At 34.4% G+C, this 110,263-nt stretch overlaps 5 protein-coding genes, 1 long non-coding RNA gene and 1 pseudogene across 9 annotated transcripts; 3 read left to right on the forward strand and 4 right to left on the reverse strand.

The window, feature by feature from the left end:
* Positions 1 to 1,505: 1,505 nt before the first annotated feature.
* Positions 1,506 to 4,986, forward strand: LOC121244052 (amino acid permease 3-like). The gene is made up of 6 exons (XM_041142095.1): positions 1,506 to 1,870; positions 1,960 to 2,187; positions 2,466 to 2,562; positions 2,678 to 2,892; positions 3,010 to 3,152; positions 4,110 to 4,986. The coding sequence occupies exons 1-6, from the start codon at positions 1,762 to 1,764 to the stop codon at positions 4,752 to 4,754; spliced, it is 1,437 nt and encodes a 478-aa protein (XP_040998029.1). The 5' UTR covers positions 1,506 to 1,761; the 3' UTR covers positions 4,755 to 4,986.
* A 14,721-nt stretch (positions 4,987 to 19,707) lies between these two features.
* Positions 19,708 to 23,455, reverse strand: LOC121244814 (amino acid permease 3-like). Its single transcript, XM_041143024.1, has 6 exons — positions 23,267 to 23,455; positions 21,786 to 22,022; positions 21,285 to 21,387; positions 20,897 to 21,132; positions 20,432 to 20,574; positions 19,708 to 20,361 (listed from the first exon to the last, which is right to left on the reverse strand). Exons 1-6 carry the CDS (start codon positions 23,382 to 23,384, stop codon positions 19,708 to 19,710), a joined length of 1,491 nt encoding a protein of 496 aa, XP_040998958.1. The 5' UTR covers positions 23,385 to 23,455.
* A 13,969-nt stretch (positions 23,456 to 37,424) lies between these two features.
* LOC121244815 lies at positions 37,425 to 59,994 on the reverse strand (annotated as a pseudogene).
* On the forward strand, positions 44,156 to 48,930 carry LOC121245009 (cyclin-A1-3-like). Its single transcript, XM_041143278.1, is given in 12 exon segments — positions 44,156 to 44,445; positions 45,331 to 45,762; positions 45,981 to 46,117; positions 46,264 to 46,356; positions 46,594 to 46,640; positions 46,642 to 46,725; positions 46,852 to 46,927; positions 47,032 to 47,108; positions 47,194 to 47,227; positions 47,557 to 47,706; positions 47,821 to 47,955; positions 48,646 to 48,930. Coding segments are annotated over 11 exon segments (921 nt in total). The 5' UTR covers positions 44,156 to 44,445; positions 45,331 to 45,746; the 3' UTR covers positions 48,718 to 48,930.
* A 7,347-nt stretch (positions 59,995 to 67,341) lies between the features above and the next one.
* On the reverse strand, positions 67,342 to 69,779 carry LOC121244816 (amino acid permease 3-like). Its single transcript, XM_041143029.1, has 6 exons — positions 69,743 to 69,779; positions 69,426 to 69,650; positions 69,237 to 69,330; positions 68,833 to 69,047; positions 68,140 to 68,294; positions 67,342 to 68,023 (listed from the first exon to the last, which is right to left on the reverse strand). The coding sequence occupies exons 1-6, from the start codon at positions 69,777 to 69,779 to the stop codon at positions 67,370 to 67,372; spliced, it is 1,380 nt and encodes a 459-aa protein (XP_040998963.1). The 3' UTR covers positions 67,342 to 67,369.
* A 3,956-nt stretch (positions 69,780 to 73,735) lies between these two features.
* LOC121244926 (replication factor C subunit 2) lies at positions 73,736 to 83,920 on the forward strand. Of its 4 annotated transcripts, none has more exons than XM_041143172.1 (12): positions 78,293 to 78,515; positions 78,628 to 78,706; positions 78,803 to 78,882; positions 79,516 to 79,638; positions 79,740 to 79,809; positions 79,883 to 79,956; positions 80,693 to 80,813; positions 80,925 to 80,987; positions 82,164 to 82,223; positions 82,773 to 82,898; positions 82,985 to 83,068; positions 83,692 to 83,920. In XM_041143172.1, the coding sequence occupies exons 1-12, from the start codon at positions 78,472 to 78,474 to the stop codon at positions 83,794 to 83,796; spliced, it is 1,029 nt and encodes a 342-aa protein (XP_040999106.1). In that variant the 5' UTR covers positions 78,293 to 78,471; the 3' UTR covers positions 83,797 to 83,920. The 4 variants fall into 4 exon arrangements, with proteins under 4 accessions (XP_040999108.1, XP_040999106.1, XP_040999107.1 ...); XM_041143173.1 differs by having other exon boundaries at positions 78,302 to 78,515; positions 83,711 to 83,920; XM_041143174.1 differs by lacking the exons at positions 78,293 to 78,515; positions 78,628 to 78,706; positions 78,803 to 78,882 and adding an exon at positions 73,736 to 73,821.
* A 5,186-nt stretch (positions 83,921 to 89,106) lies between these two features.
* LOC121244040 lies at positions 89,107 to 90,616 on the reverse strand. The gene is made up of 2 exons (XR_005936368.1): positions 90,382 to 90,616; positions 89,107 to 89,507 (listed from the first exon to the last, which is right to left on the reverse strand). It is a non-coding gene; the product is annotated as an uncharacterized LOC121244040 (long non-coding RNA).
* Between the last annotated feature and the right edge of the window lie 19,647 nt (positions 90,617 to 110,263).

The raw sequence follows: 110,263 nt of genomic DNA on the forward strand, positions 1-110,263 counted from the left end.
GTCACAAAACAATGGTTACAAATACCTATTTTTCTTGTAATACAACAAACTAAGAGAAATAGGCCTTTTTGGCGGCTGGACAAGAATATTAAGCTCTCTCTGAAGAGCTTTATCATGTGGAGTAAAAAATTTTGTAACCTTTAATTTTTCCTCAATTCTCGCCATCCAAAACTTAATTTGCAGCCAAACCGACTCCGACAATTGAAGGATCCCTTCCATCTGAGCATGACAACGCCTAAGCCACAAATGCTAGGTAATAGGGCAATATGCCTAGAATATCCCCCATTTTAGAATTCCTTGACGCCCTAACCAACCAGACATCAACAATGTGTTTCCACGTAGAACCTGACACTCTTCCTAACCCAACCTGAACTGCTGCATATTGCCACACTTTATGTGCAATTTATCCAGTTGCAAGTACATGGTTTAAGTTCTTATACCCATCTTTCAAACCACAATTACATTTAGAAACGATTGGAATACCAACAAACTTCAATTTATCATCAACACTTAGAGAGTTGTTAAAAGCCTTCCACATGGTGACATAAATTTTTTTAGGAACACAAGGGTGCATTCCTTCACTAGTAAATTAGGATTTCCCACAACAGGAACAACATATCCTAGGGGACTATCATCCGCCCAATTATCCATCCAAAAAGCCACATTTCCCTTCTAACTATCCACTTTGAGAAATTCAGGACATCCGGGATACATGAGTGGACCATCCTCCAAAACCGAGAACCCTTCCCATGTTCCAAAAGCAAAATATGGTGATTTTGACATATTTAATTGGCACAGAAAAATGTAGCCCATAGAGAGTCTTCAGACATAATCTTCCAAACAAATTTCATAAATAAAGATTTTTTAATATCATCAAAGTTTCTTAAGCCCAAACCCCCTTCTACCGTCGGCAAACAAATTTTATCTCAAGACCTCTGATGTTTCTTTGGCTTCCCATCTTTCACACTCCAAAAGAAATTACTAAAATTACTCCTACTAATGCTCTTCATCACTAAAAGACGCACATGAACAATTGAAAGCAAATAAATGGAAAGACTCGTAAGAACATACTTCAGCAATAGAACCCGCGCACCATGCACCCTAGCTAGCAGCAGTCTTAGTTGAAAAGTCTAAAATCAGGATTGGTTATTAAAAAAAACGAAGCTGCATATTTTTCCTTAAGGACTAAAGGACAATACAAAATGCAAACAAGTTCCTAAAAAACAAAGGAAGCAAATATATATTAAGAAGTTGATAATCTATTTAAACAAGAAGTTGTCACGAAGAAGTCGTTCCTTGAAACAAGGACGTTGGTCATGACGTCCTCCGCTGTCCGAGGTTGCACGCGTTTTTTACGCGTGGTCCCGTTTGCGACGTGATCCTGAGGGATCCGAGAAATTCAGTATGAAGTTTGCTTTGGGACCGATATCTAGATCTATAAATCTCCAGACATGGCATTCTTTGAAGACGAGAAAGATAATCCAGCATTCTTTGAAGACGAGAAAGATAATCCCTTCTTTCTTATGTTTTGCACAGCCAAACACAAAAGAATAGAGCATTTATTTCTCCCCCTCACACTCGAGTCTTTTCGAATCACACCTTCGGCTTCCCGAAACTTCTGAATCTACTCAGTACGTTTCTGGGAAGAAACTTCTCTTTTTCCTGTAATTTCTTCAACTCTTCTTTTTAAGTTGCTAGGTTTTGCATGCTAGACAGCGCATAGATACTGGAAAAGACGTTGAGCTAGGTTTCATATCAAAGATGGTTGAGAACACTGCACAAATAACGACTAACCATCTTTCAGACCACGACTTGCTCCCCATAGGCAGCTCCAAGAGCTTCGACGCCGATGACAATCCCAAGCGAACCGGTAAAGTGCTTAACATGATCATCTTTTCTGATCTGTATTTTCTTTTCAAACTTACCAATGCTTAATTTGATGTTTTTCTTGTAAATCAGGGACGGTTTGGACAGCAAGTGCTTACATAGCTACAGCTGTGACGGGTCCTGTTGTCCTGAACTTCGCGTGGGACATGGCTCAGCTTGGATGGATTGCTGGTCCTTTCGTGGTAATCTTGTTCTCCTTGATTACTTACTTTGTCTCCACCATCCTCTGCGCCTCCTATCGTTCACCTGCCACTGGCAAGAGAAACCCGACTTACATGAATGCCATTCGATCCAACTTCGGTACGTATGTACTTAGATTTTGCTATATATATATATATACTTAAGCCACAAATCGATTACATATAAAAAATTAATCTCACAAACTAACGTGTTTTTATATAGTTTGTCAAATTGTAAAGTTACTTTTATTATAAAATAGATCTAACAGATCACATGAAATCACATCAATATATAGAATTACTTTTGTGTAATCTATTTGTGACTATAGCAGTTCTCATATATATATGCAGTTTGTATTCATGAATTTTGAGTACTTTTCTCTTTTGTGGTCTTTCTAGATGGTTCGATCGTGCTCAAAATATGTTGGGTAATTCAGTACCTGAGCCTTTGTATAGTTACTAGTGAGTTCACAGCATCAGTATCCAAAAGGATGGCGTACGTTTGAAACCATACATATATCTGATTTCAATTAATTTGCCGCTATAGAAGTTGGTGTTTGGGACAGCATGTACGATGCTGATGGGTCTTTTGGCCGGGTTGATTGAAACAGGGATATCAACTGGTTTGCTAAATGCCACAGCATTTATGACGAGGAGCCTTGCTATGTTTATCGAAAACCACATTACATCGCATTCGGCGTCTTTCAAATATTTCTCTCACAAATTCCCAATTTTCATCAGCTGCGGTGGCTCACGGTTCTCTGTCTTGTGATGTTCCTACTTTATTCACCAATTGGTCTTTTCCTTGCTATTGCTAAAGTAGCAGGTTTATATAACTACTATAATTATTATCATTCTTTTAAATTCTGACTTTTTTTTTTTTTGTGAAGTAGTACTTAATCTTGTGATGGTTTATGCTTTACCATGCATATATAATTACTAGAAAATGGAATGATCAAAGGAAGCCTGACTGGAATGAGCATTGGCCCTCAAGTGACTCGAGCTCAAAAGACATGGATGATCTTTACAGCGATAGGGGATATAGCTCAAGCATACGATTTCTCCAGTGTTCTTCTTGAAATTCAGGTATACATTTGTCCAAAATGTATGACTTCCAATATCGATCTTTTATTCTTTTTAGATGAGACATCCTTAAAGCATTCTCATTGGCTTGACCAAATTCATATTCAAAATTTAACCAATATCACTTTTTTTGCATTTGCCTATTCTATTAAATTCAATCTCCACATTGGATTAGCCATTTACTTTCTATATAATAGTAAAATATTATTAATTAATAATTTTTTATTCAATTTATTTGCATCACATTTTATAATTCTACCAATTTAATATTAATAATAATTATATTCTAATTAAATTAAATTAATATTTATTAAATTTATTAAATATTAAATTAACATTAAATATTAATATTAATAATAATTATATTATAATTAACTTATCATTATAATTAACTTAATAATTAATATTCTAATTAATATTAGCTAATTAACTTATTTTTATCACATTTTATATTTAATAATAATAAATCGAACCAAATTTCTTAATTACAAAAAATACCTACATATTTTGTAAGAGGAGGGATAATTGAATATTTTAATGTTTGGCTAACGTACCGTTCACCTACAAATTTGAAAAATCACTGTAGTGAAAGTTTAAAATTTTATAGAGATGTCTAATCCAATGTGGTGGCTTTTTGGGAAATATTGGCTAAAATTTAACTATCATTAGACTTTAGCCAAGCCAATGAAGATGATCTTATTTGTCTTGAAATATAAAAGTTTTTCTCCACTAAAGATGTCGTGATCAGAAAAAGTAGGTTTTTCCCATAACTTATGGATTTGGTGGATAAATGATCTTTCCTCACTAATTATATGTCACAAGTTCGCATGACACAAATTGGTCAGGAATTTTTTTTTTTTTTTCCCCACTAAGGATATTATACTTTTCCCCACAACAGTAAAAAAAACAGTATTTATTGTAATGTGATTTATGAGTAGAATATAACCAATTGTAAAATAGGACACTGTTGGATCCCCACCCTCAGAGGTCCAAACAATGAAGAAGGCCACTCGGCGAAGCGTTGCAGTCATAACCATTATTTCCATGGTTCATGCGTGCATGGGTTATGCTGCTTTCGGAGATGACTCCCCCGAATTCCTCCCTGACGGCTTCTATAAACCGTATTGGCTGATTAACATAGCAAGTGTTGCCATGGTAATCCAAGCTGCAGGCGGATATCAAATTTTTGTCCAACCCATTTTTGCCATGGTTGAAAATTCCATGTCAAGAAAATTCCCGAACAACGAATTCATCGAAGGAAAAGAAATCTGGATCCCGAGATTTGGCCCCTACAAACTCAAACTCTTCCGGTTGGTTTGGAGGACATTTTTCGTGACCACGATCACTTTGTTATCAATGTTTTTCGCCGTATTTTTGGACGTGCTTAAACTGGTCCGGATTATGGCGTTTTGGCCCATTGTAATTTACTTCCCAATAGAGATGTATATCGTGCAAAAGGGGACACCAAAGTGGAGCGCAAGATGGCTTGGTCTTCAAATCCTTAGTTTCGGGTGCCTCATCGTTACAATAGCTGCAGTTGCTGCCAATGTTGTTGAAGATTTTCTTGAAGGGTCTTATAAGCCCATAATGCCCAATCGCTATTAGATTGGACATTGATCTTAGCGATGAATTAAGATTGTGATCTACCATTTCTTGAAGAATATTGTATTTGCCGGTTGATCAGCAGTTCTCTTTTTTTATATTCCTTAATTATAAAAAGTCTCGAGAATGTTGATCTGCAACTCTACTCTTAATGATTGTTGTAGCCAACCTGCAGCTTGGTTTCTGTAGTTACTGATTCATGCATGGGTGAAATATATAGGCCTAGTTTGTTTTGTTTTGTAGCCGCCGCCTTTACTATCGATTGATATGTTGTTTAATTGGTGTATCCCCATTTTTAGTAACAAAGTAGAGGATGAAATATTTGCTAGCAAGTTTCCTGCTGGTACTGCACCAATTAATTGTCTTGGCCTTGCTTTTTCGATGATCTGTAGTATTCGGTGTACATGATTATTACTTCATGTATGGGTAACACCTATCTAATAGCTGAGAGAGAGAGAGTCGTGCAAACTGGTTAAAATAGTATGCCAATGATGACTTTTAATTAATCTAAGTACAGCAGCTTGTTTAATTAAATGAGTTAAACTTCCATCTTTAATCCAATAATCTCTCTATATATATAGTTGGTGTTAGGTTTTGACCAACGTATTGATTAACCATCCGGCCAGTTTGCACTATTTGAATTGATCTCTTAAATTTTTATAGATCAAGCTCAAGATCAGTACAAGACCTGATTTATAGGCAGAAAATATGCTTGTAACATCAAACAAATATTCTGTAATAGCTGGAACAATCACATGTAAATGTGCTGTAACTGTCACGCTTAATTTTAGTCTTCTTCCCTAGAATAGAGTATGTGTACAATCAATTGAAAATGTGTGTGAAAAATTTTCCCTTGACAGCAATAAGAATCGATCTCTGTGTCCGTATCTCTCGAAACTTCATCAGATACCACTGAACGTACTAAGATCATCACTTAAAAGTTTAAAAAGTTTACAAAGTCGGCGGTGAGGAGACAAGTAAATTTGATTATTTTTAGTTATGTTCAAACTCTACTTAACGTCATGTGGACTACCTCCTTAATAATTGGTCTTATGTAAAATATATAATTCCAATGCATTTTTCAAAGTGAACTGATGAGTAATCACGTCTGAATATGATGAAATGAAAGAGTACTCTTGCGCAAGAGTCATCAAGAAAATGAAGGAAACCTAAAAAATAAGATCTAATATGATCTACAAAATCAATGCACTCCAAACTTCATAATTTCTAAAAAATATTTCCAAACTTTGCAAACAAAAACAAACCCCTGAAAAACAAGCGATCGAGCCAAAATCGATTTTTATGTCGTCCCATTAAGCAGAAATTAGAAATGATTAGAGTACTGTTGAGAATGAGAAAAAAACATGAAAGTTGTCGGTGAGAGTGTAAGTTAATTAGGGCAACCCAAGCTTGAAGCGGTGTTTATGAGAGTTGCCAAGATGAAAAAGCTGCCGAATAACCGAAGTATAACTAGAGAGAGTACAAGTCGATAACCCAGTTGAAAAGGGTACAAGAGAAAAAGGTCTATCATTTTTATTTTGGGTCATTATAAAAGTTCAATTTTATTACCTATTTCATATTTCGTGTAGAGTACAACGTTTACATCGTAAGATTTGATTTGTAATATGTGTCAGCAGAGAGCAGGGTACTTGAGTAAACAACAATTTTTCACATCATCAAGGATAGGATAAACATGGATAGTGTGGAAACCTGGACCCATTTTTATGCCCGTTCACGACCATTAATGAAAGGAAAATTATGGGAAGAAAAACGAAAAACAAGCTGCATGCAAAAGTTTAACTCCAGGATAACATGAATATTATTGCATCTCATCCAATTTAGGAGTCTTAAGTGAAACTGTAGATTCAGTAGAAACCCCAATATTATGCACAAATTAGTCATGCATTGATGTACTGCATTAACTAAGAAATCAAGCTGGGAATGAAAGCATTATACAATATGGGGGTGAAAAAGAAAAGGAAAAAGAAAAAAATGGATCGAGAGAGAGAGAGAGAGAGAGAGAGAGAGATTTTGCTCGTCTTATGTTAACTCATGTATTTCTTCCAGACAGTAGGTAAACTAAAATTATGGCTGTCACAGCACATGAGGCGGTATTGGAGATCTATCACACTGTTTCTTGCATGTGTGAGAAGGGTGATAAAGTGGGTAATGCTGCAAGGTGGGATTCTGCAACAGATTGAAAACGAAACCATCTTAAGAAACAATAATAACCTTAAACAACAAGAAATAGACAACAAAATCTATCATCGCACACATACCCATGGTCTCTGAGAAGGGAAAAGTATGAATAACCAGGCTCGAATTTGTTAAAAACCACCCCTGTAAAGAAGGTAATTAAAATGATGAGAAAGATACCTCATTGAACCTTTGAGCTGAGCAAACAATTCGCCTAAAGAATGAATCACAATTAGTCACTACCTTGAACAACATCATGTGTCAAATAAATAGGCACTATCTTGAACAGCTCGAATTTGTTAAAAACCACCAAGAAACATTTGGTTGTTGGGGCTGCCGACATTTCAAACTTCAAGTAATTCAAAACAAAAGATTCCATTTGGAGAACCTGCAGTACTGTATGAAATGCTAATGTATTGCTTATGCTACCTAGCTAGGCAGACTGCTACAATGAGCAATCATCAAGAAAAGCTCGGTACTACAGCGCCCGGAGGACCATAGGACCCAAACCTCTTCCTTGAAATAGGTGTTAGCAGTTATGCAACATATATAACTCTTCCACTTGCTGGAAATACGACCACTTTTCTTGTTAATAGGTGTTAGCAGTTATGCACATATCTCCTCATATTTGCTGGAAATACGACCACTTTTCTTGTTAATATTATCTAACGGATCACAATTTCAAAGGGAATTAAATGCAATAGCATATGCAAAAAAAAAAAAAAAAAAAAAAAAAAAAAAAAAAAAAAAAAAAAACAAAGACGAAGAAGAAAAAAAGTAAATTTTGTCTTACAAGGCAATCATCATGGACAATTGCCTTCTTTAGATCAACTGAATGGCGTATGATCAGGAGCAGCCCTTCAAATGCAACGAGAGTTATTGTGGTTTCAAAATTGTAACTAAGGGTGTTAAATATCATATCAACTTCTTAATTTTCTTCTCGTCACACGCATAGATATAAATGCATGGTCTCCCTATTACAAATCTCGGTTGGAGCTCCTTCAGGCGGTGGAGATCAGAGCAGCGGCAACGAGGAAGGGTTAGGATTAGGGAACTATCGGGACACGAAGGAAGAACTGAACTGAAGTCTTCACTTCAGTTTGACTAAGAGGCTTCTGTGGTAAGAAGTACACGGCCTAGACTTCGAGCCAGGGCCATTCACATAGGGGCTATGAGTAAAGAACCAAAGTTATGGGATGCAGGGGAGCCGGGGTTGTTGGTGTTATTTTCTTTCTTTTAACTTCTTATTTGTGTTGCTTTCAGTTAGAGTCCAGTTTGTACAAGGTTGAGGCATTTTCTTTACTTTGCTATAGGAGTCGGTTATAAGGGTACTGTAGCTGCAGAAAGGTTTTATCGAAAATATACATGAAAACCTAACTTTGCTCTTCTATCTTCTCTTTCTCTACTCTCTCATCTCTTCCTGGAGGCGCCCCCTTCAAGGGAGTTTCTTTGTGTGCTTTCTATTATAAATCTGGGGTGTTACAAGTGGTATTGAGAGTCATCGATCACTATGCACTGCTATATATTAAGATGACTGAAGGGACAAGATTCACCCAACGACAAGATGGACTGACTGCCCTAAAAAAAGCTACAGAGTCCCAATACGATGAGATGAAAAAGACATCTGATGCTAAGTTCGCACACCTAGAAACATAAATGTCTAATCTCAAAAGACAAAATGAGGCAATATATAGTACAACAACTAGCGAACCTAACAAGGGAAATCAAGAAAAGAAATACAAATAGCATTTCTCGGGATTCTTCTTCAAGTGACCAGTTGAGGCAAGAAAATGAAAATCTGCAGGTGCAACATACTTTCCAACAGCAGCATTTTCAGCAACATAACCACCAACATCAAAAGCAGAAGGAACCACCGTCGCACCAAACTCACCCAGGCGACATGCAGACCAGAACAGTAAGGTTGGACTTCCCTGTCTTCAATGGTGAAGACCCTACAGGTTGGATTTACAAAGTTAATCATATTTTCATTTTCATAATACACTGCCACATCAACTATTGAGGCATGCCTCTTTTCACATCGAGGGAAAAGCCCTCATTTGGTTCCAAGAAATGGAAGCCACAACTCAAACCTGAGATGGGGACTCATTTACTACGGCAGTGTTAATAAGGTTTGGACCTAATGCATACGATGACCCTATGGAAGCCCTCACTAGGTTGAGGTAAACTGGGACAGTAGAGGACTACCAGGCAAGGTTTGAAACGTTATCTAATAGATTACAAGGTCTATCCGACACCTACAAATTAAGTTGCTTTTTAAGCGGCTTAAGGGATGAGATACGGTTATCAATACGACTGTTCAATCCCACCAACCTATCCATAGTCTATAGTCTAGCCAAAATACAAGAAGAAAAAGTTAACCTTTCCAAAAGAAACCCAAGATCCAGTAAACTATTCACCTGACCCGGGAATCTTAAAAACCCCAAATAGTTACCAAACCGAACCCAGCAAACGCCACCCAAACACACCAACCTTTCCCATCCATAAAATAAGCCAAACCCAGATGAAAGAAAGAAGAGAGAAAGGGTTTTGTTACCATTAGTGATGCAAAATGGATTACAGGGCATAGATGTCAAAATCTCAAACTGTATTTATTGGAAGAAGTGTTGTTGGATAGTGACATTAGTGGGAGTTTCGAGGAGGAAATGGGTGACGAAGAGGAAGAAAACCAAGTTGTTTTTGACATGTCAATGGCTAAAACTAATCCTAAAATTTCATTACATGCAATAAGTGGATCTCATAACCCACGTACCATGAAGGTGAAAGGAAGAGTTGGAAATCAATGGGTCACTATATTAATAGACACAGGGTCTACACATAATTTTTTGGACCCGGCAATCCTAAAAAAATCCAACTTGCTTGTGGATAACTTGGAAAAAGTCAAGGTGAGGGTGGCCAATGGAGACCTTATTTCCGAGTGAAGGGAGGTGCAATGACTTAAGGATCATAATTCAGGGGACTGCATTCCGTTTGGAAGTGCATATTCTGGTCTTAGCTGGATGTGATATGGTGTTAGGAATGAAATGACTAAGGGAGTTGGGTACTGTTTTGTGGGATTTTGAGAAGCTAACCATGAAGTTTTGTTATGGAAATAAAAAGTTTTGTTGCAAGGACTTACAACAGTGCAGTTGATTGAGGAGGGGTCCTTACATACCCTCCAAAAGCTGGAAAACAAGGGAGTGATTCTGCAACTCTTAGAAGTAGAAAATGGCAGTACACAACAACCTGCCTCACAAACTCCAGTAGCTATTCAAGTCTTATTAAATCAGTTTGGCGATGTGTTTTCCGAGCCAAAAGGTCTACCACACCCACGAACCCATGACCACTCTATAAACCTCATACCCAACACAAAATCCATCTCCATAAGGCCCTACCGTTATCCCTACTACCAGAAAGATGAAATTGAAAAGATAGTCCAGGAACTATTGAAAACAGGAGTTACACAGCCAAGCCAAAGTCCCTACTCCTCTCTCGTCTTGTTAGTAAGGAAGGCGGATGGAACCTGGCGATTGTGTGTGGATTACAAGGGGTTGAACAACATGACAATTAAATATAAGTTTCCTATACCAACGGTCGAAGAACTAATGGATGAACTCCAAGGTGTTGTTATCTTTTGAAAGCTAGATTTAAGATCCGGCTACCATCAAATCTGAGTTAAGCCCGAGGATGTAGCCAAAACTGCTTTTAGAACTCATGAGAGCCACTATGAGTTTCTAGTTATGCCTTTTGGGCTCACTAACGCCCCCTCCATTTTCCAAAGTCTTATGAACGAGGTATTCCACCCCTTTCTAAGAAAATTTATTCTTGTACTTTTTGACGATATTCTTATGTATAGCACATTATAAAAGAGCATGTAACTCACCTACAACTCACTCTAGAGATGCTGGCCCAGCACAAGCTCTTTGCAAAACATTCTAAGTGCCACTTTGGGTGCAAGGAAGTAGCCTATCTTGGCCATCTAATCTCAGATGATGGTGTGAAGGCGGACCTTGAGAAACTCAAGGGCATGGTTCAATGACCCTTACCTAAATCACTAAAGGAATGGTCCCTGTGGATTTCCCTTGCCGAGTGGTGGTATAACTCCACTCAACACTTATCCACCAAGCTTACGCCATTTGAGGCACTTTATGGCTACCCTCCACCTCAGATTCTAGACTACATCCCTGACACAGCTCAGGTGGACTCAATAGACCAGACCCTACGCAACAAAGACCACATCACCAAGCTTCTTAAACACAACATACAACAAGCCCAAAATCGCATGAAGATGTATTCAGACTTAAAAAGAAAAGAAAGGGTGTTTCAAGTGGGTGAATGGGTCTACCTCAAGTTGCAGCATACCGTCAAACCAGCATAGCCCATCACTGTAGCCTCAAACTTGCACCTCGGTTCTTTGGACCATTTCAAATATTGCAAAAGATAGGCAGTGTTGCGTTGAAGCTTGCTCTCCCTCCATAATCTAGGATCCACCCAACATTTCAAGTGTCCCAACTCAAATTGAAAATCGGATCTAAGGTCACGGCACTTCCAACCCTACCACCAATTGACAGCAATGGAGTTATACACCCAGAGCCCACCGAGATCCTTAGGATGCACATGAAAAAAGTAGGGAATAATGCAAGAGTAGAGCTTCTTACCCATTGGCTTGGCCAAGACGCAGTAGATGCAACATGGGAGGTTTATTCAAAGCTAAAAGATGACTTCTCTCACCTTGCAGGCAAAGTGTTTTAAGGGGGATGGTATGTAATAAACCTCGGTCAGAGCTCCTTCAGGCAGTGGAGATCAGAGCAGCGGTAGCAAGGAAAGGTTACGGTTGCAACCCTAACCCACGTGCAGGGAACTATCGAGACACGAAGGAAGAACTGAACTGAAGTCTTCACTTCAATTTGACTAAGAGGCTTCTGTGGGAAGAAGCACATGGGCTGGACATCAGGCCAGGGCCATTCACGTAGGGGCTATGAGTAAAGAACCAAAGTTATGGGCCGCAGGGGAGCCCAAGGTTGTTGGGGTTTATTTCCTTTCTTTTAATTGATTATTTGTGTTGCTTTCAGTTAGAGTCCAGTTTGTACCAGGCTGAGGCATTTTCTTTACTTTGTTGTAAGAGTCTGTTATAAGGGTACTGTAGCTACAGAAAGGGTTTATCGAAAATATACATGACAACCTAACTTTTCCCTTCTATCTTCTCTTTCCCTACTCTCTCATCTCTTCCTGGAGGCGCCCCCTTCAAGGGAATTTCTATATGTGCTTTCTATTATAAATTTGGGGTGTTACACTCTCCTTCCAATATTTTCTTAACTTACAAATAATCCGTTATTGCAGGAGATAGAAAAGGTCATGCAGAAGGCATACGTGAACAAGAAACAATGAAAAAGGAAAAATACCTAGAAATATATTTGTGAAGACTCATGAAAAACTATAGAAGAACAATGAAAAGTGAATGAAAAATACAGCAAACTCTTGTATGCTTGTGGTAGCACTAATTGCCACTATGGTTTTTTTCATGTGCCTTCACCGAGTGGCAACAATCAACAATGTATGCTCAATATTCTGAATTTTCTACTTATAATGATGTAATGATTATAATCTTAATCGGTCACCAAAGAAGATTCCCTTCACCAATCCCCTGCCCACGAATTCCACGATTACTAGAAAGTTAGACATAATAATAACAAAAAAGAGTTAATTATCACCAATTAAAGTTTCTGACTTATAAATCACTCAGCTTTCGTGAAAATGATGCAAATGGAGACAGGATGCAGTGGAGAATTACCAAACCCATTAAATTTATATAAAACTAAGTACATCGGTGACTAATTCTTTATGATATTTTCGTATTGCGACTTGAGTTAGGATGACGGTCTTTATTGTGAAAATAGATGCACAACTAGGGGTGTAACCGATCCAGTTCGGTCCAGTTTTGGACAAAATCTAGAACCGAACTGGTATGTACCGGTTTTGCATTTTTCAAAACTGATTATGCACCAGTTACTCTCCTAAACCGGTACTTCCGGTTTTACCGGTTTCCGGTTCGGTCCGGTCCGGTTTTTTAGTTTTTTTAAAATGTAAGTTTCACAATTTGTCATTAAAAATTTGTTTAAAAAAAAACCGATTTAAAATAATCTATTTTATACTTTTATTAATATATTAGACTATATAATAGTTTTAATATTAGACTATTGGTATAGTTATAAGTTATATATTAATATTAGTTGTAAACTATATATTTAATATTAGTATTAGTTATAAACTTTTAGTAAAAACTTGTAGTATTAATTATAAGTATAACTATAGTCATTAGTCTATATTAGACTATTAGTATTAGTTATAAACTTTTAGTGATTTAGTATTAACATTTTATATAATAATTTATAAATTATAATAAGAAATTATTTCATATATGAATATATATAATTATATATATTATATATAAAAATTTCACATAAAAATTTATAATTATACATAATATATAAAACTTATATATATTAATATAGATATAATATTTTGTATAAAACTTATATATACAATAATACAAATATTATTTTTTATATATATTTTTTATCAACTGGTCCAGTCTGGTCCGAAAAATCCGAAAATCGGAACCGGACCGGAATCGGCCGGTTTTCACATTCTAAGAACTAGTCTTGGACCGGACCGGTTCAAAACCGGTAAAATCAGTCCGGTCCAGACCGGTTTTCCGGTTTGAATTTACACCCCTATGCACAACCAACGAACATGCATTGTAAGCCGAAGCATTTAAAAAAAATAGAGGATTAATATTCCTTCGACTTCAAGTCCAACACCACCTCCTTTCTTTCTTTCTTTCTTTATTATTATGAATTACGACATAGAGATCCTTTCCATTATAGTCAATCTAGGTCTTTTTTATAATGCGGGAGACTTCTAGACAGGGATGGAATTAGGATTTAATGTTTTGGGGGGAGGGGGGGGCAATTGACAAAGTGTGTGGTATGTGTGAGTATAAGTAATATGTGTTTTTTGCACGTGACTAAAAAAAACGATAATCATACGTCATAAAATTGTATACAAAAAATACATATCTCTATAAATCATCTTATAAGATAATTTTCCTTAAGATTTTCGTAATTTTCTAGGGACCATTACAAAAAGAAAATAAAATAAAATATCAACTTAGGATTCTCCCTTCAAATTAAGCTCGACAACGATCTTTCATGAAATAAAATTCATCTATTATCATCTCTGAAGTAAAATTCTTGACAATTTCTTTCTCAATATAAATTAGCAAATGATCTATAAGAAACTCATCTTCCATTCAAGTCATAATCTAGTTTTTATAAGTTTCATTACAGAAAATGTTCGCTCAGTAGTAGTAGTAGAAATAGGAAGAGTTAATAATAGATGAATTAACCTGTAAATCAAATAATAAATCTTTGACTTTTCTGAAATCGCTTGTCCTCTATATAGCTCAAATAATGTAAACATATCTTGAAAATCTAAATGTATCAGCACATTAAGCTCATAATGCTGCAATTGAATTCTCAAAAGGAATTTTTCTTGCTCAGTAAAATTCTGTGGATAAAACTTCTCAACTAATTTGCATATATCATCAATTTTAAATGATTTATATGCACCTTTAAGGTTTAAATCAGCACTAAGAAAGATAAGTTCTATTGTATGGTCGTTAAATCTATTTTTCAATTCTTACAACTAGAAGTCTATTGTAGCAGTAAATATATCAATCCTAAAATGATGCTCCATTGTTGTGAATAGTAGGATTTGGGAGAGACAATTTCAGTAAAATTTTTGGAAGCCTGAGTATTGGGGTAGGGGGGGGGGAGGCAATTTTAATTATATAAAGAAAAATTTTAATTATTTACAAACTATATTAATTTTTTTTAAAAATTTGGGGTCGACTTCTAAGGAAACAACTTCTCAAATGGGAAGTAAATAAAACAAGAAAGAAATTATTGCCTAACAAAGTAAGCATATAAATGAGATAATCTACAACCTTATTTATGGTTATTCTACTTCCTTATAATTAGCATTTATTGGAAAAGACAAATGTTACTATGCCGCTTCACTTTGTTTCTTCATTTTGACCACTTATATATTTAATTTTTTTAAAAATATTTTTTACTCAATGGTTAAGGAATTGACTATTAGTATATTGGTATTTTTTTATATTTTTTAAAAATGTTTAAACATGTTTAAAAAGTATTTGAAATAAAAAGTATAAAAAAAGAAAAGTGCAAATTGCACTAGGGACACACCAAGTGAGCAAATTAAGGAGGCATAGTAGCACTACTCATTCAAAAATCTACTTCCAGAGAAAAGGTTTCAATTGGTGGCCACGTTGGCTGGGGTTGTGTCTAGGATTTAGGCCCAATTTAGATTGTGAGATGAGATAAATTGATTTTAAATAAAAGTTAAAAGTTGAATAAAATATTATTATTGGTTTGAAATTTGAAAAAATTAAATTATTTATTATATTTTGCATAAAGATTTGAAAAAGTTATAATGATGAGACGAGATGAAATGAGATAAGATGAAATCGTTTTTATATCCAAATGGAGTCTAGTGATTGTTATTAATTTCCTAAATTTCACTTCTTGAGTACTTCTTTATATATTTTGGCTTTTAATATACTTGACTTCTTTTCTTAATTCTTTGTTGGTATTTGAGGACTTCTTCAGGTATTGGACTCCAAATATTGAAAGTTGTTTCTTTGTAAAATTGATGTTTTATATTGTAATATAAATAATGTAATATCTAACATGCTGTGTATTGTGTGTGTTAATGTATATTATTATTTATTTTATTTTATAAAAATTTGAATAGGCAATTAAAAAAAATTCTAAAATGCTTATAAAAATATCCATTATATAAAAGTCAATAAGTATAAAGGCCTATAAAATAAACCCTTTTAAAAAATGTTAAAAACAAATCAAAAATAAAAATTCATAAAATTGCCTAACATAAACCCTATATCCCTCCGAGTTTTTTGACCCTATTTTTGTAGGCTTTTTAAAACCTGAATATAGATCATTCAAATATTGTCGGGCACCCAGATTCGGAAATGTTCTAGAGCATAGTGCTAATTAACGGCTTTTTGTTTTTTTTTTTTTTTTTCGTTTTTTTTTAAAATCGACGCACTTAAAGATGGGGATCTCGAGATCCTAATAATTTTTTTATTTAATAATTAAAGAAGCATTTTTAAAAAATGTCATTGACTTTTTTTTAAAAAAAAATACTGTCAGAATTTCCATATATGACTGTCACTCATAGCATTTGATTGGTTGATCACCTACCTCATGCATCTGTATAACCCTGATCAGTCTAATATTCTTAATGGAAAAAGTTACGCTGCGTTGAATATTGAATTGAATTGAGTTGAATTAAGTTGAGATGATAAAATTTTATTAAAATATTATTTTTTAATATTAATATTATTTTAAAATTAAGAAAAATTAAATTATTTATTATATTTTATATTGAGATTAAAAAAAATTGTAATAATGAGTTGAGATAAGTTTATTTACCAAACGAGCGTCTCGCTCCCAATTCCCGTTGGGAGTTATCGCTTGCATTAGTGTGTTTTTTTATGTGTATTTTTTAGTTCTTTTTTTATATAGATTTTGTTAATAATTTTAAATATTTAAAAAAATAAAAAAATCATAATATTATTAAAAAATACTTTCTTAATTATGAATTAATTACTTCGTGATTAAAAAATTATTTTTTAATGACTTTTTTTTACTTTTTGATTAAAGAAATATTTTTTAATGATATTGTAAATTTAATTTTTTTAAAAAAATAAGTAAAAGTGTTAAAAAATCTATATAATAAATATATAACTTAGAAAAAAACACTTGAAAAAATAATACTAGACCCCAGCAGAAGGCCCCAGCGAGGCTGTCGCATTGTCCTATGCTTAATATCGTGTTTTAGAATTGAGAAAACCTTCCCGCAGGCTCAAGGGCGGACCTACGTTGGTAGTTGGGGGGGCGGTATTATTTGCCTCCCAAAATATTTTTAAAAATCTCATTTAGTGTTTAGTTGTCTAGGTTTCTTTTAGTTTTTTAATAATTTTTTCATAATTACACCTATTTTTTGTCATTAATAAAATCTCACATTCTCAATTTTTTTTTTTACATTTCATAAGAGGCAATAAAATATCTTGGTCTTTTTTTATAGGCTATTTGGTAAATTTACAACCTCATTTTTCCTATTTATTTACACTTTGCATTTTTAAGTCTTTCACTAACTAGCTTGTTTGGATTAATTTTATTAGTAAATACATATATACTACCATCAAGTTAACAATTAGGAGTGAATGCAACAAATCTTGCATAACTATTTCTATTTATATTATAGAGACTTTACAATATTTAATTTTAGATTTAACAAAAAAATTTATCTTTGTTTACTTAATTTTTATCATTTGTTTCAAAAAATCTTACATGACTATTTCTATATTAATTTTTTTATCTTTCACTTGAGTCCAATGAAGCTCAAGTGAGAGGTTTAGATGGGTGGCTTTAATAATTTAGTTTGTCCCTAAATAAAAATCTTATATGGTTAATGTTAAATGTTGGTGACACACTTTGCTATCTTGAATATCAGTTACTGTTCACCCCTACATACGACACATTTTGCTAATCGCCCCCCACACACCAAATCCTAATTCCGCCCCTGCACAGGTTCCAACCGATATTCTCCTATCAACAGCAGCTAATGGTAGGCTGCCACATAGACTTCACATGTACCCAATGGTAGCCTGCACTGTATAGGAAAGAAATATTTTTTTTCCAAATCTCACTCCGTCCTCCTCCCCCCCCCCCCCCCCCCCCCTTCTCTCTCTCTCTCTAAGCCAAGCTTTTAGATCTCCACTGTAAATGCAGACCCTCTGCTCATAGGTACATCTAAATCGTCATTTTTGTGTGCTTCCAAAAATATAATTACGAATTATTCACAAACATTATGAGTTTGGTCAAGAGAGCAATCTCGCGCACACAAACAAGAGCAAAATTATACTAATAGGTACATCTAATAGCATCTCAAAGAGATGAAGTCAAAGTGCTTCAAGGAGTTCAAAAAATCCAAAGACAGGAAAAAAAAAAAAAAAACAAAATTATAATCACTGGGCTAGTGTTGAATTTTCTTCTTCATTTTTGGCTAAGAGACAATTTATTTCAACGAAATCAACTTCATGATTTTAAGTTTCATCCACCAACTAGGTCTATTTTTCTTACATATACTTGGGCTATGCCTATCGGTTTGATCTGGAGCTCCTCCACCGGGACCGAAGGTTGTACGGCGTGCGGCAGCGTGCATTTGAATGTGGACGATCTGGGTTGATGGTTCTGAGGAGAAAATAATATACGGGTGAGTGTAAAGATCCTTGCTTTTTTATTTGCTATGGTGCAATGCAGTCCAAAACGAGAATGTTTGCTTAGGTGATGTGTCAGCTCCCTATTGGCTTCCAGTAAACTTATATTATTTTAATGTACCAATGTTTATATTCATAAGAAGATAAAATATACTATTGATCATTTATCTTAACCATGATACTTACAATTGCCATCAAGCGATTGAAAAATTATTTTCTGTATTCCACTTAATATCAATAATTTGATACGACATCATGATAGATAAAAGAATTACAGTGAACATGATAACGCGCAGCATTTTTCTTTATAAGAATTTAAACATGTATCATGTCAGGCAAATTTATAATTCTAGCATTTTACATTAATTCTCAATCGGTAAAGTGTGTCAATTCATGTACAAACCGACTACACTTCATTGGCAAGACCTTCAACCATGGTTTATGCTTGCGCAAGTCTTTCTCTACACAGCTCATCATGGCTTACTTTGACACTAAATGGGCTGGTTGCCGGATGATGGCCGTTCCACTACTGGTGGTCATTGTATTTTTCTTGGTCCAAACCTCATTTCTTGGTGAGCCCAGCCGTAAGCAACATATTGTGGCAAGAAGCAGCACAGAATCGAAGTACCGATCCCTTGCTAACACCACGACTGAAGTTCAATGGCTACAACACCTTCTTCATGAAATTGGCCTTTTCCTTCCCTCTCCACCCATCCTTGATCGGGTGTAATAACATTGGAGCTATTTATTTATCTTCCAATCTTGTTTTTCATGCTCGAACAAAGCATATCAAGCTGGATTTTCAAGTTGTAAGTGATAAAGTCTCCTCTAGAATGCTGGATGTTCAATTCATTTCAACCAAAGATCAACTAACAGACATATTTACAAACCTATTGTCACCGCAAGGGTCCAATTTCTCACTTACAAGCTCAACGTCCAAGACACGCCGTTTCACTTGATGGGGTGGGCAGAAGGAGATAACTCTCAACAAGAATTCAAATCTAATAAATGTGATTCAACCCAAGAAAATAGCAATTACTATGATAACAGATCAAAATGTTCACCTGTTATCAAACATCCAACAGATAACATGAGTTTCAAAATTTGTAAATACTTGGATAGATAGTCTTTTGAATTTCGAATTCTAATATATCCTCTGTAATCTTATCTCAAGTCTATACAATATAAATAAATTTAGCATGTCTTTCCTTCACATTGTATGAGAGGATTTTCCCATGATATTCAATTATCTTACGGTACGTACCTAGCTACATATATACTGACATTATATTATTCCAGGCCAGGTTGGCTGCAACACTCGATATGATCATTACAAAGTAAGTCAGCTAGCAGATCAACATTTTCTAGATTTCCCTAGCCGGGATAGCGATTCGGCATGATTGGATTATAAGAATCCTCGAGAAAAACCTCGACAATATTGGCAGCAGCTACAGCTATGGTAACGATGAGGATCCCGAAACTCATTATCTGAAGCCCCAGACCTTTTGCGCTCCACATTGGTATTTTCTTTTCCATTATATAAATCTTCACAGGGAAGTAAAATACGATGGGCCAAAATGCTAGAATCTTAATGAGTTCAAGAATGTCCAAGTAAATCGCTAGAAACATTGATAACAAAGTGGTCACGATCACGAAAAATGTCCTCAAAACCAACTGGAAGAGCTTGAATTCGGAGGTCCAGATTTTAATTTTCCTCTTGATGAATTCATTATCCGGGCTAAATCTTTTCACAACAGCTTTCTCAAACATTGCGAAAATGGGTTGGATGAAAAGTTGGTATGCACCTGCATAGTGGAGTACCATTGCCGCATTTGCTATGTTTAGAAGCCAATGAGGTTTATAGAAGCCATAAAGGAATATGTATTCAGGGGAATCCTCTCCCAAAGCAGCGTAACCGAGGCAGCCAAAAAACAGGTACACACAGGTTGTGGCTGGAAGGCCATAATGAATGGCCTTCCTCATGATTTTCTGGGCCTCTTGTGCTGGAAGTCCACGGCCAATTGTGTCCTGTTTTACAATTTGGTTATCTCATATTGTAAGTCGAATTAACATTTTAGATGAAATTAAATATATATACCTCAATTTCAAGAAGGACGCTAGAGAAATCGAATCCGTCAGATATATGCCCAAGCGCTTTAAAGATCAGCCACGTCTTTTTGGCTCGAGTCATATTAATATTACCTTGAGGCTCCAGACTTCCCTTGATGCTCCAATTATTACCTTGTAATATTTATGCAAGGTGAAATATATATAAAACCCGCATAAATCTCTAAAAATGATCAGAATATATCTAGAAAATGATTAAATATTAACATATATAGTTAATGAAATTTGTCATTTGAAAAAGATTAGTTCTTTTATTCTAATTTTAGACTTCCAACATATATTTTAATCCTTCTACGTACCAGCCTTCCATCACAGTTGATATATATATATATATATATATATATATATATTAAGAGTAATTGTTTGCTATATATATTTAACATGCAGTACTAATTAAGATAAATGAAATAAACAAAGAAAAGTTATATATACTGACTTGCTATTTTGGTGAAAGAAAGGCCAACACCAATTGATGAAAAAATTAGGAACGCCCCGAAACAGAGAAGGATGAGCCAACGTAAGCGACGAAAATCGGAAATTTGGGAGAGAAGTATTTGAGTGACACCAAATACAATGTAATACGGTTTCTGATAAACCCAACATGGTATCTTAATGCTGTCATCAACATTAACGTTGTTGCTGTTGGAGCATTTAGAGACCCATTCGATATCCCTGTACGTACGTAAGTCAAATCAAATCAAAATCCAGGTAGACGGCCCATGCATGCATGCTGCATTTATCAGCCCTATACTAATCGAGTTAAACTCCAAATGTAAGCGGGCAAATGTATATTAATCAAGATCAGATCTATCAAACAAACGTACGCCATCATTTGGGATGCTGAGTCTGTGTACAAACTGGCAATCACAAAAAGATTCAAGTACTGAATTACCCAGCATATCTTGACATTTGCAGTACGGCCGGCACCTTGAAAAACAGCCAAATAAATTTAGGGTTAAATCAAAGATTATTCTTTGCATGGGTTTCTCATTACTTGTTTGTTAAAAACTCTTTGGATTTTATTAAGTTTCATGTTTTGTATGAATAAATTTATAATTTGTATCTAGAAATTATATTTTTAATAGTACTTTTTGTATTATATAATATAATATATATATATATATATATTAATACGATATGCAAGGATTATGGAATATGTATAAAAAAAAAAAAATTAGTTACTTTTAGAATAATATAATATGTTCACCCCGAAAAAATAAATTAGTTAATTCCTTGATCATCTTCATCAACAACAGTACTCGATCACTTTGTGATCATCAATTTGATCACTGATTAAAGACAAAAATTTCGTAGGATTTACGTACCAAGATAGGATCGAATGACGTGCATGTAAGATGGGTTTCTCTTGTCAGGGTCATGAGGTGAAAAATAGAAGTCGCAGAGGATTATGGAGGCAATCCAAGTAAGGAAGGACAACAAAATTATCGCAGCAGGACCAGCAATCCATCCAAGCTGAGCCATGTTCCAAGCCAAGGACAAGACCCCAGGCCCTGCCACAGCTAGTAGTATGTAACCAGTTGCAGTCAAAACCGGCCACGCCTCTGGTTTAAATTAAATTTGAACACCAAACACCAAATCAGTTAAGCTTTTCATGTATATTTAGAAAAGAAAATACATCATTTTAATTATTAATTACGAACCAAATAAATCAACTAGCTATCAAGCCATGCATGACAGAAAACTTATACAGGACAAAATTAAAAGATAATCCCTTAAAAGCGTGCATGAGTATATAAGAAGTTTCAAGTTTGAATAAAAAATAAAAAATAAAAGCATCTAACATGTCAATTATGTTTTTTCAATAAATAAAGATTATTAATTATCACATAATTCATTCTCAATATAGACTAACAAATAATTTATAAGAAAAACGTCACTTATTTTATCACAAAACCTTATCTCAACAATATTAAAAGTCAAAAACATCCGTTAAATTTATTTTTATTTCAAAATCTAGTCTAAACAACGTTTATGGTTTAGTGTTTTTGGCTTGTCCCTATTGTTCAACTTAAGTTTTCAAAACAAAAGCTAAAAAAAATGACCCATGAAAAGTCATATTATGATCAATCGATGAGCATATATATGATTTATAGAGCATAAAAGATATTTGAGATTTAAAAAAATGGAAAATGATAGTATTTCCCCATGGTTTTGCCATCATTTTAACTGCTCATATATTTTTTAATTAATTTTTATTTAATAGTTAAAAAAGTGACTTTTAACATATTCTTTTAAAAAAAATAATAATACGAACGGTATCACGCGCTGGACAGCATAGCAGATCAAGCATCCTAGAAAAATTTACATATAATATTCTTTTATTTTTATATATAGGTTTTGTTACTTATCATCATCTTTATATCATACATTACACATATATATTTATATTTTTTTTTTATTCCTATTAAACTAATAAACTAATTGAGTTTTTCTGCTCATTATCTCTACACTGCATACTTATTAAGGAAAAAAATAAAAAAAATCATGTATAGGGTAGGTATGATAAAGTTTTCTATATAGGATAGTGATAAGGTTACTACCCAATTACTACCCATCTACTATCCAAGTGCATTTTGAGTTCTTTTTTTTTATCATTTTCTTTTAAGTATTTTTTTAACATCCTTAATCACTAAGAAAAAAATAAAATATATATACATATAACTTTACTAATACTCACTTCCTTAATTATTAAGTACAATAAAAAATTAAAAAAAATAAAATACAAAAAGAGTAGTAGATAGATAGTATTAAGATAGCAATCTTATCATTATTCTTATATATATACCAGGTTGCAGCATGGAGCCGTGGCCATCATGGTCGACCACCTGTGAGCCACCTCGCCGGTGCAAATCTTGGCCGGGTAGCTGCTGCCCGTTATTGTTGGTTGTACTGTTGTCGACCATGTTTGTTGATCTGAAATGTCAGAGTGCAAGAAGTGGTGGTTAGATCGATACTGCTTGTGTGGAATAGAAAATTAGGTATTTATAAGTAGCTAGGAATTAACTTATATATACATTGGATGTGCCCACTCAAGCCTTTAAGTTAATGTACGTACTGCCTACTCAAGACATCAGGTACTGGGATTACTTGAAAGATCAGACATTCCGATCCATCACAGAAAACGTGAAAACGAAGTACTGTAGAATCTGCACTTTATTTTCAACCTGATTTCTTCGTGATGGCGACATAAATCCCACAATATACAATAAGCGAATTAAGTAACGAAGGATCAACCGCACTTTAAAAGTCGCTGAATGAAAAAAGTGCTAAATGCATGCAAGATGGCGACATAAATCCGACAATATTGGTACTTTAATAATTCTTCATGTTCTGCATGCGCATGTGGTGCTTTGTGATCGATGTCCCTACCATTCCATGCTACTTTTATTGGTTTTCATGATTTGCTATTAATTTTTTTAGGCAACAACACGACCCCTTAAGGAAAAATTAGGGTGAAAAAAGTAAATATATTGGCTACATGCAAATGAGAAAGCATTTGAAACTCCAAAATTCACTACGAATCAAGGAAAATAGAGCATTAGGCAATGTGGGGTTTAAAAGAAGGAAAAAGCAAGAAAAGAATTCCATTGCTTGAAACCAATTACCAGCTACTAAAATCAATGACCTGAAGGCTGTGTTTGGTTGTTAGACCAAATTCAACTCATTTTAACTTATCTCAAATTAATCATTTATGAGACCTACTACTTTTTTAATTTCTTATAAAAAAAATTAAACTCATTTCAACTTCATACATTTTAACTTACAAATTTAAACTCATCTCAAGTTAAAGTCATCTCCATGCATAAGACCTATAAAATATTACTATTCATAATTTAACTTAACTCAATTCATTTAAACTCATGATCTCAATATCCAAACGCAGTTGAAGTCTTCATCCAACTGAGCATTAGTGGAGAGTATTTCAAATGTGTATAATGGAGAACTCCTAAATGTGGAAAAATTCTGTAGGTAAATAGGAGGGCAATACTTCTTGGCCACACAGCAAGAAAATACACCTCAGTTAAAAAGAAAACACATTTGCCGACCAATTAACCGACATATATACAAATTTCAGGAAAACATTAGCATCATTTTTTACACATCCATAGGTGAACAATAAAACAAGCTTGTGAAGGTTTGTCTGCAAGAGATGATCGAGAGAGAGAGAGAGAGAGAGAGAGAGAGAGAGATTTGCTTACCTTATCATGTTGACTCATGTATTTCTCCCTGACAGCAGGTAAACTAGAATTATGGCTATCACAGCACAGGCGGCGGAGATCTTTCACACGGTTTCGATCTCATATATATGAAAAAGGTGATAAAGTGTGCATGTAATGCTGCAAGGTGGGATTCAATTCTGCAACAAATTGAAAACGAAGCCATCTTAAGAAACAATAATAACCTTTTTTTTTTTTTTTTTTTTTGAATGGAAGAAACAATAATAACCTTAAACAACAAGAAATAGACCACATAATCTATCATCGCACACATACCCATGGTCTCTCATCAGAAGGGAAAAGTATATATTTGGCCAAGAAAGTCGCCGAAGCTGCTACAAGTGATGATGAAGCAAAACAAATTAAGCATATTATACTCAATGAGAGATAATTCTTTAATGTAATTGGTCACATGCATACCAATTCAGCCAATACTTAACTCTATTTTCAGGAAAAGAGAAATACTCTTCATTATCCTATATTTTGTTATCTCTAATCATACTTGTTGATTTAACGCATTTTAAATAATTATCCATTAAGTCATGATGACATATATTAAACATTGAGTAATGGCGTATATTTTATGTCACAGACGGCAAGTATAATTTGAGATGATAATAATATTATTAAGAATAAATAGATTAAAGACGACATTACTCCGAGAAAAGGAATTAGCTTCTCTTATTTAATTCTATTTCCATATCTCATTTCGAAAAATTGAAATAATTATTGAAGTTCAACTGAAACCAGAAGAGATATTTTTGTCTGAGTTTTAGGGTTGAAAAATGCTACTTACAGTCGCCTTACGTAAATGGCTCGCAAACGGCTGGTGACGTGGAAAATTGACGCCATTTTGATTTTATTAAGTTTGCCCCATTTCCCCCAGCCCTCCCTTCTTCTATCCAATCTTTTGTATTTCCCTATCCCTCCCTCCTTCAGTTTCGACCCCTCTTCTATGTTTCTCCTTCCCCGAGACCTCTTTGTGTTTCTCCGACCCCTCTCCCCCTTTCTCTTCCCAGCTGCCCCTTCTGTCCGTCCTCATGGCATCGAAAGACATCTTCATATATAGGTTAGCCACTTTCCTTTTGCACTCTACTCTGCTCTGTTGAGAATAACCAGAATCTCTCTTCTTCTATGAAGGCATTGAGGAAAAAGCAACAAAGAGAATCCACCTTCCCTAACAAAACCCAAAACTACCCTTTTTGAACAGGCGCTATAGCTGCCGCTTAAATATATATATATATATATATATATATATATATATATACATACACATAAAAGAAATGAATAGAAAAACTATGTCTAAATGCTTTACAGGGAGAAAAAAAGGGGTTTTTGAGAGACAGAAGCATTTGAGGAATTTTGTTTATGATACTCTGAATGTTAGTGAGATGTCTATTTGGGAGTTGCTATTTTTCTCTTTTTACGTGGTATGAATAATTGGGAATTGATTAATAAAATGTAGAAGATGATATTTCTTTTTTTATTACCTCAAAGATCAGTTCTTATGGTGAAAGAGTGAGAAGGGAGAGTTTCTTGGTAGGTCGGAAAAATAGGGCTTGGGGAATTTGGGGAAGGAGTTTAAGGAAACACCAGTGAAAAAGAAAAGATAAAGATAAAGGAAGCGTTCGAAAGAAGTAGAGGAAAGTAAGTTTGGTCAAATTCATCTCTGTTTTCATTTTTTTTTTAATATTAACTGGCGTGACATCATGCCACGTCAGCTGACTGCACAACGTCTACATGAGACGACTGTGTATAGAAGAACTGTTTAGGGTTTGCACAAGTTTGGAATGGAAAAGTGGAGGTCTGCAGTGCATAGGTGGCAGGTCAGGTGCGCATGTAACAGCTCGTATTTTAGTGTATTTTTATTGAATGATTATTTTTATTAATTCAAAAAAAAATATTCCTTGTTTTAAAATTGTCGGATTTTTAAATAGTTTATTTTTATGATCTTTAAATTGTGAAAATTAAATTTGATATGTTTCCTTAATATTAATTATTGTTATGCATTTAATTTTTTTTTAAATTAATTTATTATGGGATTTAAATATTTTATTTTCATTATACAATTATGTTTAAATTATTTTAATTGAGATGCTGTTTTGAAATCTTTTTCATTTGATCATTTTTGTGACCCAAGATATGAGAATTAGACCTCATTTCTTTCCCTCCATTTTTCCTTTTTTTTTTTCCTTCCCTTTTTCTTTCCTCTTCTTTTTCTTTTTTCTTTCCTCTCTCTCTCCTCTCCGCGCGCGAGCTACTCCCTATCTCCCCTATTCGTTTGTCTCCTTCTCCGGCAGCGCCGTCGTGCGCCTCCGTCCGGAGACACCGCCCAGCCCATTAGCTTCCCCTCCCTCCAGCGACCTCCCCCTCCAATTTTCAGCTCCTCCCTTGTCGCCTTGAGCCCCTACGCATGACACAAAGCCGCGGCATCCTTTGAGCTCGCGTGCCGCCGTCGCGCCACCTCCGGCCACCATTTCTTCACCACTTCATCATCGACCTCCTAACAACTCAATGCACCCATCCTTAGCCCCGATCTACCACCGGTGAAGCCCATCTATCTCCATCTCTGTTTTGGGCTTTGTGGTCTTCGACCGCCCTCTACGCCGCCACCCACGGCCAACCACCACCACCACTAGCTTTACCGACATCCCTAAGCCCTACCCTATCAATTTCGAGTCTTGATTTGTCCCCATTTAAAAATGGAATTTTGAGACCCACGGTCACAGTGCATTTTGCACTGTTCTGCAGCTGTGTTGCCACTTCTTGCAGCTCTGTGATCCTTCAAAAATTACTATATAGCGCTGTAAGTATTTTTCTCAAATAACTTTCGTGATTTAAATGTATTTTTGCACTAACTCATTTTACTGTGAACTGGTTGGTTATGCCGAACTGAGTCCGAGGAGTAAAGAGGTCGGATGGATTGGAGGATGGAGTTGTTTGTGTGATTGGACTGTGTTGTCATTAGTTGGTTATTGGATATTGATGTTGTTTCATGTACATGGCATATTTGCAAGCATTTTCATGTTTGTAAATGAAAACTGGATTTTCGTGTAATTGCATTCATGTTCATGTGTTTATTGAAAATTAGATTTTCATGTGATAGAAAGGAAAGAGACTGTAGGAATGGTGGTAGAGTTCCGCCTGTGATTCCCACCTACGGTGCACGCGGTACGGATGGCGGTGAGCAAGGATGGTGGTTGTGTCTCGCCTGTGATTCCCTCCTACGGTGTACGCGGTAGAGATGGTGGTAAACAAGGATGGTGGTATAGTCCCGCCTGTGAATCCCGCCTACAGTGCTCTGGTAAGTACTTATTGTGTGGAAAGGAACTGTAGGAATGGTGGTAGAGTTCGCAGTGATTCCTGCCTACGGTGCACGCGGTAGGGATGGTGGTTGTGTCCCGCCTTTGATCCCTGCCTACGGTGCACAGGGTAGGGATGGTGGTAAGTAGAGATGGTGGTATAGTCCTGCCTGCGATTCCCGCCTACAGTGTCCAATAAATGGTTGGTTTTTGTGTGAATCATTTTCTGGAAAAATGACGGATTATATTTTTGGGCCAAAATGGAATTTTGGCTTGTGTTGAAAAATATTCATTTTCTGGAAAAATGATGTTTTGAGGCTAAGGCGTATTTTATTATATGCATGCATATTGTTTGCATTAATATGTTTTTATCTCGTGAGTTGTTTGGGTTATTACTTACCGGTGGTACCGTTTTATGATACTGTAGATTTTGATACAGATGAGGACGAAGAGCCTAAGGAATCGGCTCTGTGAAGTGAATGGCATGTGGTTGCTTTTGGATTATGGAATTTGTTTCCCACTCTTGTATCTATATGAGTTGTATTATATTTTTAATGGATAACTGTATAACTTTTTAACGGCAATTTATTTTGGATTTTTGTATTAAAAATTCTGGTACTTAGTTAACTTATTTATATTATCCGTTGCGTTGTTTATTGTACACTGTTGCATGTACACACACTTGACACTATCGTTGGGATGCGTGACCATGTTGTCATTATCCCGACGTCTCGATTCCCGTATTTTCTTACATAGGGGTCGAGGGCGCCACAGCGCATATGCGCGCATGGTCGATTTTCCATGTTCTTAATTGGTAGGTTGAATCCGACCCAATTTACCTGCTCTCTAATAATATAATATAAATAATAAAAATAAAATGATAGTATAACTACTAAATATGTCTAGTAAATGTGCTCACTCATATATTTTTCTTCTTTCTTTTTATTTTTTCTTAATAGATAAGAAAGTGACTATTAGTGAATTTATTTATTTTATTTATTTTTCTTAACGGTTAAGGATGTTTAAAAAATGATTATAAATAAATAAATAAACTCATGTACTAGTGTGCACATTTGGTAGTCACCCTAGTATTGTCTATAATAAAATCTATATTTTCTCATCAGTTTAAAATTTTAAAATTAGAAAATATTTCACGTAGTATTAGAGCAGAGGTTCTGAATTCAAACTCTTTTTTTTTTAAGAAGAGCATGGTACCCTATTTTTATTGATAGCCCTCACTTATAGTAAAGAATACCGTGATTACAACTAGAATACCTAGGGGTTACATATAATCATAGAATCCAAACCCATGTATAGAAACAATATCATTATAAGTCTAAATGTTACACAAAGATTTGAGTTATCTATATTACCGAAAAAATAAGAAACATCGAAAAACATAACCGCATAAAAATCAAGCAATCTTGTTAAATTAAAGAAAAAACAAAATAAAAGAAAGCAAACATATACGAAGCTGTTATTTGAGTCAAATAATGTGTAATCCAGCTTGGTCCATCGAAGAGCGCCCAAAATGTCTATCGAGAAACCATGTTTATTAGCAAAGAAAATATCATTACCATTAGCTCCCAACTTGGCTAATATGTTAGCTACGTGGTTTGTTTCCTTGAAAGTATGGGAGATCCTCATCACTAGCGAACTAGCCTTCAACTTAGTCTCATGCCAATACATGTGACTACTCCTCCAAGGGACTTGGTCATTCTGGTCCCACCACTTGACCACCAATTTAGGATTTGTTTCAACTTTGATATGCGTAATATTCATTTGTACACAGAAATTAAGGCCATCCGAGAGAGCCCTGATGTGATGCTCCCAACCTTCGCTTGGGATAAAATGGAGACTCAGAGTGTCGAAACATGCAACACAAAAGTTACATACCCTCATACATGATAGGTAATATGCAATACATCCTAGTATGCAACTGACAGTATATAATAATCACAGCAGAAATAAAAGTGAAAGTATAACTTATGCCAGAATAACTAAAAAATCCAAATTTTATTAGTAAACATCAAGTTCAAAATACCAATGTATTATTGACTTAGTATAACTAAGAGTTAAAGTCAAACCATTCTCTTCATGCAGTCTAAAGCATGAAGGACTTAGGTTATAAACATCAGGATTAAATTCAATCTCCTCTCAAGGTCCGACTCTTCCTCAATTAGTCGGATCCAGCGCTCCATCTAGCTCAATCTCCTCAAGACTTAGCACAACTTCTATCATTCCCAAGTGGAATGATAGTGGTCCCACAATGGGTGAGATTTATTCAAAATCTCAGTAAGTTAAACAACCAACATGCAAAACGATAAATTAAAAATGAAGAATGATAAATATGCAATATATGAAATGAAGAAGAAAAATCAGTAAGAATGTCTTCCATCCAGATTCCTCAACATTTTAGAAAAATGGAGACACAGGTTTTCCTTTAATAAACATTTTTGCCATCATTTTTTAAAACATAACTTCATCATAAAATTTCATCATTTACTTTCATCATTATTAGCAATTCATAATTAACATTATAATGTGTGGTAACGTCACAGTTCCTCATATGTATTGTGAATACCTGACGGTGACCGTAGTACAACTCATGTCGAAACTACATTGTCTATAGACTCATAAAAATCATAACGTATACACCCATCAGTCTTAGGTGTCATAACATATTGATTTCGCTTCGGCGTTCTTTAAAAAAAACTCATTCGAAATTTGTTGACTGTTTTTCGTCATTCCAGGGGTCACTACTCCATTCTTAAATATTCCAGAGTCAACAGAGGAATTTTACTAGGATAATTCATCATCCTAGCCTCTTTGAGATCCTGAAAAATTTTATTTTCATGTTATGCTTGAAAAATGTTTTTCATAGCATGTGCATATGTGGCAAGTTTTCTTGTAAAATTGACATTTATAGATGCAATATACAAAAATGGTGAAAAATATCACATGTCATGTAAGTATGCACTTTAATGTATCATATAACATGATATTTATTCTCAAAATAATAATTGAAATATGAATGAAACATTTATTAATAATTCATAAATAATTTATAAAGGTGTAAGTTAGAGACCAACTTACAAACTTTCTGAGTAATTTGAAAAACGTTGTAGCAGCTGAAATCAAGTACGTACTAAGTTAGAATTAATACTTCTATGGTTGAGATTCAAAATCAAAGGTTTCAAAAATAGGTATTTACAAAAATACACCTAAACTTTCAAAAATTGTCGTTAAGGCCCTAAATTTTCACTAATTGTAATTGAACTCCAAATTTAACCAAAATTCATGGACTTCATATTTCTGACATTCTAAAATCATCTATATCTTTAGATTTTCAAAAATCAAAGTAGAACTTTCCCAAACAATCCCAACCCGTGGTATGCATTCTAGTTGATGCGTAAGTCTGTTTTCAATTATTGATCCCTATGAATGCATGCGTATGAGATTTTCTTTAATCACAAATGATCACTAACATCTTTAATGACATAATTAAGACTAATCATTTGGTAATCAAGTTCATCCCAATACTTAATCATGACTAAAATATCCTTAGTCTCCAATTTATTCAAAACCGATTCATACTTGATAATCAAAACAAGATAGATTTAAAACCTATTATGACATGCTTTTAATCACAATTCAAACCTTCCATAATCATTCTAATACATTAATAAATCATGCTTAAGATATTCCATAGCTAATTTTTCACTTAAAAACATTTAAACATTCAAACCACCCTTAAATGACCCAATTTTGAACTAAACATGATAACCTTCTCAAAACTCAACCAAATTTCATACCAATTAACTAATATCAAGAGAAAGAAAACTTACAAATTTCATGGCCTTCCAAGCACTCAAGACAGCCTTGCTTAAGAACACTCAAGAACTCACCAAAACTCACTTAGTTTCACTCTATTGCTCCCTAAGGGGGAGAAATGCTCTCAAAACTCAAGAGGAATCTTGGAGATGAGGTGTGGAGGAAATTAGAAAGTGAGGGAGGCATTTATAGGGTTCAAGAGGGGAGGAAAAGTTGGTTCAGATGACAAGAAGTCAATCAAACCACCCTTGCAAACGGGCTGGTTCAGGTGGTTTTGGTTAGCAGATTTTAGACTTTGGTTTTGGATGATTTTGGGTGGGAAAAACAGCGTCAAATTCTTCATGATGGTCATGAGACCTCTTGGGGATTGGGTGGTGAAGGAGGTGGCATGGGGTGGTGGCTCAACCATGGCATATGGTTGGTTAAATTACAACCCTACAGGTTCCCACTCAAACTAGACTAAGGTGCACTCAGTTTGGTCAATTGAATTGGTTTGTATAACCAATTTCGTCTAAGGCTCAAACTGGGTTTGAAGGGGTCTCATGAGGTATTTAAGGATCATATTACCCTTGAGGTCAAGATACAAAAATATTGGATCTAAGGGCAAAACAATCCAAGTATTCAAAGAACAATGCACATAGCCTATTGATGCAAAGTTTGGGGTTTAACATGTCATTTTCCTTAATAACATGTGGGGAGGTTTAGCTAAGGTATTAGTAATTTCTATATATGATTAAATGAAATAATTAACCAAGAAAATTTTGAATTAGAAGGTTAAGAAAAGATTAAACAAAATTAAGTTTCAAAACATGGCTTAAAGTTCACTAACCTCAAGCATGATGGTTAATGGTCTTAGCCAACTTTCAAAACTTAATTTGGGTACTAAGGGTAGGTTTTGGGCTTAAGGAAACTAATGGTATAGTGTACTGAACTTTTGGTCTTGAATGGTGAAATAAACTCAAATATGGCTTTGGGCCTTGAGGGCTTTAAAGAGCCAAGTGTGTGGGTTCATGGCTTATGAGCTCATGGGCTTGAATAAGAGGGCCTCATTTCTAGATTTTTAGAGTTGAAAAGAAACCTCAAGATCTACTAAGATGGGCTTGAAAATGTTTGACTTGGCCTAATTGGGCCATAGATCCATTCTAAACCAAGTTTGGCCCAAAGACCTTATGCCTTCCTTAAGCTTGGGCCAAGGCTAGCTACCAAGTCTTAAATTCCTTATGGGCTTGGTTCAAGACTTCTTGGGCTAGGCCCATGAATGCTTTAAGGTCCTAAAAGTCTCACCAAATTCACTAATGGGCTTGCTTCTCTAATCCTTAGCTTAATGGTACTATGTGCCAAGGTTAAGACTAACCTCACTATCAACCTTCATGTAAGCAATAAACAAAAATTAAAACCTAATCTAAAGCGTTTAAGGGTTAATCCTAAGGGTTAATTAGGCGGGCTGTTACACTTGATCTCAGCATTATTATTGGAACTGATGCCATAGAATCTGACAAAAGCAAAAATCATGTGCCCATCCGCATCTCTAAAGATACCTTTGCCTCCACTTCTTCCAAGATTTCCAAGACTACTTCCATCAACATTAAGTTTGGCATAACCCTGAGCTGGTCGCATCCATTTCAAAATTTGAATACTCTTATGCTTGACATGCATTTTCATTAAGCCAAGTTGTTTCAAAATTGCATCTTCTGTGCACTTGATAAAAGGTTTATTCGTTCTGTTTTGAAGGATTTGATATAAGAGATTCTTGATTTTAAAGCATACTTGCTCCCTGGTTTCAAAAACCCTCTCCATGCGAGCTTTACATCTGGCGAGCCACAGGAACCAGCTGATCAAAGAAGGTAGAGGACCAATCACCACATTGAGTTGAGATACTACCTGAATTTGAACACTGACTCTGTACTCTTTACCCATTTGATTAAATATTTCACATATTTGGTTCATTCATTGACAGAAAGAGTCTAAGTCCACACATAAGGAAGAGTGTTACAAAGAAGAAAATAAAAAAAAATTGTTGGGTGAGTCCCTTCATGTGAGGGAAATCCCTTTTAGCCACTTAAAAGAGGTTTGTTTAGAAATATATTTCATCCCAAAATTCTCATATCATCTCATCTCATCTCATCTCATCTCATACACTTCCCAAACATAATTCGAATACAAAATTTTCAAACTAATCATTACAAATTTTTTAAACTAATCATTAAAACTTTTCCAAACTTTCAAACAAAAAAAAAAAAAAACAATTCAACTTTTTTAAATCTCCAAATAAAAATAATATTATAAAACTATATTCTAACAATAGTTTTTATTCAATTTTTTCTCTTTCATTTTCCAAAATCTAAAAAATACTCAATTCAACTATCTCATTATTATTCATAAACTATCTTATTGCAATTCATAAAATTCTCATCTCATCTCACTCCCAAATTAACGAGCCCTAATGTACCATGTCATTTTGGTAATTAAAAGGTTGTACTAGTGTGTGGTGTGGGTGAAGAGAGAGAAAAGAAAAGGGAGTGTACGTCTTACCTACGGAAGAGTTAGTGCTCGTTTGAATTTAGAAATGAAATGAGATGGTTTCAGATGAAAATTAAAAGTTGAATAAAATATTAGTAGAATATTATTTTTTAATATTATTATTATTATTTTAAAATTTGGAAAAGTTAAATTGAGATTTGAAAAAATTGAACTGTTTATTATATTTTATATGAAAATTTAAGAAAATTGTAATGATGAAATACGATAAAATAATTTCTCAATCCAAACGGAACCTTAGGAATTTTTCTCACACTTCCGTCAAAGTTTTGAGAATTATTTGTGGTATAATTTTGACAAAATTTGATTACGTTGTTCCTAATTATGAGAGCTCTATTTTGACTAGCGTTAATGGTAAAGATTCCTCTCCGATTATTTATTGCATATACTCACACGGTGAGATCTTTATTGTCATCCTGTTTGCAGTTATCTATTTTTACGGCGATGATTATGTGTTAAACAAAAAATATATACATTCTTGATGTACTTGTGGTCCGTCTCGCCAATGACGACGTTGACGAAGAACTTTTGGGTCCACGTTTCGAATCAAACCCAATTCGCAGCTCGGGTTTAAGAAATCTCAAGAACAAGAAAAAATCAAAACGCTAAGCTAAACGCCCCAATTACAGCTTTACACATAGAGTTAGAAACACAGAGAGTTTGATTAATTGGATGAATTTGGATTTTCGGAGGATTCTTGGCCGTTTCATTAACTCATTAAATGTTTTGGATCGGAGCCCACGTATTACTGCATACAAGATTTCGGAGCCATCACAGACGAACGAAGTGACGGCACGTAAGATAAAGTAGTTACCACGTGTTGGACTTGGAGTTGTCAATTAAGAAGTTATTCCCCACAAAAAAAATAATTTAGTGACAAAAAAATTTCACAAATATATTTTCATAAGTTGATATAGTTTATTGTGATATATTAAATTGTAAAATTTATTATGAATGTATCACTTTTAACATTAATATTAGAAGAAATAAAATTGTATTTTAAATCTAGTCAATTTTTTAATTTAGTCAATATTGTCAATTGTAAGATATTCCTTACTTGAAATGGTGGATGTTAATTTATAGGGAAAAATTAGTTTGCGTCCCACACTTACAACTCCTTTTGATCGTTAGTCAAAATATATATATATATATTTTTTACTTCATGATTAAGAAAGTGATTTTAAATGTATATATATATTTTTTACTTCATGATTAAAGAAGTGATTTTAAATGTATTGATGTATTTTTTTATTTTTAAAAATATTTAAAAATATTAAAAAATGTGAAAAAAAAAAGAAAAAAAAACCACTAGGCAGTACCCCAGCGGTAAGAGTGGGGCGGCATAGTAGCCCCACTCTAACTTATAAATCTAATTCACTTCGTGGTAAAAACTTTGACCCTAAAATTGGAACAAACACTTCTAAGTTTTAAGGGATATGATGCGCGCACTTTATTACTTTTTTCCACTGATCACCTCATACATAAATGATATTCGTAGTTGTGAGTGTGCAAGTACAATCACTTTTTTAAAAAATGAATAAATACAAGACTTATATAAAAAAAAAATTAATTTTTTAATAATGGACCTCACTCATTTTCAAAACACCTGCATAATACCTACACACTTATGTAGCATTACTATTAATTAATTCAGTCACGCTAGCAGCTAGCTTCACTTGCAATTCTTATATATGCTATTTTAATGGTGGCATAAATTAGATTACAGAGTACAGAACTTTGTGTTTAAAGTAAGGTTCCTTAAGCATATAATATCTTTACTTTGGCATAGTAGCTTTATATCTTCTTTACATGATAACATGCTACCTTTTTATATGCTTCAAGCGAATCAACATATATATGATCACAAACTTTGGTTAGACGACCAACCTTAATTTATTTGCACTAATTAATTAATGGTGCATGACTTGATCATCTAATTAATTAGAAGCTTATGCATTTAAACCCACCAAAAGTTAGCTGAGGTGAAAGGTTGTTTTTTCGAGATTGCAGTAGCACGTACTATCACATTGATGGATCGTAAAATAATATAAAATAACTGTAATTATTGAGTTAAAATAATATAATAATGTACGCTATGAATTAAGTAACAAAGGATCAACCGTTTAAAAGTCGCTGAATAAAAAATGTGCAAAATGCATATACGCAAGATGGCGACATAAATCCGACAATATTGGTACTTTAATAATTCTTCATGTTCTGCATGCGCATGTGGTGCTTTGTGATCGATGTCCCTACTATTCCATGCTACTTTTATTAATTGGTTTTCATGATTTGCTATTAATTGTTTTAGGCAAAACAACACGACCCCTTAAAGAAAAGAGTAGTACTACACTTACCGAAAAAATATCCCGAATTTACTTCCCGAACAGCATATTTTCTCTTCTTTTTTTTTCATATATTTTTTTAATCATCATAAACATTTTTAAAAAAATAAAAAAATTCACAACATCATTAAAAAATACTTTCTTAATCACTAAGCAAAAAATGTCCCAAATTCGGGAGGTTTAGCATTTCTCTAAAGAAAATTAGGGTGAAAAGAGTAAACATATTGGCTACATGCAAATGAGAAATGATTTGAAACCCCAAAATTCAATACGAATCAAGGAAAATAAAGCATTAGGCAATGTGGGGTTAAAAAAAAGGAAAAAGCAAGAAAAGAATTCCATTGCTTGAAACCAATTACCAGCTGCTAAAATCATTAATGACCTTCGGTTGTATTTGGTTGCTAGACCAAATTTAACTCATCTCAACTTATTCCAAACCAATCATTCATCATAAGACTCGCTACATTTTTAATTTTTCATAAAAAAGTTAAATCCATTTCAACTTCATACATTTCAACCTACAAACTTAAACCCATCTCAAGTTAAAACTATTTCAATGAGACTCATAAAATATTACTATTCACAACTTAACTCAATTCATTTCAACCCATCTCAATATCTAAATGTAGCTGAAGTCTTCATCCAATGGAGCATTAATGGAGAGTATTTCAAATGTGTATAATCGAGAACTCCTAAATGTGGAAAAATTATGTAGGTAAAGTAGGAGGGCTGTACTTCTTGGCCACACATTTGTACTGAGCAAGAAAATACCTCAGTTAAAAGGTCAACACATTTGCCGACCAATTAACTGAAATATATACAAATTTCCGGAAAATGTACATTCGCATCATTTTTTACACATCCATAGGTGAATAATAAAACAAGCTTGTGAAGGTTTGTCTGCAAGAAATCTAGAGAGACAGAGAGAGAGAGAGAGATTTGCTTACCTTATCATGTTGACTCATGTATTTCTCCCTGGCAGCAGGTAATCTAGAATTATGGCTATCACAGCCCACTGGGCGGCGGAGATCTTTCACACAGTTTCTCATATGAGAAAGGTGATAACGTGTGTAATGCTGCAAGGTGGCCGCGGATTCTGCAACAAATTGAAAACAAGCGCCATCTTATGAAACAATAAGTAATATATACGTTCTTGATTAATTAATATTGTATAATGGTGGATATCGATGTTAATTTATAAATTTAATTCACTTTGTGGCAAAACTCTCGTGCAAGGTTGAGGCTCGAGAGCATAACCACATTCGAGATTTTATAATTAAGAAGCATATATATTGGAAAATAAATTGTATATGACGAGGTTGATGAAGCAATGGAATAATGATCCATTAATATAAGAACTAATTGTAATATATATCCTAAACGCAGGGCCGGCTCTTCCATTAGGCAACTTGGGCAATTGCCTAAGCCCCTAATGGAAGAAGGCCCCTAAAAATATATATATATAAAGAAAATCTTTTTAAAAAAATATATATCCAATAAAAATTTTTAATTAATTCAATGAGAATGAGAATATAAACAAAATCAAATAGATATTGTATCATTATTAATTTTTAAAAGTATCATATATAATAATTATTTTATCTATTCTCCTTCTAAGAATACACTTCTCTTTTTTTATTATTAGTTTAATATATTATTAATGTAAAAATCATAAATAGCAAATTTTAATTTTTCAGTATTTATAAAAAGATTTTGTATAATCCTTTGAAGAGGCAAGGGCCTACTTTTTTTAAAATGTGTAAGTTGTTTATAGAACTTTATTGACAATAAAGATTATAATTGTGTCTAAGAGTCTAAAGTACTTGTAAAACTAGATTTAATAAAATTCTCTCTAAATCAAAAATTTCTTAATAAAGATTAAGTCATTTACTAATTGAAAATGTAGTATAAAATCTTAATCAACAATTTTACTTTACAAAATGATGGGAATTATTTTTAAATAAAAATATAATATAAAAATAAAAATAAATTTATTTAATTTTACCTTAAAAAAAAACCTCACTCAAAATTTTAGCCTGGCCCTGCCTAAACGATATGATATTGATCTTTTGGCATATAGAATTAATATTTCTGTTTAACCAGGCGATCTTAATTCTGTTAATCCTAACTAGGCTTCAGAGGTCGGTTCTGCAACAAAGCTTTAATGCAAGCATCAGCCCATCAATTAGTTGACCGCCTTTTGGAAGAACTCAGAGACGACAAAAATTTCTCGTCAACTGCGGCTGCTGACAAGCATATGATGAAACTACTTGTTGAAGCTGCAAAAGTAGGGAACCTTGAATTTCTAATTATACTCATACGATCTTATCCCGATCTCATATGGGAAGTTGACGAAGAATATGGAAGTTTATTTCACGTTGCTATTAAACATCGACAAGAGCGTGTTTTTAATTTAATATATGAGATAGGTGTTTTGAAGGACAACCTTGCGAGCTTGTATGCCGAAGGGAATAAGTCCATGCTGCACTTGGCTGGAGAATTGCCCTCTACAGATCGACTGAATATCGTATCAGGAGCAGCTCTTCAAATGCAACGAGAGTTGTTGTGGTTTCAAGTACGTACAAACAAACGGGTGTTTATAAATATCATTTCAACATCTTTTATTCTCGTCGCATACGTATTGCATGGAATGGACTCCCCCTTTCAATAATATTTTATAATTTACAAGTAATTGGGCTATTGCAGGAGATTGAAAAGATCGTGCCGAAGTCATTATATCGTGTGAAGTACGAGAATATCAATAATGGACAAAAACAAAAAACACCTAGGGAGATATTTATGAAGAACCACGAAGACCTGCAGAAGAAAGGTGAAAAGTGGATGAAGAACACGGCAAACTCTAGCATGCTCGTGGCAGCACTGATTGCCACTGGTTTTTCCAGCGGCCTTCACAGTACCGGGTGGCAACAATGAAGACACAGGCATTCCTATATTTATGGAAAGCAACTGGTTTACGGTATTTTTCGTATCAGATGTATAGCAATGTTATTCTCTTCGTCTTCGATATTAATTTTCTTGACAATTCTCACGTCACGCTACACGGAAAAGGATTTCTCGTATCATTACCTCGTAGGTTGGCCTTGGGACTTGCTACACTTTTAATCTCAATAATAGGCATGATCGATGTTAGCCTTCACTGCAGCCTGTTTTGGGTACTTAAAAGCGACTCAAGTGCTTCGATCCGTATAATTCTTGCGGCGGCTACTGTCCCAATTTGTTTGTTTGTTATCCTAGATTATGGCCTCTGGTTGGATATATTCTACTCAGCATTCTGTTCAAATAGGTTCCTTTTTCGGTCACAGAATAGGCTTTTCAAGCTGCAAACATGCTAGCTTGGGAAAGAATGAGTACCACCAGTCATGCAATTTCTTAGAATGAAACTTAGACCAAATTATGATCAAGGCTTCAGTTTGATCTTCATTAATTAGCTAGGAAGGTTGGTTTTTAATTTACAGGTGTGCGCGCATATATAATGTGTTTGATCTCGTTGCGCTTTCCTTAATTTGTAAATTAATCCCATGGGTACTGGGCTGCTTCTAGTTACTTAATTAAGGACTCTCGAAACTGTCTTGTAAGATAAATGATGTTTGCCACTTTATATATAATTAATATGTTGTTGAATATTCTGAATTTTATATGATATTGTAACGATCATTATCTTATCGGTCACAATCATGGAAGAAACCCTTCTGCATTACCTGCTGACTATCAATTGACCCATTCACTTGACCGATCGATCCGGCCTGTCAAAGAAAATTCAACCACTGCTATATATGGAAAGTTCTTAGACATAATAATGACAAATAAATCAAATGATAATTAAGATGCAGTTTGGACAGTGAGTTAAGATAAAAATTAAAAATTAAAAAAAAATATTATTAGAATATTATTTTTTAGAGGGATGCTATTTATCATCCCATACTACACTTTAAATATTTTAATATTATTTTTTATTTTTTATTTTTTATTATTTTATTATATTTTATTCTTGTTAAACTAATTGATTTATTCTATTTATCATCAATATACCACATATTTGTTATAGAAAAAATGAAAAGAAAAAATAGATATAGTGTGTGGTGTGTGTGGATGATAAGTAGAATTATTCAAATAATTGATATGATGAGATGAGATGAGATAATATATTTTCACTATCCAAACGGACCTTAATCTTGTTGTGAAGTTCACATTGATGAAGCAATTGATATAGATAACCCTACCATTCCCCCAACTGCTTTCCATCGATCTATGCATGTCATTGATCTAGCTATAGCTACTCCTATACGTATAAATAAAAAAGGAGATTTATAGTACTTATCGGTACAATGCAAGGCACCATACGCATTCTCAGTCCCCTTAGCATTGTTCATACTTAAACGTGTGTTCATTATCCCACACGTACATCACATATTTTTTTATTTTTTTTAGTTTTATTATTGTTAAACTAATTAAATTCTTTTATTCATCATCTCTACACTACATTCTTGCTAAGGAAAAAACATAAAAAGACAAAAATTCATGTGTGGTGAATAATTTAAGGATAATAACTAGAATTTTTCTACCTAGGAAGTCGATATTTTATTTTTTATAAAATTCATATCCTAAAATATAATGAAAAATGCTAGGATCGACAAGGAGTCCAGACTCCATATACACAGAGCACTAACGTAAACAATATTTTCACCTGTCCCAACCGGTGCTCAAATACAATCCTCATAACTAATTTTGTTTTAATAGAAAATTGATACATATAATAGATTTGTTCAATTCTACTCATCATCTCAATTCTCATTATTTCATGATCATGTGATATTATAGATAATTAGAGATTATTTATTATATTTCACTTGTAAAATTATCATCTAAAGTGATCACTTCTTGAGATGATAAGAAAAGAGGTGATGAATAGATTTTTTTAATTTTTTTATTACAGCCAATTTTACTGTGAATTTAACCTAGAATCCCAATTCATTAAAAAAAATATTGAATTGTTTTTCATTTTAAATAGAATTGTAAAATAAATTATACTAGGCAATGTGATTATTATGAAGATTCTAATGATACTTGCGTGTGAGAAACCAAACATAGACAAATCTAATAGTGTACTAATAGCAGTATGTTGTCATTTGAAAAAATAGTGAAATCTACTATTAAAAAATTAGTTTATTTTTATATGGATCTCGTATTTACTTATTTTTTTAGAAAGATTGTATGGCGCTTAAACATTTCACGACTGCAAATATCATTTCTCTACTAAAAATCATAATTCATAAGGATTAAGGGTTCATATTGTAACACCCCGTTCTCGAATGGGGTTGGAGTGTTAACTAACACTTATATCTTTCTCTGATACCAGCTATGATGCCCCAATCTCGGAGGTATCAGAGTGTTATTTCCTTAAACTTAAACTTAAACTTAAACTCTGATACCAACAAAAATAATTACAGACTCCAAAATACAAAGTCTTCAGAACACATCACAATTTCTTAATAAAAGTCACTAATACTCGTAAAAACTTTCTTTGCTAAAATCCACTATACTTTAATAATCATCTCACCCATGCTCCATAATCATGATACTTAGCTAACATATTCAAACTCATCTGAAAAATGTTATGAAGATAAGAGGTGAGTTATCAACAATTCAGTAAACAAAGAACATATACTAATATGTAAATATGAGCATTAACAAACATCAGAATGTATAACAGAACATTTTTATTTTCAAAATGCGGAAAGCAGAATATGTTATCTAAATTTTAGAGTGAAGATTTAGAAATATTTTCATTCAAAAATCCCTTGGCATAGCATAACTGATTCATCATCATCATATTAGAGTATTATATCATAACAGAGGCCATGTATAACCCACGTAGTAGGGTTGTGCATCTGTGGATAACCGAGCAGTTGCATATCAGAACAAAATAGAATACCACTATTAGCACCCGTGGTTGGGTTAGAGCAGAACAAAAACAGAAGACCACTATTAGCACCTGTGGAAGGGCTGTAATTGAATAGAGTAGAAACAAAATCAGATACAAAATCAAAAAGTTATGCTAAAAGTTTTTTAAATGTCATATCTTATCAAAACTTGAGTAAATAGATACCTTGTATTTACACTTGAAATACTTAAATCGCTTATTTTAATTCTTCAAAAACTTAAAAATTCCCTTAACCCAAAAATATCATATTCCCAAATACTTTGATTTCCACGTAAATTCCTCTAAACAATTGTACGGTTAAATCATGTTGCTTCAAAAATTAGTCTTATAATATTATCCATGAAAACACGTGAACTTGACACCAAAAATTATTAAATCCAAATCACATAAATATTATAAAGGTATAACCAAAAAATTACCAGGCCCAAAATGATTTAGGGCCAATCTAAAACGCACCAGCTAAACTTAGAATATCCATCCTGTGTGATCAAGGACTAGAAGAAAAATAAGCTCAACTTAAGATTAAATCCACCATTAATAAAAGGCCCCAAACCGATAAAGTTATGTTTGGGAACCGAAGTTGAGATATTCTATTACTATTTATTATTATTTAATATTTATTATTTTTTATTACTACTTATATATTATTTAAGACCATTTCAATATCCAAACGTATTTTAAGACGGTATTTGGAGGATTCGGCCCCGATTAGATAGTAAAAGTGTTTTATTTTATTTCATCTCATTATTATAATTTTTTTAAATTCTCACATCAAATATAATAAATAATTTAACATTTTAAATTTCAAAACAATAATAATATTAAAAAATAATATTCTAACAATATTTTATTTAATTTTATATCAATTCATTATCAAAACTGTACCGAAATCACTTCAAACCAATTATTGATGAAATCTACTCATTATCAAACCAATTATTGATGGAATCTACTATTTTTTTAACTTTATAAAAAATTAAAATTCATCTCAACTTATTTCACAAATTCAAACACAAATATCAACCTACTTGCATTCAAATAGATCTTAATAAAATCTAAAAAAATATAATTATTTACATGTCAACGCCGATTATCTGATATCATTTCAACATCTAAAGTAGCCATAAAAAATATAAATGATATATTTATTATTATTAAATTATTATTTATTATTCAATAAATATGTCACGTCTTACGAGATGAAAATAAGATGAGAGTATATTCCATATCATTACTCTTAAGTCAAATCTGATTGGGTGGCACAAATTTGGGCCCACGGGACGTATCTTCATGAGGATTTGGAGCGGAGCGGAGTTTCCAACTCCGCTTCAGAAAACAAGACAGATACTTCCGCACCTAACACAGACGGTCCAGATCCATCCTACTCAAACAAAGACGGTCAGGATCTCTTATCTTTCAAACACACACACGTTTTCGCGCTCCATTGCTCTTCATCAAAAAAAAATACGAACCCAAAAAGAAAAAGGAAAACAAACAAACACACACAGTGACACACTCTGTAATCGCTGAAGCCTGAATTCGCACCGAAATCTCCACTACAGGGTACGGTTTCGACCCAAATGTCGACCCACAACCACGATCCCCCACCATCTTCGTCTTCGGCCAAGATGCCCTCGGTTTCCGACAATCCAACCGGGAAGTTAACCGCCGCGGCCAAGAAGCGACCCGCTCTCGCTGACGTCACCAACCAAAGAAATGGCTCTAAGAGTAATTCACGCACCTTGCTCCCTCAGTCCAGGCCTCTGGTGCGCTCAAACTTCTCTGAATTCGATTCTTTCTCTTTCCCTGTGACTCTTATTCTTGAAAGGGATAATTGGATGCTTAAGAGTATATAATATGTATCATCCCCATGGACTTTTATAATTTCTATTCTTTTTTTGGTAAATGTGCTACGCTGCTCCGTTGGGCTTCTTTGCTGCTGTGTAAGTTCATATTCTTGTTGATTTTTATTTTCCCTACCTCTAAAATAGTATGTGTTGCCTTGATCCAATTTCAGACCAAAGAGCTGTTCTTCAAACCCGCGTTGGTTTAATTCCTTTCATACACGACAACAAGGAATATGTTCGAAAAATAAATAAAGAGATTAAGAACATGCTTAATGTATTTTCATGAATAAGCTTTCAGTAAATTGAAAGAAGAATATAAATGGAGAGGGTAGCCAACAAAACACCCTGTTGTAACCATTTAAGCGCATATAATAAAAAATAAACAAGGGGCAATGGAGCCAAATAATTGATCTGAGCCCATATTTCCTCATGTAGATTGAGGAAATGACCGCCAAAGGCAGTTTATGAAACAGAACCGTGAAGGTTTTGTAGAACTGATCTAAAAGCCATAGTGGGTAATGGTGCACTGTAGTCGACTGCTTCAAGATATCAATTTTGGTGGTTATATTTTTCTGAAATTATGTTGTACAAGACGGATAGTCCTTCCAATTTTTTTTTTTTTTTTGTTTTGGAAAAATGTGTTTGTAGTTGAGAAATTCCGTTGCACCCATTGTTATCATAAGCATATGATCTTTCGTCTCACAATTACATGGGACAGAAGTTTTAGCTTTGAGCTTACTGCCACATCGTGGTTTACTTGTTTTAAAATTTCAGAGAAAGATTAACTGAGTTTAGTATTTAAAGGTGCCCTGTGTTGCCAAAATTGCCCAAGACCAAGAAGAAAGTTTCTGCTTGCTCAGACAATACAGGCTTCCTTGAGAAAACTTTGCCTTCATCCTTGGGCTTGAAATCAAGTGTCTTTGTTCTGTCAGAGGATAAATGTTTCCCCGGAAGTGATCAATCGGTGCCTCGTGTTGCTGCCGATTCTGCTCCACGCGGCGTGGAAGCCGGTCTTTGTGCTCTGAATAGCATAATTCGTGCTCCCAGAGGCATGGATATTTCTCCAAGTAGCTCAGCTAGTGGCTGCATTTCTTTGGACGAGAGCATGTCTATGTGTGAGTCTTTGAAGAGTCCAGAATTTGAATATATTGACAATGAGGATGCTTCAGCAGTTAGATTGATAGAGAGGAAGACAAGTAACAGTCTCTTCATTTCAGACAATGCAGAAAAAAACAGGTTTTTTATTCTAAGATTTTTTTTATTACTCTCAATTTAACTTCATATATGTTTAGGCTCTTACTCATTTAATTGTAAATAGGGATTGATATCTGTCCCAAGTATCATTCCCAATTTGGGCCGTAACATCTTGTTCTACTTTTATTAGCTGCAAAGTGTGTGCCTGGAATATTTACATCATGCCCTTTCTAATTTATTTTCTCTGATATTGATTCCAGGGAATGTCTGTGAGATAGGTATGCTTGTGGAGATGGAAACATTTGATCAAGTTGTAGATATTGATAACAATGTCATGGACCCTCAATGCTGTGCAACCATTGCTTGTGATATTTATAAGCACTTGCGTGTATCCGAGGTTTGCATACTTCTCCACAATATGTTGTATTTACTGTGTTTCTCTTTTTTTTTTTTTTTTCAAAATTTCTGATTATTATTTATTGAAGTTCACATTTCTTTCCTAACTTCTGCACATTGTAATTGATTCATTTCTTCTGTTTTTAGGCAAATAAAAGCCCATCCACGGACTTCATGGAAAGGATCCAGAAAGACATCAATGCCAGCATGCGTGCTGTACTGATTGACTGGCTTGTGGAGGTAATTTATGGTCGGTGATGATATTGCCAAGGTGATTAATATAATCCAAGAAGTTTCCCCCCTTTCCATCCCACTTTTCTGGATCACACTTTTTCATTAACAAGCACCAAATATCTTGATAAGTGGGATTGTACCTGGCATTATAAAGTTGCTCCTCGTCAATATCATCAAGCATTTCTTTTAGTGTGCAGTTATTTTGGCTTTTTTGTTATCTTTACCTTCTAGTGTTAACTGTAGGTTGCTGAAGAGTACAGGCTCCTACCTGATACACTATTTTGACTGTTACTATATTGATCGTTATCTTTCTGGCAATGTGGTGAATAGGCAACGGTTGCAATTGCTTGGTGTTGCATGCATGATGATTGCTGCGTAAGATTCTATAGTAGATTTGCTTACTAGTTTGACCCTGTGTTTGTATTTGTGCATGTGCATCTGCCTAACTTGTATCTATTAGAGAATAATGATTAATAACATGTGGTGCAATTGTCTTGCCAGCAAGTATGAGGAGATCTGTGCACCCAGTGTGGATGAGTTCTGTTATGTAACTGATAATACATACTTCAAGGAGGAGGTTTGGTTCCATTTTTTGTTGTCTGAAATTCTACTATTGTATGCTTCTTTGAATTGGCTTTTTATCACATTCCCCATAGACATTGACTGAAGGAATTTCTGCAGGTTTTGCAAATGGAATCTGCTGTGCTGAATTCATTGAAGTTTGAAATGACAGCCCCAACAGCTAAATGTTTTTTGAGGTGATAGCTACTTTTTTATTATTCAGTGGAATTTCATTCATGTTGCTTTGGGTTTTGACTTTTGTCATTCATGACAATTGTTCAGGCGATTTGTTTGTGTTGTTCAAGCCACCAGCAAGGTATCACCTTCTTGGACTTCCAAGTGTATTAATTTTATGTCATACCTTCAAGACTTATTGGGTCATATCAGTGGATTTTGGCTGTTAATTAATGTAACATATTAACAATCTGTCAATTAAAATTGTAGGTCGAAACTTAGCTGGTTTTTTTTTTAAGTATTGTGAGATAGATACTAATAGAAAAAAATGTGTAAATAATGGCTGCCATTGCTGTCAGTTTTTGTTATGAAGTCTTGTTAAAATCTGAGTGATAAAATTTGTTTTGTTTCATTGTGGTGTTGATCAAAATCTTGTTATGGTGTGGTGTTGGTGCCTGCTACTTTTCCTAGGTTCCATCAATGCAGCTGGAGTGCTTGGCCAACTACCTCATGGAGTTATCCCTTCTCGAATACAGCATGCTTCGTTATTCTCCATCGCTAGTAGCTGCTTCTGCTACTTTCTTGGCCAAATTTATACTTCTCCCGTTAAAGAAACCCTGGGTATGTGTGGAAAATTATTATACAGATCTTACTTGTGGCCAAGATGTTTATTATTCCATCTCTTCTGATAAAGGTATGTAACGTCGTTTAGTTTTGTATGTATCACATTTACAGAATTCTGTATTGAAGCATTACACGCTTTACCAAGCTTCTGATTTGAGTGACTGTGTCAAGGCGCTGCATAGCCTGTGCTGTAATTGCAGCAATCCTAATCTACCCGCAATCAGGGAGAAATACAGCCAACATAAGGTGTGTGAAACCTTTCTTCCTCTCTGGTGAAGAGTAAAATATGAGATACATCAGCAACACAGATTTTAAATCAGTTCAGCACAGCCCCTTTTAAGCACTTCTATACGTTCTATCTTCAGTTTAGATTTAATCTTTATATAGATTTCTGTGTTTCGTTAATTACTGAGTTTCTATAAGAGGATTAAAGATGGTTGCCACCAAACTCAAGATAGAAAATGTTGCGTTGAACAACAATGGCGCACAGTTTCAGTGAGCAAAATATTATAGAGAGGTTTGTTTCTGAATGTTAAAATTATGTGCTCAGATAATTTTAAACAAAACAATTACTTCCTGAAAAGCATAACAGGAGTTCTGCTGGACTCATCCAATCACCATGAAAATTTAAAGGTTCAGGTCATTAAATCTTGCAAGTTAGCATGTGGTGCAGGAGATACTGCAGTTGAATCTCAAATTCTTAGCATATTTTTGCCACAATGACAGAATCACATCAATTGTTTGTAGATATAGCTCACGTCCTGACAACTTGCTACTTGTAGTGATGACTCTAGATTACGCTGTATGGAGGTGTTGCGGCTTCCAAAACGAAAATATACTATGATTTTAGATAAAACTTTGTTTTTTTTTTGGTTTATTTTTTTAATTTATGTTCATATGAACTGATTTGAACTGACATGTTTCTTTCGGCATCAGTACAAGTTCGTGGCAAAGAAGTACTGTCCTCCTTCAATACCTCACGAGTATTTCCAAGAACTAAGCAACTAGACATGGACATCAGTGTTCCAAATTAATTCGACGAACGTCTTCTGTGAGTTGCTGTGTTTTGTTTTTTAACCTCAGATCCTATGTATAGAATTTTGTTTCCAGTAGTAGTGGTGTGTCTATGGTTAGATATTCAGGCGATGCTCTCATCGAACTGTTTTTCTAAACATAAAACTCGTATCTTGTATCGTGTTCTTGAATTGAGTTTTCAATGTATAGTAAGGCTCAAAGTGTATACATGACGTGGTTTCATAAGGACTTTTAATGATAAGTAATGGTTTTGTTAATGGGTACTGAAAGCTTTAATAAAGGATAAATGAATAATGTTGGGAGGGATGAATAAATAGTGGGTTGGGTTAGAAGAGTTGAGATGAAGTTGAAAATAAAATAAAATATTATTAAAATATTATTTTTTAATAATAATATTATTTTTAAAATTTAAAAAAGTTGAATTATTTATTGTATTTTATGGATAAATTTAATAAAATAGTAATAATTAAATAAGATAAATTAAAAAGTTTTTTATATCCAAAAATGAATCGGCTTTACTTATGTTTAATATTTGGGACCTTTCCACAGTAATAAAAGTTTGAATTGTTAGAATGCACAGCGGAAAAGTACCTCAAACTCAACTTAAAGAATTGCTCCACAAGTTTTTCCAGATTGATAAACTCCAAGCGTTTTCCTTTAGTGGCGAAAGTGTACTACGTAGTATGGAACTAGAGTAACACTTAATCAATCCACAGCCTAAGTAATTTTTTCAAGAGAGAACAAAAAGAGAGTATTTTTTTCTATTTTTCAGGTTATCAAAAACACAATTGGGAGGACTATATATAGTCCTCCTCTACGTGGCTGGCCTTAAAGGCCAGCCTTCAATTGTAATATATAACGGCAGTAACGCATGGCTTTAAGCCATGCGTTACAAGCAGGAGGGGGTCAGCCCCACGTGGGCGCCCCTCCATCTAATATCTCTCACTCGCACACAGTGGGCATGACCCCAGGTCAGCATCTCTCTAATGTTCTCAATCTTGTTCATACAAATAAATAGGGCGTGCGACCACCAAGCACATCTGTAGAAAGGAGGGAGTACATACACCAAATCTCTCCCAGAGAAGACCAGCATAGTAACATTCCTAACGTGTCTGGTCATGTCCTAGACTTATTTGATCGTATCAAGATCAAGCATTTTCGAACCCTCTTGAATTTAAAAAACTCAGAACAATGCTTGACTACCTCCAAATATTTCAATGTGTTCACAACCTTTAGCCGCTACCAAGATGTAGCGTCATTCGTATGACGTCAGCAAACACTATCGAAGATACGATATCGAATAGTCTTCCCTCTACACTCATATCACTCAATTTTGGTCGAACTGCTTTCCCAACAATGCCTCTTTAGACCGTATCTATCATGGCCATAAACAGCATGCCAAAGTAGCAAACATTACAACCTCCATCTCGTGACATAGTCAAAAGTAAATGACATTTTTTAAGGAATGAGACTCACACAGCGAGAAAGAGGGAAACATTTTACTCACTTACTCATATAGTCGTATAAGCACATATAGTATGAAACACATGCTATGGTGGATTTCTCTTTCTTAAAGAGCATATGTCTATATCAACACCGTACAGATCTTAGTCTAGCCGCTCCTTAAGCGTCCAACCCGAATTCCTCTATTTGCACGTCTCCAAGGCGTCAAAGAGGAACTCGCATCTGGCTTACTACAGGCTACATGGATGGTGGGGTAACCCATGCATAGTCCTATCAATGGACCTCATCTTAGCTCCCACTAAGGCGACATAATTTTGTGTCAACCTACTTATCCCTTTGGACAAGTACCTAGGGACACAATGTCTCATCTCTACTCGCTACTTAAGCGCTAGAGGCGATCGCTCGTGTGAGTGAGCCGATCCAAGCCTGTTGACATATTTTGTGTGTGTGTGTATTAAAAACAATACGATAAAGACAAAAACTGAATCATATTGTATTAATATCCCAAAGGAAATGTTACATCTTTATGTTATTTGAAACACAAATTACATTTATAGTCTACGCAGTCCTAGATTCCTAACATGAGCCTCAAAGACATCTCTTGCTATAGGCTTCGTTAAGGGATCAGCAACCATGCGACTCGTAGAAAGATGTTTCAGAACCACTTCCTTTTGCGCTATCATGTCTCTGATGTAGTGATATCTGATATCTATGTGTTTGGTTCTTCCATGATACTTTGAGTCCTTAGCATATGCGAGGGCTGCCATGCTATCGCAGAATATTGTCACCGGATCTGATGTATCCGTGCCAATGTCTAAATGCTTGAGGAACCTCCGTAACCAAACAGCTTCTTGAACTGCTGCAGAACATGCTATGTATTCTGCCTCCATGGTGGATAAAGCTATACAGGGTTGTTTTCTTGCTGTTCCATGTAATGGCGCCTTGGTTGAGCAGAAAGACATACCCAGTGGTTGATTTGCGCTCATCTAGGTCGCTGCCCCAATCGGCATCATTGTAACCTTTTAGCAGCAAATCTGAACCCTAATAGCACAGCACATAGTCCGCAGTTCCCTTGAGATATCGCATAATCCTTTTGACCGCTTTCAGTGAGCTAGTCCGGGGTTTGATTGGAATCTACTCACTAAGCCAACTGCATAGCATATGTCAGGCCGAGTACACATCATTGCGTACATCAGACTACCCACAGCATTAGCATAAGGGACACGAGCCATCTTTTCCTTTTCTTTTTGAGTCTTAGGACACATCACTTTAGACAAGTTCTCGCTCCTTGCAACAGGGGTGTCAATGGGTTTACATCCATTCATTAGGAAGCGCTCGAGGACTTTCTTTATGTAAGTCTGTTGAGACAAACACAAAAGTCTCTTTGAGCGATCTCTGTAGATCTTAACTCCCAAAATGTATTATGCCTCACCATATCCTTCATCTCAAAATTGAAGGATAACCACTCTTTGTGGCGACTATCAACCCTTTATTATTTCCAGCTAGTAGTATGTCGTCAACATATAATGACAACATAATGAAACTCTTCTTAGACCTTTTGACATAAACACAATGATCCTCTGTGATCATCGTAAACCCATTCGAGAGAATGGCTCGATGGAATCTGAGGTACCATTGTCTAGATGATTGCTTTAGGCCATATATAGATCGTTTGAGCTTGCACACTTTGCGCTCTTGACCTTTGACCACAAAACCAGTTGGTTGATCCATATAGATCTCCTCATCTAATTCTCCATTGAGAAATGCTGTCTTAACGTCCATCTGGTAGAGTTCCAAATCCATGTTTGCTACTATAGCTAGAATCAGGCGAATTAAGGCAAACCTCACCACTGGTGAAAAAGTCTCCTCATAGTCTATACCTTCCTGTTGGGTATATCCTTTTGCCACTAAGCGAGCTTTGTACTTATCTATTGATTCATCCGACTTGCGTTTGACCTTAAGAACCCATTTGTTCCCAATAGTCTTACGTCCTATTGGTAGATCAACCAGATCCCAGACCTGGTTTATCTTCATAGACTCAATCTCATCATTAAGAGCTTTCATCCACTCATCTTTTGTAGAAGATGAGAGAGCCTCATAAATTGTCCTAGGCTCGTCATCATCATGCGGAGCTACCATAAAAGCTTCCCCTTCAATCTCAAAATGACGACGGGGAATACTTTCGCGTGTGCTTCTACGCGGCTGAGGTTGTTGTGATTGATTGACAAGTGATGTGCTCCCACTCGGATTCAAATAATTTGTAGGAGTTTGAAGAATTTCTTCCTCATTCTCAACTAAATTCCTTGGAGCACTTTCCTCTTGTTCTACAATCTCATGAAGTTCTAAACTCCTATCAACCTCACCTCTACTTGGAAACTCATCTTTAATGAAATCCACATCTCGTGACTCAATCTCAGTCACACTTCCATCAGATTGTTCACCTATTAATACATACCATTTAGAGTGTTCTGAGTACCTTATAAAGATACACTTCTTCCCTCTAGGACCTAACTTCCCATACTTATGAGAAAGATTGTGAACAAAACCCGTTGAACCCCATGGCCGTAAGTTACTCAAATTGGGTTTCTCGTCGGTCCATAGTTCATATGGGGTGGAAGTTACTGATTTGGAGGGCACTCGGTTAAGAATGTAGGCAGCAGTCAAAAGTGCATCCCCCCAAAAAAAAATTGGTAGGTTTGCTTGCTCCATCATTGACCTAACCATCTCAAGCAGTGTTCGATTTCTCCTTTCCGCCACGCCATTTTGCTGGGGTGTATTTGGCATCGTCAACTGTCTTTTGATTTCTTTTTTGCATCACAAAGCCTTTTAAATTGCTCAGAGAGATATTCTCGTCCTCGGTCAGTTCTTAGAGCTTTTAAACTCTTGTCTAACTGATTCTCAACCATTCTTAGATATCGCCTAAAGCATTCCAATGCTTCAGACTTATGGGAGATTAAGTAGACATGACCGTAACGTGAAAAATCATCTATAAATGTGATGAAGTAGACACCTCCGTGTCTTGCCCTCACACTCATTGGACCACAGATGTCTGAGTGGACTAATTGCAGTGGAAAAGATGCCCTTGTGGCTTTTCCAAACGGTTTTCTCTTAGCTTTTCCCATTAGACAATGTTCACATGTGGGTAAGATGACCTTAGCGAGATTGCCTATAAGGCCTTCTCTAGCTAACCTAGTCATGCTATCTTGCCCTATATGGCCAAGCCTAGCATGCCATTTATATGAATCCAAATTATCAGATGTAGAAAGAAAAGCAATTGACTCATTTATATTTGAATAATCTAAATTCAATATCATAAAACCGTCTTGTAGAAAAGCATTGCCATAAAACACATGGCCCAAATAAAAGGAAACATAATTGTTTTTAAAAACAATACGAAAACCAAGTCTTAATAGAGTGACTACAGAAAGTAAGTTTCGTCGGATCTCGGAGCGTATAGCACATTGTGAAGGAAAAGAGTGCGGCCATCCCGCAAGTCCAGCTTGTAGGTACCAAGTCCCAGTACCTCAACGCTAGCTCCATTCCCCACCTTGATATTACGACTCCTAGCTGGAATCCGGCGATACTCAACAAATCCAACTCTATCTCGCGCTATGTGTTCGGTCGCTCCTGAATCAACAGTCCACACAGGATAGGAGTGAGCAACCATCACATGGCTAGTTACAAAAACAATGCGAGAAAAGTCAGAGTGTACCTTCTTCGGCTCAGTGCAGTCATGAGCGAAGTGGCCATTCTTTCCACAGTTGAAGCACTCTAATTTCGACTTGTTCTTCCCGCGCTTGCCCCTCTTGCTGCGCTGAGAAGTTCCTGACACATTCTTAATTTGTCCAGCAGCTACTCCATTCTTAGACTTCTTGCGCTTAGGCCTTGATGCCTTACGCGAACCAGAATCAGCCACATAGGCCGTGTGATTGGGCTTGGCAGCCTCTAGGCGCTCAGCCTCCAATTCCAAGTGACGCGAGACATCATCAAAGTCTTTGATATTCTCGTTATGCGTCAGGTTCTGGCTCATATTCTCCCAAGAATTCGGCAGTGATCTTATCACTGCCTGGACTTGCTGTTCATCAGTCAGGTTGTTTCCTGCCGACTTAAGTTCGCGGATCATGGTTGACATAGCCCTAAGATGCTGCTTCATCGTGTGGTCAGAGCGCATCTTATAGGAGTCAAACCTCATGGTTAACCCACGCAACCTAATGGCTGAAGTTCCACCAAACTTCAACTTCAAAGCCTCCCACATGCTTTGGGCAGTGTCATAGATCTCGAACTCACACATTAGATCATTGTGCATGCTGCTTAACATTATTATGCGCGCGCACCGACTTTTCTTAGCCCATTGAGTATAGGCTAGTTGATCTATTTTGTGTTGTTCCGAGGTCCCTTCCCCGGGCTTAGTAAGGGAGTGAGATAAGGCCTCCAAGACCTCTTGCTCATCTAAAACATATTGGATCTTGCGATGCCAAATGTCGTAGTTCTCCCCATCCAATTTCTCCCCTTTGTTTAAATCGGCAACTATACTCTTGGATGCTATTCACTACAATACGCAAAGAAGGGATATTACACACACACCTAAGAAATCTGCCGCGTCTATCCAAGTTAGAAAAAAAATAATTTAGACATGTCGCAAGATCGAAAAATCGCTAGGCTTCAGAATCATCTCTTGCGCCACAATATCCAATTATTAAATTTTTAACCTAATTCCAGCGCAAATTCAAAAAAAAATATGGGAGAATTAATCATAATTCTCAACCATACTCCCACTATCTTAAGTAGTCATAAAGTCCTAGTCACATGTAAAGACATAACCTACTAAAATTGTAGTAACCTTTTGGGCCAGTCTACAAGGACAGCTACTCCAACCACAGTAACCTGTTGGGCCAGTCTACAAAGATGGTTCATATAAGACCATTACAGTTCATTTTTCTTGTTCCATCAGTGCATTTACAGTTCTTACTGGGGTCACTGTGGTCTTTTGGCTATACAGTGCATTTACAGTTCTTACTGGGGTCACTGCAATTTTTTTTTCAGTCTATCATTTACACTGACAATTCTAACTAAGACTACTTAGTGGGAATTTTTTCTATTTTATCAATAAAGACTAATGTATAAACATTCAAGCCTAACATTCATAGATGATAAAAATAATCACATATCCACATGTTCAATTCACATATACATGTAATCACATTTAATATAACAAATTAAATAAAAGATCACATGTAATTTAAAATAATGGAAAAAAAATATAGCATGAATATAACTATATTCACATGTGATCAAATTTAATCTAAAACATAAAAAAAAACACATGTAATATAACAATATATCTTAGCATATATTAAGACATGCAAATTTCATCCCCTCTTTTTTTTTTTTTTTTATTATTAAACACTGAAGGGCCGAATGGCCCAAAATCAAATTGGGCCAAGCCCAGCCCGAGTCATCAAAGGAAAGAAAAAAAAAAAAAAAAACGTTTGAGCTGGGCCTCACGGCCCAAGCCCATGGAAGTCAAATGACCTAAGGGTCATCTTCTTCCTCCATCGGCTACTGTTCACGTGAACAGTAGCCGCTCCACAACAGCACGCCGCTGCACCTCCGTGGTGCGCGCAGCACCTCTCTGGTGCGCGCTGCACCTCGCTGGTGCTCGCTGCACCGCAATGGTGCGTGCTGCTTCACTGTGGTGCGAGCAGCGCCTTGCGGTGGTGCTCGCAGCACCACCTGGTGCGCAACATTTTTTTTTTTTTTAAACAGATTAAAAAGAGAGGATAAAAAAAACACAATACAAATCTCAAGCAGATGCGAGAAAATATTATAAACTGGAAGCAATTTAAAAAAAAAATAGCTCTGATACCAATGTTAGAATGCACAGCGGAAAAGTACCTCAAGCTCAACTTAAAGAATTGCTCCACAAGTTTTTCCAGATTGATAAACTCCAAGCGTTTTCCTTTAGTGGCGAAAGTGTACTACGTAGTATGAAACAAGAGTAACACTTAATCAATCCACAGCCTAAGTAATTTTTTCAAGAGAGAACAAAAAGAGAGATTATTTTTTTCTATTTTTCAGATCATCAAAAACACAATTGGAGAAGACTATATATAGTCATCATCTGCATGGCTGGCCTTAAAGGCCAGCCTTCAATTATATTATGTAACGACAGTAACCCATGGCTTTAAGCCATGCATTACATGCGTTACAAGCAGGAGGGGGTCAGCCCCACGTGGGTGCCCCTCCATCTAATATAAATAATGCTATTCATTATTTTAATTTTTATTATTTTTTTTATCATTATATAATGTGTCATTATATAAGTAGAGAGTGTTTATTATATTTTATTTATAAATTTATCATCTAATGCTATATCGATTATTAAAAAAAAAATGAAATATACATTTTTTCTAAAATTTTTGTCTTTTCTTTATTCCATCTGATCCTTTCTTTTAAGCCGTATTTCCGTGAATAATTTTCTTTTATTTTTTTGGTATCTTCTTACGCCGAACCCACGTGGTCTTTTTCTTTGGACCCTGACCGCTTACGAAATATTTGCGTTGTTTTGGTTTTTCCTACGGACAGCAATATATCCACCAAACCCACACTATCTCTCTCCGTAAATGCTAGTGGTTTTTCACTTTTTCTTTTTCTCCTTCACAGGTCAACAGTCGGCAGCTCTCTTTCCTTATCTCCCATCTGTTTTTCTCTAGCTGGTGCCAAGACCACGGTCCACGGTGCCTTTTTCACTCTCAGGACTTCACCCGCCCTTACACGCTCTCACCAACTCTGTCTCTCTCGCTCGTTATCCTTCGTTTATTTCTTTCACAAATCAGAACAAACAACACCATGAACAAACCAACCCCATCGTAGCTACATCAGCCACTGCACCTTAGATAAAAACCCACAGTACCGTAGTTGAAAGCCAACCACCGGATTGTGTCATTGTGGCAAAAATATGCTAAGAATTTGAGATTCAACTGCAGTATCTCCTGCACCACATGGAAACTTGCGAGATTTAATGTCCTGAACCTTTAAATTTTCATGGTGATTTGATGAGTCCAGCAGAACTCCTGTTATGCTTTTCAGGAAGTAATTATTTTGTTTAAAATTATCTGAGCACATTTTAACATTCAGAAACAAACCTCTCTATAATATTTTGCTCACTGAAACTGTGTGCCATTGTTGTTCAACGCAACATTTTCTATCTTCAGTTTGGTGGCAACCATCTCTATGCACTCATAGAAACTCAGTAATTAACGAAACCCAGAAAGCTATATAAAGATTAAATCTAAACTAAAGATAGACGTATAGAAGTGCTTAAAAGAGGCTGTGCTGAAATGATTTAAAATCGGTGGCGCTGATGCATCTCATATTTTACTCTTCATCCTGAGAGGAAGAAAGGTTTTACACACCTTATGTTGGCTGTATTTCTCCCTGATTGCGGGTAGATTAGGATTACTGCAATTGCAGCACAGGCTATGCAGCGCCTTGACACAGTCACTCAAATCAGAAGCTTGGTAAAGTGTTTAATGCTTCAATACAGAATTCTGTAAATGTGATACATACAAAACCAAACTACGTCACATACCTTTATAAGAAGAGATGGAATAATAAACATCTTGGCCACAAGTAAAATCTGTTTAACAATTTCCCACACAAACCCAGGGTTTCTTTAACGGGAGAAGTATAAATTTGGCCAAGAAAGTAGCAGAAGCAGCTACTAGCGATGGAGAATAACGAAGCATGTTGTATTCGAGAAGGGATAACTCCGTGAGGTAGTTGGCCAAGCACTCCAGCTGCATTGATGGAACCTAGGAAAAGTAGCAGGCACCAACACCACACCATAACAAGATTTTGATCAACACCACAATGAAACAAAACAATTTTATCACTCAGATTTTAACAACACTTGATAACAAAAACTGACGGCATTGGCAGGCATTATTTTACACATTTTTTTCTAGTAGTATCTATCTCACACATACTTAAAAAAACCAGTTAAGTTTTGACCTACAATTTTACTTGACAGATTGTTAATATGTTACATTAATTAACAGCCAAAATCCACTGATATGACCCAACAAGTCTTGAAGGTATGACATAAAACTGATACACTTGGAAGTCCAAGAAAGAGATACCTAGCTGGTGGCTTGAACAACACAAACAAATCGCCTGAACAATTGTCACGAATGACAAAAGTCAAAACCCAAAGCAACATGAATGAAATTCCACTCAATAATAAAAAAGTAGCTATCACCTCAAAAAACAGTTAGCTGTTGGGGCTGTCATTTCAAACTTCAACGAATTCAGTGCAGCAGATTCCATTTGAAAAACCTGCAGAAATTCCTTCAGTCAATGTCTATGGGGAATGTGATAAAAACCCAATTCAATGAAGCATACAACAGTAGAATTTTAGACAACAAAAAATGGAACCAAACCTCCTCCTTGAAGTATGTATAATCAGTTACATAACAGAACTCGTCCACACTGGGTGCACAGATCTCCTCATACTTGCTGGCAAGACAATTGCACCACTTGTTATTAATCATTATCCTCTATCACAGATACAACTTAGTCAGATGCACATGCACAAATACAAACACGGGGTCAAACTTGTAAGCAAATCTACTATAGAATCTTACGCAGCAATCATCATGCATGCAACACCAAGCAATTGCAACCGTTGCCTATTCACCACATTGCCAGAAAGAAAACGACCAATATAGTTAACAGTCAAAAATAGTGTATCAGGTAGGAGCCAGTACTCTTCAGCAACCTACAGTTAACACTAAAAGGTAAGACAACCAAAAGGCCAAAATAACTGCACACTAAAAGAAATGCTTGATGATATTGACAACAAGCAACATTATAATGCCAGGTACAACCCCACTTATCAAGATATTTGGTGCTTGTTAATGAATAAGCATGATCCAGAAAAGTGGGATGGAAAGGGGGAAACTTCTTGGATTATATAAATCACCTAGGCAATATCATCACCCACCATAAATTACCTCCACAAGCCAGTCAATCAGTACAGCACGCATGCTGGCATTGATGTCTTTCTGGATCCTTCCCATGAAGTCCGTGGAAGGGCTTTTATTTGCCTAAAAACAGAAGAAATGAATCAATTACAATTTGCAGAAGTTAGGAAAGAAATGTGAACTTCGTTAAATAATAATGAGAAATTTGAAAAAAATAAGAGAAACGCGGTGAATACAACATATTGTGGAGAAGTATGCAAACCTCAGATACACGCAAGTGCTTATAAATATCACAAGCAATGGTTGCACAGCATCGAGGGTTCATGACATTGTTATCAATAGCTACAACTTGATCAAATGTTTCCATCTCCACAAGCATACCTATCTCACAGACATTCCCTGGAATCAATATCAGAGAAAATAAATTAGAAAGGGCATGATGTAAATATTCCAGGCACACACTTTGCAGCTAATAAAAGTAGAACAAGATGTTACGGCCCAAATTGGGCATGATAATTGGGACAGATATCAAATCCCTATTTACAAATTAAATGAGGAAGAGCCTAAACATATATGAAGTTAAATTGACAGTGAATAAAAAAATCTTAGAATAAAAACCTGCTTTTTCTGCATTGTCTGACATGAAGAGACTGTTGCTTGTCTTCCTCTCGACCAATCTAACAGCTGAACCATCCTCATTGTCAATCAATTGAAATTCTGGACTCTTCAAAGACTCACACGTAGACATGCTCTCGTCCAAAGCAATGCTGCCACTAGCTGAGCTACTTGGAGAAATATCCATGCCTCTGGGAGCACGAATTATGCTACTCAGAGCACAAAGACCGGCTTCCACGCTGCGTGGAGCAGAATGGGTAGCAACACTAGCCACCAATTGATCACTTCCGGGAAACATTTATCCTCTGACCGAACAAAGATACTTGATTTGAAGCCCAAGGATGCAGGCAAAGTTTTCTCAAGGAAGCCTGTATTGTCTGAGCAAGCAGAAACTTTCTTCTTGGTCTTGGCAATTTTGGCAACACATGGCACCTTTAAATACTAAACTCAGTTAATCTTTCTCTGAAATTTTAAAACAATTACACCACAATGTGGCAGTAAGCTCAAAGCTAAAATTTCTGCCCCATGTAATTGTGAGACGAAAGATCATATGCTTATGATAACAATGGCGCAACAGAATTTCTCAACAACAAACACATTTTTCCAAAAAAAAATCGGAAGGACAATCCGTTTTGTACAACATAATTTCAGAAAAATATTGCCACCAAAATTGATATCTTGAAGCAGTCGACTACAGTGCACCATTACCCACTATGGCTTTTACAAAACCTTCATGGTTCGGTTTCATAAACCGCCTTTAGTGGTCATTTCCTCAATCTACTTGAGGAAATATGGGCTCAGATCAATTATTTGGCTCCATTGCCCCTTGTTTATTTTTTATTATATGCGCTAAATTGGTTACAACAATGTGTTTTGTTGGCTACCCTCTCCATTTATATTCTTCTTTTAATTTAATGAAAGCTTATTCATGAAAATACATTGAGCATGTTCTTAATCTCTTTATTTATTTTTCGAACATCTTCCTCGTTGTCGTGTATGAAATGAATTAAACCAACGCGGGTTTGAAGAACAGTTCTTTGGTCTGAAATTGGATCCAGGCAACACCATACTCTTTTAGAAGTAGGGAAAACAAAAATCAACGAGAATATTGAACTTACACAGCAGCAAAGAAGCCCAACGGAGCAGCGTAGCACATTTACCAAAAAAAGACTAGAAATTATAAAAGTCCATGGTATGATACATATTATAAACTCTTAATCAATCATCCAATTATCCCTTTCAAGAATAAGAGGCACAGGGAAAGAGAGAGAATCGAATTCAGAGAAGTTTGAGCGCACCAGAGGCCTGGACTGAGGGAGCAAGGTGCGTGAATTACTCTTAGAGCCATTTCTTTGGTTGGTGACGTCAGCGAGAGTGGGTCGCTTCTTGGCCGCCGCAGTTAACTTCCCGGATGGATTGTCGGAAACCGAGGGCATCTTGGCCGAAGACGAAGATGGTGAGGGATCGTGGTTGTGGGTCGACAATTGGGTCGAAACCCTACCCTGTAGTGGAGATTTCGGTGCGAATTCTGGCATCAGCGATTACAGAGTGTCACTATGACCCATTTGATCTGTGAACAGTAATTTTTTATTGAAGCATTTGAATGCATTTAAATTGATATATGTTTAAATGTATCAAGTATAACATGAGTTTAACTTTTTTATATAAAATTGAAAAAATAATAGATTATATTAATGATTAGTTTGAGATGAATTTAACTCACTTTAACAATTAAAGATAACCTTAGGAGGGATTTGGATAATGAGTTGAAATAAGAATTGATACGAAATAAATTAAAATAAAAGTTAAATAAAATATTATTAAAATATTATTTTTATTTTTTAATTTGAAAATGTTGAATTATTTATGAATAGTAGTGAGTTGAGTAGTGAAGGGAGTTATGTAGAATCTATCTAAACTAAGTTTAAAGTATGTTTAGATATTAAGATGAATTTAATACTTTTTATAAAAAATTGAAAAATGTTGTAGATCTTACGTATAAAGATATTTTAAGTTGAAAAAAGTTGTAGGTTCCACGTGTAAAAATGTTTTGAATTGAGATGAATTTAATAATTTGATAATTAAATATTTAAATATTAAACTCAGTTTAAAATTAGATTGAACTCAATTGAGTTTAACTAAGATCAATAACTAAAAACAGCCTAAATCCAAACCAAACCTGCGTAACTTTTAAGGGTGACGATAGTAATAGTTTTTTAGAAGTTTCTATTATACAAGATTTTACACGTATTTTCTAAAATAGTTAGCTCACCATAGAAAACAATATAAAAATATAACGTTTTTGTTATAGGAACTACTTTTTTTATAAAAGATTTGCACAAAATTTGGACACATGTAGGTAGTATTACTCGTAATGAAATACTTACGAAGTTACGATACTTTTATATCTCATTTCACTATCAACTATCAACCATTTCAAATATGACACTTCATTAAAAATGAACTTCGATTTTGTAAAATTATAAAAAAGGTTTTAAAAAAATTGTGATAGTTTTTATCTTGTTCAAGTCCTAAATTTCCTAAATCCAAAAATTCATGCAAGTCAAAAGGCTACAAAATAGAAACTATTTATGAAGCTATTTTCTTTTGAAACAACATATTCTCATTTTCATCCTTTTTTTTTTTTTTTTTTTTTGCTTTTGTTTTCCAGGTTTTATTGAACACTTGGAGACTTGGAGTTGAAGGGACTAAGTTGGAACTTGGGTTTGTTTCTTTTATTTCCTATTTCTTTTTTTTTTTTTGTAGATTTATTATTATTAAATTATTCAAACTATTTGTAATAGTTTTAAATTAATTTATAATAATTTTAGACTAATTTGTGATATTTTGGAATTATTAGTTAGTAACTTTGTTAAGTTCATTTAGGGTCGAAACTAGTTTTAGATTAATTTATATTTAGCGATAAACATTATTTTTATATATTTTAGATTTTCAAAATTTATATTTATTTTGCTTGATTTGGACTAAGAAAGAGGTATAGACTCAAAAACAGTAAAAAAGGCGGGTAAAGACATGTTATGGGCCCAAAAAAAATGCCGAAAGAGCCTCTAAAACAAGATATGGATTCAATCAGCCTATATTGAGGCCCAAGCGTGGTGTACGGCCCATAGACCGTACACCCTCTCGACAACCAAACGAGGTCACTACCCTTACGGGTACCATATATGACAATGAATACCGGGCTTAACTCTTGTAAAACATATCCATGTTGAATTATACAGGGGTAGGCAGCAGGGTGGGGGACGGGGAGGGGGTGGCCCTGTCCCGTAAGGGCCGGGTAGCATCCCTAGAATTATGAATTATATAATTGCTTACAATTTTCTAATTTGAACGATCTCGTCAATTTAAAAAAAGAAATACACAATGTGTGGGTTTCAGACATTGTGGGTTACACTACCTTTTGCATTTTGGGATCGACATTATGTCCTTCTATCTCCAAATTATAAAAAGACAAATTAAATGATGTTTTGCATACCATTTTACAACTTAACCTCGCTGAATTGTCTAAAAATTATATTTTATGATTTTTCTTTCATTTCTTACATTTTATTGACTCAAATTTAATTTTATTATAAAAAATTGAAATTTAAAAAAAAATAGAAAAAATAAGAAGTTTTATTAATTCGATCAAATCGAGTGGTCAAATGGTATACTCTTTAGAAGGGTCTTTCCACATTATAAATACTATTGGTGAATAATTTGTTTTGTTTTAATATTGAATACTAGGAGATTTACTTGATATAACTATTTCCTCATATTTTAAAAAACAAGTAATTATGTTAAAATGAAAATGAAACATTATTTTCATCATTAGTCAGGCAAAGGAGGGATACTTCCTAGGAAGCCCATCTCACCAATAGCCCACTAGTGATCTTGGGCATGGACCCATAACCCATTGGGATGCATAGGTTTTAAGGTTTTAAGAATAACCTTAAAACAACTTCACATCCAGTTTCCAAAAATGCTACTTATAGTAACTACATAACTATACATTTTGATGTGTTAGTTATTAAAAAAAAATTATATAATTTAAAATTTGAAATTTAAATTAAAAATAATACTGGTAATTCGTATAATATTGTACATAAAATTATACGTATGTGTAGGACTAATCGTCTTCTATTCTATGAAGTATTTTAGGATTGTCAGGGAGTCACAGTAACAACCCCAAATGTTCTTTAAGGTTGCGTTTGAAAGTTGAACTGAGTTGAGTTTATTTGAGTTTTTTATGAATAATAATGAGTTAAAATAGTTGAGTGAGTTTTGTTCATGTTTAAACTGCGTTCAGAAGAGATGAAACTTGTGTGTGGATGTTGAACTTGGTCTAAAAATGAAGTGAATTGAGATGAGTTGCGCATCTAAACGAAACCTAAATGTACTCATGTACTCAACACCTTGAATATTATATATATATATATATATATATTTTCAATGGGGTTTTTTAATTAACACATCTAACACGATTTTATAGATAAATCGTATAATATTGTACATAAAATTATACGTACGTATAGGACTATTCATCTTCTATTCTATGAAGTATTTTCGGATTGCTAGGGAGTCACAGTAAGAATCACTGTATAACCCCAAATGTTCTTTAAGTACTCATGTACTCAACACCTCGAATATATATATATATATATATATATATATATATTTTTCAGTGGTTTTATTTTAATTAGCACATCTAACCAAAGCAAGAGCCGTTGTAAGGCGTGAATGAGATAAGATGAAAGTTGAAAAAAATATTGTTAGAATTTAATTTTTAATATTATTTTTATTTTACGATTCGAAGAAATTGAATTATTTATTATATTTTATTTAGAAATTTGAGAAAGTTATAATGATATAATATATGTGTATATATATATATATATATATAGATATAGATATGAGATGAACAAACCTGCAGCTCTAAGAGCTAATTATGAAATCTATAGTTGCTTGGAAAAGAAAGTAATAATAATAAACTATTAGTTTAGCTGAGTAACAATGTATGAGATATTTGGATAAGAACTGTATATATAAGTTGTTAATTTCTTAAATTCATTACAGACTTCTTCAACTGATCCATACACAATTTTTATTGGACTAAAAATTCGTATAATTAGATTTATATTAACTTACTATATTGTTTTGTAATATGAGGTTATTATAAGTATTTATGTATGTATAAGTGTATTGATTCTTCCAAATTTGTACATATAGTCATTATATAAGATAAAAATCATTTATACATGATTTATTGCAAAAAGGAAAAAAAAAATTAATATTGAGTAATAATTTCTTTTTCAAAAAAATTGATATACTGATGATTTATATGACTTTATTATGAAAATGAATATGATCTCAAGTAATGTCGACTATATTAAGAACGTCAGAAGCTAGCGTTGATATGAAAGTGGTTGTGTACTGCAGTATATATATATGTATTTGTATGTGTGCGTTTTCTCTATATACAGCCATGTTATATATGGACGTAACAGCAGCATTAATTGAAGTTCTCAACACCAGTTTTGTTCTGGCTTTATTTTAGGTCATTTAACAGTATCAATATTGACCAAACCTAGCTGCTTTTTACTGAACTAATTAAACAAGGATTGAAGTCCTCAACACCTTCAATTCTATCTGTTATTAATGGCGATAGCTAGCATACATTGGTTTTCAGCTTGGCCTGGTCGTTTTTCATGAAAGGCTTGTAAGTCTCAAGATCAAGAACAAACCCAGCAATGTAGCCCACTGCTGCAGCTATGGTGATTATGAGGCACAAGACGCGCATGATTTGAAGGAGAATCCAATATTTAGTGCTCCACTTTAATTAGTATCTTCTTTTGCACTATATACTTCTGCACAGGAAAGTAATGTACGTACATTGAAATCAATAATTTAATTTGATATTAAGTTGATTTGATTTTTATAATTATCAAATTAATTACTTTGATCGATTTCATATTATCTTCAACAAGTAAACAGTGAGAGGCCAGAACACTAAAGCTCCAATAAGTCCAACCTGCACGTACGTCGTTGATCAAGAACGGCAGAAGCGTTGATATAAGAGTGGTTGGGACCGCAAAGATTGTTCTCCAAACGGCCAATCGGAAGAGGTTGAGTTTGCAGGGGTTATGATCGATCTCTCTGGTGAGGGTAGGAAATCTTTTTGTCACGGCATCCTCAATCACATCGCGGAGAGTGCTCGAGAATCAACTTGGTATATATGCACCAACACATGATCAGTGGATGACCAAGGCAACATTAATTTGCTGTGACAGGCAACCAATTATTTATATGGGTTATAGAAACCGAAATCAGCGAGGAGGTCTCTAGGGGTGCCAGCTTGATCTCCAAAAGCAGCATATAAACTCGTAAAGCTACAAAGCATGCACAAAAAGGTCATGAAGGCAGGGCTAATCATAATGGCCTTCTTCGTTTTCTTCAACCCCGATGGTGGAGATTCAACTTTGTCCTCTTTAATTTATATTATATCGTTAGTTCAACATGATAGCACTCACGCTCCAAACGTTGGCTGGATATCATGGATCTGTTTCTTTTAATGCTTTGACGCTAACACCTTTGTAGTATATAGTATCGTTTTTATCTATGCCAGCTAGTACTGCCTAAAGCTAAAGGAAAAGATACCGTAGGATTGTGGTTCGGAAAGAAATGGGGAACATATATAAGTACTCCAAGAATTCAATGAAAAGCACTTTGGACTACACATATATAGCAATTAGCATATGTAAAACCTGTCTTTCACCTGAACTTCGGATACTTTAGTTGGCATCATCCTCATGACAACAATAGACCATCATCCAGCTAGATGGTGGAGTTGATAGACTCAATTTCCCGGTCTAATTCCCTTTGTAATAGAACCATGCACGTTGTTTTTCAGGCCTGAGCTCTACAAATCTAAGGTTAGTGCTAGCTGGAGCTGAATGCAAGTGATGACCGTGCATGGCATCAACTTTGTTAGAACAAAGATCAAAGATTTTGCTGCCGTGGCTGGAGCTGAATGCAAGGTTGTGTAGTACTCATACCTTGCAACTATTAATGATCATATTCATATTTTGGTCTACACTTTCTTCAATGCATATAACTTGCAAAGAAATCATCATGATGAGCAGTCGAATATTGTATATTTGCAGAGAAGAACTTCTCAATGATCTGGATGCTGATCAGATATACTAATTAATAATTTATATATATGAATTTATGAAAATGAATATGATGATCTCAAGTAGTACTGACGTTTATTTTAGTAAATTTTTCGGTTTTTATATATATATATAAACCAACTTTTTTACACCTAGCTGGCCCATGATCTTTTTATAAAAATCTGTGAATTTGGAGCTTGAATCTCCCCTAGTCCTCCTCCAGAATATAAGAAGAGCCTGCGAATTCCTTCATTATCGTTCCACGTTGTGTTGGGAACTTAAGGGGTGGGTGCTCCTTTTAGGTCAATTTAACAGTACCAATATTGACCAAACCTGCTTTTTAAGGAGTCCTTAATGGCGATATCTAGCATTGGGTTTCTGCAGCTTGGCCTAGTCGTTTTTCTTGAAGGGCTTGTAAGTCTCCAGATCAAGAACAAACCCAGCAATGGAGCCCGCTGCTGCAGCTATGGAGACGATGAAGCACAAGACGCTCATGCTTTGAAGGAGAATCCATTTAGTGCTCCACTTTGGTATCTTGTTTTTCTCTATATACATCTGCACAGGGAAGTAAACTGTGAGAGGCCAAAACCCTAAAGCTCCAATAAGTCCAACCACGTCGTTGAAGAACGGCAGAAGCATTGATATGAGAGTGGTTGTGAGAGCAAAGATTGTTCTCCAAACCAATCGGAAGAGGTTGAGTTTGTAGGGGCGGAAACTCGGGATTATGATCTCTCTGGTGATCTGGGTAGGAAATCTTTTTGCCACGGCATCCTCAATCACATCGGAGAGTGCACGAGAATGAACTTGGTATGCACCAACACACTGGATGACCAAGGCAACATTTGCTGCGACAAGCAGCCAATTATATAGGTTACTGAAACCGAAACCCAAATCAGCGAGGAGGTCTCTAGGGGTGCTGTGATCTCCAAAAGCAGCATAACTCGCACAGCTACAAAGCATGTACAAAAAGGTCATGAAGGCAGAGCTAATCATAATGGCCTTCTTCATTTTCTTCAACTCCGATGGTGAAGATTCAACTTTTTCCTGTTTAATTTATATTATATCGTTAGTTCAACATAGATCTATAATATTAACTCATTTGCCAATTAGATACAAGAAAAAATGAAGGGTATAATTAATTCTGGATCGAAATAGAGTACCTGAAGTACTTCAAAAATGGTGTTGGCCGAGTAATCACGATATGCAAAGGCTATATCTCCAACTGCTAGGAAGATCCTAGATATCTTTCCCTTTCCAAATAGAGACAGTGTACCGATGCTTATTCCAGTCAAGCTTCCCCTAAGCTCCCCAGTTTCTATTAATTGAGACAGCAACAAGTCAGAAAGTTATGCTTAAAACATAATTGACGAGGTAACAAAATAAATATATATCAGCATATTCATCAACCTTATTAAGATGCGCACTTAACGAATATCATTTTAATGTATGTCGTAATAATTTGTAACAAATCATCATGTATTACAAGTCATGATTTTCTCACTTCAACCAAAAAAAAAACAGTGTTTGGATTTGGATTGGTAATTTAAGGAAAACATTTTTTTTTTTTTTTTACTTTACTTACTTCTTAGTTATGAAGGTCAAGATTTTATTCAAGATTCGGGCTAAATTAATTTCTTATTTTAACAAATTAATATCTCTACTTATTTTTTATTTAATCTTTTTTAATTAGGACTCGATCGAGAATTTGTTTCAAGCTTATATATATATATATATATATATATATATATATATATATAGGAAATGAATTTTATAAGCTTGTATTTATATCTTAAGATAAATGTTATTTATATTTTAGAAAGAAAAATGGTAAAGTGCAATATATATTAATGGACCTGAAATTTTGGCGATGCCAAGAGCAATAAGAAACGTTGAATATATGAAGGACAGGAAAGGTTCGACATAGAAGGGCTGCCACAGCTGATCAAAGGCAGGAATTTGAGAGAGAAATACTTGAAAGAAGCCAATAGCAATCATAAAGGAATTTATATTCATGTGGCATCCATCTTTGCCATGGTTGACATCGAAGCAATGAAATTTCATGAGTGCCCTGTAATAATTAGCATACAACATGAGTCATTAATTAATTAGTATATATATTTCATACAGATCTAACCCACCTTAACCATATTATATATAGTGTGTGTGTGTGTATATATATATATATATGTGTGTGTGTGTGTGTGTGTGTGTGTGTGTGTGTGGATAATCCAAAATCGAAATTCAAACATGAGCTTACATCATGCTTAAGGATGATGCTATTATGTCCCCTATTGTCAGTCCAAAAAGGTTCAGACCATGAACTATTCTGTACATCAGGACATGTATTTCACCTGCAGGCAGGAAAATAGAAATAAAAGATTTAAATCCAAGCCAATTAAGTAATACTTCTCAAACATGATCATGATCTTGTTCCACATGTATTCACCAAGATATGTTCTGACGGCACCCTGGAAACCCAAAGTCGGTTCCACATGAGATTGATGATAACATTCAGAAATAAAAAAAGAGGTGGAAACCGTCACAGCGAAGAAGAAGAGCATGACCAAAGGACCACTAATCCATCCCAGTTGAGCCATAGCCCATGCTAAAGGAAGAACCCCATTCCCAATCACAGCTGCCAAAATGATAGCGCTCACCATCCAAACATTGCCTGTATATTATATGATGCATGGTGGCAAAACATCAGGAAAAAAAAAAAAAAAAAGAGAGATCATATTATGCTATACATGATGAACTAATTACCCTCCGATCCTTTAGGTCGAGCCGACTCTACCTCCATGCGTCCGACACGTGGACTTCACGCGCTACTCCAGCTGCGTCGGTTTGCTTTCCCTCCGCAAATCTGTATTTCCAATACCGGTCTATCCGGTTATCGCTTTTCCTAATTGGTAATTTTGTAAAAGAAACTAAAGATTTCTATAAAAAATATTTCAAGATAAAGGACTACAGTGTATCCACTTACACTGCTTTTAACTATCCATTAACTTGTGAACGTTTTTAAGACGGTACCTCTTTATAGAATTTGGGTAGAGATTAAAAATTTAATTTCAAAATTTATTTTATTTTCTTTTTCATCACTATTTTTATATTGTGATTGTTGTATTAAAATATTTGTTGGAAATCTCACCCTTATAATAGTATTTGCTGGGAATCCCATGATTCCCACCCTTTTAACATATATTATTTTTTATTTTAATGAAGTTTACTAGCTTAGAAAAAAAAAAAAAAAACACATCTCGCTAATCTACATCTCTCTCTTCGACCTCTCTGTCCTCAAGCTCTCTCTCTCCTAACTAATCTACATCTCTCTACTCAATCTCTCTCTCTCTCCACTCAAACCTACATCTCTCTCCTCAAGCTCTCTCTAATTGTTCTCTCTTCTCAAGCTCTCTCTCGTCAAGATATCCCATTGATTCAATGAGTAGGAGAAACTCAAAATGCAAAACCGGTTGACACGTATGGTGTGGAGTGTGAAATTTAATACAATGACTAATGAGAAAAAATTTTCTATATAAATAAATTCTGTTTGAGTCCGTAACAAAAAAAAGAGGATATTTCCTATTAATCAAACCAATATAGTGTAATATTTTTACATTTTATTTTTACAGATAAGATAAAATAAATTAAGATAAAAGTTAAAAGTTAAGTAAAATATTATTAAAATATATTTTTTAAATATTATTTTTATTTTAAAATTTGAAAAAATTAAATTATTTATTTTATTTTATATAAAAATTTAAAAAAATTATAATAATAAAATAAAATGAGATTAAAATCCAAAACATTTTTAAACCAAAAGAAAAATAAACAGCTCCAAGAACAAAAATCACAATAATCTCTTTCATTTTCACAGCCCAAAAACTCCTATCTGTATACAAGAACCAGGTTTTATGATAAAAACTCCATTTCCGTTTCTGACTAAAGAAACACACAAATTAAAACCGAAAACGTTTTAAAAGCAAAAGAAAAGAAAAGAAAATTCAAGAAAAAGTCCCAAAAATGATCTCTTTCATTTTAATGGCCCGAAAACTCCTACCTGTATAGAAGTTTGAAGTGAAGTGACGAATATATAGGTCAGAAGCAAGAGTGTGGTGGAGAACGTAGAAAAAGGGTTACTTCGATAACGCATTCAGAAGTGGTGGTAGAGTTTGAAGTGAAGTGACGAATATATATACAGGTCTGAAGTAAGTGTGAGGTGGAGCCGGTAGAAAAAGGGTTCCTTCGATAACGCATTGATTGACGCCTGAAAATAATACTACACGACGTCGGTTTGGAGCCATACCCATATAAATATGGAACCTGCTACTGACACACAGGAGAATCCTCGCCGAAAGCTCAATTTTTTTTTTTTCAATTATTTTTTAAACACTTCAAGTATTTTTAAAAAATATTAAAAAATCATAAATTCATTTAAAAATAATTTATTAATCATTAAGTAAACAAAAAATAAAAAATAAAATACAATGCGGTAAAAATTTTCGATAAAAAGTTTATGTGGGAATAGTATTTTCCTATAAATATACCTTGGTTCAGAGAAAAGGTGGTGTGAAAGGCAATTTTTCAAAGCATCTACTTTCTCTTTATTTTTCTTTTTCTTTTTCTTTTTTGTAATTTAGTGATATCGTTTGGCTCAAGCGACAAATTAGAGGGTAACTAGGAGAATGAGTATGTAGTTGTGAATAGAAATACATACGATATTCCCCATCTTATCCTTAAAAAAAAGAATTAGTGATTAGGTAAAAATCTTATGATTACTAGAAAACTATTTATCATGACCATCCTTTAATTATCTTCTAATAATATGATAATACATGACGATATTATGAGAAAACAATGTTTAAGGAGACGACAAGTAACATTTTTCAATTTAATAATCATGTATGTGGCATTTCATGACATGATAAAATTACTCATGTACTCTCAAATTGGTGTAAAATGGAGAAACCAAATTAGGACCTGGAGAGACAAGGAAGATAACAGAGTCATGCTTGGCTCTCCATTTTTTGATTGGAAGAAATAATGAAATGCCACGGGATTATTATTTGAAATGACCATGACCAAAATGGGTTAATGGCTTTATTGGCGAAGTTTCTATGTCGGTTGAGATCACTCTGGATAGGACCCATTTTAAGAATCCAATGCATGCTTGCTATTCACGAGGAGTTTTTCAAATAAAAATGCTTAGGTGGTTCACGAATATATTGTTCGTCGTGCATGCTCACTTGCTCAGATCCCGACGGAGTGCATATAGAGTAAGAGACGCGAGATTTCTTCTCATTGATTCTGAAACTATAGAGAGTTGTAAAAATACATTAATTTCCATTGTGTAATGGGTAAATTCCAACAATATTATACGTGTATGAAAACATTCCTTTTGATCAGGAATCCAGGATTCCCGGCCAGTGTTTATAATTAGATTTCCATAGCGGGGGGAAAGGTGCCAATATTAATATATGAGAAAAAATATTTATAAATGTGAATTGTGCAAGTGTCATGTAATTATTTTATAAAAAGTAAATAAAATATGAGATCTATATGAAAAAAATTAATTTTTTAATAGTGAATCACACTATTTTTTAAAACGATTACGCGATGTTGACACACTTTTTAATTATATGTAGAATTACTCTTAATATATATCTACCTATATATTATGTTCATCATGGCCTTTTAAGTTTGTACCCTACAGTTCCCTTTCATCAATCAAGTCTATTAGCGAAGGAAAAAAAAAAAAAAAAAACACAGAGAAGTATGCAAATTACCTCGTATACACGACATTGTTATCAATATGATCTACATTAACCTGATCAAATGGTTCCATCTTCACATGAAGTATATATACATCTTTCGCAGACAATATTCCCTGGAATCAAATATTAGAGAAATTAAATAAATTAGAAAGGGCATGCTCATCATGTAAATATTCCAGGCACACATGCATGCACCTTGCAGCTATATAATGAAAGTAGATCAATAAGATGTTACGTACGGGCCAAATTGGGCATGATAGTTGAGACACAAATCAAACTTCACACCTTCATCGATTATTACGGTACTAGCTAGCTAGCTAATTGGTTTCTTCCTCCCTTTTCAATTTTCTATTTGATCTTCACACGATCAATGGTTTCAATCTCGATGCATCATGTGGTCCACAACAACACATGATGATTTTGCTTATTTTCTCAAAACTAGTCCAACCTCGAGATATTTCAAAGATGATCACTTTGATGACTTTTTAAACCATATGATCATGTTGGTCATGGAACCATTGAATTCGACCAAAATTTTGCTTTGATTTTCTGGTTTTTTTTTTTTTTTAATGTTTTTGTGCTTAGATTCGCAGTTTCCAACCTATATATATATATATGAGATGGTTGCTGAGCTCCTGATCTCTTTATTTTTATTAATATATACTCCCACTTGCCTTAAAAATATATATAAAAAAAGGAATCAAATTATTTTGATGGATTTTACTGTCTCCATCATTCAAAATTTGGAGTGTTTATTATGTGTGCATGCGTGTGAGAATTGTTCAGTCGGCCAAAACAAGTGAAAGATGTAGCACACCAGGATTAGGTGGTTCGGGTCACGACTCCTCACAATTAACACCCTCGAGACCAGCTAGCAATGTAGCAGCTGTTACACCCACTCGATCTGCAAAAGTTATTCAATTTCAGAAAAACCCTTTCACAATATTCTTTTTGCCTTTCGTTTTTTCTTGTTTTGTAGTGCCCGCACATGATGCTCTCCTACGACCCGCCCGGCAAAGGCAAGACCACTGACCACCACCGCGCTTGCCATCGCCCACCATGGCTCTTTGGGTTACCACTGCACCTATATATTGCTTATCAATCTTTAATTTATTTTAATTTTTAATTTATTTTAATTTAAGTATTTGTTTTGCTTTGAACATTATTACAATGTGCTTTGAGGGAGCTTAATTGCTTTGGGCGGACAAGTGAGTCTTTTTGGGGGCTTAAATATTGCTTCCAACTGCCTGTATAAGCACCAGCTTTGCTCAAAGTACATCATGGATGATCTGTTTCTTTAAATGCTTTGACGCAAACACCTGCCTAAAGCTAAATGAAAAGATACCCATGAAGCTTTGTGGTTGGGAAACAAATGGGGAACACAAGTCCAGGAATTCAATGACAGGAAAAAACTTGGAATGGGTTGCTTGTCATTTTGAAAAGGACATCATTCAAATATGGAACTTCTATTGTTTGGGCCTTTACACAATTAAGCAGTTAATTAACCTCTATTTCGTGTTATTTGTTTTTTCTTGATCTTTACCCTACCTCGATATGTCTATATATTCAGTTTATTGACCCCACGGTACTTTAGAAAATGCACTCTTGAAAAGGACAGAAAGTCCAGGCCAGAAACAACTTGGAATGGGTTGCATGTTATTTTGAAAAGGACATCATCAAATAAAGAACTTCTATTGTTTGGGGTTAGGCTCAATTAAGCAGTTAACCTCTATTGGCACTAATATTGCTTGTTATTTGTTTTATTTTCTGATCTTTACCCTATCTTGATATGCCTATTCAGATTATTGACCACACAGTGTAGAAAAAGCACTTTTGGACTACACATAGCATATATAAAACCTGGACTTTGGGTACTTTAGTTGGCATCATCCTCATGACAACAATAGACCATCATCCTAGATGGTGGAGTTGATAGACTCAATTTTCCGGTCTTCCCTTTGTAATAGAACCACGTTGTTTTGCAGGCCAGCAGGGCTCTACAAATGATCTAGGGTGCTGGAGCTGAATGCAAGTGATGAACGTGGTATTTTTCCCTTTTCTAACGATGTTTTTCCCTTTTCTGCATGGTGTTTCAGAGGTTATCCGTGTCCACCAATATTCAAGATCATCATTCTAGATGAGGCAGATTTAATGACTGAAGATGCTCAGGCATGTTAATTGTTAGCCGTTTTTACCTTAGTTTTGTATGATGAAATATACTCTCACTTATTTTCTACTTGACAGAATGCCCCGAGGCTGCGAATTAACCATGGAAACTTGCTCCAAAGTTAACGTTACGAGATTCTTTTTCATCTGTAATTACATCAGCAGGTAAGGCAAGTAAACATAATTGTTCTTAGATATTTTTAGACAATGTACTTCACTGCTATTCATAAATTTTGTATTAATACTATTTTATTACTATTCATAAATCATCTGAGATATTTTTAGTATTCAAATGGAGCCTGATAGACTGCTTTCTAATTTAGTATGAAAAATTCACTAATCAATTGCATGCAAAGTATACTTATATATGACGTAATCATCCAATAGGCTCTTGAAGATATCCAAGAGTAAACGAACGAGCCAGGCAAACTGATTTTTAGACTGTGATTATAACTACGTACTCTCCGTTCAATGTTCATTAGAATAACTTGCATGCATGTACAATCAAAGTTCTCTTATGTAACTGTATCATATATAGAATAATTTCCAAATCCGACTGTTAAGGAGTCCTTTTACCAAGTAACTCTATTCATGTCATATATAATTAGTCACGCATTTCATTGATTTCACTCATGCATGTAAGTTGCTTTCATTTCTTGTTAACAAGCATGAGGCAAGGATGATCAGGTTGGCTGTGGCGCCGGTACCGTCGTCTTCAGACTGTAGGAAGCGCGAGGGTATTCCCTCCCCCTCCACCCCATGCGGTGGTGGCGGCCATGTGCCTTAGAAAATGCTTTTTCTTTTAGTATATTTTTCGGTGTCTATATATATATATATATGTATATATAAAGCTGACTTTTTTACACATGGCCCATGATCTTTTTATAAAAATCTGTGAATTTGGAGCTTGAATCTCGACTAGTACTCCTCCTCCAGAATGTAAGAAGAACATGCGAATTCCTTAACGTTCCGTTCTATTATGAGTGGGTGCAGGATGCATGAACGGCACTTTTTTACTTTAGTGGTGGGGTTGGCTTAATTGCTTGGCTTCAGCAACAAATTAGAGGGTAAGGACCCCGGGAAGGAGTACTTAGTTCATGTGAATATAGATACATACAGTACGTATTCCCCATCTTATCCTTAGAAATTAGTCTTTATGAAAAAAACTTTAATTTAGCAAGCATATTACTAGAAGAAGAGTGTTATTGTCATAAATGAATTATACAAAAATAATTTCACAAATTAAAGTGACTTCATATGATTCGTCAGATCTATTACTTTACAATAAAAGTAACTTTACAGTATGACAAATTATATCAAGTCACATCAATTTATGAGATTACCTTTTGTGTAAATTCTTTATGATTGGAGTATTTATCTTAATGATCATGAAAACCTATTTATCATGACCATCCTTTAATTATCTTCTAATAATTTGATAATACATGAGGAGATTATGAGAAAAATGATGTTTAAGGAGAAGACAAATAACATTTTTCAATTTAATAATGTGGCATTTCATGATAAAATTGAAAAATGAGAATATATCTTATTCTACTATAAGCTAATAATTTTATCAATACCACATCCTCCGCACTCTCATTTTATTAGTATGATATTTCGTGATCATGATGATGAGTTATACCATTTACAATTTGAAATCACCCCACATGATACTGCATGCAGGACTTACTAATTCATAAAAAGAATAAAAATACAAATTATTTTTAATTATATACGCTAATGTAGTAAGCTTTGTGCAAATCTATTTATTCTTTAATTAGATAGACTGCTTTTTTGACATCCACAATTAGTCAGTACTAGCATTAATGATCACTTTTTGGATCCGATCCACAAAGTCCGTGCATGGTAGGGCTTTCATTTGCCTAAAAACCGAAGAAATGAATCAATTACATTAATATGAAATACCTTTTTGTTTTACGATGAATTAAGATTAAAATTAAAAATTAAATTAAATATTATTAAAATATATTTTTTTAATAATTATTTTTATTTAAAAATTTTAAAAAATTGAATTATTTATTTTATTTTATGTGAAAATTTAAAAAAATTATAATAATTAAATTAAATGAGATTGAATATGAAAACATACGAGTACTTAGTGTTTTTTGCTTACACTCTCGAGATTCGAAACTATATATATGAGATATTGTTGAGCCGATCTTTATTTTTATTAATATACACTCCCAAAAAAATAAAAAGGAATTAGATGATAAGAGATAGAAAAAAATGTGAAGCCGATGAGAAGCTCGGCCCAATAAGCGTCTCTTGTCCGTGAGCCAGCCCAATAAGTATAAACTGAAAAATGCTGAATGTAACCGGCTCATGCAACCGGTGTGTAACCGCCAACTCATCTTAATGAAACGGTGTGTTTCATTGAAGAGAAAATCGACGCCCGGTTTTTCAAATGAGGGGGGTGGGACTTAGTGAAACGGTGTGTTTTACTGAGTTTGTCAAAACACACCGTTTTGACTAAGATGAATTCGAGGGGTTGTAACTTCTCCCTTTTCCCTTCTCCGCGCGCCCACTTCTCCCCAACCCTAATACCATCGACCTCCCTCCCTTCCTGAAACCAGTAACGGAGACCATCACGAAACGGAAGGAAGCTCACACACACGAAGCTAGCAACACGGAAGGAAGCGATTTCACGGGTAATCATTTCGACTGGGGAATGAATCAAGGCCTTTAGGTAACATTATGCGATGGAGAAATTTTGGTCTGTGAGATTTGAGATGATATCTTGATGGATGTTTAAATAATTATATTTTTCTCTGATTATTTTGGTCTGTGAGATTTTGGTCTGTGACTGGGAAGTTACTTGCATAAATAACAGTCGCAAAGTGAATAAGCAAAAAAAAAAATTATTCAGAAAGTATTGAATACTAGCAAACCAGAATTTAATGCAGTTAAAACTCTGCTTGAAGTTAATTTTCATAACAAGCATTAGAGAGCTGAGAAGCACTGTAATCAGGGAGTGGAACAGGAGGCTCCCAACCACTTAAAAAGGAGAAAAAGCTGAACTTGTGGGTGTTGGCATCTAGATAAAAAAAATGATGGTAGAATGGCAGCAGGATGAACTTCACGCGTCCAGAACAATAAACAATGCGTAAAACTGGTCGAACTGGTCGAACAAAGACAGACACGGAGACGATGCAGTGAGGATACGGAGCTATGATTCATGAACGGGAGACCCAAAGACGACGACGACGCAGAGTGCAAACGAGATTGGTTTTCAGTTTTCTATTGCTGTGTTGAAATTCCGAATTCTTCCCTCCCGTTTCGTCTGCCTTTTTTTTTCTTTTCTTTTTTTAATATATATCTATATATATATATAATAAATATACGTCAGCTGGTTACCCAACGATTACGCCCGACGGATGCCTGTAGCATTGTTGCTGATTTTCTCTTCTGCATTGACGCCTCTTTTGCAGCTTTTGCTGAGAGCCTGCTTCTTCTCTCTCGGACCTCAACCAAAGCGGGGGAAGAGACAGCCTTGTATAGAAGGCAGGGAAAAGATTTACAGAAGAAAAGAAAATGGCGCCAGTATTGCAAAGCTCTCAGCAATGGGTCGAAAAATAGTACGAAACCTCTCTACTGCGTTTCATATTTTCTTTATTTTGATGGGTTTTATTGTCTCCATCATTCTATATTTGGAGTGTTTATGTGTGCGCGCGTGTTAAAATTGTTCAGTCGGCCAAAACAAGTGAAAGATGTAGCACACCAGGAGGAGGTGGTTCGGGTCCTCACAAACACCCTCGAAACCAGCAATGTACCAGCTCTTACACTCACTCTGCAAAAATGATTCAATTTCAGAAAACCCCCTTCTTAATATTCTTTTTGCCTTTTGTTTTTCCTTGTTTTGTAGTGCCCGCACATGCTCTTCTACGGCCCGCCGGGCACAGGAAAGACCACCACTGCGCTTGCCATTGCCCACCAGCTCTTTGGGTTACAACTGCACCTATTTCTTATAAATCTTTAATTTATTTTAATTGAAGTATTAGTTTTGCTTTGAGCATTATTACAATGTGCTCTGAGGGAGCTTAATTGCTTTGAGCGGACAAGTGAGTCTCGTTGGGAGCTTAATTGCTCCCAACTGCCTGTATAAGCACCAGTTTTGCTCGAAGTACATCATGGATCTGTTTCTTTTAATGCTTTGATGCAAACACATTTATATTATCATTTTTTTCTATGCCTGCCTATAGCTAAATGAAGACCCATGGAGCTTTGTGGGAGGGAAAAAAAATGGGGAACATAAGTCCAGGAACTCGATGGCAGAAAACAATTTGGAATGGGTTGCTTCTCATGTTGAAAAGGACATGACAAGCAGTTAACCTCTGTTGCGTGTTATTTTTTTCTCTCTTTACCCTACCTTGATATGCCTGTTCAGATTATTGACCCCGTGGTGTAGAGAAAGCACTTTTGGACTACACATAGCATATATAAAACCTGGCTTTCACCTGGACTTGGATATTTTAATTGGCATCATCCTGACAACTATAGACCATCATCCTAGTTGGTGGAGTTGATAGACTTAATTTTCCGGTCTTCCCTTCGTAATAAAACCGTGATGTTTTGCAGGCCTGAGCTCTACAAGTCTAGGGTGCTGGAGCTGAATGCGAGTGATGACCGTGGCATCAACGTTGTTAGAACAAAGATCAAAGATTTTGCTGCTGTGGCTGTTGGTTCTGGTCAGCGTCAAGGGTGTGTACTCATACCTTGTAACTATTGGTATTCCTATTTTAGTCTACACTTTCTTCTATGCACTTTTAACAATGTTTTCCCTTTTCTGCATGGTATTTCAGAGGTTATCCATGTCCACCATTCAAGATCATCATTCTAGATGAGGCAGATTCTATGACCGAAGATGCTCAGGCATGCTTGTTACCCGTTTTTTCCTTGGTTCTGTTAAATTAAATATACACTCCACTTATATTCTACTTGACAGAATGCCCTGAGGCGTACTATGGAAACTTACTCCAAAGTTACAAGATTTTTTTTCATCTGTAATTACATCAGCAGGTAAGCCTTAATGCTTCCTACTTTAGTATGAAAGTTGATAGGACTCTGACTCACTAATCAATTGCAAAGTATAAAAGAAATTGACATGAAGCTCTTGATGATATCCAAAGTAAACGATCCAGGCAAACTGATTTATAGACTGATTGTAATTACTCTCCGTTCATTAAAATAACAAGCATGTATAATCACAGTTCTCTTATGTAACTGCATCATAGAATTTCCTAATCCAACTGTTACTTGTGAACCAGTTCAGTTCATGTGTAAAGTACTTTATCAAGGCTTAAGGAGTCATTTTACAAACTCTATTGCCATTAGTCACGCATTTCATTGATTTCTTTAACTCGTGTATGTAAGTTGCTTTCATTTCTTATCAACAATGATTAAGTTAACTGGGAGCATGAGGCAAGGATCAGGTCGGTGGCTTGAATAAAGGAAAAAATATAGACCCAGACATTGTTTTTGATATAATCATCATTTGTGATTTCATCTTTGGCATTTTATGATCTTAATTGTTAATAGTTCTGCTCCTAGGAAAGACCCATAATTTTAGTGCTGAACTTAGCCAAACGGAGTGAAGCTGCAATAGGTCGTAAGACTTACAAAGTTTTCACGTTTTTCAAAGTTTCTTTTGTTCAATTTTCATGGTGAATCTTTACCTTTTTGTATCACTCTGATATGCAGATGATTGAATGGAGACCCTTATACTTTATGATGAAGATGATTGTATTTTCTGTAGGATCATAGAACCACTTGCTTCAAGGTGTGCAAAGTTCAGGTTCAAACCACTTTCAGAAGAAATCATGAGCAGTCGAATATTGCATATTTGCAAAGAAGAACGTCTCAATCTGGATGCTGAGGTGTAGCCATAATGTCTCAGTGTTTGTCTTGTAAAATAGTTTTCAGAGTAGATTTCTTCATTGTTTTGGTGTTAGGTTTTCTAACTTCATTAATATGATGCATAATTCTAGGCTCTTTCAACCTTGAGTTCTATTTCACAAGGTGATCTTCGTCGGGCTATTACGTACTTACAGGTGAGAACTGGTTTGTATTTTTCCTGTCGTGTGTTCAAGTATGTAAATATTATCACCTATAAAAAAAAAGTATGTGCATATTATGGTTTCATCTCTGCTCATGCAGAAGAGCATTCTTTTTTAAATCGGATGCCATCTCTGCGTCTTAAATAATCTATTCTTGCCAAACTGATTTCGTCCATACATTTTGTTGATGGTTGCTCCAATGAAGCACCCCCATCCCGTGAGTGGATAATCCTTCAGTGCATCTCTGAAACCTTCAGCTTAAAATATTGGTCTGCAAAAAACTTTTCTTGGCAGTGGCAGATACACAGGTGCCACAAATAACCATCGTGTTTTCAATTTAGTTAGTATTTTCTTCAATGCTCAACATACATTCATTTTGGCAAATCCGTGATAAAATTGGAAAAAAAATATTTGATTGATGATGATGGGTTGACTACTAGGAACTTTCAATATAGGTTTTCCATTTCATTGGTCTATGGTCATGGTTGAAATTGTACAGAGGATTAAATAGTAGGTCTTCCAGTCAAAATACTGTTATTAATCTGGAGTATCAAAATCTTAAATTCTCAAGTGGCTTTGTTTTCTGTGGATCTTGGGCCTTTAAATAGCAATTAATAAACAGAGTACTAGATATGCTTTTGTGAGAGATCATGGGCTCTTTTGAGTAGAATTTTCAATGAAAAAGGTCAAATAAAAATAGCTCTGACATTGGAGCTTGGAGACACAAATATTTTTCTTGTGATTAAGGGCTGTTGGATGTCTATACAGTATAATTGTACAATTTCTTGATGTTGAGCAATGTTACTTTCCATCTTAAATCTTGTCATTCACAACCACACATGTTGTGTGTCCCATTTCAAGTGGTTTGTTTGTTTGTTTGTTTGTTTTTTTTTTTTTTTTTTTTTTTTTTTTTTTTTTTTTTTTTTTTTTCTATTGATCACTTAAATGACACCCATTTGAATCGTGTCACGTCACCAAGTGTGATTGGGGATGACAGATTAGGATGAAGAAGAGCATTTGTCAATTGGTTATTCTGTAGTCTTGCTTTTAAATTTAGTCCCTCTTCATCCATTTATTTTTTCTTTTCTACTAACTATTCCATGGACACTGAGTTGGAGCTTAGTATGTAGATAGTGACTTAAGTTTCTAATCTGTCTTGGCATATTTCAGTCAGCTGCGCGATTATTTGGATCATCCATTTCTTCGAAGGATCTGATTAGTGTGTCTGGGGTAAGTTATGATAAGTTTCAAAAGGCTTTGTTTGTCTTAACATGCATTTTTTTTTTTTAATAAGTAAACAGATTTTATTGTTTGTCTTAACTTGCATCAAAACCCATACACAAACGTGCATACACATAGGTGCATGGATGCAATATGTGTATACATCTTTATGTTTATCGGATTTAATTGTGGCTTCTTCAGGTTTTTAATGAATAAAACCACCCTTTATATCCATGTGGTCAATTTTATAAGAAACTTTTCTCAACATCAAAGATTGTTGTGCTTGTGCACACAAGCTTGTTTGAGACTGGGTGCAAGATGTTGGAAGTTTCATCCATGAATTTCACACTTGGGTGTTTTCTCTGATTCCAACATTTTGCCGTCAGTTCCATGCTTTATTGATGTGATAGTGGAACTTCATATCATCATTCAAACATTTTCTTTATTCGTTTTTCAGCAACTGATGATAAATATAAGCACTCTCCATAAATACAAGGACTTTTTCCACCAGTTTTAGAAGCCCTGCCATGTGCTAACTCCTAAACGCTTTATTATTAGGTCATTCCACAAGAGATTGTCAAGGCATTCCTTGTAACTTGTAAAAGCGGTAACTTTGATGTGGCAAACAAGGAAGTCAATGATATAATTGCAGAGGGATATCCGGTCTCTCAGATGCTTTACCAGGTTTCCAAATTATACTTTTGTTAGTGGTTCTGTACCATTTGCAGTTGGTAGATAAAGATACAAATAATTGAATGTTTTTTTTCCAGTTACTTGAGCTGGTTGTTGAGGCAGATGACGTATCAGATGAACAGAAGGCCAGAATTTGCAAGAAATTGGCTGAAGCAGATAAGGTTAATTATCTAGTTTGAGCATTTTTTCAAGCATTTAAAATAATGGAATCTGGTATCATTCTGTTAAAAATGAAACGAATCTTACCATAACTTTGTTGTCTTCGTAGTCAAGATGTTGTACATATCATGTAGAATTCAGATGCTATCTTTTTGAATATTTGAGATTGCTTGAAGGTGAATCATACTTCCGCAACATAAGATGCTTTAAAGAAGCTTTAAATCATTGTAGAACTTATGCTTTCTCTCAGGAATGACCTAGGGTTTACCAATTGCCATTCTCAATTGATTGAACCCACCATTGCCATTTACCTAAAGAAAAATGACAGTAGCCTTAAAATTTTAAAATCTGCGCCTGAATACTACAACTGGAAGTTTCTGGTATTCTTACTTATCAAGTAGAATTTCTGGTATTCTTGTTTTGGTTTTTTGGAAATTCTAGGGTGCTATTTTCAATTGAATGTTATAAAAGGTTATTGTTTACTTTCCTTCATGAACTTAGGAATCATTCTTTATCCATGCAATAATGGTTATCTACATTGATGGCTAATTTTTAAAAGTAGCACTCTACAGTACAGAGACATTGTTTTGCATGGTTCTTACTTCTTTTAATTTTGAATCGACAGTGTCTCGTTGATGGTGCAGACGAGTACCTGCAGCTGCTGGATGTAGCTAGCAATACAATGCGAGCTCTTTGTAACATGCCGCAAGAATTTTCTTACGAGTGCTAGGTAGTTTGGAACCCTGATCTAGATACAGTTTGTTGTCATATATTGCAGAGATAAGCAAATTCAGCTTTGGATGGATGTTGAATTTATAAAGCAGACGAGTCTTTTTGCAGCCAGATGTTGCTGATATCATGTAGTATTAACACTGCAGATTTTGCTTCAAGAGTCTGTTTGGCAAGTGTCTTTTTAGGCTTCAAGGAGGTTCATTTCTGAGTTAACCCCACTAGCAAATTTTGCATTAGCAAAGCCTCAAAACTTAAAACTACCCAGTACTAAAGAAGCCACCCTCCCAAAAAGAACTATTTAACTGTTTTTTGTTAGGCATTAAAACAGCTTAAAATGTTTTTCTTTATTAAAAATAAAAACCTTCTTCATTTTTTCCAATCTCTCTCTCTCTCTCTCTCTCTCGTCAGGTTTGGATTAGGCCTGTGCAATTGCCTGCCCAAGACACTTTTCAGCCCGACCGGTCATAGCCCGCAATAATGGCAAGTATAATATGACCCGACCCGCACCATTTGGGTCGGGTCTATATTTTTTTTTTCATTTTTTAAAAATGCCTATTTTTTGTAAACGCCTAAATATAACAGATTTTTTTTTTTTTTTTCTTTACAGATTATAATATAATCGCTCAATCTATATTCTATATTGTTGTAAATCCCTAACGCATCATAACAGATTTTTTTTTTTTTTTTTTTTTTTTTGTGCTATATAAAGGAATACAATAAACATCATAATTTAAAGGAGTACAATAAACAAAAGTCCTCAAAACATAAATCTTTAACAACAAAGTGCGGACCTTAAGCCTTGAGTGACATAAATAAAGCTTGATTTGGGATCAAATTCTGAAAAAAAAAATTATTAAATGATATAAAAATAAATATTATGAAAAAGTATAATAAATATGTAAATAAGAAATATGTTTATTATCTAATTTTGTCTCAAAACTTTCAACATTGTCCAATGAGACATGAAGATCAATAGGTATTAGATCTTTTAACCAATTCTGAGTACAAACGAGTGCCTCAACTGTTCTTGGAGATAATGAACAACAAAATGGGTCAAGCACACGACCCTCTGCAGTAATATAATTGTTATAAATCAATTTTTTTACTTTTGCAATTATTTCTTCAACTAAATTATCACCATATATTTTTTGAACCAAAAATGTAAAAGGCTAAATTTACATCTTGGATCAAGAACAACAACAATGAATATCATCAAGTTAGTCTTTTCAATTGATCCCTAATATTTGTCATACTTACTCTTCATGCTCCTAGCCATACCTCTTAACACTGGATCATTACTTTGACTCATTTTTTTATAAATGCGATTGGATGCCACAAAGCTCTTGGAAATATGCATTAGATGTGACATACAAAAAGTCAGAAAGTCTCACAATAGTATCATAAAAAATCTTCAAAAATTTAACCATTATTTTAACTCTCACCTAATCACTAGAACTTGGAGGGCTCAAGCTCACACTACACAATAGCGAGAATAATCATCATCATTCTCTAATCGCAAAAATGGCTTTTGAAATATTTCTGCAACTTCGAGCATGAGATAAATGGAGTTCCATCTGGTGGGAACATCAAAGTATACCAATTTTGAACAGCTGATTTTCTCATTCTCTATACACTTTTTGAATTTTGCCATTTTTGCAGGAGATGATCTAACATACTTAACCGCATTGCGCACCCTTGTGATCGAATCATCACAATCTTTTAGCCCATCATTCACAATAAGGTTCATAATATAGGCGCAACACCTTATGTGAATATACTTCCCCTCCAACAAATGACCTCCCACAAACCTTTTTAAGTAATCGATGGCAACATCGTTTGAGGAAGCATTGTCAACTGTAACAATAAAATTCTTGTCAATTCCTCAATCCTATAGACATGAATCTACAAACTTTCCAATAGTGTCCCCTTTGTGATTAGGAATCAAACAAAAATTTATAATTTTTTTGTGTAATTTCCATTCACAGTTAATAAAGTGTGCAGTAAGACATATATAATTGAAGTTCTGATTGGACGTCCAAGTGTCAGTAGTTAAACTAACCCGCCCAACTACCTTAAATTCTTTCCTCAACTTCTCCTTCTCTTTTTTAAATAATTTAATACAATCTCTTGCTACAGTGGTTTGAGATGACACTTGGAATCTTGGTTCTAGTGATTTACATACCTTCTTAAATCCTTGTGCTTCCACCACCCTAAACAGAACCTCATCATAAACTATCATCTCTGCAATTGCCATTCGTACATCTTCTGGATCAAACTTATGTGTAGTTTGTTGATCCATGGGTCTAATTCTATTGAGTTTTGCTACACAACTACCCACTGTTCATGCAACCTTCGCATTCCAACCTACGTGGCTTTCTTTTTTTATTTAAAAAAAAAAAACCTACGGGGAAGTACGTTTTGGTCCAGAAAGTTCATTTCACCCCCCCTTCCCCCCCCCCCCCCCCCCCCCCCCCCCCCGCCCGCGTTCTTCTTCGCTTCTTCAAAAATCCTAGAGAGAAAATACTACCAACGAAAGCAAAACTTGAAAAACCCAAGATTTGGCAACTACCAACGAAAGCAAATCAATGGGAGAAAAATCAGCTAGCGAAGAGAGGTTTGCTATTCTTTTTTTTGTAAAGCAAAATAGTAAGAGACAGAGATGTCATTGTGTTTTGGCCTTTTGGATTTTTTTTTTTTTTTTTTTTTTTTGTAGAAGACAAATTTCGTTAGTAGAGAGTTTCGTGACGTCAGGGAACATTTGGTTATTTTCCGCTACGGGTTCACTATTTCTCTACGGCTTCTCCAACTTTACCATTTCCGCACGGCTTCAATCCTTTGATAGTATTGTAGCTGCCGAGACCCATCGTATGTCGTCTTACAAGGGTAAGAAATTAAAGAAAATGATTTTTATTATTCTCTTTTCGTTTCATCTCTCCATTTCTAGTATTACTCATATTGTGTGTTTATGCGTTTATGGATCTACGATTTGATGTTTGTTTGATTTATGTTTTGTGAGATTTGTGGGTTGTTGATGTTGTATGTATGCCACTGATTTTTTGGTTGTTGATAACATCTGAAATGAGCGAGATTTATTGGCTGGGACTAGTTGGAAGGGAAAAACACAGAGGCAATATACCAGAAAGAGTTTCATAGGCTTGATATACAACATGGTATAAGGTTCATAAGCATGGTCTCAAATTCTCAAAGAACTAAAATTTATACCTTTTACTAGATCCTTTAAACAGAACCATACATCGAAGATAGCAAAAAGATCTAGAAGTGGCTTGACCCTACTGTTTTCATAACTATTTAGAGGCATGGTGACATCACAGCTCTTTCCTATGTTCATAAATGAAAAACTAGTTTATAAATTAGAAAAACTATAGGGGGTAGGTAAGACAAGATGACTTAAAATCACATCATCAAAGAAATAATTCTTTAAGATTACACAAATCAAAGCGATAATAAATCAGGGTAGAAAAAATGGTATTATTCTCACCAATGATGACTTTTTTGTACCCATTTCTTTCTTTTCTTGGGTATACAATAATTTGTGATCATGACCATCACTATCAAACTTGAATCTAATGCATCATGGAGAGAAGAGAGAACTCCTTTATGTAAATCAAGAACATGTCCTTCCTATAATAGAGAGAATGCAACACCAAATAATCCGGCCGCCAGAAAAATCAAATCACAATACAAAAAGGGATCATCTCACATCAGATTTGTGCTTTGTTCCCTTAAGGGGGCCTACTATATCTCTTTATTGTAGTATTTGATTCTTTTTTTCATGCGAATCTTCACCACTCTTTTTTGTCTGTGTGGTTAGCAGGTTCTTTTTCTTACTGCTTTGACATCATATATAAGCTTTGTTTTTAATAAATAATCGCTATAGAACTTAAACTAAGTATTCAGACACCATCGTAATTAGCATTTTGTATCAGACCCCCAAGCCTTAAAGGCTCAAAGCAAACGCTTCTCATTTTTCTTTTATGTTTTGGTATTAATCCCCGTGAATTTGCATAGTTGTTAGTGTTATATATTAGTAAATGAGTTTTTTTTAGCGGATTGTAACTACAAGTATATACGTAGCTATTAATGTATGTATTATTGTCATGACTTTTTTCACTTTGTTGATACATGTACGATGAAGCTTCAACATGCAAAGATACTAGAAGTTCAAAGACCTGCTTTCCAACAAGAGGATTGATGCTCACTTGATAATACATATTTTATGGAACTCGATCATTGAAGCTGACAAATTGGAAGTTGAAGAATTTTGAGATGTTTGAATTTATAGTATAATCTGTTTGGCATTGGATTATATCCAAACTTGGTATTTTGCTGTTTGTAGTGGTTTGAGAATTATTGTATCCAAGCTTGGTGTAATTATTTTGATTTTAAGAATAGATGGATGTGAATGCATAGGCGAATTATGGGTTATAGATTAGTTGGAAAATTATTTGCGAGTTGATGAATGTCGTTTTGAATGTTAAGAGTTGATGGATGTAATTTTTCTTGTACACGTTTTAGATTACTTCTACAGATTTGATGAATGTAATTTTTCTTGTAATGTATTGTTTATGCTAGGTGCTGAAAGTGATTGAATATATTCTGTTTTACTTCTCCCACCATACCAAGATGATTCAGGTGCTAGAACTCCACGTTTGTTGTCGCTCGTTAATTTTCTTTTTATGAGCAATAATCGTAGGTGCTAGATTCCAATACTTGTAAGTTAAAACCAGCCGGCAAGTGCCTTGTGATTTTATTTGGTTCAGTGGAGTTGCTAATTCATCTCTCTATCTTGGCCAATTATTAAATAAAAGCATAGTTTAAAAAGAAAAAAAAAAACTATTTATATATATATATATATATATATATAGATTGAGAGTTGTACGACGAAAGTCTTCCACTGCAAAATTGTATTCTTGCAGTGGTGTTACTAACTGGTGGTAAGTTTGGCTTGCCGGTTTGCATTATCTTTCTGTATTGCCTCATTTCCTGAAATAAATGCAATTGAATCATTTGTTATTTATTTTTTTAGCTCAATTATCGAGAACAACTTTTGCCATCTTAGACCAGACAAATTGCCATTTGCAAGTATTTGGGATGGGAGAAATCTTTCCAAATGCAAACTCGAAGTCATAAGAAAATGATCTCAAACCGGATTAAATATAGGAATTTCTTTGTAAATCTTTCGCCATTTAAATAACCACCTATCATGTGTAAATAGGTGATGGTGTCTATGGATTTAGCATAATAAGTTGCCATAATTCTTCGCATACAACATATAGCATTTACGATTCGAACAATCTCTTTACATTTCAAACTAGCACGATAGGTAGGAAGAGGACTTGATAATAATTTGAGACCAAGAACTTCATCTACACGATCTACACAACAGGCATGCAGGAGAAGCCAACATTGGAATTTCAAACAATTTGACCTCACCTATTATTTTGATTCATTCCTACTTCATGTAGTTTTATCTATAATTTTAAACTAAAGTGCAGTAATTGGGCCTTGTAATTGTCTCCTTACTAATACAGTGTATATTCCATCCTGGCTGAGTAGCTCCTTGTAGGTACCGCTTTCAGCTATCTGACCATCTGATATAACAGCAACACAGTTTGCACTTTTGACTGTTGAAAGCATGTGTACTATGACAAGAATAGTCCTTCCCCTCATCAGAGAATCCATGGCATCCTCTATATAGTAACATGAGAAGAGGTAATTGAAGTAATTTCACTGTTTTGTTTCGCAATTTTTTTACATTGCCTCAATTAATTAAGCAGGTCGTGGATCATGCAGCAATATCCAACAATATAAAGAATGAAATAAGTATCAAACAAATGGAAAAGAACCACCTTTTGACGAGATGTTGCCAGAAGGTAAGAACATGGTAAATATAAAGGTTGAAAATTTATCCTTCTGCCTATAACTGGACACTGAAGCCAATAATATATCAGCACCAAAAAATTGGCATTTCCTGCATAAATCGATAAGAAACCTGAACGTCCACAACAAAGCACCTCCTCTCTTGTTCATAGACCAAACTTATTAATAGGAATACGATGAAAAGAATATAAATGAAAAAATGTATAGTTTTAAAGTCACAACTCAGAGTTTTAAAATCCATTTACAAGATACCAAAACACATGAACACTCTTGAAAAATGTAGAGATCTTATCATACCAAACTCTTTAAAGTAGGCATTAAATTTGATTTATAAAATTGATAAAAGATATCATCACTTCCAAAGCATCCAAATAAAACACCCAAAGATTAGTTTAACTCTTCAGACCTAACAATTACACCAAACAACCCACAAGGTGTGCTACAGACTATATATTGATAGACTTTACTAAAGGTAAACTTTTCCATTTTCCACATCTAAATAACCACGAATCCTAGCTCCAACAATACCCACCACCAAATTTTACCCATTTTCTCAACAACCATAAAAACCTGAAAAACAAAAGGGGAAAAGAAGCAATACTCAGCCTATATAGTCACATAAAAGTAAACCCTTTTCCAATTCGTGTAATTTATGTTGGGAAAAATGCCTAACATGTGTTACCGTGATGTGAGGAGGCAGATTTGTACGGATTGAGCGTTGGTGTTCGACGTATGGAGTTTGCAATAGAAGCTCAACACATCGTATGGAGTTTGAGAGCGAGATCGAGGGTTTCAAGGGTGAGAGAAGTGAAGAAGGGGTTGAGGTGAGAGGTGAGGAAGAAATCTTCTAGGGTTTCATGGGTGAGAGACATGAAGGGGCTGGGTTGAGGGGGAGTTATCTGTTGTTGGGGTGTTGGTTGGGGTGGGCGTTTACGTGCGAGAGATTTGGGAGAAAAGGCAGTTAGCTCATTATCTTGGTTATGAGAAAAGGGAGAAGTAGAGAGGCGAGTGAGAGAAGTCTGAGAGAAGTGGGCGACTGAACTGTGAAGTAGGTGAAGAACCGAGTTTGCCACATCAGGAGTATGGGTAGACTTTTTCAATTCTATTAGGGTTTTTTCTACAAACACCAACATGATGCAGCATACTTAATGTACCATATATTTTTGGGTGACAAGTGTAAGTCTAGTGGCAGTAATTATATCCCGCTTTTGGGTCACTTAATGAACATCCAACTATTTTTGTGAAGTGTTCTCACACCACTAAGGGGTCCTTACTTGCCTTCCTTTTGGGAGGGAGGATGGTGTTACTACTACTAGACAAGTTAATGTTTGAAGCTAAAGGAATAGTAATCTCATCGTCTCTTAAATTTGTAGAAGTGTCACTTCTAAAGTAATCTATGATATGAACTGACATATAATAAAAGCATGAGAAAGTAAGAATACAATACTGATTTGAACAATGGAAATTCAATTTTTTTTAAATGAGAAGAGAAATAGATGAAAACACATAAAACAAACAAGAATGCATAGGCAAAGCTGAAACTTTATTTTCATGCTACACAACTAATTTTGGGATTTGAAGGTCAATTCTATTCAAGATTTAGCAACAATATTAACTAATGATTGGACATATATGATTGGACATTTATTGTTTTAAAGTCCATTTCAAGTTTTGGAAGGTCATTTTATATAGGTTTTAAAGCTATTTTAAAACTAAATAGACTTTCAAACTAAACTACTACAAATTAATCATAGGAGATGATTATGAAAGAGGGAACACCTGCAAAATTTGTTTTTGACTTAACTAGAGGAGATGATTATGTTTTACCAAAACTTGAGATGAAAAACAGTAAACAGTTTTCATATTTTGCTTAGTTAGATAACTTAGATCTTTTTTATGCAAACGGTCTTGAGCAGAATTTTTATGCAAGCTGTCTCAAGCAGGCCTAACAACCATCTAGAACCTTTGTTTTGGAGAAGTAATTTTGCAGTTGTCCTATGAATGTCTACAAGAAATGGCACAGCATCCACACGATAAAACCCAAATGTATTTTTTAAGATCATTTTTAGCAAAAGTACAGATACTTTTACTCAAAAAGAAGTAAGGAAATGTCAAAATATTCAACTCAACGAAATGAAAACATAGAAATGTGGGAAACAATGTAAATAACAATTCAAAAATAAATCATAAGTTTATGCTGGGTACTCACCATTTTTAGTCACTACTGGAAAATATGAGTAGAATCAGCAAAAGAAAAAAAATTATCACTGAATAAATGAGAAAATGACAAAAGAGGAAAAGAAACAGAATAATCTTCATTCCCAAACATCAGAGTAACGTTCCTGTGGATAATTGAATGGACACAGAGTAATACAAACCAGAGATCAGTGGGGTTACATCCAAAAATAATTTTCTATTTGAGAAGACATCCAAAAATTAACAAGAATTGCATAAAACCCAACAACAATTTTCTATTTTTTGGTAAGTAAATCACATCATCCCAGGAAGTGAAAAGAAAATCTAAATATCAGATGGTGTTAAGGGACGACAGAAACAAGTGCAATGATTATCTCCACAACAATCCCTTCATCAATTATAAGAACCACCAAAGAAACGTCTCATCCAATTCATTTACATTTTTATAAACTCTCATTTTGTCTTCATCAATTATAAACTCTTCATCCCGCAACAGACCCAAACAGAAGCTTAAATCTTACCTCAAGATAAGAGGAGAGAGAGAGAGAGAGAGAGAACGCACCTCTGCAACCGGTGACAGCGAACGACGACAGTAACTAGGATTTTCACAGTGGAGAGAAGAGAGTATTTTCATATGTCTCAAAAAACACAATTTGGGAAACAAATTTGGTATGTCTCAAAAAACACAATTTGTGTTTTGTCTCAAAAAATACAATTTTTGTCCTAAATTATATTTTGAGGCGAATTTTTTTTTTTTATCAAATTTGTCTCGGAAAGATCGTCTCAAAAATTTTTTGGAGACGAAAATCAAATTTCTTCACAAAAAATCATTTTTAGAGACAAAATTGGGCGGATCCAGTCGAAACCGTTCGAACGGATACGTTTTTTTAGACGAACCAATTTCATCTCAATATATTGTTCGAATGAAATATTTCTCTGTCTGAATAGAGACGTCCATTCGAACAATATGAAATATTCGTTCGAACTAATGTTCATATTTGATCATGTTCGAACAAACGGAGTCTTCAAACAGATTTTACGCTTTCGAACTAATAAATTCTTCAAACGACTTGTATTCGAACAAAAATTATGTCTGTTCGAACAGAAATTTTATTTTCAAAAATTATATCCTTTCGAACGGGATTTTGTTCATAAATGTTGTTCAAACAAATAATTTATTGTTCAAACGTCCGTATTTCTCGTTTGTCGTTCGAATGGGTTAGTTTTTATTCGAATGGGTCTGTTTTGGTTCGAATGTAATTACAAATGGTAATACCTTTCGAACTGTGTTAATCATATAGATAAGAATTTAATTAAAAATACCATATTAATATTACACAAATTGTAATTCAAACATCAATTGTTCAAATGTTTTGGAATATCATAATATAAATACAATTAAATAAAAGATAAATTTGAAAACTATGGTGGTGGCATAGAGTTTTGGGACATCATTGACTGGAATTGTTCAAACATTTTTTGGAAATTCAACTGCATCCTCTCTTTTAATCCCACTTCCAAATCCGCGATCTAATCGAGTTAGCAACTCTTTTTCCTTGGATCTCAATCGTTCTATCTCAAGTGCTGCTTCCTCCAATTCCTTAGTCTTGTCGTCATTCAATCTGGCTTTAGAATAGGATGACGATGATGAGGATGGTTTTACGCAACGTCCTAAGCCCCTTAAATATCTAGAACGTGATCTAAGAACTTGAGAAAGGATCTGAGCATTGTTGACAGATGATGCATCAGATGGATCCGTAACAATTTCCTTAAGAGATATTATCTTGTCCTACAAAAATAAAAACATTAAAGTTAGTATAAGTAACAAAAATATTATGTGACAATGGAATTAAAAAAAAACTTAAACTTACATAATTTGCCTCTGCTTCAAGACTGGCCCAAACACCATCACGATTTTTATGTGTTTTAGCATACAATTGGGTCAAATCATAGTCAACGGGACTTTCTTCTTTCTGCAAAAGGAAAATCTATATTATAACTTAAATAAGAAAATGTGAATTATATGTTAATATTTAACGGGCACTAAAATAACTTACCATTTTGTTAGACAAACGATGAAAAGATCGAGAACCTGCATGATGGTTTCTTTAAATTTTGATCTATTTGCTTTGTTCACAGTACTCCGTTGCTAAAAAAAATATTAGTCTATATGTTTAATACATCTGTGATATACTATTAAAAAAATAGCAGCGATATTACCTGATAAGCAGGATCTTCAAACATATCACAAACTTTCTCCCATTCGTTTGGTGGAATTGCTTGGAATGGATTTTGGCGCGCCTCTATTGTAGTACTAAACTTCTTATAATGTGCATGACATTGACCTTTGTACCTCCGAAATACATTCGACATCAGTTCCTCAACCGTTAATCGATCCTCTCTTTGGATAAAAGTAAGCTCAAACTCATTCTTTCGAAAATTATAAACAATTAGTATAAATACAAAGTAACTTGAAAGTAACATGTTATATACTTAGTTGTTTGACATGTAGCTTATTACCAAACAACGGTTTTTTATGTAGTCTTTCACATCTTTTGAAACTTTAGGCCAAGAGGATGTAGCAATCGGTGCATACGTGTGAGTAAGTGTACCAACATAAGAAGCAAGCCACGCTGCCGAATCTCCGGAGCCACAGTGTGATAATCAGGAATATCAACCTTGATTTTACCAACTTTCTTTACTTTCTCTATGCAGACACCTTTTATAGTGCCTCTATCTCGGCGCTTACTTACAACAGCTATCTATATAGTAATTAAAGCATAACTTTTTAATTAAATTAATTTATTTTATAGATGTATTACTTAAATTGAGCATAAAATATAATATTTAATTTGATAAATACCTTGTTCTGGACCTGGTGATGTTGGCTCACTATTCATGACAGGTGAACCACACGGAGAGTCAGTAATAGGGATGGCACACATGTTGCTTTGCGTTTGGGATGCAAATCTATTTGAAATTGTAACAAATTATTATTCAAACAAACGTTACAGATATTTATATGTTAATATTACTTACAACTATTTATGTTTGAAATTCATTCACTATCCTTTTTGCTGGACCAATCGCCCTCATCCTCTAAACACTTCAGTTGATTCATCTTCTTCTGATATTTCACCCTCAATTATTTCGGGATGAACATCTTCTCTACGCAATGGGACCATATCATATTGGCTTAGATCAACAAATAGATTGATGCCTACTTCATTTTCTTGATATACTTCTTCATTTGCTGGACTATCAACTTCTTCAGGTGGTTCGTCTGCCTCTGGAATGTAATCATATACATTTCTTGGTGCAAACTTCTCCGCTACCCACCATGGGTTTCAGTACTCCAGATTATCTAAATAAAAAACTTGATTTGCTTGGCAAGCGAGAACGAAAGGATCGTTCTCATACCATGTGCGAGATGTATTGATACTCACAAAATAATCATCATTACGCACTCTCAACCTAGGATTTGAGACATCCCACCAATTACATTTAAACAACCAGACCGTATATCCCCTCATGTACTTTAACGCTATGATATCTTCCACAATTCCCTAGAAGTCAATGTTATTATCCCCATGGCTTCCTTCGACTATGACCCCACAATTTTGAGTTTCCCTATATCGTTCTCTATCAGTTGTATGGAATCTATATCCACGCACCAAACATCTTGAGTACTGGATGGCCTGCCTGGACAGACCACATGCTAGAGCATACAATTCAGTGAGATTTCTTCTAAATTTTCACTATATTTCAATGCAACCTATATCAATAAATATTATTAAATAGAAAAAAGTAGAGTTTAGTGGTATGAAATTCGTATTAAAAGAACTAAGATTTTTGTACTTCGTGTACGGGCATCTTATAAATCCTCGACTGTCAACACTTGTGCGAGCAAACTTTATAAAAAACTTCACCCGTTGTGCATACTTCTTATAGTCTCGCCCAAGTCTATCTCCCAGTAGCATCCAACTTTTATCCATTATATTTCTTTTACTTATCGGATGTCTATCAAAAAACACCTAATTTGAACAGAATAACCACTATAAAAAAAATCTAACTTTTATAAGGTAGTTGATTCTATCCCATTCAAGAGACTATCATCTATATCGCATATATACTCAGTCCTAAACTCTACTATTAGTACAAATTTCGGCAGCATTTTCCTATAAATCTCCAAGTATGCTAGTCATGATAAGTCGTCAACCCTATTATTGGGCTGAGTAACTTATAGATCACATACCTGAAGAATGTAAGGAATCGCTGAACCAAAATTTTAATTGACTAACACAAGAGTTTAAACTGAATATATATGCCGTATAGATAATAGAATCTCAAACTGTCCACTTTGGACAATTCAAGAGTTGTACCCAAACATTCTTTAAGAGAATATTTGGCCACAACTCTCGAACGGGTCTGAGGTTTAAGTACATATAAAAATAACCCTAAAATTCAAAACTATCCAATTCCTAATACAATTATACAATGAAATCACATTTCAAATCACAAATACATTGCAAAATTATACTATGTTATATTATATTTTAAGTTTCTAATTTAATTTTATTGCATAATATTTTGTAATTATACTATATTATTTTTTAATTAAATATTTTATAAGTATTAAACATTAATTTAATTATGAACAATTGTTATGTTATATCTATATTTTAAGTTTCTAATTTAACTTTAGTGCATAATATTTTGTACTTATACTATATTATTTTATAATTAAAATTTTTATAAGTATTAAACATTAATTTAACTATGAACAATTGCTATGTTATATCTATATTTTAAGTTTCTAATTTAATTTTAGTGCATAATATTTTGTAATTATACTATATTATTTTTTAATTAAATATTTTTAAGTATTATTCATTAATTAAGTATGAACAATTACTATGTTATATTATATTTTAAGCTTCTAGTTTAATTTTATTGCATAATATTTTGTAATTATGCTATATTATTTTGTAATTAAATATTTTAAAGTATTAAACATTAATTTAATTATGAACAATTGCTATGTTATATTTATATCTTAAGTTTCTAATTTAATTTTAGTGCATAATATTTTATAATTATACTATATTATTTTTTTTAATTGCATAATATTTTATAATTATACTATATTATTTTTTTTAATTAAATATTTTTTAAGTATTATACATAAATTTACGTATTAACAATTACTATGTTATATCTATATTTTAAGTTTCTATTTTAATTTTAGACATTAATATTTTATAATTATATTATATTATTTTATAATTAAATATTGTATAAGTATTATTGTGTTATGTTAGGATTCTGTTCGAACAAGATTCTTATCGTACAGGATCCCGTTCGAATTAACATTATAGTGTTTAAACGGGGCAAACCCAGATTCTAGACACGAAACAAAGACAAAACATTTGCCACAAAACATAATTTTCACAATCACAATCTCATAAGATGTATATGGGCAAAGTGCCAATTTTAAATGGGATGCACAAACACAAATATACCAAATATATTTTTTAATATTTTTTTTAATATTATTTTTGTTTTGGAATTTGAAAAAGTTAAATTGTTTATTTTATTTTGTATGGGGATTTGATAAAGTTGTAATGATGAGGTGAGATGAGATGAGATGTTTTCTGAAAACAAACAAGGCCTCTCTCTCTCTCTCTCTCCACAACACTCTCAGGTAGGTACACAAAATCGCCTACCATGCTCTGCCTCCAAATAAATTTTCATCAACTGTGAAAATGAATTGGAAGTTGAGGTATATGAATCTGTGAAATCCTGTTCGAACTGGATATTTACGCATTCAACACGAAAATTTCGTATAGGTGCCAAATCTGCCGCGATTTATTTCACGTTCGAACGTGTAATTTTATTGTTCAAACTGACAAATCAGAATATTTCTTGGCATATTCTTCAAATGTAGATAAGCTCAAAGGGTATTTTCGTAACACTTTTCGACCAGTGCATTCGAATGACACATTTTTACGTTCGAATAAACAAATATTCAGAGTATTTAGCGTGAAGTTTCCCTCCAAACACATTCCACAAGATAAAACCGTTCGAACGGAACGCTATTGGGTTCGAACCAATCACAAAATATTTTAATATTATATAGTATATAATAACTATATATTATAGCAACTATTTTATATTATAATTGATAATATATAATGTACTAAAAGTCTAATAGTTAATATAATACTTATACTATATACTAATTATTAATATATAGTACTTATTACTATATATATATACTTTTGGTCTTATAATTTTGCACTATATATTATATAACTTACTACCTTGTAATGTAAAATATAATAAGTATAGTTATAGTGACTTATAATAGTAACTAGTAACTATGGTAACTATAGTAACTATAGTAACTAGTTACTATAGTTATCATAACTTGTATAGTTATCATAACTTATAATACTTTTACTGTAGTAGCAATAGTAACTATAGTACTTATGATAACTTGTATAGTTATCATAACTTATAATACTTATATTGTAGTAGCTATATAACTAATAGCTACTATATCTATATTTATATTAATTATATTAACTTGTATAGTAAAGCATAACTTATAATACTTATACTGTAGTAGCTAAATAACTAATAGCTATTATTTATAATATATTAATTATATTAACTTGTATAGTTATCATAACTTATAATAACTATACCTATATAGCAACTATATATAATACTTATACTATAGTAGCTATATAACTAATAACTAATATATATATATATATATTAAATATTTTAATTTGTATAGTTATCATAACTTATAATACTTACACTGTAGTAGCTATATAACTAATAGCTACTATATATATATATATTAATTATATTAATTTGTATAGTTATCATAACTTATATATAATAGCTATATAATTAAGCCATTGTAATTATACTAAGTACTTAGTATGTACTTAGTATAATAGAATAAATATATTTACAAATAATATACTAAATATATTAATTAAAAGTATTATAATACTATTATTAGTTTTATTTTTATATTTTTATACTTTGTAATATTAGTAATATAATTATAAATATATTAATATAATAACCGTTCGAACAGATATTTATCCAGTTCGAACGAGACGCCACGGTCATTATAAACGTAGTTCGAATACAATGAAACAAAAATCTCTAATTTGAACTAGTAACCGCCGAGAGCCTTCGAGTCCGCCCCTTATCTCCGCCGTGAAAACCGCTACTCAACCGCCGTAGCAAATCCACATTTGAACTTCTAAGAGGTATGGGTCAACTCTCCACCTCTATTGTTTAGTTTATTGCACGAATGAGTTGTTTTTGGGGGTATGGATTTCGAATCCGAAATCCACCTATTTTGGTGTATTCCGTAGAAATAACATAAAAATAATTGGTAGAAATGATTGGCCTTCACTCTTAATCATTTCTACTGATTAAATAAAGGATAACATCTAGATAGGAAGTTTTTAGTTCGGGGCTGAGTCGACTCAGCCATGGCTGTTGTTTGGCTTCTTCCCGTTCGAACTAACTCTAGTCTGTTCGAACGCTTAGTTTCCAAACAACATCATTTCTGTTCGAACAAAATAAATTCGTTCGAATGAATAAAGATTCCCGGTTCGAATGAACAGAACAGTACATTTAAATAGATTTTACTAGTTTGAATAGAATATGTTCTGTTCGAACGAATTATTTCAATTCAGTTCAGTATACTATAATTCTTCAATAATATAATTTAAATATAATGGTTAAACAATATATCAATGGCATCCAGTGGAAGAAAACATGCGAGAGATCAGCCCAACCAAAGTAGTGGAGCAGCTCATGCTTAGGAGACGTGGCCTATACTTGTTGAGCGTCCAATCATTTTGTCTGACTTCTCCGATCTTTCATGGGAGGGACGGAGCATACAATCCATCTTCATCGAACAAAGATAGATACCGATATGTGAGTAGCGGGGAATTGCATATCCAGAGTTGGTCGGTAAGTTCTACCGTGCCATGGGAGAACTTAGCGCTAATGCTTTGTTCTACACCCTATCGATCTGGAGAGTGAGTATTAATTTCTCTCCCCGCATTATTGCTAAGTTCCTTGACATCCCGAGCATGACCGACGCATATCCTACAGTGGCTACACAAGGACCAGCAGCTGCACCATCTGATTCCGACACACTGGCCACATCCTCCACACTAGCCCCGAATGTAGATTCGGATACTAGTGAGGATGGTAGTGAGGATGAGGATCTACCTGATGATGGTCTCATAGAAGATTAGGTGCGTCAGCTAGTGCGAGACCCATTGGCTCCTCTATATGATGGGAGCAAGGTGATCCGACAGGCCGATTGTATAGAATTTTTCAGATTGCTTAATTTGATTGTTGGCTATAACATTGATCTGAAAAAATACAAGACTGATTTCGGGATCGAACGAGCCAGATTTTTGCTACGGATAGCACGGGGGGATCCCATTGATCTGGCATTGTATTTATTTCTCCGCATTCGATTGGAGTCACGCTTTTCCAGTGGAGGTAGTCTACCATTTGCATTTCTGATATCTAACCTCCTACTCCGATTAGGGGTTAAAGCGTCGGAGGTCGCCACATATGGGACCCCTTAACAAGATCACATTCAGCAAGAGCAAAGATCACTTGTGAAAAATTGCACCAGAACAGCCTAGTGATCCTCCCACAGATTCAGCTTCTAGTAGTGCTACCGTTGTTGAGAGACAACCTCCTAGGACTACTTTAGGTCAGGTACGAGCTTTGTTTGTAGAGTTCGTTGAGCCCATCATGGAGAAGCTTAGGGATCTGGAAGGATCTATTAAAATGTTGCAAGAGGATGTTGATCTACTAAGGATCTAATGATCGTTTTAGTTATTATTTTACTTTTTTATGTTGTATTGAACATTATATGATTGAGATGTAATTAATGTATGGTTTTTATTTTTTATGTTTACTACTTTATTTATTTTTTTCATTTTACTTGCCGTTTATGGTAATATAAAAAATGATACTATCTTTAAAGTTATATTTATATAAATTTAACATAAAAGAAATCACTATAAAGTTTTGAAGTTAATTACGTAAAATTAATTTATGACTTTATAAATATTTTAACTCACCGCAAATCATAATATATAATATATAAACATTTTTATATTTTGAAAATGATAACAAATTAATGGAAAAAATATTTGTTACTTTAATAGAAAAAATATATGCACAAATCCATACCAATTAAAAAATTAATTGAAAAAATGTCTGTTCGAACAAGAAAATTTAAGTTCGAACGGTTATTAACTTTCTTCGAGGGAAATAAATTAATTTCCTGCCAATATTATTATTTGAATAAATTATATATTGTTCGAACGGATATTAATTTCATCAACAGTAAGTACGTACGAGATGTCCTTTGACGTGGAGGGTTTTGAGGGTCAATGCAACTACTGCTGATCATTTATTCCACTTTAATTTTTTAGCTTATGAATGCTATATAATGCTAAAACAGTATTTTTCAAAACCAGCAATCTAGTATTAACTTCTTGTCATATCTGCTTATATAACATGTCTTTTATACATACATACATATTTTATACATGATATACATATTGTAATGTTTTAAATTTTTAAGGGAGGCAAAAGTCACATCTTGACGTCTACTTCAAAAGAATTAATTAATGATATAATCGAAATTAAATCTTATTAAAAATATTATAAAGTAAAAAAATTTCTCACTTTTAAAAAATATAAAATCTCATATATGATATATTCTTATCAGTCTGAGTATGAAATAATACAAGAGGCTCTAGTTTGATCGATCCTTTGATGGGTTTGTTGTCATATCATTTTATTTACTGTAAATTTGCAAGTGTATTAGGTCTGATTAGATGGGAAAAGACCGGAATCTTTAGCTGTCTCTATAAGTCCCTTTTTCTTCATATCGACAGGATTTGATATTATCCCATTTTGTTATAATATATATATTGACTTGCTTTTATAAACTAAACTTACTACTTCCATACTAATACGATCGGATTACACAAAGAACTATTTAATCTAGATTTAGAAAACAAAATTATCTTAATTAGTTATAGAGTAATGTTACCCACCATTTCTTTTATTATCATTCTTTTATATCTCATGGTGTAACATTTAATAATTGAATATTATTTGTTATGTTTCACTTGTAGGTAAAAAATTTGATACCACATCAAAAAATATTGAGAGAATGATAAAATGGACGATATATATAATTTTTCCTATACAGAGTATTGAAATCAACACACACACACGCACACATATATATTAAGATAAGAGATAATATTGTTTCCTAAATCAGGGTTGTAAGAGTTTTATTTAAACTTATTAAATCAAGTTCCAATGATCACGTAACAAATTAAACAGAATATTCTACAACAACTAAAAATCAGGCCAAGTCTCAAATAGTAGAGAAGACATAGCAAGAATCCTGGACCTTTATTTCCATTTCTGTTACACATCTTTATAGCGTCATTTTGAATTTTGAATGTAACTTCAAGTAGAGCCGTTACTCACAATTGTATTATATATTCCTACACTCTGTACACAGTTTTCATATATCAAAAACACAGAGTTTATTTCAGCCTATCTGTTTATATCTTTCAACATGGTATCAGTCAGAACGACTTGCGTCATTTCCTAAATTCCTCTTCTCTACTCACGCCCCTACCCATTCTTTCTAAACTCTTTTTCTCATCCAAATCCTTAGACACCTTGGCCGTCTCCACCAACTCTTCCTCTACTTCTGATAATACTCCCAACACTCTACTTGTTTTTAATCCTTCCAACAGTATCAATATCACTAAACTTACCCGCACCAATTTTCCAAATTGGAAAGCCAACATGCTTCCATTTCTTAAGGGTCAAAATGTCTTTGGGTACGTTGTGGTACCCTTAAAATGCCTGCAAAGGAAATCTGTAGTAGCGATGGAACCCTACAACCCAACCCAGCCTTTGATCTCTGGGAAACCCAAGATAATCTTATTCTCAGCTATCTTAATGCTTCTATCACTAATGAAATACTCATGCAACTAGCTCAGTGAAGTACTTCTTATGTAGTCTGGACCTCTCTCCACATGGCTTTTGCTACCCAGTCATAAGCCAAAGTTATCCAAGTCTGTTCGTAGCTTGCCACTGCTCGGATAACTACTCAGTCTGTAACAGACTATTTCATGTATGTCAAAAAACTTTCTGACGAGCTTGCTATGGCAGGTCAGGCCCTAAAATGTGATGAGATCATCACATATCTCCTTGTTGGTCTCAAACCTGAGTATGATTCTCTTATTACCACTATCTCTATTAAAGAAAATGTCACCTTAGAAGAGGTGTACTCTATGCTGCTCACTTGTGAGGCACGTGTGCAGCATCATCAACAAGCTCTCTTGACTTCTATCCCATCGGCTAATATTGCTACCAAACAACAACCTTTTGGATCCCGTGGCCTTGCCAACACTTCCAATTTTCAGAGCAGAGGACGAGGCCAATCATCCTTCCGTGGTAGAGGTAACTTCCAAACTACTGTTTGTCCAAATAATTACACTAATCTTTGGTGTCAGATATGTGACAAGCCTGGTCATACTGCGACTCGGTGCTTCAAAAGATTTGATAATCAGTTTCTTCCCCAACCTTCTCGGCCCAATCATCAAGCCAACATTGCCTCCAACCAACCCATCCAGCACTCAAGGGAGCAAGAATGGCATGCCAACCCTGGAGCTACACATCACTTGACTAACAACTTGAACAATCTTAATGTTCATAATGAAGCATTGAAGAGTATGCTGGTAATGATCAGATTCAAGTTGGAGATGGCACAGATTTGCACATAACTCACCTAGGAAAAGCCTCTTTATCCACATATTCTAAATCCTTTGTTCTTGATCAAATATTAGTTGTTCCTCAAATTATAAAAAATCTGATTTCTATCAAGAAATTCACTGAAGATAATCCTGTCTATTTTGAATTTCACGCCTTTTTTTCTTGATCAAGGATTACTTGGGGAACACCCTGCAAAAAGGTGTAGTCAAAGACGGCCTCTACTGTTTTTCGCAATCTCTTCAGCATTTATATCCAAAAGCTTTTGTTGGTGTACGTGTCTCAGTCTCTTATTGGCATTTTTGTCTTGGGCACGCCTCTTACAGCACTGTTAATCATGTTGTCCACACAAATAATCTTCCCTTCAATTCCAATAAAAGGCACCGAATTTGTCCTGAATATGAGATGGCAAAAAGTCATAAGAAGATACCTCATGTTACTAAGCCCTTGGAACTACTTTATTCAGATGTGTGGGGGCCTAGTTCCATGATTTTGAGCTATGGCTCTCGATATTATGTTTGTTTCTTGGATGCTTTTACAAAATTTATTTGGTTATTTCCTTTTTAGCAAAAATCTGATGTTAAACATATTTTTCTACAATTTTAAACATATGTTGAACGTCACTTTAACACCAAAATTAAAGCTATTTAAACTGATTGAGGAGGAGAATATCATAGACTAAATACATATTTTTCAAATTGTAGCATTCAACATCGCCTTGCTTGTCTATACACGCATGAGCAAATGGGCTCTGTAGAAAGACGACATAGACAAAATGGGTTTAGCTTTTCTGGCCTATGCTAATCTTCCAAAACTATATTGGGAGGATGCGTTTTTAACAGCTGTATATATAATTAATTGTCTTCCCAGTAAAATTTTGAATAATTGCTCTCCCTTTGAAAAAGCTTATAACCAAAAACCAAATTACAATTTTATGCGAGTTTTTGGCTGTGCTTGTTGGCCAAATTTATGTCCTTATAACAAACATAAATTTTATTATAGATAAAAAAAAATGTGTATTTTATTGGCTACAGTCTCTCACATCAGGGATATAAGTGTCTAGATTTGTCTACAGGCAAAAATTTTTTCTCTCGCCACGTCATTTTCGATGAATCATTTTTCCCTTATAAATCGCAATCCTCTGCGCCTTTAATCACCGAGTCCTCCACAAACACCTCACCATCCACTTTAACACCAAGTGTCCCGAATCATCTAACCTTCCGTGCAGGTGATGTTACTCGTGCCAATCCAGTCACTCCTCCTGCATCTGATCTTTTACCAGCTGCTGTTACTACAACTGTCGATCAAGATGAGATGCCAGCTCCAGCCATGCATGTTGTTCCTCCCGCTGTTGTTGATGCATCCACTTCCTCCATCATTCCACAGAAAATGACTACCAGATCTCAGACACACTCCTTCAAACTGAAGCACCCCTATGTTGGGTTTATCAAATACCCACTCCCTCAAGCGCTTTTTGCACAATCTAGTCGAGCTCTGGTTGAACCAACTTGTTTCAGTGAAGCTTCGAAGGACCAGAAGTGGAGGGAAGCACTGAAGAGTTCAACGCCCTCTTACGAAATAACACTTGGGATCTTGTACCAGCTCCATCCAATGTCAACCTCGTTGGAAATAAATGGGTTTACCGAATTAAGAAACATGCCGATGGCACTATTGAGAGGTACAAAGCGCGCTTGGTTGCTAAAGGTTATCATCAACAACATGGTGTTGATTTTCTGAAAACCTTTAGTCCAGTCATTAAACAGAGTACAATTCGGCTGGTATTGTCTATTGCTATCTCGAAGGGTTGGAGTATTAGGCAACTGGATATCCAGAATGCCTTTCTTCATGGGTTATTGAATGAAGAGGTATATATGTGTCAACCTCAAGTGTTCATTCATCCGGATTTTCCCACGCATATATGTCGTTTGAAGAAAAGCCTGTATGGTCTATGTCAGGCTCCCCGCTCTTGGTTCTCTCGACTTACAGAACAATTGAATCAATATGGCTTTGTTGGTTCCAAATCAGATACCTCTCTTTACATCATGCGAACTACAAATTTCCAGCTGCTCATACTTACTATGTTGACGATATCATCGTCAGGGGTTCTCACTTTGAAGAAGTCACAAAACTCATTGCTTATCTTGGTCGTGCCTTCCCTGTCAAAGATTTGGGACCATTATCATATTTTTCTAGGAGTTGAAACTCTGCATGATGGTGGCAGTCTAATTTTAACCCAACGGAAATATGTTATTGATTTGTTACGGAAAGTCAATTTAGATAAGGTGAAACCTTGCAGCACCCCAATGTCCACGAGTTGTAAACTCTCAAAATTTGAGGGTGTTGATTTTGATGATCCACATTTATATCGAAGTACGGTTGGTGCCTTACACTATCTCGGCTTTACACGACCTGATATTGCATTTGCAGTTCATAAGGTGAGCAAGTTCATGCATTAGCCCAAAGATGTTCATTGGCAAGCCGTAAAACGAATCTTTCGCTATCTCAAACACACAGTAAGCTACGGTTTACATATTACTAGTCGATCTCCTCATACTTTACAAGCTTTTAGTGATGCGGATTGGGCTGCTGACAATGATGATAGACGAAGTGTGGGGGCATATTGTATTTTTCATGGCGACAATTTAATTAGCTAGGGTTGCAAACAATAGCAAATCGTGGCACGCAGCAACACTGAATCAGAATATAAGTCCCTGGCCAATACCACGACAGAATTACAGTGGCTCCCATCACTATTGAAAGAACTCAAGATGCCACTCCAACGCTGTCCAACCCTCTGGTTTGATAACATTGGAGCCACTTATCTCTCCTCAAATATAGTGTTCCATGCTCGTACAAAATATATTGAAATTGACTTTCGTTTTATATGGGATCAAGTTCTACAGTAGAATCTTCAAGTTTATTTTTTGTCTACCCGTGATCAACTCGCAGACTTATTGACTAAACCTCTGGCTGCAGCACCGTTTTATCTTCTAAGAGCCAACTGCATGTGCATGAGTTGCCCATTCAATTGAGGGCGCATATTAAATTAAGTTCCGATGATCACGTAACAGATCAAACAAAATATTCTGCGGCAACTAAAATTAGGCCAAGTCTCAAATTACGGAGAAGACATAGTAAGCATTCTGGACCTTTATTTCCGTTTCTGTTACACGTTGTTATAGCATCATTTTGAATTTTGAATGTAACTTCAAGTAGAGCCCGTTACTCACAATTGTATTATAAATTCATACACTCTATATACAGTTTTCATATATAAAAAACACAGAGTTTATTTCAGCTTATCTGTTTATATCTTTCAACAAAACTCTATGTCTCACACACCCATATCCTGATGGGTTTAGAATAGCTCAATACTTATCACTTAATTAATAAGTCACAATGGGATAAGATTAACTCTAATGAGATAAGATTAACTCTATATCTAATCACAGTGGGACACAAATTAAGTCTCTAGATTTTTTTATGGTCAAAAGTCTATAAATAATACGAGGGGTTAAGGGTTTTCACCTACAATATCATTGTGCCTCTAGCTATTGGGAGACACTTGTGAGGCTAAGTTGCTAGGATGATTCTTTTCTGTAAGATTCTTCATCCAACTGTGATGGAAAAATGTACACCTTTTAATTGTTGTTATTTTATTATCGTAGATCATAAAAAATTGAAGATCCGATTATTAATGTTCATGTTAGAATATTTTTTTCATGTTATTATTAATGTCCATGCCTCGAGATTTTAGTGCGTACGTACCTACATCGACTGGTATAATATTAAATTTCTTACTGTTTTTAATTTAATATGATGACTATTATTTAGTAAAGTCCTTACAGCTGTGCAACAATTCAATTAAAATGATGAGTCAAATAATATTTCGATAAAATAAGCTCAACCTGGTCTCCTATTCTATACGTAAGATAGATTAACTAAGATCACAGTTCTCATTTTTGTAAGATATATATATATATATATATATATATATATATTATACACACACATGAGTAGAACTAGTATGAGATCACAGACAGTGAATTTAAGTGCAAACTAATGACAATAATGCTTCGGACAACAAATGAGAATCGGTCCCCATGATATGATTAATGAATGAATCATGCACTGTCGAAATCCTATTCAAGATTCAAGTTCTATATATAAACATTAATGAATGTATCTTTGGAACTTTCTGTAACCTTTGTAAATATCAATGAATACATTTGGGTTTCTTTTTGTCATAACTGGAAGCTTTTATTTTTCCCAGAAAATATGTATTTTCCCTGCAGTCATGAGATCATCAAAGGCGATGATTGGTCAGAGCAGCTAGCCACGAATTCTTAAGCCATATATCTTCAGGCACACTGAAGTAGAGGAAATATATTATGGAACAGAGTCGTTTTCCTTCAATGTCAGACATCACAGCAAAAGTTCTCGGAGATATTAATGCATCCAAGGGTTAACCATCATGACATGATTCTTCAATAATAGGTATGAAGTACTGAACATGAAGTTATGAACTGGGATTTATGTTCCTTAATTTCTGTCCAGTCTGAGCATCCTTTTACACACATTAATATCTACGAAACTACAAATTATGATTCAATATATAGTTCCATGTAGTTTTCATTGTTCAATGATGTAATTCCAAGTGATAATATATATAGAAAGAGAGATTCTTTAACCATAAAATGATTTTATAAAAGTCAACTCACAAATTGATGTGACTTGATATAGAACGTTAGATTGCAAAATTATTTTAATTATAAAACAGATCTAACAAATTAATCATTACATGAAATCACGTTGAGTTTACTTTTGTAAAATATTTTTTGCAGCATTATATATATACGCTAGATTAATTGTATATTATTAGAAAAAACTAGGATTCAATTAAGCTTCCATACATATATATATATTTATATATATGGTTTGATAATATGGTAGTTCAAGACAAAACTATGCCATTAATTGATTGATTATAGGTTTAAATTTGTTGAAGTGGCCTAGGTGTGACGTCCCAACAGATTGATCATATTATAAAGCCCTGATCATTATTGAAAGAGTACTTGATATTTATGTCCCAGACAAATGTACGTACGCACTTAGTGTTTAGACTTTAGAGTTCAGAAGAAAAAATTGATCTGTCAAATTGATGGTACAAGGTAATTAATTCCTTTCTCCTTACAAAAAACAATAATGTGAAAGGCATACAAGAACCATCGGTTTTAACTTGTAACTAGGGATGCTAGATTCCCCTTCTTTTGTACACCTTCTTCATATGATCAATACCTATATATATGCCAACTTACCCAAAAAATAAAATAAAATTAAATTAATGAATCATGACAATTACACCATCATTGAAGATAGTTTATGTTAATATATACACACACGAAATACTCTAAGTATAAATGAATTTTATAAAAATAAACTTACAAATTAATATGGTTTAACGTGGTATGTCAGATTGTAAAGTTACTTTTATTGTAAAATAAATCTAATGTATCATATAAAATTACGTCAATTTGTAATTTATTTTTATAAATTCTTTTTGTGGTTTCAGTACCACTTCTCTATACATTTTACCACTTGCAGGCTTTGAAATAATATAGAATATTATTGATAGGTTAATATTAAAACTCTGATGCCTGAAAGTTCCATCTCAGCAGCACAAAGTTCCAAATGAATGGCTTCAAACTAACACTGATATTAGAAGTCAAGGGTTTCCATTTGCAGGTTTAATAAACTACTCTTTATGTTGTTTTTTAAATGCGAATGAAGGTGGTAACTTGCTCTTCCTGGCATGCATATTTTTATATATTTGTCCAGCCCTTCTTGTCTCTTTCCAAAGAACAGCCATCATGCATCTTAATTTATCTAGTTTTTCTTTTTCTTTTTTCCCTTTGGCTAAACAACAGAACAGTCAACAGAATATCATTGCTAGAACATAAAAGTAAAGCATCTTAATTCATCGATGAATTAAAGAGCCTATGAAAAATTAAAGAGCCTCTCGATCGACGTGGTCGTTTTAGAAATTAATGCAAAAGCTGAATATATCAAACAGTGAGGGGAAACATCATTGACAAATGTTTTAGCTATAAATAAAACGTCCGTACGATTAAACTCACAAATTAATAAAACTATATAGAATATTAAATTGTAAAGTTATTTTTATTATAAAATATTAGATATAACATGTCATATAAAGACATGATAGTTTGATGATTTGCTTTTATGGATCAGGCTATAGCACTTCTCTTGATCTTATAATAGGATACTTTTCTTTATGTTTTGTTTATGAAAAATAATATTTACAGTCATAGAGTGCGCAAGCGCTGTATTTTCTTTTTAAAAAATTGAATAAATATGAAATTTACATAAAAATAATAATTTTTTAATAATAGACTATATTCTTTTTTAAAAAAGAGTCACGTTTACAACTTATAAATATATCTAGCATTAAAATTACTCTTTGTTTATTTCTT

Source organism: Juglans microcarpa x Juglans regia, chromosome 8S, assembly GCF_004785595.1.
Source record: "Juglans microcarpa x Juglans regia isolate MS1-56 chromosome 8S, Jm3101_v1.0, whole genome shotgun sequence".
Lineage (NCBI taxonomy): Eukaryota > Viridiplantae > Streptophyta > Magnoliopsida > Fagales > Juglandaceae > Juglans > Juglans microcarpa x Juglans regia.

Coding starts and splice junctions, on each gene's coding strand:
- LOC121244814 (XM_041143024.1), bottom strand. CDS start 23,384: ATGGTCGACAACAGTACAACCAACAATAACGGGCAGCAGCTACCCGGC. Junction 21,133..21,284: donor TCAGCATCCCAAATGATGGC/GTACGTTTGTTT, acceptor ACGTACGTACAG/GGATATCGAATGGGTCTCTA. Junction 20,575..20,896: donor TTCTTTCACCAAAATAGCAA/GTCAGTATATAT, acceptor AAATATTACAAG/GTAATAATTGGAGCATCAAG.
- LOC121244052 (XM_041142095.1), top strand. CDS start 1,762: ATGGTTGAGAACACTGCACAAATAACGACTAACCATCTTTCAGACCAC. Junction 1,871..1,959: donor TGACAATCCCAAGCGAACCG/GTAAAGTGCTTA, acceptor CTTGTAAATCAG/GGACGGTTTGGACAGCAAGT. Junction 2,563..2,677: donor TCAGTATCCAAAAGGATGGC/GTACGTTTGAAA, acceptor TGATTGAAACAG/GGATATCAACTGGTTTGCTA.
- LOC121244816 (XM_041143029.1), bottom strand. CDS start 69,779: ATGGAGGTAGAGTCGGCTCGACCTAAAGGATCGGAGG. Junction 69,651..69,742: donor TCGACCTAAAGGATCGGAGG/GTAATTAGTTCA, acceptor TATAATATACAG/GCAATGTTTGGATGGTGAGC. Junction 69,331..69,425: donor TGCCGTCAGAACATATCTTG/GTGAATACATGT, acceptor TCCTGCCTGCAG/GTGAAATACATGTCCTGATG.
- LOC121244926 (XM_041143172.1), top strand. CDS start 78,472: ATGGCGCCAGTATTGCAAAGCTCTCAGCAATGGGTCGAAAAATA. Junction 79,957..80,692: donor ATCTGTAATTACATCAGCAG/GTAAGCCTTAAT, acceptor TATTTTCTGTAG/GATCATAGAACCACTTGCTT. Junction 82,224..82,772: donor ATCTGATTAGTGTGTCTGGG/GTAAGTTATGAT, acceptor CTTTATTATTAG/GTCATTCCACAAGAGATTGT.